This window comes from Lutjanus erythropterus, chromosome 6, assembly GCF_056507025.1.
Source record: "Lutjanus erythropterus isolate fLutEry1 chromosome 6, fLutEry1.hap2, whole genome shotgun sequence".
Classification (NCBI taxonomy): Eukaryota; Metazoa; Chordata; class Actinopteri; order Lutjaniformes; family Lutjanidae; genus Lutjanus; species Lutjanus erythropterus.
The window spans coordinates 42,034,481-42,156,608 of record NC_139322.1 but is presented as its reverse complement, the minus strand read 5'-3'; the positions used below and the strand labels follow the sequence as shown (position 1 = coordinate 42,156,608).

At 38.7% G+C, this 122,128-nt stretch overlaps 1 protein-coding gene across 2 annotated transcripts; it reads left to right on the top strand.

Moving 5' to 3' along the window:
* The first annotated feature begins 22,260 nt into the window (after positions 1–22,260).
* Positions 22,261–116,883, top strand: LOC146326219 (paired box protein Pax-7-like). Of its 2 annotated transcripts, none has more exons than XM_084721967.1 (9): positions 22,261–22,711; positions 23,398–23,633; positions 23,965–24,094; positions 24,460–24,588; positions 61,711–61,910; positions 73,440–73,605; positions 74,824–75,023; positions 107,897–108,164; positions 112,647–116,883. In XM_084721967.1, exons 1-9 carry the CDS (start codon positions 22,627–22,629, stop codon positions 112,760–112,762), a joined length of 1,530 nt encoding a protein of 509 aa, XP_084578093.1. In that variant the 5' UTR covers positions 22,261–22,626; the 3' UTR covers positions 112,763–116,883. The 2 variants fall into 2 exon arrangements, with proteins under 2 accessions (XP_084578093.1, XP_084578092.1); XM_084721966.1 differs by having other exon boundaries at positions 23,965–24,109.
* The last annotated feature ends 5,245 nt before the right edge of the window (positions 116,884–122,128 follow it).

The following is a 122,128-nucleotide window of genomic DNA, read 5'->3' as shown; positions in this document are numbered from 1 at the left end:
ATGTTAAGGTTATTGTCAAAATGTCAAGAATAAAACTGAAAGGTCGAGAATTAAGTTGAAATACTGTGTTGAGAATAAAGTCAGTGTCAAGAATAAAGTTGAAATACAGAGAAGAGAAAGCTGAAGTACCATTCAACAATAAAGTTGAAATGTTGAGAATAAAGTTGAAATATGTAGAACTGAATTACTAAATCAAGCATAAAGTTGAAATTTCACAAATTTGAAAAGTAAACAGTTGAAATACCTTGTTGAGAATAGTTGAAATGTTGAGAATAAAGTTAAAGTGTAGAGAATTAAGTTGAAGTACCATTTCAACTTTATTCTCTACAACTTCATTCTTAAGTACAAAATAATAATAATAAAAAAAACTTCCTCTGTGTTTTATGTCCTTATGCCTGTACTAATACTGTGTAGAAACATCCAGCTGCAGATTCACTGTAGTTTTTGTTGTAAGTGGTTAACCACAGTTACTACATTAAGCTCATTTATCAACATTTGAGTAATTTTAATAAGTGGTCTTACCCTTTAAAAATATCCTGTATGTGATGCTTTAATAAAAAAACAAAAAAACAAAAAACAACATTTGAATGTTTTTACAGAAGGATGAGGCAAACCAACCTCTCATGACAGTGTTGAATATCCACACATTCTTCTTATGACAGAAATGGATCTGTGAGTTTCCAAACATTTTTTTAATCACCACAGGATGCAGCAGTTCTCCAAAGGTTTGGATTATTAGAGGATTTGTCCAGCAGATGGCAGCATGATATCACTGACCACTGATCACAGTCACTTACATGAAAATTCAGGCAGCTTGTTTGAAACAAACTAAAACAACATTCAAGGGCCTCATAACATGGAAGGAGGTTTACAATCATTGTTGTCCTCATTATGAAAATGAGAAAACAGTCAGCACCATTGGTGAAATCCCGCCAAACTGATTTGAATTTCTCAAAACAACAAAACAAAAACAAAACCATGATATTAAACATAGTATTTGAAGTGATGTCGTCAATTACCGAGCCTCAGAGCTGTTAATCCTAATAGAATTCACTGGGAACAAACATGAACATTTGATAACCCATTAAAAAAATCCATTTATAAATTACAAATAAAATAGAATCAGAATTCAGAATTTCAGTTTTGTGAACCTCAAACAATAGCTTTTATTTCATATAAATAAGGTATGAATTACAAAAAAAAGTGTAAAATTTGTATTAATAGGTTGGTCTGAAGTTGAAAAAGATGAAACACAAATTTGTGTGACAATGTTATGTTTTGTGCTTTTTAACAGTCAAACCAGTTGAGGTCCAAATTGACCCCAGAGGACAGTGAATGTTACTCTGTTGGGAGGACATCATGAGGGTTAATTACTTAATCATTAAATAAATTTACTAATTAATTTTGGGACTTTTGCATTTTTTAAGACTATTCAACTGGACATAAAATAGTCACAATTAGCTGCATATTGACCAGCTTCAAAGAAAATGCTACTTAGACATGAAGATAACATGATAAGAATGCAATCATATCATCTGCATATAAGTGTGCTGTAAATACATAGTGCAATATTTTGCAGCACTTTTACTTACTTTTACTTTCACTAATTTTACTTGTATTTTTATATTGTCATATTATGAATTTGACTTAAAGGAGCAGTGTGTAGGATTTAGTTGGATCTAGCAGTGACCTTGCAAATTGCAACCGACTCGCCTCACCCTCCCCTTCCAAGCATGTAGGAGTGATGGTGGACTGACTGATGGTGCAGCCTGGTGGACTTGCTGGAAGAGGAGCTGCTCCATCTGTAGATATAAAGGGCTCATTCTAAGCTAACAAAAACATGATGATTCAGGTGATTATATACTAATAAAAACATACTTATTAATATAATCTGCAATTTCTGCCATACTGTGCCAATAAATGCCCTTAAACCTGACACACTGTGCCTTTAAGCAGTGGATGCAACAGAATGTAATTATATTGAGGACAGGTAGGTCACTTTTGATTTTAGATTATGAAGTAATAAGTAATAATTCAGTGCCCAGTAACAGCTCAGTATGATGCAGCATTCTTGTGGACAAATCTATTAAGTAACAAGTAGATAATGATTCAATGCATGGGAAAACCTGTATGTGTGTCATTAAAATTCCTCTATGGGTCACAGTGACAGTGCAATATTTTGCATTCTCTCACAATAAATTTTGCATTCTGTCACAAAACGTTTCTTCTTCCATTTCTTATTTCTTTCTTAAATGTCTCTTTTCCACTCAGCTGCTCTCAGCCCCAGTATGGATCAACTGAGGCCCTTTATTTTGAATTACTGTACAGTAAGTATGCTGATACAGTGCGACTACTCAGTAAATGGGCATAATTATAGTGAAAGCAAACTTGATCAGATCAAATGGTCTCTAGAAGCAAGCTGTAGGACACGGTAATCTGCAGGAAACAATCAAAACCAGTGTAGGAGTTGCAGGTCTGAGTCTGGTCCCTGATGAACAGATTATGCTGGAACACAACTGGAAAAAGTTGTAAACAATCTTCAATGAAACAACATGTTGTTTCTAGTGGAGATGTCTTGTTAACAGGGCTCATTATAATCTCTCCAACTTTGTTTTGAGCAAAAGTAGCTCACCTCGAAACATCGCAATGCAAACACTGGTGTGGAACATAACGTTTAACACATTAATGACCAGACAGATGTGTGTAGTACACTGTAGCAGCTGCTGTTGTTTTCAGGTGATTTAATGAAGGTAAATGGTGAATATATTGAGTTCAAAGTGACTCAATCAGCTGATCCATACAGGGACACTGTGCTGGGAGCAGCTGAGTGGAAATAGACATATGGCAACAAACAAACAAAAAAAAATCATGTCATGACCTTTATGGGGCTCCGTAGACAGTCCTGGATTGTGTCAGCATGTTTTTTCAGATCCAGAGGTCTTAAGAGCTCTTTGGTTTTTGTCCATAGCCTTCTGATTTGGACTGTAATTTGACAGTGATTAAGTCTGACTCTTCTTTTGAAACAGGGCAGGACTTCCTTGTGGCTCAATGATCTAAGGGTACATTCTCATTTATGTTGCAACAGGTTCTGTGTTCAAATTCCAGACAAGCCCTGGATAAAAACAGCTTGTGCATCTCACCTCTTCAGACTTTGCTCTTTCTGTAACATCTCTGGTAAAACATGAGCTCATAAATTCTAGAGACACTGCACCTGTAAGGAGGGCAGGTTACTGACAGTTATTTTCTCTGCAGTCCCCACTGTCTGTTCCTGTCCTGTTTGGTGACCGATCCAAAGCAGACAGTGATTAATGCACTGAGAACAGACTTGATTAATCAAATAAAGAGCTAAAAAAACATACTTTATGCCATCTTTGTCGTGTTACATCTTGGTCACCTTGATATGTCTTTTATGTCATTTTCGTCTTGTCACATCTCTTTCATCTTTCTACGTCTTCTCCATCCTTTTTGTCGTTTCAACTTTTACATCCTTTTCGTCTTATTGCATATTGTATGTTGTTTTTGTCTTGTATCTTTTTCATCGTTACAACTTTTACATTGTTTTCGTCGTGTTGCATCTTTTATGTTGTTTTTGTCTTGTTACATCTTCTACTTAGTTTATGTTTTGTTTTGTCTTTAATGCTGTTTTTGTCTTCTTAGTTGTTTTCATCTTTTATATAATTTTTATCTTATGTCTTATATCTTTTACATCATTTTCATCTTGTTACATATTTTGTCATTTCTGTTGTGTTACATGTTTTTCATTTTGTTATGACTTCCCCATCATTTTTGTCTCATTTTCATATTGTTATATTTTGTTACCTTATTTTGTCTTGTTACATCTTCTATGCGGTTTTTGCCGTGTTAGTTGCTTTCATCTTGTGATGTCTGTTACATCATTTTCATATTTTTACCTTGTTTTCGTTGTGCATTAAAACTAAAGTAATAAGTCTGTTTTGAAAATTTAAGGAAGTAGAAAGAACAGACATTTGTGTTCAAATGTCGGGAGTAAAAGTAAAAAGTTATCAGAAAAAGAAATACTCAAGTAAAGTACAGATACCTGAAAATCTACATGAGTAATGAAGTATTTGTACTTCTTTACTTCCTGTCTATGGTAATCTTGTTAAGAAAAAGGCTCCATTATTATGATTCTGCCTGAAATGTCTTGTGTTCTGTGACAAAGACAAAAGATTTTCTTTAATTCTAAGCACAAAAGAAAGATTAAATCATTCTTGGAATTTTGATGCACTCTGAGTGCCTTTATAGAGAAAGCTGGTCCTAAGAACAGAGGTTTTAGAGTTCATTCAGCCTGCAGGACAATACTAGTCATTGTCAAAACAAGAAAAAGACATTCGACTTCATCTTGTTGCTTGTGAAGATGATTTTTTCTTTAATGATGAACTTCAACCACCAGTTTTGATTTCTTCAAGCACATTCTGGTGTGTTTTGTCAACTCTGTCATGACGTGGTGTGATCTGTTTTCTGTCAGTGAGTAGAGAAGACCAAATATCCTCAACAAGTCTCCGTGTTACCCTCTTTCCATTTATATCTGTACAAAGAGCCCCATTCAACACACACAGGAAGATGTGGGGATGAGAATGTGACGGCATGGATCAGTTACATTACAAGCTTTTTCAATGCCACTCACTCAGTTTAGGCTCTCATGTCAGTTGTGTTCAGTGTGGACAGAGTCTGATCTGGCACTTCACTACAGTTCAAAACTCTCATTTGTCTTGGTGACAAAAGGAGACTAATGTCTCAGCAGCATCTCAACTCAGTGTCCTCTGACCAGCTGCCTCAGTGCTTCAGCTGCATCTCACAGTCTACATCAGGAAATCTGTTTCTAACACGAGATCTATAACAGCACAGAGCCTCAGTCACATGACAGCAGGTGGTCACACATGGATGCATTCACATAGCGCTTCATTCTAAAGTCCTCTCTGACAAAGAAAGTGCTAACTAGAACCATGAGCCTTTTTATATTCCAATAGTTTTATCTAGAACCCAAACCAGGGGTTCTACTGAGAGCCCTTTTATATTGTACTACAAAAAACCCTTGATGAAAGCATCAAGGGCAGCATCTCTTACCTAATGATTCCTTAATACAGGATCTCCCACTCTGCTCTCCAGTACATCACCTACTGTATGGTCCTCCATTAAGAATTATTATGGAAGAGCTGATTAACGATTCATCAGTTACAGTTCAAGTCATCCCTGAATTGTTCCTCGCTTACTTTTTCCACCAATCATATGAAAAACTCTAAAGTTTTACAGAACCTTTTGTGATAAAGTGCCAGATGACTTGATAGATATATTGTGAACAAACTCAGCCATTAAGCTGGTTATTATCGTGTAATAAATCCCAACAGGATGATAACGCTGAGCATGGTTATTTGCCAATAAAAAAGGCACACATTTGTATGACACAAAATATTAATTTTAAAATGATTTTAGTGGTTTAACAATGATGTTATTTGATTCTCCATAGTCTATGATCAGAGCTGTGTCCATAGCAACAGTCTGTTCTTCATAACAACAGCCTGTTAAATAGAAACAACAGACCTTAGAATGCCGTAATTGACCAATCAGAATCAAGTATTTAACAGTCCCCTATAACAGACTGTCTTATTTCATTGGACCCACATGTAATAAGACACTAGAACCTAGTAACCCCAAGATCCAGATAAACTCACTAATCTGTGGATGCTTGCAAAGTAATTGATCATTTCATTATGATTTTATAATGTATTGCTGTGCAGTAAAAAAAAGTTCTTGTAGTGATATTTTGCATTGTTAGATAGTGTATTCAAGACTAAACCTTTTTTTTTTTGCAGAAATGTACAGAAGCATGTAACATACCTATAAAATGTGAACGTGGCTAACAGCCTAGCTAACAAATTGTTCATTTTGTGATAAAACCTCAGATTTAATATGTAGCTTAATATATTTAGAATAAATTTGGATATTTGGCCATTGCACATGATGACCATGGCAACCAGCAGTTATTGGCAGAGAACACACCATAAATATCATTTATACACAAGTGAAAAATATATTTTATTACAATCTAAGGCAATAGTAAATGTTGCTATTATGACTGTTACAGTTTAAGATGCTTTTTGATTTACATTCTTTTTTTTCTTTTTTAACTTTCTTATGATAGTACACTGATTGTTACAACCATCTTATTGGTGTAACTATTCTGTGTAACACCATATAAGTAAATGTAGCTGGGAAAATGTGTGTTTAAACCATACTCCCACTTGAGGGTCTCTTTCACATTAAAACAATATAAAAAAAAAACATACCATCATCATCTGTGAAAATCTGACTTAACTTAGACAGAAATCATGACCACAGATGAGGTAGTAAAGTTTTATTTAGGTTACTTTCCTTCCTCACTCTGTGACACATCCTGAGCAAGTAGCAGCTAACAGGAAACAGATTTCTCTGGGTTTGGGATCATTTGAATTTGGAAATATATTACATATTACAGCTTTAAAGAACTGATAAATCCAGGCTAATGTCAAATCAGTATTCACACCAAGCTAACTCAGTTAGCCACATAGCTAGAAAGAACAGACCTGCTAGCTAGCTCAACATTAACACTCACTGTGGATGAAAGTGAAGACTAGTTAAAGCTTTGCAGTTTATCTTTTCATCTGATTAAACTGTTTTACTACATGTTCATTCGATTCTTACCTTTCTTTGTTAGCTGTTAGCCTGCATCATCTCATGACCGCCTCATTGTGGCCTTCACTTTCAGAGCAGCACTTTGTAACCCTATGAAACATGATTTATAAGCTATCTTTATTTTTACTATTGTTATCATCATTATTCTGAATGTACAGTTGAAGTCAAAGAATAGTCTAGTTGTATCAGTGGTTCAGATATAAGGTCAAATTAGTGACAAAGAAAGTGAAAACCTCAAAGTTCAGCCATTAACTCATATAATACAAACATTGTACCAAATGTACCAAATGGATCTCGTGCAGACTGGAAATGTTATTCAACCGCTCAGCATCATCATCATCATGCTATCCACTTTTACTCCTGTGAAAAATTGCTCAATGAATAGGCGCTTCAGACAGCCATTTAGCAAACGAAATGCATCTTGCATGGTGGATCTGCGTTGCTTGATCAACAAAATGGCAACATTGATCCCGGAGGTGGCTCTCAGCCTCATGAAGGTCCCATGCTCTGCTGGCCTGTGAGCCCGTCTTGTTCTCGCTGTAATCGCCTGTGAAAAAACAAGTTAGCGATGCTCTCGACAGAGCCGTAACGTGCCCGCAAACAGTGAAAAATACCCGACCATAAGAAATTAGCTATGTTTCCAGTGATGGCTTTAACTTTTGGGAATCTTTGGCTGTATTTTTGTATTTCTGACTGGGCTCAGTGTAACTGATTGGCCTCCTCTCTCTGCAGTAATGCTAAATTTAGTTATTTCACAAAAAGGATGATGAAATGAGGTGTATCCACTTTAATTGCTCATTTGAGTGGAGACAGGTTGTGTCCTCCGTGTGTATTCATGTTGCTGGGGGGCCTGTTGCTTGTGTGTGAGTCCTGACCCACATGGAGACACAACTTGTGAACTCCAAACGCACCAGAGCAGTAGCAGTTTGAACTTCGGTGTCAGCCACACATCAGGCTTTCTTTGGCACACTGCTGTGGAACTGTGAAAGCCAAAGCCTCTGCAAACCAACAGCTTATACACCATGTCTCTGTATCAAATGCCCTCTCATAATCTTGATTACTGAGATTTGGCTATGGTGGCCAAAACAGTCAGTGGCCCCCCACAACTTGAAAAAGGATGTTAAAATTGTATGGAAGTAATTCCCTCCATCTGAAATTGGATTAGCGTTTGAGCTAACGTTTGTGTTTCACTTGTTTAGCGAGACCTCCATGCTTTCTGATGCCGAGGCACAAAGACTGCAGCCAATTGAGCAGCATAAATCTGTCTGAGTGTGGGACATCCTGTCAGAGACATGGGGATGAATGGACACAAGGAGGAAAGGAGAAGCAAAGAGGATGAAGCCTCAGTTTGCTCTACTGTTTGGGAATCTGCTACACTAAAATGGAACTTTCCTCCCTATGTCACAGTCATATCTTCATTATTTCAGAGCTGCACTGAGATGTCGCATGTTCCTACATGAACGCATTTAATCAAATGTGGGGCCATGGAGGATTCCAGCAGGATGGAGGGGTAACAGATTACATGGAACGGGATTATGTAATTAGGATTATTAAAAAATGTAACTTTAATCCATTACAGTCACAAAAAATAAGACATATGATATAAGATGACAGTTATATTTAGTAAAAATATTATTAGCAGTATTTCCAATTTTAAAATGCATTTTAAAATCAAGGTTAACTACACAGTCCAACTGCTGACATTAACTACACAGACAAACTTCAAATGTTAGTTACACAGTCCAAGTGGTAACATTAGCCTCACTGACCAAATGATAATTTTAACTACACAGACCAACAGCTCAAAGGCCAGTCACTTTTGTTACCAACCAAGATCAATTGCTGACATTAGCTATACAGACCAACAGCTAATGTTAGCGACACAGGCCAACATTTAAGTTACCTACGCTGACCAATATCTAAGTTAAACAGACCAACCCCTAACATTTCCTACAAGTACATAACACTAGCCTTAGCCACGCAGACAGACATCTAACTTCAGCTACACAGACCAAGCACTAACTTTAACTACAAAGACAAACAGCTAACTTAAGTTACACAAGCCAAGTGCTACCTTTAGTGACACTGGCCAACCACTTAGGTTAGCTACACATGCCAACCACTAACTTTTAACTTACAAAGATGAACAACTCACTTAAGCTACACAGGCCTGCTGTTACCTACAAAAACCCAACTGCCAACATTAACTACACAGGTGTACCGCTAACTTTGGCTGCACAGACCAAGCACTAATTTTAGCGACACCGGCCAACCATTTACATTAACTACACAGGCCAACCGCTAACATTTGTTCCACTGAAATCCAAATAGCTAACCTGTTGATACTACTGCTACTCCTTCTAAAAAATATTTTGGGACTATAACTGGTGATGCTAGTGTGGTGGGGATGGTGCGTGTGAATAAATTTATGGCAGTTTACTTGAGGTTTGAGTGCAGAGTGTGAAGAGCATAATGTTATTTAATAAAGCACATTTAAATGTGCATACTTATTATTTTTAATCTAAACATACATTTACACATAACAAAGGAAGAAATATCTTGACAAACAATTAATAAACCCAACAACCACCTGTTTTTATGGTAAACAGTTTAAACATATTTGATAATAAAGTAATCCGAAAGTAATGGAAAGTAACCTGGGGCCCCTAGTAGGTCAGTCCAGCTGTGATGTTGCTGGACTGGCCTTTCCCAGTGGTTCAGATGCTGCTGCATTTAAAAAGTGATCTTGTTTTGTTCATTTTCTCCCACTTGAGTGATGGCATGTGAATATAAATATACAGCAACATACATGTGTTTTTTGTCCTATGTGGTATAAACAAAATTGTATCCCAAAATAGATTCTATAAAACTTGTTATAGTTATGATGAGTGTTTTTGAAGTGTTTTCGAAGGAGGTGGAAGTCTGGGACTTTTGCCGCTTGCTGAACTGGGGCATTCACGGCTCGGTCAGCAAGATCGATTAAGTGAAACCAATCGACACACTGCGTGGTAAATGGGGGCTGCTACTTTCATGTGGCTCACACAGACCCTTTTCTTTTATGACATTTGTGATGTTGAGCCTGATCTAACCGATTAATACACAAACAAGCAACCATCCTATCACATGATGCAGAGGCTGCAGGACAGTGCATGTCAGTGGAGGACATGTTGGACACACTGTCAGTACACACTCACCAGTGGCTTCAGCTGCCAGTCTGAATATCTGAGGTTGCATTAATAGCAGATATCTTATTAACCTGTGAGTCACATGGTGAAGTATCTGAGACTGTTTTTATGATTGGAAATGATTTTGTACTGACTGAAATGCTGTTTTATTACACTGTAACCACAGTGTCGATTGGTGATGACAAACTGTGAAAGTGATTAAAGGCAAAATTACCCATTAATTCAGATACCCACTAATAAAGATAAGGCAAAGATTAGAGGAACATCTGAAAAAAGGAATATAATGTGCAGGAAATGTTTTTTTTACACGCCTGAAGGAGCACATTTGTGTGTAAGTGTGTGAACTACCAGTGGGGCTAGTGCTACAGTATATTGGTAGTCCACAGCTTAACTGACTCACTACTGGACCCATCAGCCCAATTTAGTGCCCATTTATGACTGTATGCTAAAGGACCTCTCGTGGTTGTGGTGATTCACAATTTTTGAAAACCTTGAAAAACTTCTGTTTTTTTGACTGCTCTGTTTTATATCGACTGCTCAAACATCACCCTTCATAACCGCCCAGTAGGGGCCACAAGCTACTGCTCGCCTAAAAACAAGGCTTACCTTGTCTGTTGCAGGCCACATTTTGGTCTTGGTCACAACTCAAAAACTGGCATCTACAGATTAATTCCATACCTGAATATCAAGATGTTCTATAAATAACAAACCTAAATAAATAACAAAATTTTTCAAATGAATAACAAAATGTTCTAAATCCATAATTCAATACTCTAAACAAATAACAAAATGTTCTAAATAATAACAAAATGTCCCATCCACACAAATAACAAAATGTTCTAAGTAAATAAAATGTTCTAACTAAACAAAAAGTTCTAAATAATCATCAAGATGTTCTATAAATAACAAACAATTCTAAATAAATAAAATATTTTTAATAACTAACAAAATGTCCTAAATAAATGATAATTCTAAATAAATTAATGGTGCGCTAATAAATAACCAAATGTTCTAAGTAAATAAAATGTTTTAAATAAATAATAGAATATTCTAAGATGTCTGGCATCTTAGACCAGATCATCAGATGAATTCCATACTTATATATATATAATATCAAAATGTTTCATAAATAACAAAGCATTTTAAATAAATGACAAAATGTTCCAAATTAATAACAAAATGTTCTAAATTAATTCCAACATTTTTAAAATATATACCAAAATGTTCTAATTAAATAACAAAATGTTCTTGAGACATTGTGCTTCAGTTTTCTTTTCTTTCTTTGAATGTTCTGTAAGTTGTGTAGAACATGAAATACTGTACATGCTGTTGCAAAGCCACAATGTGTCAGAGGGCCCCCATCATCCATGTGGCCCAGGAGCACCTCACAGTCCCTCAGGAGGAGCTGGTGGACGGAGCTGCTTCAAAAGACCTGTGGCCTGCTGCTCACATTTCTGCTGCTGCAGTGTGGATCTGATAAGTGGCAGAAAATGAATCAATAGATGTGATGTATGTCTACACAGAACCACCCCAAACACAGGTTGTTCACCATCACCCAATACAACCAGTTAATCAAAGAGGGAACTATGTTAGAATCTCATTCTGTAACCTTGTTGTAAAAGATAAATAAATCTCCTTGTGTCCTGTAAAGGCTGACCATACAGGCGTGCTGTCCACAGGAGGTCACTTGTTGAGGATGTACAGCCAAAACAGAAACAGAAACCACGGCTTTAAGAATTCTCAGACTAGAAGAAGAACTTGAGTGTGCTGAGAGTTGTTGATCTGTATCACAGATATGTGATAATTATGTGATAATGCATTAAAAACTTTTTAACTTTTTGACTTTTTAAGTCAAGAATTTCCACCTTGTGCTTTTGAGTGAACAAATCCATAATGGTGTGAGGGTTGTGCATTTTTCACCTTGATTTGTTAGTTAGCTGAAAATCTGTATGAAAAAGAGAGCATTCTAACAATATCCTTATTTTCTTTTGTGTAAAATTTTAATCATTCATGTTTTCCTCAGTTTTAATGTAAAGTTAATGATATAGTCACACAGGCATAATAGGCACATTCTTAGTAAGTTAATACTGTTGATCCTTTTAACCTGCATTTGTCTGCAAAAAATTGTTGGAACAGCATCCTGAATCCTGTTTTTAAGGCGATAGTTCACCCAAATGAAAATTCTGTCATTTTCTTCTCACCTTCATATGGATTAAAGGTCAGGTTTAGTTTTTTAGTCCACAAAACACTGCTGGAGTTTCACAGGAAAACAGTTTTGCAGAATCTGCCAAACAATGGAAGTGAATGGTGACCAGTTTTCCAAAACAATTGAAAAAAAAAAGATACATAAAATGCCTCCATACTGCTCGCATGGTGTAAACCAAGTCTCAAAAAGCCCTGACATGCTGAGCAGTATGGAGGCATTTTATGTATCTTTTTTTCCAGTTGTTTTGGAAAACTGGTCACCATTCACATCCATGACTACATTACCACATTTCACACAGTAAAATATTGCAAACTCTTTTTACAGTAAAACATTTTTTAAAGCAATGTTTCCTCTGCAAAATGGGAACTTTGTCTGATGTTGCACACTGTATATGGTGATTTACTGTATTTTTTATTGATGTAAATCACTGTATTTATCTTTAGTGCCAAAAAGTTTTTTTTGTCTGTAGCCTGCTGTTACTGTGTTAAGACATCATTTTCACTTCACAGACTGGGAACCAACACACTTCCTCAGCAGGTTCAGCAGACACTGGATGGAAACAACCTGAACTGAACATCAGAGGAGGTTTTCTTCAGACTGAGAATCAGCAAATAACAAAGGTAAATATGTTAGGAATATGATGTATTGAGGTTAGCATTACTCACTGATCAGCCACAGCACCTCCTGTTGCTCCTCAACATTAATGTTAGTGTTCACAGTTATTAGGAAGCTGAGCAGGCCAAGACACCTAAAAAATCAATATCAGTGTACACTATATTTAGAATATTATCAACACTTTACCTGTCAGACAGACTTTTCTGATTGGAAACCACTGTTCTATAGGCCAAATATCACTGTCTGCAAAGCCTCCTTTAGAAGAAGACTTCTTCAGCAAAAACAGTCATTTGATTGTTTGCCGCTGCTTTGATTAGTTAGTTAGTTTGTGTTATTTTGTTTGTGTCGTCTGCATTTAGCAGCCAATAATGTAATCTGATCACAAATGAGCCAATGAAAACAAAGACACACAAATGAAGAACCAAACAAAACACTGTGGCAGCACACATTTGCAGTAAGGATGTTAATGATTAATTGATTAATTTACATTCTGAATTTAACCAATTAAAATGTATTCATGGATATTTATATTATATTTTGACATTGTTTTGTCCAGCAGAACTGTTTGTTGAATAATGAAAATTAAACTTGGACTCAAAATGAGGAAGAAATGAGACCAAAAAAACAAAAACAAAATCCAGAAAAAAATGAAAATGCAGTAAAAAACAAACAAACCCAAACACGCTTTGTATCTTATAAATGATTAATAATGCATTTATTAGTGTTTTCAACTACTGGTTCAGGAAAACCCCCCAAATTTTACAACCCTAGTTTGGAGTGGTGACTGTGACATCAATGGTTAAAAGTAACGAATACTCTGAGTAGTTTTTGAGACAAATACTTTGTACTTTTAAGTATATATCTAACACCAGTACTTTTACTTGTAATTGAGTAATATTGTAGCCATGTAACAGTACCTGTACTTGAGTACAGACTTTCAGTACTTTTTCCAGCACTGGTTGTGCATAGTAGGTTGATACTGAAACAAAAATAGAAGAAAGTAAAAATTATATTTTTGATATAATTTCTTCCAGCTTAAGAAAATATTTCACAGTTTGAGAATTGAGGTTTTAGACAGTTTAAGGACAGGACAAGGCAGTAGAGGATTTGACAGGAAAGTGGGGGAAAAGACTCGGGGGGACTACATGCAGCAAAGGGACAGGCTGGAACTGAACCCACGGCTGCTGCAGAGGACTCGGCTTCAGTACATGGGACACACACTCCACCAACTGAGCTATGAGGACAACTCATGTTTTCATTTTAAAAGTATCAGGTGTCAGGTAAGAATAGGACATTACAGCCTGCCTCTGCTTCTGGGAGACAAGACCCCATAAACGGCCAACAGGGGGCAGGAACGGACTGATTTACTAAGACGGGGGAAATGAGTGAAATGAATTTTGTTTTACCTTAATTAAATTGAGGAATGCCAAATTGTGTCAAAGTGATGTCATGTCCATGTAACTTAAAGAAAGAATCAGCAACAAGATCACAGTTGGTTCACTGCTGGTTTATCTTTATAAAATCTTCTGACACTGATCCAGGATTTTATAACTGTTTAATGTCTGGGTTGCATTTCTGTTGTTGTTTATTTGAAGACAGATGAGGACCAAAATAAGATCGATCAGTCAAATAGTCACATCTTTGCAGGAGGACTGGGGGAGGAGAGCCTGTATGAGAAACAGAGAAACTGCTCCAGTTCTTTTAGAAGTACTCTGACACTCTGTGTGTGTGTGTGTGTGTGTGTGTGTGTGTGTGTGTGTGTGTGTGTGTGTGTGTGTGTGTTGGTGAGTTACAATTTTTGAAAAATGTTGAAAAATCTCTAGATCAGCTACTGACTCCTCCGTCCTCATCAACAACTGCTTGGCTAAAAACAAGACTTACCTACTAACACTACTGGGGAATATCTAGTTACATGTAATTGAATTACAATATAGAAAAAAGTAATTAAATTACAGTTGCAGTTGGCTTACATCTGAATATTATTTTCGATATGCACTCTTCTGAGTGGCCAGGGTTTTGACTCTCAGGCTACAGGCTACACTATCCCTCTGACTGGTGGAGTTACAAGGAGAAAAATATCTGGGATTTATGTTAATTGTTTAATATAGAAAAACATTTATGAAAACATTAAGCAGATACTGAGGATGGGATATGAAATATGGAGCTATATGGGTCATGAAAATGCAGAACAAATTGTGAATATACACTAAAAAATAAGAATACAGAGGTAGAGAGAAGAAATTGAAAATGTGATGTATCAGAGAAATATATAAATTTACTGCATAAGGCTAGTTGTGTGTGTGTTGTGTTCATACAATGGATGATAGACACACAAATTCATTTAACATGTTTATAACATGTTTGTTTCTTTTTCACCCCAAACACTCACACAACACAAAAAATAACAATAAAATATGTTTTCACCCGTGGACAACAGATGATTGGACAAAATGAGAGAAAATCTTACAGTTGTATCACAGTGCATCACTGTCAGCTGTTTAATCTTTTTTATTTACCTGCTTACCTTTATACTATGATTGACTACAATCATTGCTATGATGGTAAACACTGTTGTACTGTGCTGCTGTTTTTTAGTGACAAGAACATTAAGATGATCCTAATACTTTGTCCTGCCCTGCATTTCACCAGTTTGCAGTACAACAGGACAGGGGTGTGTATTTGGGGTGTGGTGCTGACAGGCAGGCTGCAATGAAGTCACATGTTCTTTTGGTTCTGAAGCTATACAAACAATAAACGTTATTTTATATCTCAGTGTTATGTATATTTTAGTCCTTATAGGATAGATTCTGTTATACAGCTGCAGAAATAAAAGTTCCAAAACGGTTCTTCCTGAAGGGCAGGGGTTCTACCCCGAACCATTTGCTTCTGAAGAACCCTTTTTTGAAGAAAAGGTTTGTCAAGGGTTCTTTGTAAGACTAATGGCTCCAACAACAACCCTCTTCATCCCAAGAACCCTTTTTGGAAAAAAGAGTTCTTCTAGGATTGTCGAAATACATCAGTGTAAAAAGGCTCGCAGTAGAACCCCCTTGATGGCCTCTAGATAAAACCATTGGAATATAAAACAGTTCTTGGTAGAACCACTTGAGTGTGTTCTCGATAATGAAACCTCCTATGTGGGTTCTTTTTAACACTCTGAAGGTGGAAAGGTTCTGAATAGATGCCTCAGAGTGGGTGGAACGATTACACCATAGAGGGGTTCTCTGTAGAACCTCTCATATGAAGTTCTAAGTGAAACCTTTTTCAGATGGTTCCAGCTATAACACTTTATGTTGGGTTCTATGTAGAACTCTCTGAAAGGGTTCCAAGTGTAAACTATAAAAGATTCTACAGGGAACCAAAAATGGTTCTCCTTTGTGGACAAGCCAAACAGAGTGTGTTTGCCTCTTTACTACAAAGACCACCGTCCTTTGCTGCCACACCCTTGATGGATGTTTATTTTTATTTATTTAGAATATCAGAACAAAATGTCAACTATGAATCTAAGTAAATACGATTTATTTCATGAAGATGTGTTGACAGAACGTGTACACTGTCCGCAGATTGTCCTCCTCTGTGAGGACCCTAACCCTTACCAGGGGCCACTTTCCCTCAGTAATGTCCCTCACTGTTCTATTATTGCACTGTTGCAATCTTTCATTACCACCATATACAGTATATTTACTTATTTCTCTGACCTACTTTACATCACATCACATTTTCTCTTTACCTGCCTTTATTTGTTTGTTATCCTTTTCAGTATTTATATTCACAATTTGTTCTGCATTTTCTTCCATATTTCATGTTCCATGTTTTATATCACACTTACTTACATTATTATTATTATTATTGCTCTTTGCTTTTCTTATATTTTTTGATTTTTATTAACATTTTCTTTTCAACATTACATAACAATTTCCATAAAGCCTGTAGCTCCACCAATCAGAACAATAGTGCAGCCTGTAGCCTGAGACACGAAACCCAGGGCAATAAAACTCTTGTGGCCTCTTCCTCATAAAGCTTATAGCTGTGAGCCAGAATCATGATGGGAGGAGACAATGATGAGTTTTTTTTAAACACTGTTTAATCACCTTTTCTTTTCCACATGATTGTCAGTATGATGATATTATTTAGATGCGTTCATCTTCATCTCTCTGTCTGTTTTACTGCCTTATGGTTTGTAACTGCTGCCTGAACACATCATTGTGACTTAGATGAAATGGACTTCCCTGTAGCTGTGTTCTTTGCAAAAAGCTTTACTTCCTAAATTAGACCAGTTTGTATCCACTTTGATGACATTTTACTCCAGCTGGCACCAGATCATCAGATAAAACTTTACTCGTGATCCCAACCACCCGAACCAAATCTGCCTTTTCCTTTCACGCCCTGCATGCCTGGAACAAGCTGCAAAGCAAACTCAGCTTCACTGTAAAACCAAATGCTCACATTGATTAATTGTAATAAATAAGCTTAAGCTCTGCTGAACGTGAAATAATTGTTTTTTTTATTCTTAATATTAATCAGTTTTGTCGTGTAAAACAAGTTGAGAAAAAATGCAGTTGTCTTCACTTTTGAGTTTCGAATCAAACTGTCAAAAGTTTGAGAAAAGTTTGAAACTTTGAAAGTTTTAATATAAACTAAACAAAGGTTTTTTTTATTTACTTTTCTTCTTTAGGTGAAATTGAATCTTGTGAGTTTTAGAAACCACTCAAAAAATAATAATCATATTTTAAAAATTGTTCACTGAACTATGAATCTGATTTGTCTTCATTTGAATGCTTGAAATCAAATTAAAAATGATCTCAACAAAACATTATTAGTTGGTTAAACTTTTTTTTTAAACTTCACTTAAGCTCAGAACTAAAATCTATTAAATTAAGTTGCCTTGAACATTTTCATTTTAACAGTACATTAAATTGTTGCAATGAGAGATGTGAATGGTAATTCTGAATTGCATGTACTGAAAATATCTGAGTTGGCTTAGTCAAATATTTTATAAAAGAATATATGTGACACTAAGTAAGCTCTGATAACCTACAACTTTGAAGTTTATCAACTCAAATAAAAAAAATGTGGCAACCGATGACTTAATTTTTTTTTAAGTGTCACTAACTTATTTGGGTTTACAGTGTTGGAATCTTTATAATCTCTTGACATGTTCAAAAATACTAAAAGACCAATGTCACTGCTTCTGATAATTACCATTATTTGCAGATGGACAGTAATAGTTTGCTGTCAGAGGTAATGTAGTAAGTCAGTCAAAGTGTAAAGTGGGGGTATTTACATTTGCACCACATATTTTTGATTTCATAATACATTACATTGCATTATTGTACAGTGTTTTTGTTTGCTTCCAGTTTTATTTCCTGTAGAGAATAATTAGAACCTGACCAATATATCAGTCAGTTATTCAGAGTCGGAATCAGAATTGGATAGAAAAATGTATCGCATAGTGCAATTAAAAGAGAAAAAATATAAAAATATAACAAGATGTTTAAAAAATATATACAGTAAACTATCAGATATACACAGAGACAAAATGGCAATGGTAGATAATAAAACAAAATATATACAGTAAAGGTATGTGTTTTTTTTTTCCAAACAGGAATGTACTGTTATTGTACAGTTTGATATATAAATATATATTTTTGTATCATGATGCACATTTTGTACAAAATTCTTATTTTTCTTATTTCTTATTCTATATCTCTACTTCTATTCTATTACAGTACATATGTATAATAATGTGTACATAGAAATACTGTATAACAGAGTAGATAGATGAGTAATTGCACAAGATGAATTATTACACAGTGTAAATGCACTGTTCAGTTATTGCACAGGATTATGTGGATATCAGCATACATGTTCAATATGAGCTGAAAAAACAATTTTTTACACAAAATAATGCAGATTGTTCTTAGTTTTCAGCTTTACAGACAGCATTTTATGTATATCTGATCCTTTTTCTTAAAGGGACAGTTCACCACCAAAATCAAAACTGCATATTTTCCCCTGGCCTGTAGTGCTGTTTATTCATCTCAATGTGTTGGTGTGAGCTGCAGGTATCACCCACAGACATGTCTGCCTTCTCTCCAATATAATGGGACTAAATGACGCTCAGCTGTGGGCTACATACAACCCTACTGAGTTTTTCCATGACCTGCAGGATTTTCACGTGTGTGACATGATCAGCAATGAAGATACTAGGAAACTCTGAGTCACTGTGAGACGTCTGAACCATACACTAATGATCTGAACCAGTATGCTATTGATCATGTAAAGCAGTTAATGGGCTGTGATTGGCTGCTGCAGGATTATACTTGCTACGCAGCAGTCAAGCCTTCTGTTGAACTCTGTGCACTCAAGCTGTGTTGAAATGAAGGCAGTGACACAAGTCTGATATGTTCTGTATGTTTATGGCAGTTCTATGATAGGAAATCACCTGATTGAGCTATGTAATGCTATTTTAGTCTAAATGCAACAGTGTGTTTTATGGTAATTCAAACAGGCCCAGTTATTGTTTGTCTGTTTTAGTGTTTCACCTTTAACAGATGTGCATATGGACCTGCTGTAAGCACCTTGGAGGTGATGTTGAGGATAATATGAACAGGTTATAGAACTTTAATTGAAAAGTTGAGCCCAAAAAAGCCCAAGCGTGACAAAATTCAGTCCAAAACAGACCCAAACCCATCGCTCATTAGCATATTTCAGTCCAAACCCAATTACAGCCTGACTCATTTCTTAATAAACTTCCCTCTTTGTACCAAACAGTTGGAGTTTGTCAGTGACAGGGACAGTACATGGGGGGAAATTGAATTGGCAGTGACTAAATTGGGAAAAATGGAAATAAATAGATTAATTTAAAAAAATAAAAATTAATACAGCCCAAATCCAACAAAAGCCTGTGTAAAATGTGAGAAATAGGGCCCGACCCGACCCAAACCCATTGGGTCCCATCAGGTTCTGGCACAGATCTCAAGCTCTACCTGGTTATCACCTATCAGTCTCTCTGGATGTTTAGATGTGACTCTTTGTACTTCTGTATCAGACCTTGTAACCACAGTATAAACCAGCTGCTGTCTGGAACTGATTATAATGGTACCATTAAAGTGAATAAAGGGATTTCCTGACTAGTTTATTCCATGTAATAATATATTTTTAAAAAATTATACTGTAAGTATTATTTGTAGCCATTTCTTTACATAGTGTTGTTCATGGCCCACTGGCTATTGAAGTTAAACAGCCCTGTTGTACCCTGTGTTACATTCATTTTTGATTACTAACATACATTGACACACACAACTAAAGTCACATTGTCAAAACTCTTCACACAGTCACAGAGATATTTTACAAAATCCATCAACTCTTGTCTTATTCAGACTCCATCATCTGCAAAACACTGTACATCAGATCACATTTTTCAAATGCAAACACACTGTTTTCAAAATGGCTAGAAACGTATTTAAAACAGAATGATGGCGAATTTCATGCATTTCTGCAGTTACTATATTGAAGCATATATATATATGATACAATATTACCAGACAGACAAAAGAGGGCGGCTTTGAAATTATTTTGTTTGGAAATCAAGGAAGGCGGGTTGGTGAGTAAGGAGGAGAGGCAGAGAGAGGGAGAAAGTGTGAAGGACAAAAGGGGAGAGAGCAGGATTTATTGTGATTAGGGTATTGTAATGACTGTATAAAAGCAGCACTGGAATTTCAAGAATGTGTTTTCCTGTTTCAACTTTTTATTTTTCACAAATATACTTTATGCAAAGATGCAGAAAAAATTGCTACATGTCTGACTCATTCTTGATAAGTGCAAACTGCTGTCAGTGTATTTGGTTGAACAAACGTATTCTGAGACGTGTGTGAAGTGTTTTGGTGGTTTTACTGAGTTTTGGAGGTGAGCTGAACTGTTTGACCAGGATGTGTGTTAGTACTACAGACTGCATGGCTGTAAGAGAGTGAAAAAGTGTCTTCAGTGTAGACTGATGCTTGATAGCATTTGAAAGAAAAAAATGTATTTATGAAATATAAAAAGTTGAAATCATGAATTTTCATGGCTGCAGTAATAATGTATAGTATGATCACTCACCACACAGTACTGTGTACTGTTCCCTTTTTGTCCATTTGGTAATGAGACTATAGACACCTTTGTTGCTGTCAGCTGAAACTGCAATTAGCTGTATTTAGAATGATTTGTATCTCATTTTACTGTAAAAAATCTGCTCATTTTCAATATACTGCAGAAATGCACAAAATTGTCCGTCATTCTGTTTCTGTTTTGAAAACAGTGCGTTTGCTATTGAAAAAGGACAGAGTTCATGGATTTTATTAAATGTGTTCACTGAATGAATTTTGTGTGAAAGCAGTGAAAAATGTTTCACAGTTTGGTCTGAACAGACTTCTGTTTCTCTGACTGTGTGAAGAGTTTTGACAACGTGACTTCAGTTTTGACTGTTGCATGTTACCAATTGACAAAATGTTGTCATTGTGAAACAACAGCAGTATGAACACACACTGTTCAGCAGCCTGTAGCTGTTAGTTGTAGTGTTGTTACACTGATTTGCATTAGATCAAGCTGGATGTGGCCCACTGAAAGGTTTCATGTGGGCTGCAGAAGACAGTCAGTAGCATTTTCCTTACCATTAAACCATTATCAGACCTTTATTTTGAAAGGGGTCAGCACTGTGTTCAGTGCTAACGATAATAAACTGTATCTTTTCCTTTTAACAATTTTTATTTGATTTTCCATTTAACACACCATACATTTACTTGCAGCTCATTTTGGAAATCAAAGAGTACATCAGCATGGAAAAGCTGCATCATTCAAATGATCACAATAATAAAGAAGGACCCACCCCTCCCTCCCACTCAGCCCACCCAACCTTCCCCACTGGTCCCCTTAAGTCCACGTCTTCACAAGGATGACAGTCCAATGAAGTGATTTTCCAACCAAGAATTACAGAGGAAATATATACAATAAGCAAATAAGAAAGTGAGGAAATTAGTAAAGGGAAATAGGAAATAAATGAAGAAGAGGGACAAAAGAAAACAATAGAAAACAATAAATCTACCTTACTTTAATACTGGTATTCTAATCAACCTTATTTAATGAAATTTGTAAACTGAGAAATTGATCAGCCCACAATTCATCACATGCCAATTCAGAAAGTGAAGTGTCCTGTATAACACTTCTGTCCATTGCATGATGAGACATCTGGTCATTATTAGGACCCTGTATCATTTGTGTGCCCCCCCCCCCCCCGCATTAGATGATATTTGGCTGGTGTTTGCATCTCTGTGTCCAGACCTGTCCTGTGTCTCCGCAGGAGGCTGCTGTGTATTTGTGATGGGGACTTTTAGTGGGAGCGGATTGTGTATGTGCTGTGCAGGCGGTGTGTGTGTGTGTGTGTGTGTGTGTGTGTGTGTGTGTGTGTGTGTGTATCCTGATCCCTCCGTTCTCATTGGTTGCTGAAACTTGTTGGAGCTGTTCCCTCTCGAATAAGAGAAAAACCCCAAGAACCTATCGGTGCTCGCGACCCGTCCCCCCTGCAGGAGCCCGCCTGGTCCAGACGTGTCCGGGAGAGACACCGTCAAAAGTCTCAGCAGTCCTGTCTTCACACGGTTAATAAGCTACTGTCAGAGACACACACAGGCAGAGACAGACACAGTGAACACATGAGCAGCGTGAGGACTCCCTGCGCCCGTTTCTCCTCCTGTCTCCTCACTGTGGACCTGTGAGACACATCTGTGAGACATCTGTGAGACACCTCCACCACTGTGACCAACAAGTCTGCACGTGGATTGGACACACAGAGACCTGTCCGTCTTTCTTTTCTTTTCTTTTCTTTTCTTTTCTTTTCTTTTCTTTTCTTTTCTTTTCTTTTTGTGTCTTTTTTTCTTTTTTCTTTTTGTAAATGGTAGCATGTCGTCTCTGCCAGGAACGGTCCCGCGGATGATGCGCCCGGCTCCCGGACAGAACTACCCCCGCACCGGGTTCCCTCTGGAAGGTAGGAGCTGCTGGAGGAACCGGCTCCACACAGCCTGCTGGGCCTCTACACCCGCACACAGGAGGCTGGAACCCGGAGGGATCAGCCTGAACATGAGAATATACTAGGACAATCAGCCTCGGCCCTTAACTGGATTTTTTTTTTATTGTTTGTTTTATTTTTGCGCATTCAAAATATTTTTCATGAATTAAAAATACCTTTGTTGGTTTACAAAAATTGTAATAAGATGTTATGAAATTCGTCTGTAAAATAAAAGGCCCTGGGCTTACGTGCACTTCATTTATGAATCATCCAGAAAGCATTTTACAACAAATTTCAAATGGGCGTAAATCCCTGAGAAAAGCTAGTGTGTAACCAAAAATTGTGGGATTTCTTCAAGTGTCCCGCGTCTGGAAATTTAAATCAAATACTAGAAAACAAGAAGGAGTGGATTACAGGAGTATTTGGACAGCGTGATGATGAATAATGAAGACGGACAGAAGGAGCTCTTCACCTCAACCTCCTCTTCAGGCTCGGCTGGAAATATGAAGAGTGGTTAAAATCAAGCTGTGAACGAAAAAATGTGTTAAATAAACCGTAGAATCAAATGCATATACATTCATGTGTTTAGGCCTGGATAATATGAAACACTATGTTTAACAATGATTAAAACGTCCCCGCTGAGTGTGACCTTGTGTCCTCCGCAGTGTCCACTCCTCTGGGCCAGGGACGGGTCAACCAGCTCGGCGGGGTGTTCATCAACGGCCGCCCGCTGCCCAACCACATCCGACACAAGATCGTGGAGATGGCCCACCACGGCATCCGTCCGTGCGTCATCTCCCGCCAGCTGCGGGTGTCCCACGGCTGCGTGTCCAAGATCCTCTGCCGCTACCAGGAGACCGGCTCCATCAGGCCCGGAGCGATCGGAGGCAGCAAGCCCAGGGTGAGACAGACCGGTCACTATTATTATTATTATTATTATTATTATTATTATTATTATTATTATTATTATTATTATTATTGTTATATTTTATTATTGTTATTGTTATTATTGTTATTATTATTATTATTATTATTATTATTATTATTATTATTATTATTAAATGATAAATTATCTGTGTTGGACTATGTACAACCTTTCAGATTATATTTAGGAAATGCTGTTTAATTATTCTTGCACACTTTTACTTCTTCCCTTTTTTCCTTGTTCTGCGGCCTTGACTCCTGACATCGTGTCCTCCTTGTCTCCGTGTCCGTCCCCCGCCCCCTTGCAGCAGGTAGCCACGCCGGACGTCGAGAAGCGGATCGAGGAATACAAGCGGGACAACCCCGGCATGTTCAGCTGGGAGATCCGGGACAAGCTGCTGAAGGACGGGGTGTGTGACAGAAGCACAGTCCCTTCAGGTGAGGCCTCCTCTGGTAAGCCCCGTTTCATTCAATCCTTCATTTCTGCGATATTTTACCCTGACAGACTGATACAGACACACTGCTGACAATTAAAGAACCTGATTTCCTTATTGTTGACATTACTATGTATGTTTATAATGCATTACAGAGCATTATAGACGTGTGCGTCATAGAAAGTGTCACTAAAAGTGGCATTAAATTAAATAACCTATAAAAAAAATATATAATCATTTCTTTATAGTTATATTATTATTATTATTATTATTATTATTATTATTGTTATTGTTGTTGATGTTGTTGTTGTTGTTGTTGTTGTTGTTGTTGTTAAAGCAGCCTGTGTGTGTGTGTGTGTATGTGCGCAGTGAGCTCCATCAGCCGTGTGCTTCGGGCGCGCTTTGGGAAAAAGGACGATGAGGATGAGTGTGATAAAAAGGATGAAGACGGAGAGAAGAAAACCAAACACAGCATCGACGGCATCCTGGGCGACAAAGGTAGGACACAAGACAGACAGAGAGAAAGAGGAGGACAGAGACAGAGCGTGTGGACAGCTGCTGTGTGTTGGACTAACTGTCTGTCTCCGTCGTGAATTGTCTACAAATTGGGCCTAAACGGTCGTTTAGTCGCTCCGGGTTTTCCTCTGTAAGCTGCTGCTCCCAGCAGACACACACACACACACACACACACACACACACACACACACACACACACACTTCATTATTTATGATGCGGAGCAGCGCAGCAGCGCTCCTGCGGCGCAGCTTTAAACGCTCCCCTGAAAGCAGCGCTGACAGATGACCGATGTGCCAGTCAATATCAATTACACCAGGAGCCAGGGGCCAGAGACCCCACCGCGGACTGTTAGGACGTCAAGTTCAGCCGAAAAGCAAAAGCAGAGTCGGCGGCGGAGGCCGTGATCAGAGCTGTTACAAAATAAACCCTGATCACACTAAAATGTATTTAATTTATAGAATGTTATGTTACCAGAAGAAAAAGAACAATAAAAAAATTAATTAATCGTAGAAAAACAGCAATCTTTACATCTTTAGTAAGATTTCCATGAGATTTGCACAAAATAAATAATTTTCTATAAATATTTCGTAAGTCTTAATAATTAAGAGGGAATTTAAGAGACATTTCTCTCAGATTGTAAATATAAAATGGAGACATATATTCAGCATCTTGCAGTTTATCTATATTTTGACAGCATTATGACAATTTTAAGTTTTTTTAAATTACTATTTTCATTTATTTATTTTATAAATTTTTAATACAACTTTTGGTAATACTTTCTCTGACACCCATGTGTATAATGCATTATAATGTATTATAAACATATCTACAATACATTATTCTGTTCTTATATTATATATTATATTATAACATGTTGTTTTCCTCGTTTAATAGAATTTGTCTCCAATTTGACACATAGGACAACTGACTGATGGACATTTTCATTTCACTGATGTAATGTTTCCTCACAAAACATAATACAATCATCATATCAACATATAATCATTTCAGTAATTCATTATAATCAATAATAAAATGAGAATCATAATTACAACACTCTGAGCAACAAAAAAAGAAAAAAAAAAGTCAGTGAGTGACCAGCAATTATGAAGCATTATAACACTTGACCTTGTAAGCCATTATAAAATACTTTGTAATGTGTTAGGATTATTGTTTGAATATGAATATTTATGATTTCTTGTGGATATAATTAGAATTGTACATACATTGCTATTCACACAGTATGTGTTACATTGTGCTTATAGAAATGTATAATTATTGAATTATTATTCAGAACATTTATAAATAATTCTTTGTAACAATGATCATATGACATTCATTTATTAGTTCAAAGGGTCTGAACAAAATTTGAGTCCAATTTGACACAACGGATTGACGGACATTTATATTACATGTAATGCTTCCCAAAAAATACAAAGTTGTAATACAGTATAATAATTTTATAAATGATGATAATCGTATTATAACACAATGATTATAATGCATTCTAAAATGGTTTATGAGAATGATAATACACTGTATTATGATACTCGACCTTAGTCATTATAAAATGCTTTATAATGTGTTAGATTATTGCTTTAAAGCATTAATAATATTTATGAGTGCTTATAACTAAAACTATTCATCACCATAGACACAGTATGACACATGCATTATAGATATTAGCATCATAGAAAGTGTCACCAAAAGTTGTATTAAACATATATAAAAAATAACTTCAAAGTGTCATAACTATCTCAGTATATATTTACCCTGCTTAAATGCTAAATTATAATGCTTTATAAACATGTTTTTTGACCTTGTATTGTTTGTGTTGTGAGAGATGCAGCAGCTGTAAGATGACCTCTGTGCTCTCTGATTGGAGCATCCTGTCACAATCAGCTGTCTGTTAATGAGACTGGAGGCCTGTAGATGCCAGTGATTCCTGACCACTGGTTTGACTGGTGACGTTTTTTTTTTTTTTTTTTTTTTTTTTTTTTTCAGCACTCTCATCTGTCCTCCTTTTCATGTTCTTGAAAAGATGAGCCGGGCTAGTGTCTCTCTGTCACCCGGGCCTGGCATTTAATAATTTGAAGACTTAGCCTATTACAGCTGGTAATGAAACCGGTGTGTGTTGAATAGACGTCTGTGTTGCAGAGGGGTGTAATAGCTTGGAGGCATGTTAAGAAATATATTTATCCCCTATCAGCCCTCACTCTCACAGTTCCAGGCACATGCATTCTGTTGAAGGGCTTTAAAGCAGATTAAATTGAGCCTTTTATTTCTTTTCACTTTCATCTCTCAGCGGCTCACTTCGTGGTGTGGAGCCTGCGGCGCAAATTCATGAGATTTGAAGGTTTCCTCTCGTGTTGTTTAGATTGTATTTTTAAATATTCATTTCACTTTGCTTTTATGGGATTGTTTTTGGTGGCTGCACGTTGGCACAGTCTCAGCCACAGAGTGTTTGAGCAGCAGTGTGAGGCTGAATGAGAGCGGTGTGACTGACTGAGACAAACACATGGAGGACACCATCCACTGTCAGGCTACTGTTCTACAGGGTAGGATACATGTTACATGAAAATGAATCCACTTTATTTCTGGATAACTGGTAAAATCAGTCACACAATGCTTCACAAAAACACACAAAAACAATGCAAGAAAATGTATTATAAGAGATCTGTATAATTAGACAATTTATTTTTATTTTATTAGCTAATAGCATACCTTTCTGCTCTTCAGTCTGCATTTGTATGTAAGAAACAAAGCAACGATTAGTTGTCAGCAACTAAATTAGTATAGCAAGTATTTTGATGATCAAGCAACTGTTTTTGATATTTTTTTTTTTTATGAAAAAACATTCAAAATTCTCTGATTTCAGCTTCTTAAATGGGAATATTTTCTGGTTACTTTACTCCTCTCTGACAGTGAAGTGGATATGTAGACAAAAAGGAAATAATGTTAGGCTTTGGGAAACACTCATCGACATTTTTCACCTGTTTCTATCATTTTATGGGACAAACGAGTAAGTGATTAATTGAAAAATTTGTTGACAGATTAATCAATAATGAAAATAATTGTTAGCTATCGGCCTACAAACCAGTCAACTTTACTTCCACAGTTGACAAATGGTTAAAAAACATCACAAGGAAATATATTATAAGAGATTTATGATTAAATCTTTATAATTAGATTATTCATAATTAGCTAATAGCATGCTTTTCTTCTCTTCAATCTGTATTTTCTGACTGACATTTAAGAAGCAGAGCTACAACAATTAGTTGTCAACTAATTAATTAATTGCCAAGTATTTTGATGACAAATTAATCACTTTTAGTTGTTTTTTGTTTTTGTTTTTTTTTTTAAGAAAAAAAAAAACATTCAAAATTCTCTGATTTCAGCTTCTTAAATGTGAATATTTTCTGGTTACTTTACTCCTCTCTGACAGTGAAGTGGATATGTAGACAAAAAGGACATCATGTTAGGCTTTGAGAAACACTCATCAACATTTTTCACCATTTTCTTACATTTTATGAACCAAACAACTGACATATTAATTGACAAATTAATAGACAGTTTGGTTTTCTTCACTCCTCTGTAACAGTAACCTGAATATGGGGACATCATGTCAGTTGCAGTCCTACAAATTGGTCAATTTTATTTCTGCAGCTGACCAACCATTAAAAGCAATGACAACCTACACATAAAAAATAAAAACAATACAGGAAAATATATTATAAGAGATTTATGATTAAATCTTCAACAGGCTTTTCTAGTTTTCAATTAGCATTTTCTTACAGAAATCAAATGACTCCACATAGCTACATATTTATTTTACAAGACATCACACCAGCATATCTATTAAACAAGATATTGTTCAGCAAAACATGACTTTTTATTATATTCAGTTATGATTTGATGAAATATATGAAAATCTGCAAAATAATGATTCATTCAGAATGAATAATTGTGTAGATTTCTGCAGTGTAAATATGTATATTTTCCTAAATACACTGTAAATACATTATAACATGTTTGTTAATATTTCATTTCATATGTGCAGGTGTAATGCACAGGGCAGGTAATCAGAATATTATACAACATGTGATATATATTTGAACAATGACTGCTGCACAGTGTTTCCATCTGCAGTGTAAGGCAGCATTTAGTCAATATTCTGCTTCCCAAAGATATTCATGACCTACTGAAGGGAAAAAAAACACAGTGGCAGTTTTGGAGTCCAGAATAAGCCTGGTTGAAAGAAAAAAAGGTCGACAGTGAGGATGGAGAGAGCACTTCAAACAAATCCAGTGGAAGTGACGAGAAGCAGCTTTGCAGAGCGCGCAGGCTGTGGGAAGTTCTATTGCAGCTATTAATAACACTTTTCCCCGGGCATCCGCACTTACTCCACTCCATCTGCACTTTCTCCCAGCTATTTTGCCGGGTTGAAATTGAGGGAGACCCAAATGTTGGCTGGAGATAACACAATCATCACAGCCTCTGTCCTGGGCTGTGCTTCAGTGTATTAAACTGGGATTAACCTCCCCTTTCTCCCCCGCTGCCTCACACCCAAACTCACATTTTTAAGGGACATATTAAAAAAAAAAAAGACAAGGGGGCTGGAAGCCAGTGTGCAACACAGAGGAATGATATCAGCAGTAATAATGATAATCAGCATCATGATAATCATTGTGTTGAAGTTTTTAGCCACTGTTCTGCTCTTCAATCTGTATTTTCTTACACAACTGATGTTTGCATATAAGAAACAGAGCTACAGTGATTAATTGCAAAGTATTTTGATACTTGATTTCAGTATTTTTTTTTTGTCTTTTTTTTCTCTGACAGTAACCTGAATATTTGGACAAAAAAGACATTTGAGTTTGTTCAAAAAATGCTTTAGCTTTTTGAGATACAGGTTGTATAAACATTTTTTATTGCAAAATAGTTTTTTGGTTGTCATTAGCATCCACCCCCAAAACCAAAAATAGTGAAAAAGACAACACCTGCAGCACCTGCCTCATCACAGGCATGTCTGGAAATATGCTGATCAGAATGTCACCAAATTTGGACTGAATGTTCAGAGATAGTTTTTGTGTACTATAAAGAAAAATCTGTTGATGATAGAAAATCACATGATGCACATAGAAATCTAATATCGCCATAAATTAAGTCCTGGTCATTAATTGCCTGATGCAACCAAGAATATTAAAGGGACAGAGTCCTCAGAAAAATCAATGATGACAGATACATTTACATCATCTCTTGGTATATTTATTGTCATATGCCGTTAGTCTTCACTTAAATGTTCAGAAGCTACGGTTTTTATATCCTGGGCCATGTTCTTCTTCATAACAAGAAAACATGTCATGCCATTCAAAAACTACTTCTCCACCTACTCTTTTAACAGTGTATCCAAATAATATTCAGAATATCCAGTTAATTAGAGAGCGACCAATACTGGATTTTTGGGGCTGATGCTGATTCTGATATGAGGGAGTAAAAAAAAAAAAAAAATCTGATTAGAGCTGCAATGATATACAATTATTAAACTGACTGTCAACTATTTTTATAATCCATTAATTAGTTTGGCTAATTTTTAAGAAAAATATATACAAATTTTGTGATTTCAGCTTCTCAGATGTGAATATTTTTATTTTGAAAATAAGGCATTTGAGGACGTCATCCTGGGTTTTGGAAAACATGGATCGACATTTTTCACAATTTTATGGCATTTTATCGAACAACTAATTCATTAATTGTGAAAATAATCAGTAGATTAATTGATGCATAAATACACATTTTTTGCAATTACACCTTAAATGAGGTTATTAGACATTTGTGAAAGACAAGATTTAGTTGAGCGATTAAGTTTATTGTCCAAAATGACATCAGGGCACTGAAACAGGAAACGCTCACTAGTATTTTTGATAATAATAAACAACTATAAAAAACACACACACATACCCACATAAATATACAGAAAATGTAAATTAAGAAAAAAAGATCAAATATTCATAAAATGCTGCCTATAAAACCTAAGAACTAAAGAACAAAAAATAAAACAAAAAACTGACCGATATTGCAGTGATAAGTTGGAAATCAGCGTGACTAGTTTAAGGGGTTTTCCGATTTTTCTGGAGGACATCAGACATTACAAATGTCTTCTCTGGACGGATTGTCAAATCTGAATATTGTATCAATATAAAGCAGTGCCATATGGCCTGAGAGCCACACAGGGAGGGTCTGGACGGAAATATGCTGTCACTGGAAGTGTTGAGCAGGATGAACGCTGCAGCTATGGAGAGAGGCTGACCTGAGGACAGCTGGATGCTTCACACTTTAGAGACGAGGAGGAGAGGAGAGGAGAGGAGAGGAAGGAGGAAGCTGCTTACAGCTTTGATCCTCTGCTGCTTCTGCTTATCAGAAACATTTGCGGTGACACTGCCACAATGAGAGTTCATCATATTAGCTGGTGCCAGCACTGCTCTCAGGCCTGCTGCCTATTAATTAAAACCCATTTCCTGTGTGAGACAGGACCTGTCTGTGTCCCCCCAGCACCACTGCTGGGTCTCTGTGTCTTGGTTCACAGAGATGGCGCCTCTTCTAGAATATCTGAGAGAAAAAAGTGTGCTCACTCGGACCACACTTTAATGAGTTGAAATGAACACCAATATGATTTTTTTGGTTTTATCTGTGAGCTTGTACTCCCCCTCAGCCAGTGAACGCACCACAAGCATGTTGCAGCTGATCATTATTGTGGACATTTCCTGCTGTCAGGCCTGTGCTCAGGTCTGCCTGTGCGTCTATAAAGTGAAGGTTTGTGGTTGGACGAGCTGTGGAGGCAGTAGCAGATCACACTGTGATCCCTGTGGGGAAACTGGGTCACTGTGGCAGCACACAGGAACACACTGCAGTAACACAACCAGAGTGCAACGTTCCATTTAGAAATACCTGTCATAAAATCAACTTCAACATTACTTCAGTGGAAAAACATCAACAACTGAATAATGACAAAATTAATAAGAGCATCAAGTCAGGTCATTTTTAAAATGTACACTGTAAAACTGAATACTTTTTGTAGTGAAAACATAAAGTGTGTTTAGAGCTTCTAGTAACTTAAAAAGTTTAGTGCCAGACATTTTACTTTGTTTGTGTTTATTCAACTTAAAATATTCAATTAATAAGGTCCCTAAACTAAAAAAGAAATATTATGACTTAAGAATATTTGTTTAATCAATAATTTTATTTAAATTATGAGTTCATGTAACTAACTCCAAATATTTAAGCTCTAATAACCTCCAACTCCAAAAACTGTGGCAACTGATTGTCTCAATTTTTTTTTTTAGTTCTGCTAACTGAGGATGAATTCTTCAGTCTCAGAGTTTGAGGGAAGATGCTGCTCCTCAGTCTGCTGCAGATACTTCTGTACCTCCTGTCAGACAGCAGCAGGGTGGACAGGCTCCTCACCTCCCTGATATCACTGATGTTCAGTAGATGGGTACCAATGATGTTCTGGACGATTTTAATTGATTTAGTCCTTCTGTCCTGGGCTGTGCACATCCCATGATGCCAGTGATGTTTCCGGTCAGGATTCTTTCTATTCTGTAAAGGTGAACAAGAACACGATGGGAATTTCCTTCAGTTTCCTTGAGAAAAACAGGCTGTGCCACAATATATGATTTGTATGACAACATATACTAAAATAACAGAAACTGACGTCACTTTGCTGTAATGCAGACTTTAAAACCATTTCAAAAAGCACATGTGAAAGTTTCATGAGTAACATGTTCATATTTACCACGTGCACAAAAAAATTAAAAATATTCGATTTTATTTTGACGTGATGCTGCATTTGAAAACCAGGATTTTATTCATAATATCACACGTGGGAAACATAAGAACTTATGAGATTGTCAGATATATAGGTTCATTATCTATGTGTAAAAATAAACATGCATCATGATTTTTAAAAAGGCTCTTTTCCAGTATTGAGATGTATCATGATATGATAAGTCTCATATAAAATAATCAAGCTGATGTTCTATCATGAGACCAAACTAAACCACAGTCACAAATTTTACTCTTAGTTATTCATTTGAACAACATAAATGTCTATTATGACTTTTTAAACTACTTTTCAATATACTACTTTGTCTGTTTTAGTTTATTTTAGTTTACTTATTTTATTTAACTTATCTTACTTTTATTGTTATTCTGTTAGGCACTGGTTTTCATCATCAATTAATTTGTCATTTATTTTCCTAATTAATTAGTTGTTTGGTCTTTCACCAAGCCCAAGATGACATCCTCAAATGTCTTGTTTTGACAACAACTCAAAGATTTTTGCCATTTCTCTATTATAAGATGGATCAAACCAATTAATCAAGTTTCAAAATAGTTGATGATTTATTTAATAACCAATTAATTGATTAATTGTTGCAGCTCTACTCCTTATACACTTTATATTTATAACTCTCTTGTTTTTTGTTTTTATTCTTACATTATGGTTATTTATGATTAATCTCTGCACAAGAATATCCATCAGGAAGTTCTATCTTATGATTTGTATCATAATATGATTCAGCAGAAAGCTGATTAATGATGTACTCAATTAGCACTCTACGAGCACAAGTTCCTGAATTAAAATGTGACTACTACTACTATTATTATTATTATTGTTAATATAATAATAATAATAATAATAATAATAATAATAATAATAATAATAATAATAATAATAATAATAACAGAGGAAAGTGATTTCAGCTCAACAGCCAACCAACAGTAGAAACATCTGTACACTCTTTAAAATGTACAGAAAAATAAATAGGCCAGTTCAGTTTTTATTGTCATCCATAATTTATCAAATAAAAACATGAATATTGTCTGATTTTGTCCAGAGAGACAAAGTCATTGATTTGTCAACATCACATTCATGTGCATTTGTTATTATTTTTTTGACATTTAATAGATGGGTCAGTTAGGTAATATCCATCCAGTGACATAAACTGTATTTTCCTGAAAAAAATCACAGTTAGTTGATATCATAATGCAGCTAATCGTGTGGTTTCCTCTTTTTTTCCACATACATTAGCATTTCTGTCGGGGCTGACCTACTTGTTGATTTTCCTTTATTTCTTAAAGCACTCTGGACTCCTCAATGACGTCTTTGAGAAAACAAATATATATAAAGGGGAGCTGCTGAACTGGGAGGGGGCTTTGAATGGGAGAATAGCAGCCCACTCCTCTACCGTGGAGTGTTCAGTAGCCATCCCTTAATCCTCCTTTCATTTCGCCGACAAATGCCAAGAATCTTGTCTGGCGACCCAATGGGAAGCTGATCAGCCAACAAAAGAGGAGCGGTGCACAAAGAGCAAACAGGCAGAACGGGGTTGAGGGCAGTCAGAAGCCTCAGGCTTCCCATTAACAGGCCATTTGCAAAGGATCCACACAGAACAATGCAAACAGAGAAATGACAACACATGGTGCAAACAATACGGCAACAACAAATTAATGAAATGTCAACACTTGGTTGGTCTGTGATGGAGCCCTCGCTGAGCTGAAGAGCTGCAGCTGAGCAGCTCCAGTGTGATGCTGAATGTGGACCACAGAGAACTCAGCAGACTGATATTATCAGCCTTTTACACTTCGATCTACTTCTATCAGTATCAGCATGTGTGTGCTGATATGACAACTTTTTATTAACAGAACATAATCACATTGATTTAGTGGTTAGCTTTATAGGCAGTGTTGTATGTATATTTGATCCTTTTTCTTAATTCAAGTGACATACATTTTTTTATTTATAGTTATTTACAATTATTAAAATCAGTGAAAGTTTACTCTTTCTTGTTAAACTGTCAAATATCCTGCCTGTTAAATTTTTTGAGGCATCATTACAAAAAATGTGTGTTTCTGTACTGAAAATTCTGACAAATCATGTCCTATATATATTCATATATATACATCTTTAAAGAACTTTTTTTTTCTGGTTGGACATGATTTGTCAGAATTTTCAGTACAGAAACATACATTGTTTTTAATGATGCCTCATATATATATATATATATATACATCTTTAAAGAATTTTTTTTTTCATATATATATATATATATATATATATGTATATATATATATATATATATATATATATATATATATATATATATATATATATATATATATATACATATATGATTTATGAAATGGCTTAGTCTGCTTTTTTTTGCTCCGTTTCAGAAAACAAACAAAAAACATTAAAAACCCTCAAAATATAAAACTGTATTAATGCTAATAAATGCTGTTACTATACCTGCTGATAACATAGGTGGAAAGTAAAAGCTAGTATATATAATATATTCATCTTTGTTTCGATGTTTTTATAAAAATATTGTCTCAACCATAACTCTGTAGTCCTTCTAAATCAAAGCTAAATAAGAATTACGATTTAAAAATGTGTATTTTGATTAACATTAAGAGAACAACATTAAAAAGTAAAATGGCTGCTCACTACAGCTGAAAAAAAGAGTAACATTTTGTCAACTTTTTCCTCACCACAGTGGCCTCAGTGCTTGCTCTTGGTGGGAACTGTTGGCTTTATCAACAGAACAGTCTAGACCTGCTCAATATGAAAAATGCTCTGAGATTTGGTGCAATAAAATTTAATTATTTAGTAATTAACAAACCCATTTTGTGCTTCATTTTAAATTAGTGGAGATCCCAAAGTTTCCACACATAATATATTTGTATTTCTATTTGACAGAATAGAGCCATCAGAAAAACCTCCTGTGGTTTTAATATTTTTTAATATTATTTCACTCAGTGATTTTTCTATTCTGGAAAATGCAGGGAAATTTTGAGGGGAAAAAATCAAGAGTCTATGAGAACTTGCCATCTTGTGTTTGATTGGCTGTTTGCTGCACTGTGTCAGGATTTGGCAGCGAGACGTCTGCTTTAATCCAGCTCATTTGGCTGACCGGTGAAACCCGGCCGAGAGCTCGCTGCGGAAGAAGCGTTCAGAGAGGTTTCCTCCTCCTCCTGTCTCTCCTCGCTTGCAGCTCACAGCTTGCTGCAGGATCAAACACTGCTGCCTTTAAAATCACTGTGTCCAAAAATACTGCGCTGCTTTGTGAGACAATGTCTCTTAGCTTTTATTCTTTCATCTGCAACGGAATTTATTTTTACACCAGAAACAAACGTATCTGTCACTTAAATTAAAAACTGGATCAGATCATCTGCATATTCTCAACATGTGCAGTAGATTACATGATGAGCTGCTTTATCTCACTGTCACCGACTGTTCAGTAAGACAACAGTGTCGCCTTTGATCCTTGACAAATAGAGAAATTCAGAATATGAAGAAAAACTGTTCATGATTTGGACAGAAGTGTGAATAAATATCAGATTATAGAAATAATAGTTCAGCACTCTCAGTCTTGTTTTGTAGTGAGGCTAAAAATACAATATATTATATAGGGATGTTGAATGTCACAATAACAAACATGTTTCATTACCACACCAAACTGATATCTACATAGTTTATTTTGTTTTATTATTTTCATTTTATTTCATAAAAGGACTGCGAGTGACTACTGCATTGTTTTTGTTTTGCAGTTAATTCTAATGGTCATTGCAAAAGATAATTCGTTCAAATTCGTTTCAGTGTACTCAGGTTGTGGCTGCTGTTTTTATTTGATTTCATTAAAGAAGAAATGAAGAAGCACTTTCAGAGGTTCAGAGGAAAAAAACTACACAAAGAAAACATGCTGTATACATTAGATGGACATTTGGTTTTTTTTTTTTTTGTTGTGATAAATATCGTGTTGTGGACTTGTTATTGTGGTATTATCATACTGATTTTGGGATCATTACATTCCTGATATGAGACATTATTAAATGTTAATATTGTGGAATGTGCCTGTAAACAGTTTTTTAACTGTACAGTGTAACTCCATCCACATTAAAATACACATACAGAACAATATAATATAGCTCAGTGTGCTCATTGATAAATATACATAACCAGAAGCATGAAAAATAATTTACTTACAAGCGGTCAAAGTATCAGTGGTGTAAATTATTCTAATACTTTTATTTTGAAAGAGGCAGCTGGATATTGTATTTTTTAATCTGGTCATTAGCTGTTTCTTTCCTGTGTAATTTACAGACAGAATTGGCCACATGTGAGCGTCAGACAGTGTGAAAATAAAAGTGAAGTGTGTATAACTGATTATTCATATTAGCAGTGGATGTAAAGATGGTGCGTTGAAGGAATTATTTTAGCGAGTGACTCTGAAATCCTGTTTGAATTTCCATACAGAGGTCTGTGTGCTGGGATCTATTAGATGGCTTATTCATGGTTTTCTCCATCAATCCGTGGAGGAAATCACATTCAGCAAATGCATCCAGCTAGTGTAATTGGCTCCAAAATGACCTTAAATATACAGAGATTATTGGAGCATAAAGGCCTGGCAGTTTTTTTTTTTTTATGGAGGGGGGGTAGAGTAAATGTTCACGCTGCTGAAAGGTATGAAAGTGGATTAATGGCCATTTCTCTGTCACTGCAGGAAAATAATTTGAGCCACATATTTAACAGTCTCAGGCCATGATGGGAGCTGAGCTTTGTTCACACTGTGTCCTCACGGAGACAGATGAGGGGCCACGCTGTGGATTACTGAGCTGATCTACTATGTTCATCACATCTGATTACTAAATATGTTGTTACTTTAATTATGAGGTTCTTCTACACATAAATAAAAAGACCTCAGCAGTAATGAATTAAATATGAATGAATGATAATATGATAAATGAAACAGGCGGTGTATCAATGAGGAGATGTTCCACCAGCAGCCTGCAGAACAGCTTCAGTGCTGCTGGTCACAGTTTCTCCAGCTGTGTGGGACAACGACACATCTGCCCTGATTTGATGTTTTGATGAAGATGATAGAGGTGAAGGGTGCTGTCCAACATGTCGCTCCAAAATCTCCAGCAGGAGTTCAGTTGTGTTGAGGTGTGGTTGCTATGAAGCATCTGGTCCTCATCAGTCAGTCCAGTGTCACAGCAGTTTGTGAAACACAACCACAAAAACAAAACAAAATGTAATCTACATGTTAATGTTTTTCATGACAGTCAAAGTAATAAGGACAAACTTAGCCTGAAGAGTGAGAGAGTGTGTGTGGGCGTTGGACCAATAGTCAGTGTTTATCATGTAGGAACTACTTTCTTTCTGCAGTAGAATCTACAGGACCTACTTTCTTTTGTATTAGTTCTACTAGTTCCATTATATTGGAGAGAAGGCAAACATCTTTACAACTGATATCTCCAAAATGGCAACTCATACCAAAACAGTATAGATGAATAAACAGCACTACAGGTAAAAATATGTATTTTAATTCTGGGGTGAACCTTGAAAACCAGGAAAAGACAACACGTATGACATATCATCATATAACAATATCAATGGATTGCCCCACCATACATTAAATATAGAAAATATATTTGTTTAAATAACCACAGTCAATCAGAATAATGTGCACCTTAAACCACACAGGCCATATAACACCTGTCTCTGATATAAATCTGTCCACAAGTCTTTTCTGAAGAACTGTGTCAACACCAGATGATCTGTGTATAAAATGTGTAATTCTTCATTATTAAAACACCTTCAAATTCGTTATTTTACTAAACTAAACTTATGAATCTGATTAGCTCCACAGAGCTGCAACAGCTGATTAATTGATTAGTTGTCAACTGTTCAATTCTATTTTGATAATTAATTTAATGAATTCCTAAGGTTGAAAAAACAGTCAAAATTGACTGATTCCAGCTGTTTAAATGTGGAGATTTTCTTTACTCCATTATGAAATTAAACTAAATATCTTTGGGTTATGAATCTTTGGTTTGGGAAACAATGACCAACATTTTTTACTATTTCCCGACATTTTATGGACCAAAACAACACAGTGATTAATTGAGGAAATAATCAACAGTTAAATCAACAATGAAAATAATGGTTAGCTGCAGCCCCACAATGATGTGTCTCTGGAGGACAAGTGACTTGAGGGATGATGATGATGATGATGATGATGATGATGATGATGATGATGATGTCATCATGCAGGCTGATTTTAGCAGGAGTCAGTGAGAGAGGTACATGTGACAGATGCTGGTGTTAAAGTCAGTGTTGTTTATCAGTTTGATCTCTGTTCAGGCAGCTGGAGATGATGAACATGTGGACAGAAAACAACCTGTGTGTGAGTGTGTTGTGTGTGTGTGTGTGTGTGTGTGTGTGTGTGTGTGTGTGTGTGTGTGTGTGTGTGTGCTTTCAGACGTGATACACAAATAGAATAAAAGAGGAAAAAAAACTCTAAATGGACCTGAGGAGGCCCGTCTGTTATTCTGTGGCTGCGTTTGCCATTGAAGGAGTTGATGAACTCCTCCAAGTTTATTAAAGAAAAGGAAACATGAAGCAAAGGCTCGAGGCGAGCAGGCTGACAGTTTATAAAGTGGCGGCCATTGTGGCCTGCAGGCAGATGCATGAATACCTCTGAATAGACTCCCTCAAAGTGACACGATTGAGCTAGACAAGAGCAAAACGCTGAAAGGAAAGCTGCTCCTCTGCGCTGCCGAGCTGATCGGCATTTCTAATGCTGCTGCTCTGAATGGATGTACATGTGCAGAGGGAGGGTGAGCCGGGGTCCACTCACTGCTCTCTGTTACTGTTGCTGCAAAAACCTCCAGCAGCTCCAGCAGCAGGTGTCTTCATACTGTCACCTCTGCAGTTCAACTGCACACACACAGTTTCATCATGTTCAAATGTTGTGAAGGAGACAAAATTCATCAGTGAGAGACAAGGTTGCATCTACTTTCTTGTAGCAGGAAATTTTAGCTTAACGGGACAGTCCACTCCAAAATCAAAAATATTTATTTTTCATATTACCTGTAGTTGTAGAAAATTATGTAATGAATTTGTCAAAAAATAGAAAGTTTACCAGTACCTGAGCATTACTTTCACCTTTTTTTAAACTAAAAAGTAAGAAAGAGGTCCTTTGGGTATAGCTGACCCTCTTCATGCCTGATTAAATCGTGTTTTTGTAAAAAATCTTACAGAGCGGATGGAAATCTAATGTAATGTCTTAAATTACATATATTCAATATACATAAATCTTTAAAGAATACATTTTTACCAAAATTTGTAATTGGGTATCTGTGTTGGTATAAATAATTGTTAACTTTTTTTCTGGTAGGACATGATTTGTCCCAGTTCTCACCACATAAACACATACTTTTTGCAATAATCCCTCAAAAAAGGTTAACACAACCCTTTTTTGCATGATTAAATCATGTTTTTGTAAAAAAAAAAAAAGAAACTGGAACACGACTGTAAACATTTTTATCAATTTTTACACCTATCTAATCAGTAGGTATTGTTGTCTTGTCTGACACAGAGCAAGTTTAAAAGTTCATCTTCCAGGGAGCATGAATGCATTCATGACAATCTGCTCAGTAGAATGTTAATTTCTCCTGTACAGTTAAAAACGTTCTGTTGGTTCTGCTAGAAGGATTTCAGGTCAGAACATTTTGAGGAAGTGTTGGACACTGAGCTCCACATCCCCTGCTACAGTGTCTGTGGAGGTAAGTGAGTATCTGACAGCAGAAATGGCTGACAGTGGATATCTTTGAACTGTTGTGCACTTGGATCAACAGGTCTGAGAGTGTAGGCAGGCTGTTGACCCCAGGGTTACAGCCAGCTCACAGTCTGTTTCTCCACATTTGACCCACTTTAACTCCATATAGTTCTTTATTTTTTGCCCAGAGAGTGGAGCAACATCAGCAGGCAGAGTTTGGCTCCTGCAGTAGAGAAAGAGTTGTCAGCCTCATGACTCACATTTCAGTCCTGCTCCAACACTGGTAGTTACTGTTCATGCTGTTAAGGTCTCAGGTTGCACTTTAGTTACAACTTGTGTGAGCTGTCACATTAGTTTGAGGGTGGATTATGTTGCATTCTTTTGGGAGCTCCTTGGTTATGCAAATATTCTGGTGTGCAAAACTAATGGGAAAAGATATTTAACATTCACTCTTGAGGAGTTTTACTCTTCAGTTATGCTGGAAAATGCATTTTAAAAGATCAAATTCTTGACTGTTAAGTCTTAAGAGTCTTAAGACCAACCTACTAGTGATGGCATTCTTCATTTAATACATGTTAACTTTGTCAGATTTTCCATCTGACAAAGTTGACAAAATGTTAAATTTTTTCATTTCACAACACAGCTTTAGTGAGCAGACATTTTATTTTTCAAAGTGTCTCAGAGTTCTCTTAATGTTAATCAAAATACACATTTTTAAACCATAATTCTTATTTAACTTTGATTTAGAAGGACTACAGAGTCGATGTGTTCTGGTTGAGACACATCTGATAGAAATATTGTTGAATGAATTTGTCTAAAAATCTGACAGAAGTGACAGAAATCTGGAACACAACTTAAAAGAATCAACATTTTCATAAAAAAAATATTTTAAAACCATCTTGATTATAATAGTACACTTGTATACCTTTTATACCTTTCAGTAGGTATCATTAGTTTTAGATTTTAAAGGATTTTAACACATATTTAAATTGTTTGAAGCTGGGAATTTTTGTCTGGCTGTTTCATATAAATAATCTTTAAAGAATATATTTTCATCAAGAATTTGGATTTAGACAGTTGGTATTAATAATTTTATATGTTTTTTTGTTGGTAGGATATGATTTATGATTTGTCCCAATTCTCAAGAATGAATAAAAAATAATCAAGCACCTTCATTTTAGGCAGATTCTACATGACATGAACTGGTGATGAATCAGTAGTTACCACTACAACTGAAAACCTTAACCCCTTATCCTGGAATATTTCCCTCTGCTTTATTTGTGTTTTTTGCTCCCATGCACAAAGCCAATAAACATGTCCTAAGAGTGTTGCAAATCAGAAATTTGCTCCCCCCCTCCACTGTGACAGTGATGGTCAGCGCTGAATGCAGCCATTTTGGGGCAGCCAGCTGCGAGAGGCGGCGCAGCTTCTCGAATGCTGAATCTGCTGTGCTGATCTGAGCATGAACCCCCCACCCCCAACTTCAAACTGCGATCCACTGTTCACTCTGAAAAACTCACTCCTAATTACAAGATGAAACACACCTCACATGTTAAAGGTCAAATACACTGAGCTGTAGGTCTGACCAGCTTTTTCCCACCATATAACTGCCCCGCAGATCAAAAGAATTTTAAATTACATTTAAGGGGTTATTTTGCTTAAATGTCTTTTCCTTTTTAAAGTTACGTTCCAAATACCCCTACTGTCACTGAACCTGCAGACTTTTTTACAGAAATGCTCAGCAAATGACAATTATAAGGATCAGTCTGGTGATATTTTTATATCTTAGTTGTGGCAGCAGTGGCACTGACAGGCAGAAGGAGGGATGGGAAGTTTTTTCAGTTTAAATAGGCTGCCACATTGAAAGGGTGTGTTTGGAGAGTGAGACATGTCAGGTGTGCAGTGCTGCATTTAAGGTACGGAAAGACTGTGATTCTGGACACGTTTTTAGCAACACAAGTACTTTGGTTAATGTGAGGGAAAGACTGTGATTTTGGTTAAATATTCATAACAAAATCTTTTAAATTTGTCTATTTTGGCAGAAAACAAATTTAAACAATTTATTGATAGCTTAAGGGGCAGTTCACCCCAAAATCAATAATACATATTTTTCCTCTGGTCTGTGGTGCTGGTTGTCCATCTAGATTTTTTTGCTGTGAGTTGCAGAGTTTTGGAGATATCAGCAGTAGAGATGTCTGTATTCTCTCCTTTATAATGGGAGTAAATGGGACTCGGTTTGTGGTGCTCAAACGACACACACACACACACAAAAATTCTGTTTGAAAATTTCAAAACCAGTGTCTCTTTCCAAAAATCATGACCCAGTTACTCAAGATAATCCACAGACCTTATTGTGAGCACTTTTATGTAGGAACTACTTGTTTTTCTATTAGAGAGACAACAGTTTTGGTAGATTCTACAGCAGAATGAAAGTAGTTCCCACATTAAACTGCTCTCAACACAGTCCGTAAATTATTGTGCGCAATGGATTATGATTGCTGGAAAGAGACATTGCTGTTGAGTTTTTCAAATGCATATGTTTTTTTGCGCTTTCAGCACCACAGGACTAGTGCCACCTAGTCCCATTATGTCTGCAAAATGCAACTCGCACTACAGGCCAGAGGAAAATATGTATATTTGATTTTGGGGTGAACTGTCCCTTTAATTAACAACATTTCTTTGTTATGTTAATATAAAACACATATGCTGATTTAAATTAGTTGTGTATGAACATAATTTCTAGGAGACAGGGCTGAATGAACACACACTAGTTTATTTTGACTCAGTCTCACATATGTTATGTTTGTCTCAAACACTCACTATAGCATCAAATATTCCTGCTAGTCTCGTACAAATGTGCTATTTATTCCTGTTTGAGCAACTTCTGATAAAAACAACAGTGAGCAGCTGTTTGAGAAGTTGTTTTTATGTCTTGAGTAAAAACTGGTGGTCTTGGATTTGAAATAAAATAAATGTTTTCACATCAGTGATGTAGCTTTGTGACCCATGCTGCACTGTCTATGACACGTACAGTAGACGAGAGGCCCCGGTGACGTAAGCACAAGGATGGATAGTTTTTTTTTTTCCTGTGGAGAGACGAGCAGCAGATGAAAAGCTCACCTATCCCTCCATCTCTTACAAACATATCAGGGTGCATTTCAAAGCTTTTGAAGCAGAATGTGTAAAAAGAGTCAACAAGCACAAATCACTTCATTTTCTTTGCACTGCTTTGATTGTTAATCTACTTTCTTCCAAAATAAGATTATTCTATTGCTCTTTAAAACTTTCTGCAATTGCTTTCTTTAAGCCTGCAGCTGTCCACTGAGGGCTTTGCTGTGTCGAGTATATCTTAAGAGTGCCTCTTATTATTATATTTGCTCCCAGCTCTAATCTTTATCACTGTTTATATTGACAGTCGGCAATTTTTGTTTATGGCTATTTTTTATCTACTAAATAAAGACACATGCATGCCAGAGCCTGGGGAGGAAAGAAGATAAAGACTTTGCATTAATAGCAGTTTGCTAAGACATAATGCCCTGATAAAGCCAGCATCTTTGTGTGGGCTGGATTGAGTTCAGTGCCAGTTTTATACCGTGAGCACACGACTTGCCTGTACCAGCTCCTATAGCTCTCTGTCACACCATATGTTTGTGGCTGCACTCACATATTTTGTCATAGTGAAACAACAAAAGTTGGGATTTTTCTCTTCTTTTTCTTTTCTTTTCTTTTCTTTCTTTTTTTTTTTTTTTACAGCACAGAGTGTGCAGAGTTCCTAAATCTTTTGGCAAATATGTTACTCATCATTGTAAAACTGCCTACGTTGCGCACACTGCTCACTTCTGCTGCTTACTATACACTTTTGCTGCATTTGTTGTGACTAAATGCCATTGTGTTGGAGCTGTATTGGAACAAAAGCGGGAACAATGCTGAAGTGTGTGAATGGGAGCGTGTGCAGAAGCAGTGGCGGCGGCGTGGCGCTGGTCTCGGCTTCAGCTCAGTTTTTGCCCACTTGGGCTCGAATTTGAGGCCTTTGTTGATGGAGCGGCTCCCAGTGCCAACTGGCAGATTTTATTTTACTTTCTTTTGTGTTCTTTGAATAATTTTCAAAACTTTGGCTTTGGCCTCAATTAGTCGAGTGTTCAAACATTCAATTCAAGGCCCTGCATTGTTGCTATGTGCATAAAAATCTGCAAGTCAAATGAAAATGTGCCACTGCAGCAGAAATGTAATGAACTTGTTTCTCATATTATAGTAAGTTTTCTTACAAATTATACTTTTATGAATAAAACCTTCTGGTGTTTACCTATACACTGTAAAAAGTCACAGGACTTTAGTGGAATCATCTCATCTTTTCTCATTATATTAAGTGAATCAAACTTAAATTTTCTAGTATTTATTTTGAGAATACATCAGACCTTTGATAGTCTTTTGACTTGAAATAATGAGCTGAATGAATGTACTATACTGAGTTTAATCAACTCATTTAATAAAGAAGAACTTTAAAAAATATGATTCACATATTAGAAGACTTCCCAGCATGCATTGTGTGAGAGGTTAAACTCTTCTGCGAGCATCCCTTTTTATAGTCAAATAATCAACATACATGATGGAAACCTGTTGTGTGTCTCTAATCCACTTTGGGATAAGTCAGTATGAACCATGTTGTGTTGAATTCTTAAAGCTACAACAAGGAACTTTCATATTGTATTAATTTTGGAGGCACCTATTGACAGAAGTGTTAGTTTTTCCACTGTAATAACCACAAAATTTAACTGCAAAACATTTCCCTTCTTTATTTTAACGGACAAATTGACTGCTCACTGTAACTTTGCCTGTAAAAATGTAAACACAGGAGTATCTGGCTCGGTGGCAGACATTAAGAACAACTATGTAAAAACAGTCAATCCTGTCATGGATGGTCTCATTTGTTAATGTGGCTTATATGGAGACAACATCATTAAAGTGACACTGTTTCATAACCATTTAAAAATTTCTTGTGGCTCATCAAACTGTGAAAATGTAAAAGGAAATCTAATTTGTTTGTAATGTCCATCCGTCATAATATGTTAAAGGGACAGTTCATCCCCAAATCAAAAATACATATTTTTCCTCTCACCTGTAGTGTACTTATCCATCTAATATTTTTGCTGTGAGTTTTGGCGATATCAGCCATAGAGATGTCTGCCTTCTTTCCAATATGATGGAACTAAATGGCACTCAGCTTGTGGTGCTGAAAGTGCCAAAAATATATATTTGGAAAATTCAAAATCAGTGTCTCTTTCCAAAAATCATGACTCAGTTAGTCAATCCACAGAAGTTGTTGTGAGCAGTTTCATGTGGGAACAACTAAATTTTACTGCAGAGAGAAAGAAGTACCCAGAGGGTGAAGCAGGAAACAGTAATATTTATTTTTTAAGTTAGACAGTCATCAACATTTTGGACCTATCACTATTGGTAACTTTTCCCACACTGTCCCACGCAAACAAATTCTTTGTTCCACATTTAGTTTGTTGGAATCTGGTTTGGAAAAATATCTGATACAGCAGCAGGTGAAATTATGCTGAAAGACGCCTAGTTTCATTCAGTCTCGCTGATAAATGCTGTTGCTCAGAAATGTGAAACTTTAATATAAATTAAATAAAAAATCTGCTTTATGTTCCAACGCCCCCCATCTCTCTGCTCCATGTCATGCCTCGGCACCATTTGACCTCTTTAATTCTCAAATATGCAGGCGGCACTTTGCTCTGCTGCTCAGCTTTAGTGACTCAGTCTGGAAGTGTTTACTGAAGTCCTGCAGAGTGCGGCGGGGCCGCTCGTGGTCTTTCATGGCCGGCGGCCCCCTGAGGTGCTGCCTCTATTGGCCCTGAAAGGCCCCTGGGAGGTTCCCGGGCCTCCGTTGTTTAAGGTGAGCCCACTTTGTCACTGAGGCAGCTGAGCAGAAAGAGGCGTCCAAAGAGCCTTCAGAGCCAAGACAAGACGGCTGAAAGAACCACAGGCCAGCACCTCTCTGCTGCAGCCTGTCCCCGTCCATTCACATGTCTCTGCTGCTCAGCTGTGAGGACAGGCAGAGACCAGAGGAGGACATACTGCTGGGAGTTTGTTTGTTTGCTCTGTTAGATCTTTAGAATGGATGGAAAATATGTTAAAAGGAATTAGCTGTTGATTAAAGTGTCCATTCACCCAAATTACAAAACTCTTCCTGCAGTGGTGTCTGTCCAATCAGATCATTTCTGGTTTTTAATGAGCAGGTTAATTTCTGCCAATACAATGAAACAAATGGAATTTTGTCTGATATTCACATGATAGTGATTATCCACATTAGGGCTGAGCAATACATCGAAATTTTATTGATATCAGGATATGAGACTAGATGTGGTCTTAGATTTTAGACATGATTATATTGTGATATGTCAAGTTTAGTTTTATCCTGGTTTTAAAGTCTATATTACAGTAAAGTCACTTTCCAAACTTACCAGACAGTTCTAGCTGTTCTATTCTTTGTATTTATCCACTTATTCATTATATCCACATCACTGATGATTATTTATTAAAAATCTCATTAATATTTCTCATAAATATTTTGTGAAAGCACTACTATCGTGATATTTGATTCTCTAAATTACCCAGCTCTAACACACATTATTCAATATGACTGGAGCAGAAGTACTGAATGCAGAACAATTTTTCTTCTGCCTCCAACCTGTCTGCTTAAAATGATTATATGACTATCTATACTACTGATTGGAAACTGCAAACATGTTCGCAGTCCCATGGATCGTGTTTTTAACAAAAGATTGAGAATACATTTTTAACGATCATATCTACAAAGTCACAAAATGTTGAATTGGGCTGCACGATAATGATGAAAAAAAAATTGCGATAATTTGACAATTTTTTGGGGGGCTTTTTGCTTTTATTTGGATAGAGACAGCTGAAGATATGACAGGAAAGACGGCAGAGAGAGAGGGGGAATGACATGCGGCAAATGGGCCACAGATGGGAATTGAACCAGCAACTGCTGCAGAGGACCAACAGCCTCAATACATGGGGCGAACACTCTACCAACTGAGCTATGGGAGCAGCCCCCAGTTTTCACTTTTATTGAAAAAAAAAATTCAAATTGTGATTGTGATTTCTTGGATAATATTGCGATTAATTCCAAAAAGTAATAGAGAAGAAAGTAGTTCTGGTAAATTCTACTGCAGAAAGAAAGTAGTTCCTACATGAAACTCTCATCTGTGGATTATCTGAGTAACAAAGCCATGACTTTTGGACCGAGGCTCCAGTTTTGATTCTTTTAAATGTATTTTTTTGGTGCTTTGAGTACCACAAGCTAAGTGTCATTTAGAAGGCAGCCAACTCCCAAACTCTGCAACTGACACCAAAAAATAAATAATAATAAATAAATAAATAAAATAAATAAATAGCAGTACAAGCCAGAGGAAAAGTATGTATTTTTGATTTTGGGGTGAATTGTCCCTTTAACATAACCAAAACATAACACATACACATTATTATAGGGAGTTGCAGAATTATGCTGAACATAAAAATGTTTTGTTTTCTTAACGTAAACCTGCAGCAGCTTCTTGTGTTTCTACTGATTATTTTCTTGTACAGTTTAGTAAAAATGAGTCAGAGCAATATTTACTTCTTGACTGCAGGTGCAGCGTATCAACAGCATGCATTATGTGAGAGTTAAAATTCTCCAAACACCCTTCTTCTTTATAGTTTGAAGAGAGCATATATGTTGGAAACTCGAAACTGACATCCATTTTCTCACTTGACTCTCATTCTTCTGTTGGCCATGACTGTACTGTTTTCATTTTGATAGTGAAATCTGGTTCATGGTGTTGATGAGCTTCTTGTCTGTGATTCTGGTTGATGTAAATAACAGTGCAGTGAAGTTGCAGGGAGGTGTGTAGCAGCCGGTCATGGTTTGACAATGCAGAGTGTCTGCAGTGAGGAGAGCAGGCAGGTGGGGATAAATCCTGCCCTCGAGCTGAGCAGATAGTAGAGAAAGAGATCTTTATCAGAGACAGCACACTAGAAAAGACTTTCTCCTTCTTTCATGTCTCAAACACACAAACACAACAGCTGAAGCATCAACAGGCTGTTCAGAGAGGAACACTTGGTTTTGCACTAATAAATTCATCAATTGTTGAACCAACGCGGTCTGTTTGACTGGTCAGAGCCTGTGGAGCGACTCTGAAAGCAGATCCTGGGTGTAATTATACTGGAACTAATATGATTTTCAAAATGACCCATAATTAGTTTCATGCTGCTCTCCAGAGCTCTGTCAGTCTTTGTCCCCATGTCTTGGTCAAAGTGGGGAACAGCATTGTCAGTATTTTCCAGCAGAAGCCACAGTTTACACACAGCAGTCTGTCAGTCAATGCAGGACTGTTGTCAGTCCCATCCCGTCTCTCATTCTAAAATAACACTGTCCAATCAAAGACCTCAGTCAGTTTCATGTAAGTCCAGGGAATCTTAAAGTCTGTGTCAAGGAAATTTTTCTTCTAAACACATTATACATGTTAGAAAATAGCTGAAACGTGAAAATACTGAGAACTGTGTAGTACTGAACTGTGAGGTTAGAAGGTTAAACTGTTGTTGAAACATGTCTTTCTGATGTGTCAGAGTCATGGTACCTCAACACTATACCAGCCCCATGAACTGACACACGAACAATGCCGCCTCGTTCAGTTACCTTCAGTGACTCTCTCAGTCCAAATCAGTCCAGCAGTTCACTTCAGCTCACTTCAGTTCCAACAACCTGACACAGAACTAAAAAAATACCATCCTGTCACCGTCCTCTGGCTCTGGTGGCTCAAACATGTCTGGACATGCCCAATAAAGCTTCTACATGGAGCGTCCATGTTTCAAGTGGTTTTCAGTGTAGATTTGTAGTGGTGTTTGATGCTGAGACAGCAGAATGGACACACCTCCCGTGTTTCAGAGCAGAGAAAACTGATCTTTTTTTGTGTGTGATTTTGAGACCTAATTTTATATGTTTAATTTTTTTCCCTTCAAATTTGGCTGGGTGGTTAATAACATGTTACTGTGGTGTGACAAACTCAGAACACATTTATTGTTGCCTTACACAAACTTTCACAACCAGTTTATAAAGAGTATAAATGACATACTCAGCTCTTATAGTCATAATCATATTCCTCACCTAAATATATGTTGAACCCTGGCTGCAGCCCTGTGTCTAAACCATACACAACACAATACACACACTGATTAAATATTTGCCCTCCAAGGATATCTTTCATAATGCAAATTCCATCTACAGGATGGTGTAGGTTAGAGCTTGAGATCTGTGCCCAAACCCCACGGGTTAAGTAGTAGTGGTACTACTATTTTCACTTTTCTTCCCAGTTTTGTTGTTGCCAATTCAAATTCCCCCCATGTACTGTCCTGTCACTGCTAACTCCTACTGTTTGGTACATGGAAGGAAGCTTGTTAAGAAAAATGTCAGGCTGTAATCGGGTTCAGGCTGAAATATGCTAAAGAAGAATGGGTCTGAGTCGGGCTCTGGCAGAATTTTGTTGGGCTTGGGCCTTATTGGGCTCAACTTTTAAGGCCCGATTGAAGCTCTAATTTCTGCAGTATTGATTACACAGTGTTGTGCAATGAGATGCTGCATTTGCTTCCTGTGCTCAGAATGATCCCATTAGGAGTCTACAGGCATGTTTAATTACAATCAGACAACATCAGAATGATTGTTCAGGACTGGAAGAGTCAAATCAAGTCAAACATTTGGAGGCTGTGTGCTCAGAGGGACACAACACACACTGAATCTTGGTGAGCACTCTGAAAAACATAATTGGGTATTAATTTGGTGATAAATCACTCTCAGTAGAACAGGCAAATGGAATTACAGCTATCATTATTAAGTAATCAGAGTGTCCCATTTTACTGCAACAATGAATAAGTGGCTTTGGATGGAATTGGACCGTAATTATTTAATTAGATTTGTTTTTTCACAGCGTGTGTGTGTGTGTGTGTGTGTGTGTGTGTGTGTGTGTGTGTGTGTGTGTGTGTGTGTGTGTGTGTGTGTGTTGAAGTTGCTGCACACTATGCCAGGGCTGTGATACAAAATACAAGCATGAATGTGTTTCTATACTAATTGTATTCTCTGTGTAACAGAACCAGGCTGTTGTGTGGAACTGAAGTGAGCACCTTGTTATTTATGCTGCAGCGCATTTGCAAACCCTCTGAGTTTGTGTGTGTGTGTATGTGTGTGTGTGTGTGTGTGTGTGTGTGTGTGTGAGGAGCTGCACCATGCTCCCATTTTCCTGATAAGACATAGCATGCCAATTGAGGGATCTGGTGGAGACAAAGATGAAGTCCAGGTTTAGCCCCTCTATCGGCTCTAGGCGTCTGTCTCATTAGCATAATCTCTGCTTTCCATTATCAGCTGGAGAGAGGAGCTGACCCTCCTGATCCACCGGCCTGTCAAACTTTATTCTCCTCCATCCTGGGGATCCGCATTGTGCTGCCATCCAAAGTGAGCTTGGAGCTGCTTGCAAGCATGCAATAGCAGAGCAGCAGCGCTGTGGAGGTTGTCACTGGCGGCGACACCGTGCCACAACGTGCACTTTCATTTACATGTCCAATCACTGTGAGCTGCGTTCTCAGCTCGCCTTTTCAAATCCGCTCTCAGGTGACCCACTTTCTATAAAGTCTCCAACTTAAAGGCAAAACACATTATTCATTCTTCATTTAGTGCTACAACACAGGGGTTCCTCATACTAGTTTTACTGCTGTTTGTTTTTTTAAATTCATAGTATTTATTTATTTATTTATTTATTTATTTATTTTTTTACATAGAAAGTAGTTGTGATTAAAAAAAAAGTCCAGTTCACTGGGAGGTCTTTGGATTCTTCAGAGAAATGGGGACAGAGATGAGTCTCTGGAAATACACATTTCTGTTGAATTTTCTCATATTTCAGTGCCATAAATCTAATCTCCTCTATTGTTTGGGGCTGGAGGTAAAACCTGCACAAATAAAACTCAAACTGTCTGCATGGACAGATGCTACTGAAGAAAAGAGACACACATTTTTTGTGTCAAACCTTTGACCTTTGACACAGAGCCTTTATGACTCTGCATCAGTGAACCTGATCTGTAGAGTAAGTCAGTCCAATGTACGCACATACAAATATAAAATGTTTTCATGTGACAATATGTCATTTCTGCTACTAGGGGTCTCTCACATGAAAACAGTAATCAGGGATTGCTTCCCTGGTGGCACCATGTCTGAAGTGCTCTCTTGGATGCTCCTATTGTAGATAAAATGTGATAAAGTGCCCCCTAAATTGCCCCTACAGTGGACAAAACATGATAATGTGTCCTTGGGGATGCCCTTCTAGTGGACAAAATGTGGTAAAGTGACGTCCTAAGTAACGTTCTAGTGGACAAAACACTGGGGTGCCCCATGTGTCCCAGGAAGTTGGAGCAGGCAACCAAATTTAATGCACCTTTACCCAGAATAAATGACAGATTTCTCTGGTTTGAACATTGGAAACGTGGAAACATTTAGGATAATATGAGTACACAACTCAACATTTCATCTCTGGGGCTGCTCCCATAGCTCATTTCATCTCAAAGTTTTGTTATGTCATTTTCCACTGACATTCAGCTGCAAAAAGGGAATGGACACACACCCACAAGTTATTTTTTCAGAAAATATTTTATTTTATTTATTTCCAAAATATATTTTCTAAATATATTTTTTTCTATGTTTTATATGATGCTAAGGTAGGACTAGGACTGGGTATTGAGAAAATATTATTGATACCAATGCCATTATCAATTATGTTTATCAGTGTGATTCTTTATCAGTTCCCTTACTGATTCCCGATCAATTTTCTGTGTGTGAAAAAAAGTACTATTTCTGAGTCTGAGTGCAAGTCAAGCTGGCTGCAGCAACGGTCCATCTGTCGTCACTTAAACTGGATGAAATGAGAGGAGATTTGTACAACATTCATTTTCATTTAGGTTTTCTTAGTTAGTCTGCCTATGTGGTGCTGATGTTAGTATAATAGGATATTTACCGATGGTAATGGACATGCTGCTCAGTTGAGGCAGTGGTGGTACTCGTAAACTACTATTATTATTCCAGCCTTACTTATAATGATAATTTTACATTACAACAATGAAATGAAGCCACGCTTTGGACTGTGTCTTCCTCTCTGACACGACTCCTTCTGTCCAGCAATGTAAATGCAGGAGTTGGATGTCATTGTTTTGCAATGTACAACTGTCAGGAAAACATGCCGGCATTGATAAAAGGAAATGCTAAGCTCGGTGAACTGGTTCTCAGCTGGATCTAGTTTTTGATTCACATCCCTAGCTAGAACGAAACAAAAACTCACAGTCTTAACAACAGCCAAAGTACAATTGTGATTTCTGTTGGTGGTAGATGTGCTGGAGGAATTATTCAATCATAGCCCGTCCTTGCCAGAAAAACGTGTGTTGGTTACAATTGCAAGCAGCTTATTCTGACTGATATGTCTGTCTATTGTTAGGTGGTGCACCCTAGTGGTCGTAGTAAACATGACAAGAAAAGTAGAGAAAGTCTGTAGTTGGAGGAGGAGGTGGGCTGGATGTGTGGATGGACGACTCAAACAAGCACAGATTTTTCACCCAAGTCTCAAGTTCCGGAACAAAAGCTAAATGTATTGTTATTTAAAGTTCTGAGTAACATCAAATTGTATTATTATTTTCTTTTAAATTATTTTTGGGCTTATTTTTGAGCAGGAAAGGGGGGTAGAGGGGGGGGATGACATGCAGCAAATAGGTCACAGGTGGGAATCGACCCAGCGACCGCTGCAGAGAACCAACAGCCTCAGTACATGGGGTGACACTCTACCAACTGAGCTATGGGAGCGCCCCCCCCCCCAAATTGTACTATTGATGTGACATCTGTTGCGTCATCACTTCCATCATATGACGTACATAACGTGTATGATATGTATCATGTGATATTTTGAGCCTAACCACAAGCTTTTCTGTACCCTAAGTAGTTTTTTGTGCCTAAACCTAACCAAACTATAACCATTTTACAACCAAAGTATGTGCGCCATGTGAGTAATGTCGTTGCACAATTGACGTCACTTCCATCACGTAACATATGTAACTGTTATTTTAACCCAAACTATAATCTTTTCCTAAACCTAATAAAGTAGTTTTTGTGCAGCTTCATTGCTGCTATCAATCCTGAGAAGAAATAAGAATAAGGTGGCTGCTTTGGAATGAGGTGATTCAAAAGAAAAGAAAACAGGCAAACAGGAAAATAACAAGGCTCACGGCAAGTTTTCTTAGCCAAAGGCCAAATCCACACTGAGTGGGCCGACAGAGACAGAAAGGAAGAGTCAGAGAGCGAAAACACTGTGAGGCGGCGACGCCTCATTTTCACTCCCTCCCACCCTCCCACCTCTGCCCCTCTCCTCCCCTAAATCCAGCAGCATGTGGAGGGAAAACAAATAGAGTCCATCTCGTCGCAGCAGCACCCGCAGGACTCAGAGGTGCCTTTTGGAAAGTGATCCCAGCCCACTGCAGCGGCCTCAAGTGTTGTCACGCTGAGTTAGTGCCAAATTGCTTTGCAGCAACCCCCCCACACACCATCCCCCACTCCACCAACCCACCAGCAACAAACAAGACATACAGTAACTGTATATGGAAACTTTGTTCAAAGATGTGCATGTGTATAAATATAGATGTTTTTTTCTACCTTGGTTTTTAGGAAAACAAATCTTTGTGGGGACTAACTGCTGAAAGAATTGATTTAATTAATGCAGCAGCATGTCCTGCGGCCACATGTAATCCTTTGAGAATTCTCTAGTGGGAGCTTTCAAGGGGGGCAGCCAGGGGGGAATACAAAAAGATATTCTCCCTGAGACTCTTCCAGTGGCCTGTAATGGGAGCTGCACACTAATCCCATAATTCCTTGTTTAATTAAACTACAGAGCCGACCCTGTAGTTATCTAAGCCAGTTTGATGGGCCTTTTCGTTCGTACGTCAATGGCACATGACCAACTTCAGCACAGAATGAATGCACTCAAACAAACAAATCAATACAGCGTGGAGAAATATCCACAAAAATACATTTACATGGAAAGTACATCAGACAGAGTCTTGCATATTTGCTCTGCTCCTCTGAAACTCTCTTTACTGTGCAAACACATTCAGGAAACCTCTGTGCAATTAATGTTGGTCTCTGTCTGTTAAATTGTGAGATGTTGCCTGCTGAATTACATACTTACAACTTAAAGAGAAAAAACACAATATGCCAACAGAGAAATTCCATTAACCAACACGATGACCCAACAACAAGTATGACCAGTGGAGAGTACCAACAACAAGCATCAACATCAAACACATGGTTACATACATAACTTAAAACTTGAAATAAGCCAACTTTTACTCTTGGTTTCACAGGAGACACGAATCTTGGTCTCCAGGGTGAAAGTCCTGTGTTTGATCCATCCAAACCACCTGCTCCAAACTAGGGCTGCACAATTAATTGCAATCACAATAAAGTGACAATGTGGCCAAGTGCAATATCCAAATCAGAGAACCAAATTGCAAGTTTAAAAAGGAAAAATGTGTGAGAAAATGGCATTACAATGAGGTACTGTAGTGCTGCAAAGATGACCTGGCTTAAAAGTTATGTTTGTTCAGTGCAGACCTAAAAAAATGACACATTATTATGATTTTAATAGGGTTTTTTTTTTCAGTGAACATGAAAATTGTAATGCAAAACCGATCATTTCCACAAATTCACTTATCCCATTGCATATCACAGTTTCAGTCAAAATAAAATAATTAATTTTATTTTACCAAATCGAACAGCCCTACTCCAAATGTAGACAGTCTTTAACTTACATACAATATTTTTTCCCAGGATGGCCAAAGCAAAGCCTGCCACTCCTCATGCCTAAACCTACCGAGAATGCACCTAACACTAATGCCCAAATCAACAAAAGCAAAGAATACTAGCCAATTAAATTCAGGGTCAGCCAGTCATGACTTCGCAATCATGGGGGGGGGGGCTTCTTCGTCTGCTCCTGTCATATAATTACTACACTCACTAGAGGTCGCCACCTAATGATAAATGTCAAATATATGTCACAAACTTTCATCTTTTACAATGCATCAACTCAAAAAGTCATAGAGTTGGAATTTACATTTCACCACCATGGTTTTATTTTTAAATTAAAAACAATACTAACACGTAGCATTGGTGGATTTTGTGTCCTTTTATTCCATATTTTGGTTGAATAATTTGTAGCCACGGGTCAAATTGTGGGCATTTGGTCTTGAATTTGGCTGTAGGCAGCTCTTGGTCTCCAACACTTGAAACTGTCTGTCACTTTATGTCAAGTCAGTTTTATTTGGCGAGTACCAAATCACAAAAGAAGTTATCTCAGGGCACTTTTCAGCTCAACTACATTTTGCCCAGCAACATAGTCATTCAGTGTATTTGCATGCAGGAACAGCCTCTCTATAAATCACTTTTCTTTATTATAAGCAAAAGCAAAAGTTGGATTTTATGAGAAATGGTTGAATTTTGGCACCTTTGCCACAGTATGGAACAGTATGGAGCTGTGTCCTGTGTCCAATTTGATCTCAAGTGAGCCGAACCAGTAAAATTAAAGCATAATCTATCCATTATTCTGGTGATTAATCGAGTAATTAGATAAGAAATATTGCGTGTTCTGCATTTTTTTCTATTACATTACTTTTGTTTTATTTAAGAACAATGGTAATATACAAAAGAGAAGATAAAACAGGTCTATTAAATGAACAAGTAGAAATTGCTCAAGTAAAAATACTCAGTAAAGTAACTTTACTTTTAACCCTGTAAAACCCAAATATAGAAAAACACTAAAAAATTTTTTTTCAACCATTAAGATGTTGTTGTAGGAGGCCGTTGATGCTAAAAATGAGGTGTTTTTTTAAAAAAAATGTTTTTGTAAGTTTTTACAGAAATGTTGTAATATTGCAACGTTGGGCTCAATGGGGAGCAGAATCTCCTGTATTTGTACTCATTGTCTGAACAACAATACAGAACTAAGGATTCATTTGCAGGGTTTTGCTTTTGTCCCAGAACAGTATAACATGAAAAATAATCTCAGTTATGTTGTTATGAACAGTCATTTATTGCAACAACTAGAACTTTGACATTTATTTACAGTGATAGTCCCAGAAACAGTTCTTGTCCTCTGAAAAACAGAGGCAAACATCACACTTGCTGCATTGGGTATTAGTATACCCTTTACTGCAATGTCTGCAGCGTCCTCTCTTCACCTTCATTGGGAAATGTCCAGTTAGGTCCTTGCGCACATCCTGTGGGGGGTGTGCACATGCTTTCTTGGAAGAGGGACCGTTTGGACTCCCATCACCTAGGGATGATTGAGTCCTCGTCACTCGCATCAGTGTCGTCAAACTCTATGTCCACATCACTCTCTCCATTTTGGACAATCCCAATCACATCCTGCACATTGTACCGAAGATCTCTCCTTGCTGGTGGCATTCTGAAATGGAAAAAATAAGATTGAAACAAATGTATATATAAACAGCACACATTCTTATTAGATTCTAGATAACCTGCAGAAAAAGAGGGGATGGTGGGGATATTGATTTCAATATGAAGCGTTTACACATTGCACTGAAGTAACCTATTCAAACATTTAACTGGTCACACAATAGTGTATAGCTGACCAATTGTAAACTCTGATTATCATACTAATAGGTATGCAGGTAGCCTCCAATTTACAACAACACCTTACATTCCTGAACATCAACACCTGTTCCAGAACAATGGAAAAATGCCCTCCCCCAAGCATCCCCCACAACTGCTTTGACTATGAATTGATAGGAACATTTTCTTATTGATAGCCAAGACAAAGGGCAGACATGCACAAACAGAATTTCTTTGTTAGAAAGTCCTGCTTTCTGTGATAAGGGGAAAATACTGAGAGTTGAAGGTGGTTAGAAATCATTATAAGTAAAAGAAAATGATTAGATATGGAAATATATCTTTGCACACTAGTTTCTAATACAATAATATGTAATCTAATATCAGGCTAGAATGTGTAAATCATGTGTAGTTTAAAGTTATATTGGGAAAATTTAAATTGAAGTTCCTCTCAAAACAGGGTTGTTTTGACTACCACATTCACCCAACGTTGTAATATTGCAACAATTACAAAACAAGCTCTAAATAAAATGTAAGGCACATTTTCCACAATGACTACATATGGACATGTTCTAGACACTGTAATAAACACAAAAAAAAAATATTTAAAGCATTTTACTTACTTCAATCAGATAAATCCAGTCCAGTAAATCGAGGGGATGATGCTCTCTCAAAAATCTGGAGGTTGTGTGACTTCTTGACCCGATGGCAGGCCTTATATACAAATGTATGACCCAATAGCATTCTGAGACCGAACAATAGGACCAAACGAGTATGTTAATGTGATTGAACCAAAAAAAAAAAAAAAAAAAAGGGGGTTTTGGGGGATAACAAAAATTGTTGTAATTCTGCAACAGTGGGTCTTACAGGGTTAATGTAGATTTGCTTTTACTGTTTTTACTTTTCTTTCAAGTACAAAGGTAAAAGTAGAGGTAGTAATGTCTGCAGAAACCACAAACAGAAGATGGAACTAACTGTTTTAACTGAAACAGTCACCAGAATGTTTTGTTCACGTTAAAATCACAACATTTTTCTTCTGGAGCAGGACAGACGCTCACAGACCCCGAGAGGACAGGGGACTGGTTTACCAACATGACACCTTTTTCTCCTCTTGAGTTTGCAGGTCTGTATTTAGTCATCAAAAAATACCAATAAGAATACCATTAAAATTACAACAACGCAATAAAAATGTTGATTTTTCAAAAATGGAAACAAAAACATGCAAGACTTTTAAATTAAATTAGTATAAATTAGTAATTAGGTATTTTTACATTGTGGTATTAGTGTTTTTACCTAAGTAAAGAATGTGAGTATTTTTTGTATCACAGCAGGTCAGTGATCAGTGTTTCAGTGACTCTCTGTGGATCAGTGAATAGTGTTTTATTTATGGCGGCCCGCCACATTAAAAACATCGACACCACGACATGATTTTCTATTTCTGGAGCTGCGCACCTTTTTCAGTCGTGTCTAGAAGGTAACTCTTTATTTGCACAACTCTCGCGAGATTTGTGTTCGTAATTTCTACTAAAATAATTAAACTGGCACGATCTGTCGCAGGTGTAGGGTTCCCTTCTAGACATGACTCTCTCTGTCTCTGTCTAACTACACTACAGACTAACTAAACTATGGACAGCAGACTGTCTGTAAACAGCACGATGTTACACTGCAGTGTTTCACACAAAGACTTTATTTGTGTGGACACCCAGGTTTGGTTTGTCACCAATTTTGTCATTTTTATTTTTTTAATCAGTCCGAGAGGACGACGGTATCAGTGATTGATTAGTGATCAGTCTGCCCTCCTCTCCTCCCTCACCTGTTCACTCTGCTGTGAGAAGATCTGAAAGTTTCTCACAGAGAAACACAGACTCTCCTGTTTTATGTATAGGCCTCTTTATACAGTTGTTTAATTTTATAAGTGCATCTGGTTGGTGTCGATGTCATTAACCATCATGTTAGTTTCTGTTGTAATAAACTCTGTCATTAACAACAGTCTCCTCCACACGCAGCTTCTCTGCAGTTGGTCTGTGTGTTTCCTGATCAGATAAACCAGCGGCGGAAAGACTAGAAAAGTTGCGCCAGTTAAAATAGAAGCGTCGTTCAAACTGTAAAATCTCTTAATAATTTTTTGGTTATAGGTCCGGGTCCGTATAGGACGGCGTGTGGGTCCGGACTCGGACCGCAGTCCGCCTGTTAGGGACCCCTGTTATAGAGCATTATAAGTCACAATGACTGCTCTCCAGTCCTGGTACAGTAGGCAGCCTCATTTGAAACAGATCCGTGCATGCATCAGATAATCTTGCACGGCTCCTTCTGATCGGCAGCATGGACACATTGTATGTGAGTGAAATCAGCTACACAATAAATATTTGGGCACTATTTTCAGCCTGCCAGTGTGTTTGTCTGGGCTGCCCTGAGGCCCACACTGAAAGAATGGTGCTACACACATCACCAAGGTGGTCTGGAGAGATTAGCACCCCTCATTCCACCCCAACTCTCAGCACTGTGCCCTGAGGGATGCTGGGATATGCAGGTTTTGATAGTGAATTGTACTTACCAAGCAGAAGAAAATTGTTTTGTCATATAAATAACCATACAGAGAAATCATTGCAGGCTGAGCTATTTGAAGCATCATTTATCCCTCCTTCCTCTGCCTCCCTCTCTCTGTATCTGTAGGAAGTTTTGCTGCTGTTAATCACTGACACATGATGCGACTCTTTGAATCACTTAATTTGTTATTGATAGACAAGAGAACCACAGGGCAAATGGTCACATACAGTTATGATACATATGCTGGAAGTTGGTACCAAGCAACAGAGATATAGTGCTATATGTTTATGTACCAGAGCACAACTATGACATGCACATGCGTGGATGTGCACTAGTGACACGCAGACTGCAAGTACAACCGCAGGCACTGCAGTTAATCAGTGAAACAGGCAGGCTGGGTCATAAAAATTAACATTCTGATTAATAGTGGGTGGGACGCGGGTGGGGTGGAACTTCACTGATTTTGAGAGGTTCCTCTGTCCTGTCATGTTTATAATATATATGTTTATATAATACAGTTTAACTTTGGAAATAAACTGAAAGCAGCCTCTCTAATCATTAATAAATCGTTAAAGAAAACACTCAGACATCAATACAACATACAACAAGAAATCACCTGGGAAGTGTGTTGCTTGACATCATTTTTAACAGTATACACACAGAATACACACAGAAATGTGTTTGCAGGGGTTTTTAAAATGTTTGATCGTATAAGTTCTTTACTTGATTTCACCCCACACATAGTTGATCCATCCTATAGATATTTGGGTAAATGTCTCTTTTGGTTAACTAAACATTGTATGTTGACAGGTTTGATGACTTTTAATATTGATCAAATATGAAACTAAGGCACTTGTAGAGCACAAACCTCCTCCAAGGCCAATAGTTCACTGTTCTATGATCTGCAAATCTGTAAACACATAGTTCATGGCAAACTTACTTTACGAGTGTAAAGTTGGAACATTTGTCTGTAATATCCCTGGTGGAATTAATTGCAGACATTTCACATTTGGATGTAAGTAAGAGTAAAATTAGTTGCATGATATGCATGTATTTACATTTCCACAGCCAAACCTTAGTTTGAGAATAAAGTGATGTTACACTTAAAGTGAAAATTGGTTGTTTTGTCACTATCGAAGTTTTCTACCATCTACTGGATTTTAATATATATGACCTATCTGGCATGTTTAACAAAACTGGAAAATAATTGCTTAATAAGTGCATTTATCTTGTCATTTGGACCCACTCCAAAATTTAATGGGTTCTTCCTTTTCCTGTCCTACAAATTCTACCAAGTTTCGTAATCCAGTCGAAACAGAGGCAAACAAACAGCACCAAATGTGGAGATAATGACCAACTGGTTCCATTTTGTTTTGACTTGTTCTTTATTAGGGGATTATGCGATCACTTCTGCATGTGTGTTTAGTGTGTGTGTGATCAGTGGACCTGCATCTTGTATGGAGCTAATCTTGAATACTACTGGACCGATCAGCCCAATTTTTTTGTGCACATCCACGACTGTATGAAAAAGGACCTTTGTGAGTCAGAATATTCATTCATTCATTTTCTGTAACTGCTTATTCTGGAAGGGTCATGGGGGGCTGGAGCCTATCCATCATCAGTTCATCACAGGGCTGACACATAGAGACAAACAACCACTCACACTCACACTCACACCTATGGGCAATTTAGAGTCACCAATTAACCTAGCATGCATGTCTTTGGACTGTGGGAGGAAGCCAGAGAACCCGGAGAGAACCCACACAGACATGGGGAGAACATGCAAACTCCACACAGAAAGGCCCTGCCCCAACCAGCTGGGGGATCGAACTCAGGACCGTCTTGCTGTGAGGCGGCAGTGCTAACCACTGCACCACTGTGCCGCCCCTGAGTCAGAATACTGAAAAAAAACAAAAAAAAAAACAAAACTTAAAAAACTTTTTTTTTATGATTATGTATTATTATGTATTTTATGGCCAGAAGCATTATGTTTTCAGCTCAGGACAATAAATGTGGATGCCATGTTAATGTTGGTGGAACTTATAGAGATGTTGTATTTCATTTGTATCAAAGTTTAGGGGTCTAACTTTGCAGCAGTTAATACCCACTGACCAACCTTCTGGTCTAATGAGACACCCTTTGTGGGCAATAGACATGACATTATCACATATTCCAGGTATATAAAACATGCTGACATTTGTCCCCTCTGTGTGTTTGTCCAGGCAGTCGGATGGATGAAGTGTCAGATGTGGAGTCAGAGCCGGACCTCCCTCTGAAGAGGAAACAGCGCAGGAGTCGGACTACGTTCACAGCGGAGCAACTGGAAGAGCTGGAGAAGGCTTTTGAGAGAACCCACTACCCCGACATCTACACCAGGGAGGAGCTAGCCCAGAGGACCAAACTCACTGAGGCCAGGGTTCAGGTAATACACATCCATCCATCCATCCATCCATCCATCCATCCATCCATCCATCCATCCATCCATCCATCCATCCATCTAATCCAGGGTTTCCCAACCCTGGTCCTCAGGGCCCACTGCCCTGCATGTTTTAGATGTTTCTCTGCTCCAACACACCTGATTCAAATGATCAGGTTGTTGTCAGGCTTCTGCAGAGGCTTGATGATGAGCTGATTATTTGAGCAGGGAAACATCTAAAACATGCAGGGCAGTGAGCTCTGAGGACCAGGGTTGGGAAACAATGATCTAACCAACCAGCTGTCCGTCCATGCAATGAGGCATTTGCTCAGTTGCACCTGTTAAAGTGGAGTTTAGGACATGTTCAGACAACATACTGCAAACAAACATAAATATGAAAACCTTCATTCATTACAGAAATGTGCCAAGACAAACAAATGTGCAAGAGGAAATTGCTAGTGTTTGTACAGTAATGTGAACTTTATATTTCTACTGTTAACCTCACCATTGTTGAGTTGGAGAATAAAATAATTTCTGCTGTGGCAACTTCCCAGGAGCAGCCTGTCCTCACCAGAAAAACATGCCTATGGGTTGTCCATAAAATCTGTTTATTACAAAACATATTCACATTTATTTTTAGGCTGCAGTTCTTTATGTTGTAGTAGTTATGACAGGAGCAAAGGGGAAAGCCAGGTGACGAAGTGTAAAGAGTGGGAAAAGTCCACATATGGAGGAGCTGGTTGGGGTGGATAGGGGGTTTAAACAAACACAGGACTTTGACTCAGGGGACCGGGGTTCATCTCATGTGAAACCAAAAGTGAACTGCGTTGTGTTGTGCTGTGTTGTGCTGCATTATTTCATGTCACGTTACATACTAGCCTTCCATCGATTCTGTCAAGTGACATAGGTAACATACTTATTTGAGCTAACCAAGTAGTTTAGCATGGCTAAAATCTAATCACATTGCTGAAGTTTCACAGTGTTAACCACATGTGCTTACCTTGTGAGGCATCATTTGTGAGATCGTGAGATGACGTGAGAATCCATCTTGCCAGACTCCAAGTTATCTGTTTGTGTCTGCACCAGAGGTGTAATCAGCTATGGGTGTGGTTTTAGGTGTGCGAGTGAGAAGTGTCCATGGAAGTGACTCGTCTCTAACAGAGATTAGCATAAATACTGTGATAGCATCAGTTATGTCAGAACTGGAGAGTATTTCTTCATTCAAAGAAGAACAAAGAACAGCAGCTTTGGCTCCATCAGTTGATCTGATTGGTCAAAGTTAGCCTGTGTTAGACATGACAGATTGTTCATCCAATCACCTGCCAGGGGTTTCTTGAAAGCGCCTGCCCTTTTCCAAATAGTTTCTTTGGATGGCTTATCAGATAGTTTAGCATGGCTTATCTAACCTCACTACTGTAGTTTCACAATGTTAACCACGTTTAACGTCTGTGAAATCTAAGCTATGATTCTCTTCAGTTTTTATGTCTTCAGTTTATTTTTTGTGCTCAGATTCAGTGTCTGGGTCTGTATGCAGTTTATGATGCAAAATAGTGACAACTGCACTAAATGTGCAGAGAGTGGTGCGAGAAAGCTGGTGAATCAGGGAAAATTGTCTTACAGCTGTTATGTTCTCAGCACAAACACCCCTGCACATCACCCACACCACCACGCTGCCACACAACCCTGGGGTTAAAAGTTGCAATTGCCTGATTGTGTCTCAATGTGGCTTTATGCAACAAGGCTTACATAATGTACTTATGTCCAGTATGACTGTCACTGGTACTCTCCACTGGTCATATATGTCATCTGGGGATTCATTGGTAATCAGCCCATTCTGTTGTTGAGCATCATGTCACTTCTCATTCATCATTGTTACATTGTTGTTGGTTGCAATTCTTTTTTCATTTAGCCACTGACTGAATGCTCCATTTAAGATGGATTCATCTTGGGCTGGGCAATATATCAATATTATACCAAATCACAATATGAGACTAGCTATGATCTCATATTTTGGATATTTTTAGATATTAATATGGTATAAGGGTTGTCTTTTCCTGGTTTTAAAGTCTGCATTACAGCAAAGTGAAGTCATTTTCTGAACTTACCAGACTGTTCTAGTTCTTCTATTATTTGCCTTTACATTATATTTTTTTTCTCCAATTGTGAGTGTCTGTGTGAGACCCACTTGAAAATGAAATGATACAGTTCAAGGGATTTATCCTGAGATGACAAATTTCTATCAAAAATCTCACTGTGTAAATATTGTTGAGATAATGATACATATCTATATCAGCATATTTGGTCAAAAATTTAGTGATTTTGTCTGTCTTGCCCAGTGCTAATACAAGAAACTTATTTTATCACCTTTATCACGGCCTCTTAGATATGTTGGAGTACACAACATGTTATTAGTCACAATGTACATGATCAATAATTATTGATTGAAACTTAATGATCATGATAGGTTTTTCAGCTATATCACCCAGTCTTAGATTGAGCCATCAGATAGTCTGTGTTGCTCAAAACACTGAAAAACATTGAAATCTCTCTCCAGTTAGTTAGTGTCAAAATCACAATAGACAACCCCTCCAGGAAGCTGCAATATTGTGATTGCAAAAATTCATGCAAATTCAATCAATCCCCATGAATTCTGTCCAACCTTGCACCTTTGCCTTCTGCAAATTTGACCAATCATTGTAGCTTCCTGCCAATTCCACCAACCAGAGCAGTTCCCTGTGCTAACATCAACGAACTGACTCAATGTTTTTGCATTTATGTTTTTTTTATGTTTGTCACGGGTACTGAAGAAAACACATTTGTCATTGTTATTGACCATTTCATGTGTGCATTCTTATTTTATAATTTTGTGCTGTTTTGAGTTTCAGCTCCAAAAATATTTTGCTTCTTTGTGGAATACCCCCCTGATGCATTGTTTCATTCACAAATAGGGCAGATTTTTATAATTTTTGTAATTCTGAGCCTTTTTGTTGAAGTTAGAACACTCTGCGGTTTTGTTCGCCTTTGATTTTAAATGAAATGAAAAAAAAACTGCAACTTTCTTTTGCAATTTTCTTTTGGTCCTGCAATCACATTGCAAAAATGTCTAAAACATTGCAATATGTGTTGCAATTTTTTAGAAAAGCTGTAAAATCAGGTATTTTAGGCTGCAACAATCCCTAAAAAATGCCCACAGAATCCTGGAGGGACTGAACTGAATACTGAGTACAAGTTGAGTTAATGTCCAAACCTTTCATCTGCATTTTTGTAATCAATCAATTGATCTGATCACAAACAGGCCAAAGAAAACCAGGGAATATGGATGAAAAAGCCTGCAGCAGCACAGCTTTGGAGTAAGGATGTTAATGATTAATCATAAATCAATTAATTGTCAGAATTTAACCAATTAAAACTGTATCCATGAATATTTAATCAATAGTCTAGAAATGTCAGTAATAGCATTCAACATTGTTTATCTGGCAGAGACTTTTGTTGAATAAGGAATCTAAAACTTTAAGTTAAGTTGAATTTTAAAAAAACATATTTTGTATATAGACATTATTAATTATTGATCATTTGTCATCATTTTCAACCATCGGATATGGAAAACCAAAAATTTGTGACCCTGTTGTAAAGGAACAAAGAGGAAGCTGGGAGTAATTTCAATGTGATTGACTGTCTGCTATTGATAATGTATTGAACATCAACTATTAGAAAGTAACTAATACTTTTTGAGATGAGTACTTTGTACTTCTATTTAAACATTTTACTAACATCGGTGCTTTTACTTATAACTGGGTAATGTTTTTGTAATGTAACAGTACTTGTACTTGAGTACAGATTTTCAAAACTCTTTCCACAACTGCTACTTGGACAACATCTCTAGACACACACTGAGCAAGATGTTGCTCAAAAGTGACATACATACATATTTCAGCCTAAACTCCATATTCAATGTCTGAGTCCAGCCAGCACTCACACAGACGTACAGTATAATGGTGAAGACTGTGCCAGCTGTAGACATGTCAGCTGAGGAACCTGTCCTCGCTCTCTGAGGGTTCTGACAGCTCCACAGCGTCTGGAGAGAACACTGTCGAGTGCTAACAACAGCTGTTAGGTGTTCAGTAGTGGGGTGGGGGCTGCATTCCTCATGTATGTCTCACTCCCCCAGCATCTTGGCTGGAATCAGTTTTTCCCACCACTTTCAAGCCCACCACTCACTGTAAAATGCCCAGCAGATCACAGACGGGCCCGGGCCGTCTCTCACGGGAGCTTTAATCCACAACAGCCACGTGGATCAATCAAGGCCCGGAGAGAGAGGGACCAGCATGGCGTGGAAACCAGTCCTCACTCTGCAGTTTCACTCTTACAACTGCAGACCTCAGAATGGTCGACAGTATGTACCTCTGCCTGGTGCTGCTCATCACACAGGTTTCAGCCACACATAAAAAAAAACAAAACAAAAAAAACAGTTCACGTACTGTACAGTTCACAAGACAATCTCAACTTGAAGTCCACTTTTTCAGTTCTGGAGCTTTGGACCATTTCACTTGGTCCTCATCCATATTGACTTGTCAGCTGTCAAATGCCAGCTGTCTTTAATGAACTGCATGTTAGAGTCATAAAGTTCAACTACGTATTGAGTCCTATGAAGGCAGACAGCAGAACTACAGGAACAGTGGAGTTGAGACAAAAAACGGTTGAATGTCTTCAGGCTGGATGTCAAACTGGTTATTTATGGTCCACAGCACAGAAACTGTTTCTGTGTTTGGTTATGTTTCAATCTGTCAGAGTACTATTAAAGTCCATGTAAAGGAAAAAGGCAGTTTTTCTTCTAAATACCTTATACATGTTAGAACAAAGTGGCTGAAAATATGTGAAAACACTGAGAACTATATAAACTGAACTGTGGAGTTAGACCATTCAATTGTTGTTCATGATTTCTGTGTTGAGGATTTTTTGGGCAGACCTGAAACATGGCTCAGTGATGTGCGGGAGACAACATGTCAGAGAGGACAGTCTGACACTGCTGTAACTGTAAATCCAGCAGCCTCACACTCAAGCTAATGTTAGCTCTCCATCAGAAGGAAAAAGTAACGTTCTCTGGAGGCTCAGACATTCTCTCTGCTCTCTTTTTGAGATCCTGTGCTTTCCAGGAAGGATGTGAAACCAGAGATCGTGATGGGTTTGTATGTTTATTGCAACCTGCTACACAGCAGATTTTTGGTATTTTCCACCTCTCCGGATATATGAAACCGGGAGTTTCCCACCAGAGGGGGGCATGGCCTTGCCAACGTGGGCTGGATGACGTATTACCGGTCTGATATATAGATGGTGGTGTGTGACTTAGTGCCATAAAGTGTTGCGCGCTTGTTGCGACCCAGCCACTAAAGTGACATAATGTGAGGACAGGTGTACGAGGCACAGAGTTAGGGTGACCAGATCCCAACACACCAAATGTGGGACAAAGAATCTGTGTGGGACAGCGTGGGACACGAGGTCTAAAATTTTACTGTCTATCTGACTTAAGAAATAAATATTTTCATCTCAAGCTTTGCCCTCTGACTAGTGCACAATAGACAGATAAGTACATGGCCAGTCTGTGTTGTAGCTGTTTTACTTTTCATTGTGGTGGACTCCATCATGTTCCCTGTTCCCCATTTCCTCATCTATCCTAGTGGTTTGACTTTTGACAGCTAGAGCCGGTCAAAATGTAAGACATCAACACAATATGTCTAAATAGTAAAACAGACATGAAAATAAAAGTTATAACTAAACTTTAACCAAATATGTAGTTACTGCCTGTTGCCTTTGTATGGCAGCATAGTTCCATGGGAATTGATCTGTTGGTCTGGACTGATTTGATGGATAACTCCAGAGGAAGCAGGGAAAGAAATGTTGAGCTGTTTTCCACAGCTATTTCCAAGGTCAAAAAATGAACAGGCAGATGCATGTATTAACATATGCAACTTTTGAAGTACTGGGACATGGGTAACAAATGACAAGAAGAAACTTCAGTGCTTCTTGGCATAGGGCACCTATATATGTGATAACAAAACCCTGAAGGTCTTTTGTCAAACTGTATGATTTCAATGCTTTTGACGCATGTCAGATGGTGCAATGAAAGTAGCTGTTTGATGTAAATAAAAAGAAAGAAACTGATGCAAGCGGAGACATGTCATCACCTTGCGTCATCCATCTCATGTTTGGAAAATGTAACAAAACAATAACCAAGCTTTGGGCGCAGTGCTGCCACTTGTACACATCCTCAAAAGACGAGGAGGGGAGTGTGGACCTGGTCAGGGGGAAAATGCCGATGCTGCAGAGTGAGTTTGAGGTAGCAAAAGATTTTGATGGTGTTTTAGTGGTGCTGATTGTTTGGATGTGTGAGGCTGATGGCGTCTAGGTACCGTATGTCAGGTGGGAGTCACCTCCTCTATAAAATCCAGATATGAGAGTTTTTTTGTTTATGGCACATGTGGCAGTAAAAAGAGCAATGAAGAAGCACAGAAATCATAAAATGATGAAGAAAAGTAGTTAAACAGAGGCGCAGAGGGAGGTTAAAGAGGCATGTCAGTCCAAATTGTGTGTGTAGTTTATACAAAGAGAGTTGGATTGAGATTTATTTCATAAAAGAGTCCATCAGTAAGTCAGTTTGTGTTAGTTCAACTTTTATATTTGCCTACAGCAGCCTTCATGTATTTTTGTACGCAGTAGCTCAGATACAGTCCTGTCTGACTAGATGTATTAATTTCAAAGAACTGTAATAGCTGGACCACCACCAGTGTGTGTGTGTGTGTGTGTGTGTGTGTGTGTGTGTGTGTGTGTGTGTGTGTGTGTGCGTGTGTGTGTGTGCGTGTGTGCGTGCATGTGTGTGTGTGTGTGCGCATCTCAAAAAGGAGTACAGATGAATGGCAAGCACATGGAGGATGTGTGGTGAATGTATTGCTTGAACAAACAGCTTTCACTCAAGAGACTGAGGTGAAACCAAAAGTCAGTCTTGACTTATTTAAAGTTTTAAATTTCATATTCTTATGTCTGTGACCAGGGAGCCACTGTCACTATAAAATAGACATAAAGTTTTTCCTCTAAACACATTATACGTGAACATAATTACTGAAAACAGGTGGAGAGACTTATGTGTGAGAATTATGTGGTACTGAATTGCGGAGTTTAACTGTCATTCATGGTTTCCGTGTTCAGGAGTTTTGGGGCGGACCTGAAACATGGCTCGGTGATGTGCTGGAGCCACAGTCCCCTGACACTATGAAAGCCCCCATGAAATGCCCAATGATGAAAAAATACCATCCTGTCACCGTCCTTTGGCTCTGGTGGCTCAAATATGTCTGGACATGTCCAATACAGCCTTCATGTTTCAGGTTGTTTTCAGGTCGTAGTGGTATTTGACACTGAGACAGTGGAACGGACACACCCCCACCATTTCAGAGCAGAAAAAAAAAGCTATTTTTTCATGATTCTGAGACCTAATTTTATATACTTAGCAATTTTACAGTAATTCAAATTTGGCTGGGTGGTTAATAACATTATGTTATGAATACATTTGCTGTTGCATTAAATAACCTGTAATCTTGAAATTCTGGTTTATTTTTAAATTTCAACTGAAGCTTAATGAAGTCTCAAGTGTGGATGAAATTCATTTTGTGATTCATTTGATGTGGCACAAATATGTGCTCATAAATGCATGCATACAATAACACACTGAGTCAGACAATAACAGTGAAATAAAGCAGTGACACATCATGTCAGGGTTTGTGTAGCTGTGGTCAGGAGAAGGTGATATTCTGTTTCTCCTCACACTTGTGTCTCTGCTCTGCACAGGGAGTTGGACTGTTGAGCTGATCAGTCAGACTCTTCTCCTGCTTCTCTTGCAGTCGTACCTCGGGGCGACAACACCTGTTCTAATTATTTGAGTCTCCTCTTCAGAAATAGGAGTCCAAATGATCTTCTCCACTTGAAAGGCATGTTTTCATTTGCTCCAAATGAAAAAGGAGGATTCCTGGAGAAAGTGGGTGGGTGGAGAGCTGCAGGCAATACATAGATTCCTGCTCCAGCCCTGGATGTGTGTTCTGTGAGTGTGTGTGTGTGTGTGTGTGTGTGTGTGTGTGTGTGTGTGTGTGTGTGTGTGTGCGTGTGCTTGTATTAACTCATGTGAGTGGCATTGTATGGTTTGATTCAAATATCGCAAATGACAAAAATGCAGTTTCCTGTGCCTAATATGGGACAGGATGTGTGAGGAGGAGACAGTGGGGCAGATCAGACTCTGTGCATGTGTAGATGTGTGTGTATGTGTGTGTGTGTGTGAGTGTGTGTGTGTGTGTGTGTGTGTGTTGCGCACAGCGACAGGCTCATACTTGCTCTCAGTCTCTGTCTTTTAGTTAGCTTTAATTAAGAACTTGCAAATTAGTGCCATGCTGAGTTGAAAAAGAGGACAGTTTAGCTTGTGGCGATACACACCCCTTTGTCATTTCACAATCTGCCTGATTTGACTCACTTTACTGGGCTGAGGAGCAGGGATGTGTGTGTGTGTCTGACATGTCCTCATGTTTGACATGCTTCCTTTTGTTTTAAACCCCAAAAATAGTTACAGTACAACTAGGGCTGACACATTCTGGTTGATTGGTAGATTAGAGAGATAAAGTGAGAAGTGCTTCTTCAATCCATTGTTGTTGGAGGCGGTACATATGCAGACCTGATGGATTTTATTTGTGAGTGACAGGCTAACTAGTGAACATTTACTGGCTCCAAAGTAACTGACCCCATGTTAAAGTAGCAGAACAAATCTCTACATCTGCCCCCAGCCTCAGAGGACAGAAGAACTAGTGATGGGAAGTTCAGCTCTTTTCAGAGAGCCGGCTCTTTTGGCTCAGCTCCCAAAGAAGAGCCGGCTCGTTCAACTCCTGAACGGCTCTTAATTTAGGATTTTTTGTAGGCCTTTATTTTACCATAATTTTGCAAAAATTAATGGTTTGTTCAGTGTTTTTATGAGAAGCCTTATAATTGCCTAATTTTGTGCATTTATTCTGTTACAAAACCATTCTTTTGTTTAATATTTTAATCAAATGTTTTAATGCACAAATTAACGCTCAGACAGACAGACAGAGAAGGGGGTGCCCCACGGCAAGTTAGCCACTGCCCCCCTCTCTGTTTTCACATAATGGTATGATCCTATATCCTCACATCTGATTGGCCGTGATACTGACCAATCAAAACAAATTTCTGCCTTGAGCAGAGCTCAGGCTGAGGTAAGCAGCGAAAGGAAAAAAACTGGGAGCCGGCTCGCATCGAGTGAGAGCCGGCTCCCAGTTTTTTTCCTTTCGCTGATTCACTACAAAGCATCGGCTCTCAGAGCTGCATCTTTTGCGCATGACACATAACTAAGAAGAACTGAGTGTTGTTTTGTATGTTGTTTTACCGTCTGTTCCATTCTGTAGTTTATCCTGTCAAAGTTGGCATTAGCATGTGGCTAATGTGGCTTCTCCGATGTTGGACTAATGCTGTAATATTGAGGGACAGTCAAGAGAAATCATGTGAATGTTAAGTGTTAATAGATCCATTCTTTATGTATACAGAATGTATACTATATTTTTTAGTTTTTCAATTTCGATCAGCCAGAGTCAGTCAACCAGGATGGAATATGATTTAAGTTGAATTAAAATTAATTTTAAAGCTTAAACTATTTTGTGTAAAATTTTAATGTGACATAGTTGCCTTGAATATTAGCCTTGTTTTGGAAAATATGAAATGCATTTGGAGATTTATTTGGGGCAATATTGGTCTAATGTTGTAATATTGAGGGACAGTCAAGAGAAACTGTGTGAACATTTAGCCGCATTTGAAACTAAATAACAACATTAGCAGGTTGAATGCCATTAGCTGCTTTTTCATGTTGTTGTTTTGTGGATATTTATAGTGCAGTGTGAGTTTTGTTAGCATTAGCTTTGTCTATGGAAGCCGGTGTGACTTGTTGCTGGTGTGCGTGTTTGTGTTGCTGTTGAATGTAACACCAACATATGAAAATATCCTGAAGGTAATGCTATAGCCACATGTGAAAAAAAATTCATTCAAAACTTTGATTAGCACTCATTTAAACTAGCAGGCAGAGGTAGAATTTCCTTTGACCAAGATTACCTATGACCTAGCTTTGTACAGACAACACTACATTCGACACCGATATTAAAGGCTGGAAATGGACATAAATTTTGTACTAGAAAATCAAGCAATATAAATGGAATTGCTTTCAGCAGTAAAATAAGTCTTATCAAGAGTTAGTTCTTAAAAATCCTTTATCTGAGTTATCTGCTGTATTTTCTTGAATGTTTCTGTAAAATCATAGCTTGGAATCACCAGATTAATTCACAAATGTGAATTGGTCAGTAAATTGATTTATTTTTTAAAAAAAAGGGCATTATCAGCAGGCGCAGACCAAAGTGTCTCAGTTGGATAGACTCTGCGACCAATCAGAGCAACAAAACATGTGACGTAGCACATGCAAGTCAGGGCAGTGTTTGATCTGTTTTCAAGCAGGAAAAAAATGAGGGCCAGGTCTTTCTCAAATTACTGCTAGACAGCACACTAAAATGTCTTTCTGAAAACATGAGGTGGGAAATAGGCAGTAATAGAATATTTGATCAGCACTGCCTTGTTTGACAGTTTGATCTGAGTTTTATGAGCCTGGTGCGTTGTGCCCGACACGTGATTTATGACTTTTCAAATCTGGACGTTCCTCTGTCAGTCATTGTATCAAACCTGCCCCACATCTACCAGGACGGGTGGAAATCTGTCTAAACAGGAGGGGGTCCAGACGAATCTGCCAGAGCAAATAAAACATGAGCTCACAGATCCATCTGATTCCCAGACCTGTAAAATCTAGATAAAATAAAAAGTGTTTTCCCAAAAAAAAGAGAAGTCCAAAGCCTGTGTGTGTAAAAGTATCAGGTTGTAAGTGTGTTCATTGCTTTGATCAGTCACGTGTGAAGTGTTTAGCTGTGGGATGTTGACCCCTCCTTTCCCTCCTCTTTGGACCTCTATTCAACCCACTGAATCTGCATTCAGCCATCTCAAGTCGGTGAGGAGCAACGCATGATTAACCACGCACACTCACTCCATTTACACATAATAAAGTGCATACACATTTCATTGACATACCATTTACTTTCTCTTCCATGCCAAAGACCAATCACCTCTTTTTTGTTTTTGTAACTTGGTACCATTTCAAAATTTCTTCACCTGAGCTCTTCAAATGTTGAGCTCCAGTGGCTGAAGTCCTCAATTTGTTGCAGGGATGTAAAAATGTTTTTCAGGGTATGTCATTACTTCATGACACCACCGCAGGGTGTAGTTAGGGCACAGCAGAGCACAGTGCTGAGTACAGCCATCAGTGATCCTGGGTTAATGTTTGGAGTCTCCAGCAGTGTGTTTGCTTGTGCTGCTGACAGAGAGCTCCACAAAAAGCTCTGACAAAAAGTTAAATGACCAATAAAGGTGATGCCTTTGTTTTTTCATCTGTTTTTTTAACAGGTGTGGTTCAGCAATCGAAGAGCCAGGTGGCGAAAACAAGCAGGAGCCAATCAGCTAGCAGCATTCAACCACCTGTTGCCGGGTGGATTTCCTCCCACAGGGATGCCAGCACTTCCTACGTACCAGTTGCCGGAGTCAAGCTACCCGACCAACACTCTGCCCCAAGGTAGAGCAGATAACATTTTACACTGATAATATACAGCTGGGTGACAGATCAAAGTGTGTTACTGAGGAGTGAGGCATAGGCTGGCATCGCCAGATACATTTGCAAACACAAACTAGTGCATGGTCATCTACAAATGTAGGCAAGTGACCATCGCCTGCCAAAAAGAACACACTGCTTTGCTATTGATTGAGGCTGCGACTTCGCTGCTTGAGCCTGGACCTTCTCAGTTCATTTTCAGTATTAATGGGCACAGACTAAAATGCCTTTGCAGTTGGATGGGCCTGCAACCTTCAGATGAAACGTGATGTAGCCTAGTTGGTAAATTTAACAGTATGAAAAAAACAAACGAGTTCACAAAACACTCCTGGAGCTTCAGCAGAAAACAGCACTGCAACCAAATCCAGTACAATTGAAGTGAATAGTGACCAGTTTTGAAATGTAAAAAAAGAACACAAAAAAACACAAAATGTCTCCATACTGCTCGTGTGGTGTAATTCAAGTGTCCGTAAGCCGTGACATAAAAAGACCAAAAACACGCCATTTTACTCTCAGTTCTGATCCTCGTTCACACACCTGAAGCGGGTACACAGGTTCTCACCCAAGCATCGTGGCTGCAGCAAAGATGTTCCTCTTCTATGTTGAAGTCCTCAGACATTTTCTTCTTTATTGAAAGTTTGTGAAGTAACTCTGCGTGTAACAAGTCACTATTTCTGAGCAGATCTCTCTCTGTTGTCTGAGTCGCTTCCAGGTAGCATGTAAACACAGATGTGAAGGTATTGCGAGATCTCATATATCTCATGTCGTACCCCTTGAGTGAGAGCCTGTGTACCCGCTTCAAGTGTGTGCATGTGGATCAGGTCTGACAGGATACAGTTGACATTTAGGCTAAAAACATGGTGTAAAAGGCGTCTTTTTGGGTCAAGTTTTAATGTACCTCAGCTGTCAGCCCACTGTGTACTCTTTTTTGCCATTTTGCTGCCACACCGCTCACCTGAAAGCCATGTTGTCACCATCCACCACTGATCCAGGATGTGTCTAGTCCCATTTAACACACAGACTGCTAGCCTAGCTTGTGTCCTATTTACATGTTTGAGCACTTGAAGAAACAGATCTGTGTTCCACATAACAGCAGGGTACAACAGGATCAGGGTACTGTGAGGTTTTTAGATGCTTTATCATTAGGTGCTCAGCTGTGTCCTGTTGGGTTTTTCTCTTCAGACGGTGGTGGTACAGTTCACCGTCCTCAGCCGTTACCTCCATCCACCATGCACCAGAGCGGTCTGTCCACCACTGACAGCAGCTCTGCCTACGGTCTGGCCTCCAACCGCCATGGCTTCTCCAGCTACTCCGACACCTTCATGAGCTCCGCAGCACCGAGCAACCACGTCAACCCTGTCAGCAATGGACTCTCCCCACAGGTAAGACCTGCTGGACTACTGGAACAGATATGTGCCAGGATCAGTGTTGGCCTGTGATGCATTTGTGAAATGTTAGTAATGCTCTGTTACTCTGACATTTTAAGTGATGCAGAGATCAAAAAGTTGCTGATGGTATGCTACTAGTGGCACAGTGGCACAGATACCAATCCATAGAGTGGTGCATATGCTGATGTCTATAATGGTATGACGCTAGTTCAGTGGCATGTGCTAATGTCTATTGGACAGTGTCCTGTGGCATACTCTGGTGTCTCCAGAGGTGTATGTCACCTGTGTGTCACATGTCATTTTCTAACAGCAGGTGCCACTGGAAAGTTAGGCTGCAGTCAGACTGTCACCCTGATGCATGTACACATTCTGACTAATTGATCACAGAAATTTAGAGCCAGCACATGACATTAAAACATAGTGTGTACATGTAGCAAAACATTAACCAGGTGTACACACATATTATTTATTATTCACCTACTTTGAATGAGTAACAGATTGATATCGTGGCATATGTCATTTCATACTGACATAGATTGGCATAAAATTTGGGGTATTTTCCCACTGTCTGTCTGCAGATAGGCTGAAATAATAATATATAGATAGATATAGATAATATGTAAAGTAAGTGCCGCATCATAGCACATAGGAACCTGCCTCTGTAGATTCACACCAGTGTTGAAATTTACATTACAGTAGGGCTGCAACTAATGATTATTTTCACAGTTGATTAATCGCTTGATTATTTTCTCGATTAATCGATTAATTGTTGTCTATTTTAAAATGTCAGAAAATAGTGAAAAATTTCGATCAGTGTTTTCCAAAGTCCAAGATGACGTCCTAAAATGTCTTGTTTCAGTCACAACCTGATCATATTCAGCTTACTGTCAGAGAGTTCTCTTAAAATTACTCAAACCAATTAATCAATTATCAAAATTGTTGGAAATTAGTTTAATAATTGATTAACAGTTGATCGGTTAGTGTGACTGAATTTTACAAATAAATTTAACTTGCCAGACATAATCCCAGTGTTATTTGATTAGTTGGCTCTCAACTTCTGCGATTGATTCATCAGACTAGCTATGGTGGCTAAGCTAACCACTAGTTCCAAAATTAGGTTTGGGTACATCACCCAGGACGTATGAAATTAATTTGTATGTGCATCAGTTGACAGTCTGACAGCGGCTGAACTTTCGAAAAGGAGTGGCACACCAGCACTGGAGCATCAGCATGCCACTGAACCAGATCGACATATGCTGCTGTGCCACTAGTGGCATACCATCAGCTGCTTTAAGACCTCAGTGCTGGTGGATATTTTGGTGTGTTGGCTTGTTCGATGTCTTGCTGGTAGATTGATAAGACGATCTGTAACAGTTTCTGTGTGTGTTCAGTCGATACACTGGTCCATCACTGGTACTGATAGCTTTAACTTGTCTTATCACATGTTGCATCCAGCCACTAGTACATCCCCCAAGCTCCAGAGCTGTTTTAAGTTTAGAGGGTGCGTAATGTTAGTGCTTTCTTCAGTTGAGTTACTGTCTTTGCATGTAACTAAAATAGCAGTATTATTAATAGTACTTGAATTACTGTTTTTACTTTGTTGAAATGGACAGATGAGTCTGACCATTTCAAAGTTTTATCACTGAGTGCTCTCAGTGTGTAACTGCATACATTTCTTTGCTAAGGGGTGAATTAAAACAATAACATTTTGCACATCATTTCATCCCCAAGTCTGAGCAATTAACCACATTGTTGGACCCCGTGGCTGCTAATGGATTCTGGCTTGAACTTTCAACCTGAAAGATGTTCATTTGGAGAACAAATCCTTTCAACTCTTCAGGGTAAAAAATAGAAAAGAAATAATCTCACTAATAACTGTGATGATTAATTTCAGACAAGGTCTCTCCTTGTGTAATTAATGCATGTTGCTGTCGGTGCAGACAGCGCTAATGAACTGTAGCTGATATCCAAGTCCTGTAGTCCTGTAGTCTGTTTGTGTGGGACATAAGGGTTAGCGCATTGAGTCCGGTGCTAGACTTGATCCACTGAGTCAAAAGGGTTTGGATTTTCAGTTATTATACATACTGCAAGATCTTTCGTATTCCTTTTCCATTGGTGTCCAGTGACTCAGTTTACTGATTTTAGTCAGTACATTCCTGTAGCACCTTTTATTCTCTTTCTCTCACATTTGTTTTTTTGTAATCCAGCCACTGGAATACCTCATCAGATTTGATTCAATCTTAACTCTGTTTAAACGTAGACTGAAACTTTTCTGTTGTCCTGTGCATCTGATTAGTTTTCCTTCATTGTGTGTAGTGTACTGGATTATTCTAGTTGTTTTTATCTATGTTGTATAGACATGTACTTTGCAGGTATATATGCTGTCATATCGTTTTCACGGTATTTGACAGTATTTATTTTTTCATGCAAGAGTGTTCTTACCCACATTTTCTTCTAATGAGAAAAGAATTACTGCAGTTGATTGGCTTTAAATCCCATGCTAGTCGGCACCAGAAATACTAGTAGTTTAAAATATTCATCGATATTTCATTCATGCACAATGCCAGTTATCTGTTGCTTCTAAGATTTTATGCAGCTGCATGCCACTAGTCAGCGCTGCAGCACTGTCAGACGACAGCCCCTCTCGCCCAGCACGTATGAACTGATTGCCCTGGCAACACCGGATGTTTATATAAGCAAAAGGACTGGAAAAATGTGCCCGCATTAAGCACAGACACAAACATAAACCTGCAAGCGGAGCTGCTGCTGCTGCTGCTGCTAACTTTAGCCACACTGTGTGTCAGGCTGGCAGCTAACGTTAGCTCTGGGTCCTTTACCTGCAGACACTGTGACCCTCTTCTGTCTGAAAAGGTGAAGCGTTTAGTCAGTTGTTGTCATGTTTTGTACATTAATGTGTAAGGTTTGTATTGCACAGCGCAAAGTAGCATGAATTTCAGCTGCATTTAAAGAATGATTTGGTGATTGTAGACTGTGATTAACGTCTTCAAATGGCTCTTAATACACACACTATTTTTTTCAGATAGTGTTTAACATTATAAATTAATAAATTCTGCTAAATTATAACTGCTTTCTGAGTGTTTTGTTAGTGTAAGACTAGTCGATTAGTCTAAATTAAATTTTGCGTTTAATCGACAGGGAATTTAGTCACCAGGAACATCCTGTAACATCCCAAGTAAGCACGCCTGTGGTGTTGGTGTGTAGCCGTGAAATGGGTCCCCGCTGAAACACTTTTGGATGTTGTTTGGGTTATTCACTGGTATAGTGGTATATGAAAAATTCATATCATAACGAAAATAAAGACTGGTTTTTGGTACGAACCGGTATACTGCACAGGCCTAATCTATACACTGTGTATACATATGTAACCCTCTTTTCTTGTTGTTCGTGTTCTCCAGTTCTTCCGGGCTGTGGGTAATAAGCGGGCTACAATGTGTCTTTGTTTCTCTCTCATTTAATATCCGCCAACACGGCACGACAGTATAGAACAACTCCAACTTAGGGGTACAGCAACACCTCTAAACACTAGCACGAGGCACTCTCTCCCAGTGTGTCACCTATATCTGTCCGTACTAAGACAAGAGCAGGTAGGAACCAATTAACTTAACCAAGGGGATACGTCACTTAAAATAATGCACATGAACATACAAATAAAATAATATACAAAGTAATATAAATGACAATGAAATAATAATTTACAGTAACTCAATGACGCTGTAAAAAATATTACTACTTAAATATAAATAATATACGTACTGAACTGCTAGATAAGAAACATAAATTTACACAATAAATTAAGTAATAAAAATAACCCAAAATATAATGTGTACAGTATTTACAGTTACAGTCTTCCCTTGCTACAAGTAGAAATGTCCCCATTTCAATCAACGCATCAGACATTTGGTATATAATATTGGAAATGTAACAAATCACAGTAGTAAATACGTGCAAACAATTCAGCAACTAGAACAACCATACCCTTACTCTTAATGAACTCAGAACTGAGCAACACATAAAACACTTTCTGCAAGAAAAATGTCAGTGCAGGCAGAAAAATCCTTCACGTAATATATACTCAAATAACAATCAGGTATATATACACACGTGGTATTATAAAATCATAGCACCCAAACAACCATAAACACAACATGTAAGGGCCTGAATCAGATTAACCAAACCACTTTAAGTGACAAAGTCCCTGTACTTGAGTGGTCGCCTAACCTGGCGTCCACAACGGGATGTGACGAGCAGGGGCTCCTGAAGTGGTGGGCAAAGTCCATCCGTTTCGCCAGGAGGGGAAGAGGGGGAATAGGGGGAATAGGGGGAGGGACTGGGGGGATGAGAAGAAGGTGGAGAACTGCTGTGAGGAGCAGCCCTGGCAGGGGCAGGCACATGTGGGGGAGTAGGAGGGCGAAAAGGCAAGGCCCCTGACAAGGCAGTGAGAGGGGGGGGGGGCTGATGACAGTGATGTGCCCAAATCAGCTGGCACGGAGGGTGGCCGGCTGCTGACGGGGGCAGCTGGCAAGGTCCCTTTGTAGGCTTTCAGTCTGTTATGATGAACAATCCATGTCCGTGAGCGTGCATTCCTAGGATCCGTGATTTCATAGGTGACGCTAGGGTGTCCGTCTCTGCTCATCCTTTTCCGGACCACAAACGGGCCCTTCCATCTGGGAGCAAGTTTATTCATTTTTTGTGCTGGGTCATCCAGGAGAACAAGGTCACCTGGCTGGTGAGGGTGAAACACAACTTTCTTGTCATAATGAGTCTTTTGATGCTGTTTGGTTGCAGCAGAGGTTTGGGCTGCATCCCTGAAAGCATGTGACAAACGTGTGGTAAGATCCTGCACATAAGCTGCTGGTGTACCTGGTGTGGATGAGGTCACTGCAGGACTACAGTTCAACATGACATCCAGTGGCAGGTTTGGTTCTCTCCCATGTACAAGGAAGAAAGGGGAAAATCCAGTACTTGAATGAACACTTGAGTTGTAGGCAAGCTCACACTGTGGCAGGTACTGGTCCCATTCACCACCATTTTGTGAGATGTACTTAGCAAGTTGATCTTTCAGTGTCCTGTTCAGTCTCTCCACCATACCATCTGACTGGGCATGGTATGGAGATGTGCGTGTTTTGTTGATTCCAAGCAGGCTGCAAAGATGCTTGATGAGGTCTGATTCAAACTGGCGGCCTTGATCAGTGTGAATAGACTCTGGCAAGCCATGTTGTCTGATATAGTCCTCAAAAATGCACTTTGCCACTGTGGTAGCACGCTGGTCTTTCAGGGGGAACAGATTAACATAGCGTGTGAAATAGTCCATTACTACCAGAACATACCTGTTCCCTTGTGTACTGACAGGTAGCTCAGTGATGTCTGCAGCAATTTTCTGAAATGGCCTCTCTGCATGGATTGACTGTAGTGGGGCTCTTTCATGTGGGTTTGGAGAACCCCGTGTTTGACATGGTAGGCACTCAGCACAAAACTTGCGAATATCACGGGTCATGTATGGCCAATAACAAATACGTCTGGCTCTCTGCAGTGTGCGGTCTGCACTTAGGTGACCACTGAACTGATTTCCATGCAAACCTGACAAAGCTGTGGGAATGAGAGTTGCAGGCAGAACAACTTGAAAGTTTGCAGGGGTGTGAGAGCTTGTATTGACTTTCCTACAGAGGATTCCATGCCGAATGATCAATTTGGGGTACTCATGCCAGAGTTTCCTCAGTGTTGGGGAGGAATGTTTGAGGTGACCTATTGGTGGTTTGTGAGCAGCGTTCTCTAGCCATGCAATGACTGTGCTGAGACATTCATCCTCCTTTTGTTGTTCCTGCAACTTTTCAAAGTCTACTGACAGTGTGTGGCTGATGTCAGGCATACCTGAGGATGTGTTGTCATGCCTGTCTGTGGAGGTGATGGAAGATATAGCACACTGAACAGCTTTGTTGTGGGTCTCAGAATTGGGACGCCTGGACATGGCATCTGCGTTGGCATGCTGTTTACCGTCTCTGTGCAGTAGGTTGTAGTCATACACATCCAGCTCGAGTATCCACCGACTACGCCTGCCAGTGGGATCGTTGTCCACTGGTGCTTTCCTCAAGCTCAGGAGAGGCTTATGATCTGTGATCACTGTAAATGAACTACCAGAGAGGAAGTGTTTAAAATGTCTCACAGACCAAACAACTGCCCAGAGCTCACGGTCAAAAGTGGACCATTTTCTTTCAGGAGGCCTGAGTGTGTGGCTTGCATAGGCAATGACACGTTCTTTGTTGTCCTGGCGTTGAGCTAGCACAGAGCCAATGCTATCCTGTGAAGCATCTGTGTACAGTAAGAATGGCTGTGTAAAGATGGGATGTGCCATGATTGGTGGGTGAGTGAGAGCGTGTTTCAGTGACTGAAAAGCATCCTCACATTCAACAGTCCATTTGAATATTGCTCCTTTTTGTGTGAGAGCATGCAGTGGAGCTGCAATAACTGAAAAGTTTTTGACAAACCTACGGTAGTAGGAACACAGTCCAATGAAAGCTCTCACCTCTGTAGTTGTCCTAGGTGTTGGCCATCCACGTACCTTTTCAACATTTCTTGCATCTGGTTGGAGTCCATGGTTGGAGACCACATGTCCAAGGAAAGTCACTTGGGTTTGTGCAAGCTGGCATTTTCTGGCTTTCAGTTTGAGACCAGCTGAGCGAAACCTGCTGAACACCTCTTCCAAGCACTTTAGGTGGTCTGGAAAAGAGCGGCTGAACACAAGGACGTCATCCAGGTAAATCAAACAGTCCTTCCAGTGTAGGCCATGGAGCACCAGCTCCATCAACCGTTGAAATGTTGGTGGGGCGTTGGTTAATCCCATAGGCATAACCTTGAACTGGTAGAGAGCACTGCCAGTGTTGAATGCAGTTTTCTCCTTGTCCTGTGGCTCAAGCTCAACCTGCCAATATCCACTTGATAAGTCCATGGTGCTGAACCAGCATGCGCCTGATAGGCTGTCAAGGGCATCTGCAGGGCGTGGCAAGGGGTATGAGTCTTTAATGGTGACTGCATTCAACTTTCGGTAATCAATGCAGAACCTGTAGCTGCCATCTTTTTTTCTCACGAGAACAACAGGAGAAGACCAGGGGCTGCAGCTTTCTTCAATGATGTCCTGGGCGAGAAGCTGCTGGACCTGTCGGTCTATCTCTGCTCTGATGTTTGGTGAGGTTCTGTATGCTCTCTGTTTGATGGGGCGAGCATCTGCTGTGTTTATGCTGTGTTGTACAACATTAGTGCGTCCATAGTCTTGGTCATGAGCACTAAAAACGTCACTGTATGTCAGCAGTAAAGCTTCAAGCTTTTGTCTCTGTTCGTCACTGAGTGCTGCCTGACTGAGGTCAACATCTGGTAATGTCTGTTGAGGGGAGGGTTCTGCTGTAGTCGTAACTGTGGCTACGTCAGCTTCCACTATGGAATAGTCATCCTCACTATCACCTAGTGGGTGAAAGTCGCCTAGCCTTGTTTCACTTGGAACGTGGAGGTCAGTAGTAGTTGGGTTCATTACTCTGACATAAGTGAGTCCTGCCTGTACAGTAGCAAGTGTGCGTGCAGCTAACAGACCTTGAAAACTAGGTGGACCTGGCTCTAGGATACCTGAATAGTCAGTTTCAATATCTGGCACACCAATAGTGGGCTGGACTTTAGCTAGAACAGTCATTTGTGACATGGCAGGGACTATAATAGGGGATAAGGTGACAGCATTGCAAGCCAGGGGAGCAGTCTCAGTAGCACACAGAAGGGGGGTGCTAGTACGACTCCCTACTTTAAAAATGCCTTCTCTCAAATCCAAAACTGCATGATGTGCAAGTAGAAAGTCCCATCCTAAGATCACTGGTTGTGTTACATTTCTGACTACTTGGACAGTGTGGGTGAAAACCTCATTACCTAGTCTGATGGTGAGAGGAAGTGTACCTAGAATGTCTAAATAGTCACCAGTCACTGCTCTAGGGAAAAGCTCAGAGCGTTGCATAGCTTTAGTTTTCAGAAATGGAATAGACATTCTAAAGTCCTCACTAATCAATGAAATGTCTGAACCTGTGTCTAGGTAGACTTTAGTAGCAATGTTCTCAATGACAGTCATTACATAACGTGTAGGCTTTTTGTGAGAAGGTGGAAGCACCTGTTGTGGGGCCTCATGAGCAGTAGCAGCAGACACTCGGCCCTCAGCGTCTGCTACCATTCGTTTCCCTGATCAGTGGGGTCTCCTTTAAACCTCACATGATGGCTCCTTTCTCCGTATGATGGTCGTCTTTCCTGAGCAGAGTATGCATGATGTGACTCATACCTGGGTCTGGCTGACTCATGTGGGGGAGAGTAGGAGGTGTGTCTGTAGGAGCTGTTTTGGTGTGGGTATCTGGCGTTGAAGTGGTCAGGAGAGTGGCGCCTGTCTGGGCTGTGGTGCCTGAAGTGATCCCGACTGCTGGTGGAGTGATGGTCACGTCGATGATGTGGAGAAGATGGTGGAGTGGGTGAGTATCGCCTGTTGTGGTGATCAGGAGAGTATCTGGAATGGGGATGATCACTGTATGACCTGCTGGTTCTCTGATGGTGGGTTGCAGAGGAGTAGACACCGCGGTCAGGAGACACAGATGGACAGCGACGATACCTTTCTCTGCCGCGCTCACCCCTGAGTTCATCAGGACGGCCATATTTATGTTTGGAAAAGTCAGCATGGGGAGCACGGTGGCTAGCAGAGTAGCTATAATTTTGTCCCAGCTGAGTGACTTCAAGCCTGAGTGCATGCACATCCTTGGAGAGCTGCTTGACAGCATCCATAAGGGCAGCAGATGAGTCTGAGTGAGATTGTTCATGTTTGGTGGAAACCATAGCAGAGACTGGCTCACCTTGTGGGGCAGGAGGAACAGCATACTGGCTGGTTGCATATGAAGAAGCAGGTGGGGGGAGGAGTTTCAGAGCTTCCTGTGCACGTTCCCATTTACATGCAACATCTAAGGCATCCTCCAATGTAGCAGCACCATGCTCATGACATTTAGCTTGAAGAATGGGGTCTAAACCAGCAACAAATCTTCTGAAGCGTTCCATTGCAATAGCTGGCTTGCCATAGTTAGGAAATGCCTCCAAAACCAGTCTTGTGATTTCTGCAGCATAAACTTCTAAAGGTTCTTTAGGCAAGCGCTGTCTGGCATTTACAAAAGTCTGAAAGTGCAGCAAAAATTCTTTCCTCACAAAAACTTCATTTAATTTGGCCACACATTCATCATAGTCCTGCTGTATTTCTGGTGATAATGACAGCCAATATGCCAGTGCATCTCCACTAAGGCGGGTGGGCAGTATAGTGGCGATATCTAGCTGCTGTCCATCTGCACAGGCTTTAACTGCAAGCTCTAGCCTGGTTTTCCACAGTGAAAAGTTTTCTTTGTCCTTACCATCTCCGTGAAAATATGGCGGTAAATCCACTCTGTAGTGAACCACTGTCTTTGTTGTGTCCCGTTGGGTCGCGCTGCATGCGCCATCATCCTCATGGGCAGGCTCGTTGTCCTCAACGTCGGACACTAATGACTGCAGCGACATGTTGTAGTGTACTGTCCAACTTCAATCGACGACGGGAAAAAAAACTTTGGTCCGCTTGTCTCTTTAGCAACTGTCCGTAAAAATGTTTAACTGTCCATGCACAACAGAAACAAACTCACACAGTGCACTTGTAGACTGCAGCCGGCGCTCCCGTCGGCGCGAGCTAGTTGATTGCCTTGGCTAATTAACACGAGGAAAACACAGAAGAAAAACACCGCTGCCACCAGTCTGTAACCCTCTTTTCTTGTTGTTCGTGTTCTCCAGTTCTTCCGGGCTGTGGGTAATAAGCGGGCTACAATGTGTCTTTGTTTCTCTCTCATTTAATATCCGCCAACACGGCACGACAGTATAGAACAACTCCAACTTAGGGGTACAGCAACACCTCTAAACACTAGCACGAGGCACTCTCTCCCAGTGTGTCACCTATATCTGTCCGTACTAAGACAAGAGCAGGTAGGAACCAATTAACTTAACCAAGGGGATACGTCACTTAAAATAATGCACATGAACATACAAATAAAATAATATACAAAGTAATATAAATGACAATGAAATAATAATTTACAGTAACTCAATGACGCTGTAAAAAATATTACTACTTAAATATAAATAATATACGTACTGAACTGCTAGATAAGAAACATAAATTTACACAATAAATTAAGTAATAAAAATAACCCAAAATATAATGTGTACAGTATTTACAGTTACACATACAATGCTGGTCTACCAAGGACTGCTCTCAGCTTATTATGCTCCTCACTGTCTAACTGAACCTTTTCTGTTATTGGCTGGTCTCTTTTCTCTTTTCCCCAAGGGTCAATCCTGGGCCTGTTATTGTTTCTTGTTTACATGCTGCTATTGGGTCAGGTCATCATGAAACATAATGTATAATACTATTGTTATGCTGACAATGCTCGTTTTCTTGTCTGATTCATTTTGTTACGCCCTTTATGCTGGTTTTGTTTTGTTAAGTTCTTTTTACAATCCACTAATCATAGCAGCATAACCCAACTAACTGCCTGCCTTTCAAATTTCAATACCTGAATTTCTTAAAACTTAATTAAATATAACATGTTTTATTGTTATATCTATTCATGAAGCAGTTTATAACAATGTTAAGAAAAGAGCTACATAAATAAATTTGATGATGACAGGCAGTATATCTCCAGGAATTATGTGTATATTGGAAGAATCTGCACCTCACGATTTACATCCGTTGCCAGCTTTTGCTGCCAGTGGTGGCTTAGTGTATCCTTTATATAGCCAGATGCAGAGGTGGCAACAGTACACACATTCTTTACTCAAGTACAAGTACAGATACTTGTGTAAAAAAAAAAAAGAAGCAGAAGTAGAAGTACTGATTCAACTTGTTTACTGCAGTAAAAGTGAAAAGTACAGGCTCTGAAATGTACTCACAGTATAAAAGTAAAAAGTCGTCATCTGAAAGACATTTCTGCTGATTGTTTCTGTGCAAATCTAACTGAACCTCACCCTTTCTCTGCAGCTGAGTCTCACTCTTGTCTCTGACTTGTCTTGTTATGTCTTTATTGTCGTTTTTTGATTTTGTTACATCTTTTTTGTTGTTACAGAATTTTTGGTCTTGTCACATTATGGTCTTGTTACATCTTTTTCATCTTGTTACATCTTTCTTTTTTTTTTCTTCTTGCTGCATCTTTCTCATCTTATGACATCTTTTATGTCATTTTTCATCATGTGACATCGTTTTTCATTTTGTTACATTTTTTCCAATCTTTATGTCTTTTACGTCATTTTCATCTTGTTACATTTGTGGAATCGTCTTTTCTATGCGATATTGTTCCATCCATTAGGTTAAAAATCAATCTTGATGTTGGAAGGCTGTGCACAATGAAGCAAAATAAATGAAATAAAGAAAATAATAATAATCAATAAGTCCCCTCAAATGCATTATAACTAAAGTAACAAGTCTTTTTGAGCTTAGAGTTGGGCACGACAGCTGTAACAGGACAAAATGGACACTGAAGTTCTGTTGGCTTTGCACAGAGCAGCTGGTAGAAATGTCCTTCAGAGGGATGTTACTTTTTACTTTGTACTAATACATTTCACAGCCTATACTTGTATTGAGTAAAGAAGCTGAATCAGTATCTGTATTTCTACTTGAATAAAGAATGTCTTTATTTTTGGCACCACTGAATAATATTTTTGCATTTTTTGCATCTATTTTATTAGATACCACAGACATGTAGTATAGCTGTACTTTACAATCTTTTGGCAGCGTCTTGGCATTCTGAGCTGCCAACTCCATCAAACAGGCAACACCGTACTCATCTTCACCACCTGTGTTAGCAGGCCAGTCACATTATGCTTTACATCAAAGAATGCTTGCCATGACTGGCCACCTGCAAAACTGTATACATTTTTTCAGCCTGTCCTCACCAGAAATGCAAGCAGCTTATTCCAGCTGATATGTCTGTTTACTGAAGTATGAGGAGGAGATGAAGGAGACTGGGATTCAAGTCCTGTGTGAAACACAAAGGATTTAAAGTTTTGAGTAACTTACTATGCTTATTGTTATGGATGTAATGTCCATGGTGTCACTTCCATTGCATCAGTGATGTCACTTCCGAATAATATCATGTGAGTTATGTCATGTGACCTACATAACGTAGCCAGGGTCTGGGGAGCCTGTTGCTGACAGTATTCTCCACTGGTAATATATGTTATTTTGGAAGTAACTGACAATCAACCTATTCTGGCATTTAGGTATGAGAATGTGTTGCATTTGTTTCAATATCTGGGTACAAAAAGATGAGTTCTTTCTTCAACAATTTCATTTTCATTTATCATTGTTGTAGGTGTATGAAAAAGTTGAAACAACTCAACAATTTTAGGAAGGTACTACAACAGACCTTAAGTTTGGAAAAAGTTTTACCAGCTACTAATCTTTTGTTGAGATATTTTTTTTTTCATTAAAAAAAAAATTCAAGTGATTCAAGTAAAAGTGTATGATGGTTAAAATTTTAATATTTTCAATTAAAACCCTTTAATTTTCAAACACCAAAATAACATAATACAAATCAGTTTCACAGCTCACTGTGACCAAATTTTAAAATGCAATTTTTTTAAGCGAAAAGATTCCAGTTTATCTAAAGAAGCATAGTAAATTATCTCAATTAAAGATCATAGATTGCCAAAACTTTTTAAAGTTTATTTCAAAACTCAACTCAGAGTTTGAGTTGGGCTCAAAAATCTATTGCAGTATGTTGCCTTGAAATTTTAAGTTGTCTCAGCTATTTCTTTTACACTGTAAAGTGATTCTTACATTTGCCAGCCGTAAAAATATGTAGCCTATACTAAATATTTTGTCCACTGAAATGTGCTTCATGGCCTACGTCTTTGGCTCGGTGCCTTTTCCTCTAAATTTTTCGACTGTTTGTCGGCCACAAATGTCTCTTTTGATCATAAAGGTTGCACACCCCTGCCTTAAAGGTGTTGAGTACTGATACTCATCCCTACAGAGGCTGCAGTGCAGTTTTCTGTGGACAAACAGCATCAGCAGGTCAGTTCATGACTGTGAAGTGGACTGCACTGCCATGAATTTTCACTTGCTAGACGTTCTCACAGCTCGTCTCATTCAGAGAGTCGGCATCAGAATTCTGTGTCACTGTGTTTGTGTGTCCACACTAACAGGGAGGGGAGGGATTCCCCGTGTTATCCTGTCTCGGTCTAACAATAACCATTCCAAATGAGACTTTGTGTACTCAGGAGGGATTGTTCTCTGTGGTAGAATAGATGACTGGCTCATATCAACACACATCACTGGCTGAAGAAGAAATTTAATGCAATTAGTCACAAACACTGGGCAATGCAGCCCACAACCCACTACCAGCAACAAGATCCTGCTAATAGGCAGAAAATAAGATTGAAATGGTGTTTACAACAGTTGGAAGATCAAATTCAACCCCACATCTGTCTGCAATTACTCTCTTCTTCATCGTCGTCATCATCTTCTTCATATTTTGTTGACAGTTGTTTTTTCAGAGCTGGGTGGTTTGACTGCCTTCCCTCCCATTTTCTTTTATAAGACGAGAAATGTGAGGATTTGGTGACAAAAAAGAGATTTACTGTGCTGGAGAGTTGGGATAACAGAGGTGTTTCTACAACACGTGTTTATTAATCATTGTGTCGCTGCTTAATGCTGCACAAAGAAACCTGCACAGACATCAAGAGTCCATCCCTGTCTGTCTGTCTGTCTGTCTGTGAAAAAATGAACAAAACAACACTGGTTTACAGTAAGGATTACATTAGGGATTACAGGCCTTAAATGTTGGGTTATATATGATATATACTGTATTATACATTTACTTAGCCTTACTTTTCTTTATTTGATGTATGAGCAAACAAAACCAGTGTTATAAAAAATTGCTTAATGTTATGGAAAGTATGATTTGTTTATAGTATTCTTTAAATGTAATAATGATAATAATAATAATAATAATAATAATAATAATAATAATAATAATAATAATAGTTTATTTGTGTATCACATATCAAAACAAGTGTTGGCTTACACAAAAAGAAGGCAGCACATTTTTACTCTTATATTTATTTTATTGTATTTAGTGTCATTTATGAGACTAAAGAGACTGCAGTGACTGTACTATGACCAGGTCTGAACCCAGATTGATGTAGAGTAAGAATCCTATTCACAGATAGGAAAGTACATGATTGTTGATTTACCACTGATTCTAGCACCTTTGGCAAACAGGAAAGTTTGAAGATTAGTCAATAGTTATTTATGTCACTGGAGACACCTCCTTTAGATAGCAGTAAACGTGCAGCTTTCCAATCCATTTCTGACACCCAAAGGCTGAGTCAGCTAACTTAGCTGTGCTGCTAACCAAGCTAATAGCAGTTAGGGGTTAGCTATTTTAGCTACAAGTAAAGCTATCAGGATGCTCAAGAAAGCAGCAGTACCTTGGTACTGTATTCCCTGTCAGCCTCAGAGGCTTTGTTTGGTCGCGGTCTGGCTGTGTTCACTGGGAGGCTGCTGAGCCCTGTTGCCCGCTAACAGCAGCTAAAATTGCAGAAACTCTGAGCCAAACTTGAAGCTGAGCCGTTGGAGGACAACAGAGAAAAAAGCAAAGAGCGTTTTCTCCATAAAATATGATCGTTTCATCCAGATCAGTGAATAAAGTAATTAAGTTGTGTTTTTGTACAGTAACATTAATTAGTGAGGCCTAGCCTTTAGCCCATCATATGCTTCATGTAGCTAACATTAGATAACTGCTGAAGCATAAACTGCTGTCACTGACAGGGGCGTTTCCAGACTGTTTTTTGACTAGGGTGGCCCAAGTGGTGCACTAACTTATGCAGGGGCGGCATGAAGTATGCACTTACTCATGTGCACTTTCTTTTAAAGATAAATAGTAACAACACAAAAGAATGACACCATTAAAATATAATTGAATTTAAGTTTTCTTTCAGTCCTCAATAACAAATTGTACCTCTATTTTACCTATATCCTCAGGCTGTTAGACTAAATTCATCCTCCACACTCCACCATGAAAAATACTTTTATTTTCATGATTTATTATTTAAGTGAATCAACCTTGTAAAAACATATGCTACATATAAGAGAAAAACAACGTATATTTTAAAAATACACATCAAACAGTTGAAACTAAAGTCCTGCCTCTCAATGGATAGATAACCAATCATAATTGAGGATAATAGTGTGGCATTAGGGGTGAGCAGTCAGATTTCAGGGGTGGCCAGTGCCCACCAATGCCCCCACCTCTTGAAACGCCCCTGGTCACAGATACCACTTTGCTGCAGGTGAATAGATTCTAGCCAGGGGGCCTGTCACAACTCTATTTTGTGTAATAGAACAAGGTTTGAGGTGGCAAACATCTTTGAAGACACACGTACCTTACTGTTGATAACAAGCTAACTAATCTGTGTTAGTGCAGCACCATTTGCGGTTAAAGACTGACTGACAGGTAGATGGTATGATGCTATTGGTTTAAACTGGTTAGATCTAGCTTACATAAGAACACGTTATATTTTGCTTTACAGGAAGAAAAAATAAACAAATTTGCCATGATTTTGATATAACAAAGAAAGAAATTGATTTCTTGGTATATATTGTTAAATAGGAGCACAAAATGGGATAGTTCACCCAAAAATTAAAATTCAATCCTCATGCAAATTCAAAGTCAGGTTTAGTTTTTTATTTCATGAAACACTACTAGATTTTAACAGAAAATAGTTGTACATAATTTTCCAAATAATGAAAGTGAATGGTGGTGGTGTAGACCCTTAGCTTGGAGCCACGTTCATGTGCACATGCACACTGTCTGAACTGGGCATGTGTGTTGTGACGGTGTGCAAACAGCATGTTTAGACTTAAGGAGACTTGGATTACACCAGACAAGCAGTATGAAGGCATTTTTTGTTTTTATTCTGTTGTTTTTTTACGTTTGAAAACTGGTCATCTTTCACTTCATTGTTTGGGAGTTTGTGCAACACTGTTTTCCTGTGAAACTCCAGCAGTGTCTTGCAGACTTAAAAACTAAATCTGACCTTCAATCGGCATGAGTAGATAATGACTAAATTTTCATTTTGGGATGAACTATCCCTTTAATTTCCATTTCAATTAGAGTTTAAGCATCAATATAGATTAACTTCAGTGATGCAGAGAAACAAGCACATGCCAGTATATTTATACATGCCATACAGTGCGAAAAGATGGTGTGAATCTCTTTAAAGAGAAAATCAAGTTTAAAGAAATATATAAAAAATATAACTAATGTAGCTAATGTTGCATGATAGCTTCTATAAATGGATCAAATCATTTATCAAATGTTGTAGTTTCTTACTTTTTGCAGTATGGTTTGTCTTAAATGATAAATGTTAAAAGGCTGCATCATCCAGTGCAGCGTTCAGGTGTACTTATGAGCTTAAGGCAGGACTGCTTTCACTGTTATATATTAGGACGAAGCACCAACATGTGAGCTGACTGTGGAAGAAATCCCATCAAATTTAAATCAAAACAGCTCCAGTAAATTCATTTGATTGAAATGGTATTCATTCCTGACACGAAACGCATCTGCAGTGTGAATGCTGCCGCAGCGCTCTGTATTTATTGTGCTCTCAGTGTGTTCTGAATGGCTCCGAGTCCCAGCTGAAGCTTTTCCATTATGGGTTCACTGCTGTTGACCCTTTCATCATGTTCCCAGGCATTTACATGAGATAACAATGTAGGGAGAATTTCCTAAGATCCCACTTCAAAATTGCAGGAAGACCATATGCTGTACGTCTGACAGGCAATAATTCAATTTGAAACAGCTATATTGCATTTGGAATGTAATTCACACAAGCCATTTCAGCGCCTCCTCCTCTCAGATTGAATGGAAAAGAATTAGAGGCTGACTTTCATGTGGAGATGGAGTGTGCAGCCAATTCCAAGTCTTATTGACAGAAAGACAAAATGACAGTATGAAATGCCATCCCTGTGATGGCACTGCATGTGTAAATAGAAACCCTTTTCACAGCTTCACCCCCCCCTCCTCAAGAAACCCGGCAAAAATAAAGCTTTTATTTTTTTCAACCACACTTTTTGACAAATTCCCACAAATCTATTTTGCCTTCCGAGCCTCTGAGTGGTGAAGACTGTTTTCTTTTTTTATTTTATTCTTCGCTCAGACAGTCAGTGATGCTGGACCACTAATCCGTTTCTGTCAGGTCAGACAACTTAGTGACCTGCCACTGCAGATGAAACTATTACTTCCCGCAGTGACCCCAACACATCAACACATCACACGAGGAGTAAAGAAGAGCACATTTCTGCTCCCGCGCTCTCATTTCCTCCCCGGTTTGTTGTGCGAGGAAGATTTAGGCTGCTTTGGAATGGTGGAGCTCTCTGGCTCGCTATTTGATGTCGGGGTGAGAGATAGAGGGAGAGAGGGAGCGGGTGAGGAAGGATAGAATAGAGTGGGTTTCAGTGTTGGGGGATCAGAGCTGCTTTGGTTCTCCAGCTCTGTCTCTTTGATCCATATCCCCAGGCCTGCCTGCCTGCCTCGCTAACTCAGGCCTCTGCTCGTGATTCCTGACAACTGTCGGCCTGAGATAAGGAGGTGGGGGTGGGGGGCTGGGGAGGGGATGTGGGGGGGGGGCCCTCTTCTACCCCCCACCCCCACCCCCGCCCCGCGCACTGCACCACCACCACATACACTTCCATTAACATTAACAGCAACCTATTTCTTAAAAAAAAATCAATGAGGAGAGGAAATGTGTTGAATTATATTTGAGCGCAGAGGGACCTCATCCCACCGCCCCCTCCCTGAAAAAACACAAATAACAGCCCCCCCTTCATCGCTGTGCCCGTCCTCCTGCAGCAGGCAGTTCACAGTGTGTTGACACGGCTGTGTGCACCTGCATGTCAATGAGTGCGATGCCTAATATTAGTCTCAGCTGCTATTAAACTGTGCAGTACTAAGCCCTTTGACTGGGCACGCTGTCAACTGGCATGCTCCCATGTCAACAAATCAAAAAGGATGAGCACATATATTTACATCATTCCCATAATGAGGAGTAGAGTGGGGGCAGGGGGGTGGAGGGGGGGGGTAGATGTTAATTAGAAATCGCCTGAAAAACAGATGCTGCTTCAGTTTGGCACCAAGCGAAGCAAGGAGCTTTATAGCACGTAAATAAATAAATAAAAGACAAGACCTACTCAAGAAAGCTGCCAGGAAAGCAGAGGAATTTAAATCATACCCACTGATGGAATGTTTGTAGGATATATTTTTCTTTATTTATCACTCTCTCGTGTTCTCCTCTCCTCCTCCCTCAGCGGAGAACTAAACAGAGCCCAGGGTGCTGTCTGACTGACTGACTGAGTGGGTAGAAAAGTGTTAAGCCCCTCCAGTTCCCGTGGTTTGGATGAAATGTAGGCGTCAACTGGCTGCAGCGTCAACAACTACAACCTGAAACTCTCAGCTGCTGTATTATTTCTCTGATCACTTTTAGAAACACTTGTACCATGACCACGGCCGATATCAGTTTCTGACTGGCCACAGGGTGTGAGTTATCCCCACATACCTTCACATCTCTGATGTAGTGTCCCGTTCAGGGTCAAATGCAGCCGAAATGGTACAGAGTGTTTTTGCTACCAGCTGCACACATTTAAATAGAATTCAGCTTTTCACAGACTGTTGAAGAGAAGTGCTATAAGGGACTGACCAGGCAAAACAAAAAGTAACATTTCTATGACATGCAGGCATTATTATGCCTTTTAAACATACTTGTATAGATGAACCAATTGCAATTTGCAATTTTTTTGGACAATTCCGATTTCTGATTTTTTTAAGGGTCTGACATACCGATTCTGATTTCAATTCAAATTCCTATTCCAATTTCCAGTCTTTCTAATAAGTATAATTGACAGGATACACAAACATTTTTGTTACTTTTATTTAAAGTAAAATTAAATAAGATAATAATAATAATAATAATAAAACACAGACTATTAAATAACTTTTACATTTTCCCCCAAAGTGCTCCAGGTTACAGCCGGGCCTTATTATATCATTGTTTTAAGATTATGTACCATAGGGAGTACAGTTTCATAGGGAATGTGATTTCATGTGGCCGATGCAGTGTAACTGTTTGCAATAAAGCTTTGCAGTGAGAAAAACAGAAGCAGAAGTTAAACGAGTCTGGACGAAAAAATTTTGAGGAGACACATCAATATGGATTCTTTATTCTTCAGCCAGAACAGAAAAAACTAGAAAGTTTACTGCTGTTCGGCGACACCATCAGCCGCCCAGCTACCACATGTCCTTGTAGACTATCTGTCTTGTCTTTATCTTGTTCTTGGAAATCACTAACACTGACACACAGCATGTGTCTGAGTGTATGTGACTATGACCAATGCTGTTGTGGCTGTGACGTCACAGTCAGTGTCACTGTGTGCACGATGTGACCATTATGTGGAGCGTGCGTCTGGATTTGACTGGTACAGAATCAGCTGGTCACCGGTCAGGGCCAGTCACAATGAAAACTGTCCAGTTCTGGTCTCTGGCTGGTCACATGGTGCATCCCTAATAATCAGACAGCGATTTGTTAATTCGTAACTGGGGGGATGGGCCCGGTTTGTTTTATTCAACTTGAACTAACGAGCTGAATCATCCAATCCAATCCAAAGTTATTTACAGAACACATTTTAACACAGTTGACTAAAGTGCTGCTCAGTCTCACTTCAGTTTTACTTTCAGGAAAATGTAAAACATTTAAATTCATCCATGCCTTGATGTCATTAATGCAGTCCAAAAGTGGTTTTAAATCGTTTCCATCTCTCCACTTCAAAGACAGGTAAATGTGAATGTCATCTATGTAGCAGTGGAATGAGATGTTTTATTTTCTAAAAGTTGACCTGAAGGGAAGCATGTAAGGAGAGAAGAGGACTGGCTTGAGAAGAGAGCCCTGAGGAACTCCACAAGGGGGAGGTGACTCATGAACAATGTTTTGGTTCTGTATTTTTAATACGCCCCCTTTCTCCTATGTATAGTTTGTATTAGAGTTTCAAGATGAAACTGACAGAAGGGCAGGACTCACAAAAGCACCATTACAAATCCATCTGCTGCTTCAGCACCACGGACAGCTCCATGGATTCATCAACACACAGTACAGTTAGACTGCTGATACTTCAGAGCCATGGTCAGAGCCACAGATTGTAACTGTCACAAACCTCAGACTGATCAAGGATCAGTAACCAACAGACTGAACTAAACAACCCCTCTGCCCTGTGGTCTGTCTGCTGCTCAGAGATAGAGAGGGGAGACTGCAGGTCAACAAAGGGGGTGCATTTTGGTCATTTTGCTAACAAAGGAGATGGCATCCAACCTCATCCTCCCTCAAATGCTGTTCCCAATGCTTTAAATTCTGATCATGACACATTATAAAGCATTTTATAATGACTTATAATGTTAAATATTGCAATACTTAATAATTGCTAGTGAGACCTTTTTGGGGTCATACCATATTATAATACATAATAACAATTTTATAGTGAATTATAATCACATCAATAATATGATAATATGCAGTAATGAAATTTCTGCGGTAGAGGCAGATAAAACACATTACGAGCTGGTTATAAGTCACAATAAGTGCTCAGTATTTGCTTTAAATGAGGTGAAAAAATATGAGTTTCTCTGTAGGTTGACTGGTGTAGGTCACAACTGCTTAGTTATAAACAGGTCTGACTGTTTATAACTAGACTTATACAGTTCAAGTATAGCATGTTTATAATGCATTATAGACATGGCATGGCATCATAGAAAGTGTTATTCTAATAAATAATAGGAGCATATACCTTTGGGTTTTTGTGACTAAGATTTTACAGTTTATAAGTTACACTTTTAATTTATAAGGTGTAAGTCAAAATAGTGCTATTTGCAGCACTTCTGAAAGAAAAGGAATATTTAGGCATAATTAGTACAATCAAAAAAGAAATGTACAAAAGATCATGTTTGTGTAAATTGTATCTTTATCTGTTCAATGAGAGCACTGTACAAGTGTAAATGTTGCTCTGATTATAGTACCTGAGGAATGGACAAAAAAGATATAGATACATTTTACTAAATGTTCATCTGTGTTCTGAAACTTGTAAATAATATTTAAGTCAGCTGTCAATACACCTGCAATATTTTTAGGAGATAATATCAAACTTGTATGAGTTGGGCAACCATTAAAGAAACTGAAATCTTTCAAATATTGTATATAAACCTTACAAGATATGAAGATGTGACACATATACACATAAAAAACATTAACACACGTTAGGTGATGATCCAGTGCTTTAACTTTTTTAAAGTAAGAAATAGCAATGTTTTAATTTGCCACACCCCTCACCACACAAATGGTGTGAAAACATCTTTTTCTGTCATTTAACAATCAGTAAAAAATGATTATTATTATTATTATTATTATTATTATTATTATTATTAGATGACTGAAGTTTATTTTTTTAATTGTTTAATGAAATTTATTTGACAATTAAGTGAAAATGCAAAATGTAAATGTTGCCTTAAAGTAACACCGTGCGTTATGGATCGTAGGCGTATAACCTGTAACACCATAAATAAAAAAAAAAGTTTAAAGTGCATTGATAACTATTTTATTTTATTTTAATTCATAAGCAGTGAACCACAGAGATGGAAGCAACACATCAAATAATTGCAACATCCTGTCTGTCAGGAAAGACACACACCAGGAAACGGAAAACAACACTCTTGAACACATTCATTCCTGCAGGCTGTTCCAAAACAGTATCATGTTGCCTGAAGGTAACTTCCAGTTTATTTTTAATGTTTTTTTCATTTCAGATGGCATAAATTTTCCATCACTGTTTTAATACATTTTATTCAGAATTTAAACAATAACTCTCTCTTTTCATTCCTTACCACTATGGTGTGTTGCTTTAAGGTTATACACCCTAACGCCTAAACAATTTGGTTTTGAAAACTTCTTCAGATTATGTTTATTTGGTCTATTTTATGACAAAAACATGTTTCAAGGTTTTGTTACCAAGTGGCATCATAATCTGTATCATAGAGAAATAAGACACAGACATACAATACAAATAAAAAATAAACATTAAGTATGTAAATTCTAATTCTTTTTCATATGAGCTGTGCAGATGCTTATTTTGTGGCTCCAATCATATTGTATTTTACCTTCTCAGTAACATGCAAGGTAAAGATTTTTAAAGCAAACTTTCCACAACAAACAGACATTGCTACTGCACTGTCTGTCTGTCTGTTGGCATGTTACTGTCCGTCTCTGCGATGCATTCAGGACCCAGCAGCCTGCTGTTCTCAGCAGCGCTGTGCTTGTCAGCCTCCAGCTGAGAGCCATCTCTCTGTTTATTTACATGTCATTATGTCGAGGCGGAGCTCATATTAACACTGTCAGCTGCTGTTTGACCCAACATCCCTCAACAGACCAACTTCCCGCTGCGTGAGCAAACAGCCTCCATCCTCCGACTCGACCCCGGCACGCTCCTGTAAAGAGTCTCTTGGCCTGAACCCATTAAAGGTTACCGGTTAGTTTGGAGCAGAGGTGGTGCAGGAGGAAGAGGCAGCGGGAGGTGTTGGTGAGGGAGGAATAAATAGGCTTAGAGAGAAGCAGGAACAGTGAGCCGCTCACTGTTTTCACAAGGAAAAAGACCTAGTGTGGCTGTAGTGGAGCACATTGGTTATCTGAAGGCTGTGAAGGGGCTGTCACTGAATTGAGAGCAGTCAAATATCTGCATGTGAACAGAGGCTGACTCTGTTCATTTTAACACTTAATATATGCTCATTATGTTCTCCAGAGAAAAACAGTCAACAAGACAACAGACACACAAAAACAATGGCTTCATAAAGGTTTTCTTATAATCCTCAATAAAAGGCCTAATAAAAACACAGGTAAAACATAAGTGGACTGGAATTACCTGTACTTTAGTGTGACATGGGGATAATAATTTTTAATTGCTCAAGTCTGAATTTCTAAATGTAGGTATCATATGCTGGATCGAATTAAGGCCTTGAGGTCACTGGGAGGCCTGTACTAAATCTTCACAGACACAGACACAGTGGATGCAGCTATCTGTTCCTTTTGGGGAAAGCAAGAGGTAGACCCTGATGCTGTTGTGTTGCCATGGCAGCTAAGGTCAGAGATGTGTTTGCCTTATATCTCTCAACAGAGACGATGTACCTGCAATCATGTATATATACAAATAAAAAAATGGAAAAGATGCCTCATAGTGCACATAAAATGCATCTAGTGTGCAGCCATGGTAGGTCCCAGTGTGTTCTCCAGGTCACGATCACACGCCGGCCCTGATGACATAAAGACAGAGCAAAATTACTGGACAGTGCAAAAGAAAAGTTGCTAAGACAGTTGAAAATAGCTAAGCAGCTGTGTTCATCACTACATTGTTATATTCAGTGCTGTTCAAATCTTAAAAACTCTGCAAAGTGTCAGGAGGTAGAGCAATTGAACAGTTCTAAGCTGTATGTATGTGCAGTAAATATGTCTGTGTACAGATATCACAGTACTGATGGTCAGTGCAGGAATACACAGGTGATTACAGTGTTCATGGTGGTTATATTCTGTTGGAGGCTTTTCTCTCTAAAGATGTAATGTTGAATGTGAGGACAATGTGTCTGACATTAAAAACCTTTCAGTCATGTTCTGTTTGGCCTTTCTATATATACTGGCACGTTGTGTGAAGAACAGGTGCTGGTGGACCTCAGAGCTCAGGTACTTAAAGATCTGGACCTGTTCCACCACCACCACCTCCAGCCTGACTGGTCCAGACTGAGGGTGTGAGGTGTCAGGTGTCTGGTGCCAGCTCCTTTGGTTTTGTGTTCAGTTTCAGTTTTTACTGACTTGATGTTGCCTAAATACAACACAGTCTCACACAGTACATGGACATGAATTTTCAGTTCTTTTCATGACACTCAGCACAACCTTCAATGTTGTGTATTATCCACAACAGCAATAATAAATATGCAACATCTTCAAAATAAAAATCTTGGGTAGGTTTAGGCACAAACACTAGTTTGACCAACATTTCTTAAGGCAAAACTGACTGAGCTCTTTTACAGCAACACCCCAAGTTTTCATATTCATACATCACATTCATATGGGCTAAAATAATATACAGTGTATGATAATAACAATATCAATAATAACAATAAAATGATGAAAACTCAGATAAAATAAACCTAACAGAAAATATCTGGCAAGGATAATATATAGCAATAAAACAGTAAAAATAACGATAAAGGTAATTAACAAATAAATAACAAGTCTGACAACAATAAAAACAATAAAATGGATGAAAAGTCAATTAAAAACCGAGGTTGACCAAAGTGCTGTACAATAGAATGATGACTATGAGAAATACAACATGGTAAAACAGCAAGAGCAGCAGAGATAACATAAAAATACCATCTCGGGCACAAGTAGATAAATAGAAGAACAGATAAAATATGAACCACAAACAAACAAACAAACAGAAAAATAAAAATGAGAGTACAACTCTAAGGACACTCAAAAGCCTGAGAGAACATGTGAGTCTTAAGTTTTGCTTTGAAAATATCAACAGAGGGAGAACACTTTATTGAAAAGGGTAGGCTGTTCCAGAGCCTAGGGGCAGCTACAATCCCCGATCACCCTTCTCCTTCAGTCTTGATCACGGGACAGGTAAAAGCAGCTGGTCCAAGGATCTGAGCGATCTGGGGTTGGAAAGGGGGCAGAGGAGCTCAGACAAGTACTGGGGATATGTGGACTTTCTTGCTCATTATTCTACGGCACCTGAATTCAACAGCACATTAAAACACTTGACAGGCACCTCCACACATGGTGCTACATGTGTACCAATAGTGTCATAGTTTGAAGGGAACACCCTAAAAACCCAAAACTGCACTGCTGTTTATAAGCTCATCTCTCTTAACCCCAAGATCACAGTTTTTCTCAATAAATTTGGCTCATTTTTCGAAACAGTCTTAACATTCTCTAAACTTTAAGTGCAATTATCACAACTGTTTCATGGAACATCAAAACTCACCTAAAATATTTCATTGCTTCAAAACCCAGTTTTTGTGTCAGTAGCTTGGCCAGTGCCACCAAAATGAAAAGTTGTTTTGTCACTGTGTGATCTGCACTGCTCAAAATGTTTCAGTGTTTTTTCACCATGACAGTCAACTTGGTATGTTTCTGAGATACAAATCTCGTTTATTTTACTTCTTTGATGACACTGACTGCTCACCATTAGTTTGAGTCGAAAAGTTTTGCCGAGCTGTTGAGTACCACAGAGTTTTTAGACTTAATTTTCAATATCCGTATAATAACTCACTCAAAATGGCTTACAAACATCAAATGAACTGATCTCATATTGTATGCATGTCTCATGTATTGGTTGCCATTATCAAAGCTTAAATATTGTTAGTGTTACATGATTGCAGATTAATTAAAATGATTAAGGCAACTCAAATATTTTCAGTACCTGAAACTCAGTTTTCAGTTACGCCTCTCATGTTTTCCATCATCAACTGAAAATGATGAGTTTAATAAACTCAAAAGAAAGGAAATTCTGCTGCTGCTCAACATTTTCATTTCAACAAATTCATAGAGCCTCTGAACAAAAGTTCTGTTTTCACTGCTTGCTACAAATTATCAGTTTGAGCTGAGTTTACGGGCTGAGATGGCCATTGTGCTCGAGTTTCCTGAAGCATGCACTGCTACATCCTGCAAAACGATACCCACCCAGGAGAAATGTGAAGTTTTCAGGAGTCCCTAGTTTGAAGCGCAGGGCCAGCGATCAAGCCGCTGTATCTGATACATTGGGAGTGAAAACAGGCTGTAACTACTACAATTTTCAATGACAGAAGCAAAACTTTCCATATTTCATGGTGGTATTTACCTCTTTGATTACATCACAGGGACACACTGAGGACGCTGTCTCTTGTCTCTGGGATGAGGTTGTTTCCTCAGATAAGGTAATATGATATTTGACTCTCAGTTCAGTCGGCGTCTGAATGCATCTGTTTGTTGTTGCGGCAGCTCTGTATATTTGAATATTTCCTCCTCGTGACATTGAATTTGATTTCTTTTTTCATCACTGATGGGGGAGTCGGGATTTTCAGGATTACGGCCTCTGACAAAAAACACATCTGCTTATAGTAAAATAGCATAAGCTGATTGCATAATTACCTCTGATTGCATCAGATACTCTGCATTCAACACTGACATGCTCAATGTGCTTTGCAATTACTGTCTGACACACGATTCCATGGAAGATAGTGATAGATCCCGTCTGACACCAGCCACATGTCAACATCAGCCTTAATCCCAGTCACATGTATCCGCCCACCACAACAACTCAACCTGACACTGTGAGGTGAAACATAATGAAGCTTCATATGCTTTAAAGGCAAATATTATACAGTCTGTGGTGGAGTGAAAGTTAACATGAAGAATGAGTTAATCCTGGATTGTCACACTGTTCTCTATATCTGTCATTATCTCTCAGCTCAGAACGCAGCACCAGGCTGAGCTGAAGGAGCAGATAAATGGAGGATGTGGGGGTTAACATTTCAAAGTAGTGTAGCGAGAGGCTGAGGAACACATCTGAATGTGTGGGACAAAGATAACCTTAGCACATCTGCACACCTCTGTCCTCCACACTGTCTCCATCTCTTCATCTGGTCAAATCCGCACTCACTGTTTGAGATGGAGGCTTATCACCTTATCCACCACCTGTCTGTGTGTGTGTGTGTGTGTGTGTGTGAGAGTTCACTACCATTCCTCAGTCCAGTGAAGAGATGACCTTGACTCATGTCTTTATTCCATCTTTGCAGAATTTCTGTACAATTTCATTCTGTTTCCATAAAAAAAAAACTTTTTCACTTTTCCTTATAATTTATCAACCATTGTTGAGAACTGGAGTGAATAAAAAAACTTATCAATTACATATGATAGAACTTTATTAATCTTGAAGGAAATCCTTGTGCCAGATTGTTCCAAAATTACAGAAACAACAAGTTTATAAGGAGTAAGTGACAAACAACAGAATGAAAACATAACATCTCTCCATACTGCTCGTTTGGTGTAATCAAAGTCTTCTAAAGCTCCAACATGTCAAGTTCACTTAAAAATGTTATTTACACCATGTTTTTAGCCTCAATCTTCACTGTAGTTTGAAGCCATGTTCACGTGCACATGCACACTGTCTGAACTGTGTGTGTGTGGTGTGACAGTATACAAACAGCATGTTGGGACTTTAGGAGACTTGGATTACAACAGACGAGCAGTATGAAGTCATTTTATGTTTTTTTTTTTCCCCAGTTGTTTTTTTCTGTTTTAAAACTGATCACCATTCACTTCAATTGTTTGGGAGATTCTGCAACACTGTTCGCCTGTTAAACTCCAGTAGTTTGCTGACTAACAAAATAAACCTGACCTTCATTCGGCATGAGGGTGAAAAGATGATGACTGAATTTTCATTTTTGGGTGAAATATCCCTTTAAATCAAGAGTCCCTTCAGGATGTTGCGATTGCAACAGTTCACACAAATTTAAACAGTTCCCATGAATTCTGCATGACCTTCGTCCAAATTTGAACAGTCATTGTTGCATCCTGTGAGTTCTACCAGTCATAGAAGTCCCCCGTGTAAAAATCATACATGTACATTTCAATGAACTTTTTTATTTCATCATATATTATGTCTGAGTTTGAGCTTCAAAAAGATTTTGCTTCTTTGTGAAATACCCTCTCATGTCACATTCTTCATCTACAACCAAAGCAGATTTTGTTAAAGTGTTTGTAATCCTGAGCCTTGTTGAGGTCAGCAGTAGTTGTTATGTTTTGACCAGTGAATGTGTCCATTTTGAAACACATTGTATTTTCTACCTGCTTCTGTCAGTGAGCCATCATGATAAGAAATGTCAGAATATAGTTATTCTACTACAACCGAGATCTGATGTTCTCTGACATTAGGTGAAAAAATATGTGCCTGTATCAACATAGACAATTTGGCAAAATGAGTTGAAAAATGTAACTATATCAGCAAAAAGTCAATATTGTGCATCCTTAAAATAAACTGTTCAAATTAGGGTTGATCCATTTAAAAAAAAAAAAAATCTAATTGCAATTATTTAGACTGATACTGAGATTGTGATACAATGTGCAACATTAGAGGGAGTCATTTTTACATTACTATTCTAATTTTCATTGAAAAAATTAAGACAATTATGGTGTGATTTTTGCAAGAATCTGTACTAAACAAAGTTATGTAGAATATGATGTGTAGATCAGCACACTCCTGCTGTACTGTAACGTAATTTAAAATGACATTTTGACACACGTGTTATCTTTAACAAATATTGTGCCTTCTGTGATTTGAAAACTGGAATAGGCCACATTGCAATTTCCATATAATTTCAGTTAATTGTTGAGGCTGACTTCAAACCTGGTGCAGCATCCTCAGATTTCAGTCATGATGCAGGTGGGTATAATATCCCACAGACATATTAACCAAGTTGTAAAAAAAACTAAACATCTAAATGAGTCTTGAGTGGAGCTTTCTGCCCTGATGCATGGTGCTCATTCATATTCTGTGTGCTGCTGTGCACAGTCTGACTGCTGGACACGTCGTGGATAGCGTCTCAGTGAAATGCTGTGAATGTTTAAGGAGGCAGCGTTAGCTCCTGGCTACAGTATCTGTAAGGAGACCTGCTATCAGTGGGCTGCAGCTGCAGAGGCAGACTGAGCTCAGACACCAACAAAGAAGAGGGTTTCCTCTGACATGAGCATAAACAAAACACGGCTTCATTAGAACAGCTGGGGACATTCACATGATATAAAAGGAGAAGTCTTTGTCTGAAAGCTTTATTTATCTGAAAGGATGCATATTGTGTTCATTTACACTTCACATTTCTTCGTTTACTGCTACAGCTGCTTCTTAGAGTGAATCACATTATTAGCATTTCCAGATGAATCATGAAGCATGCTGTATGTGTCTGTCCTGTCCTCTCAGGACTCCTCCAGAGACTTCACAACAGGAGGAAACTGTGTGAAGACACACAGAGGGACAGAGCACACACATTCTCTCTAAAGACACGACCACATGTCACCTGCCTGCACTGGCCTGCAGACCAACTAGACCAGGGATGGGCAATTATTTTTCATGGGGGTCACATGATTAATTGATCAGGCTGCTGTGGGCCAGACACAAATGATATAAGCTCCTAATAAAGATCAAATATCTAAAAATGGAATGGTCAGAAATGATCTATATGAAAGCAAAATTCATCAGTGATACAGTAAATCATCAATTTTAATGCAAGCTGGAGTTTTATCTTTCTCTGTTTTGCTGTGATGGCAGCCTTTCACTCGAGCCTCCTGTAGCGTCCAGCAGCTGTAGCTATCAGTGAGCTGTGGAGTGTTATACGGTGTATTTTGGAACTTTAGACATAGCCAGGCTAGCTGGTTACTGTGCAATCTTTATTGGTGTATTATTTTGTTGTGTGGGCTGCACAACCTGTTGCATCATGATCCTTAATGCAAGATTGGTTTGATATGATTTTGGTGTCAGTATTCCACTGATGCAACTGTTGAGGTGTTTATTAGGATAACTCTTGTTACCATGGGTACCTAGTGGTGCACCTAGAGGTGCAAGATTAGTGCCAGGCAAGTTAAGGATTTTACCTGCTCCATTTGCTCCATTTCTCAATTGCTTTGGCAGCAAAAAATACACTTAGAGATATTAAACTGCAATATGCATTTTTACAACATAAGTACAGTGAATTGTTTGTCAGATAATAAAATTAAATATTGCTCCATGTATAAAATTTATGACTGTCAGTTGCCCAACATGTCCTCATACCTAAATGACAGAATAAGTTGGTTAGGCACCAAAACTACTTGATTACATTTAGGTAAAGATTGTGGTTTAGGTTAAAATAAGCACATAACATATTACACATTACATGTTATCAGACAGAATTGAAACATGCACAAATTAATTGACTTAAAATCTGTGTGAAGGAAAAAGGAAGTTTTTCTTCTAAATTTGAAAACTTGGCTGAGAGTAGTACTGAATTGTGGAGTTTGACCGTTAAACTGTTTTTCATGATTTCTGTGTTATTTGGGTGGACCTGAAACATGGCTTGGTGATGTGCCGGAGCCATGGTCCCCCAGCACTACATAAGCCCCACAAACTGAGACACAACTGACTTTTTTCAGCAGTCAACTTTTTAGTCATGCAAATTTGGCTGGATGACTAATAAAATGTTTCTGTGGTGTGACAAACTCAGAACACACACATTTATTGTTGCTTTACGTTGATCTTTCAGTAACTTAAAAATTTAATTTGTAGCCATTCCCAAAGACTGAGTTAGGACCCAAACGTGGGTCACAGGATATTTTATTTGAGTCCCCAAATAAATAAAAGATGGAGGAAGTTCTGCAATTTTAAATGCATTTACAGTATCTGTGGGTACAACTTTTACAAAGCATTTAAAATGTTTATTTGTTTTACTGTTAAATGTTTTGATCAATTGACTTCCAGATTGTGACTGGGTTTAATGGCCTTTAAGGATAATTTTACTGTTAAATAAAGAGAAAAAGCTGAGTGAGTGAAAAACTATCAGTCTCAGCTCACTGTACTCCAGCTCCTGTGGGAGGAACCCTGGTGCTTTCTTGTATCATGGCTGCTCAAACATTTCACCCTGTGATCTGAGCTCCTTTAATTGAAGTCAGTGAGTTTATGCTAAATATGAAGATTTGGATAATTTCCACTTTCAAGTAGCTCAATGGGCTGCTCTGCAGTGACAGGCCACCTCCTTGTTGCCCTGAATAGAAGCGTCAGGCTGCCTGAAACCCCTCACCTCCTTGCCCAAGTCAGGCTCTGACACCTCCCGGGGTCCTGGAAGCTGCGCCTCTCTACCTGTGTCTCTCTGCCACTCGGCGTCTCTCCTCCCCTCTCCCTCTCTCTTCTCTCTGAAGCTGAACCACCATTACCAGGCCAACCAGGTTTTCAAGGCTCCTAAATCACTGACAGGCAAAGAAAACAGGGCTGATGAAATGTTGGAAAATTATGTCTCAGAGTTGTCAGAAACAATATCTACAATACAATTTCAGTAGTTCATCTTCTGGGAAAAATATATGTTATCAGCAGTGGTGGAAAGAGTACTTAAAATCTGTACTCAAGTACAAATACTGTTACCTTGCTAAAATATTACTTAATTACAAGTAAAAATTCTGGTGTTAGAAATATAATTCAGAAAAAGTATGAAGTATTAGGCAGAAAAACTCCTCAGAGTATTAGTTACTTTTAACCATTGATGTCACAGTCTCCTCTCCAAACTAGGGTTGCAAATGTTGTGCGTTTTCCGAAACCAGTAGTTGAAAGTGCTAAGAATTGATTAATCATTAATAACTTATAAGACACATAACACATTTTATCTTCCTAATTTTAATTTTTGTCTTTTTTTGGGGGTCTTTTTTCATTTTAAGTCAAAGTGTAACTTTCTTTATTCAACAAATGGCTCAAAATAAAGTGCAGTTACTTCCATGACTATTTATTAAACATCAGTGAATACATTTCTAATTGGGTAAATTCTTAATGGGAATTAATCGATTAATGGTTAATCATTAAATCCTAAATGTTTGCTCCTGCACCATTTGTTTTGTTTTTCAGTTGTCTGTTTTTGTTTTCATTGGCTCATTTTTGACCAGATCACCTGATTAGCTACAAAAAATACAGCTGAAATATTTGGATATGAATTCAAATTGTATTCAGTACTCAACTATGACTTTGGAAATAACGAAGTAGATTACGTGGTGAAATGAATACTTAAGTACAAGTAAAAGTACAGACTTGAAAATCTATTCCAGTACCCCAAAAAACTGCAGTAATTATGTAATGATTATGGGATATGTTGTAAGTTGTTGTTGGTGTCATTAAAGGAAAGCTTAAAGGGGCCTTCACAGGATAAGAAATTTGTTCCAGACTCACTGAGGTAGGGCGCAGAGAGGTGAAGCACAGCGCTACAACCGCTACATCCTGTCTGCCAGGTATACAAACGGCTGAGCTTTACTTTATCTCTAGATGTAGCTAAGTTCATAAACGATATGATTCAGAAATCTTATAACCCAACCGGTTCACATTTCACCAGGCGTTTACTGGCGAGATCGTAGTCTGTTTTTAATGTTGTGTTACAGAGTTTGGGGAACTCTGAAACACTTTTATTAGGTTGTGTCTGGAAGGGAACCCTTGATTTGCGAAGTTCTTGCGAGATTTTTCTATGTCGTCCCTTCATTGTGACGTTAAAATGATCACTTTGGCGAGATCTTCTGTGGTTCTGGGGTTCCCTTCAAGACCCAAACATCAGTCACTGTCTCCTCTGCTTGTGTCACTTCATTTGCAGTCTCTTCTGCCCGCGTTGTCACATTCAGCTGTTATTTCATTGGTTGCGCTTTGAAAGGTCAACGGCAAATGAGGTCGAAGTTTAAATGATTTGAACTTTGAATGGAGCTCTCTCCATAGGAAAACAATGGGGCAGCCAGCGCAAAGCGTTTTTACCGCTCATCATGTGTTGGGGCCTTAAGTGGTCACCAAAATGCTAAGAATTCTTTGTCATTAATATTTAGAGAAGATCTCACATGTGTGTTGACTTATCTTGCTCTGTACTGATGTGTTGGACAGGAGAATCCTGTTGAATGTCCCTCTGACAGCCTCTTGTCCTCTGTGTCCTCAGGTGATGAGCATCCTGAGTAACCCCAGCGGTGTCTCCTCACAGCCACAACACGACTTCTCCATTTCACCACTCCACAGCGCCCTGGACTCCTCTCCATCCAACACCATCTCAGCCAGCTGCAGCCAGCGTTCAGCTGAGTCCTCCATCAAGACAGTGGATAGCCTTCCGTCATCGCAGTCCTACTGTCCCCCGACGTACAGCACCACCAGCTACAGCATGGATCCGGCTGTGGCTGCTGCCGGATACCAGTACAGTCAGTATGGCCAGAGTGAGTGTTTAATACATAATTATAATTTATATAAATACAGATGGATTATGAGATGGAACAATTAGGTTATTATTAATGGACAGTATTTGATTACTATAACGCAAACAAAAATTAGTCTGATGTGGTTTGTGTACATCAATCTTGAATTTGAACTTGATCCTCAGAGAACACCACAGACTGCAACTGAACTCTTCTTAGTGTGTGTTTGACTGCATTTATCTCAGTATTAACATGCATATAGAAAGAAATATCATAGAAATATCACTGCTGAACTGAACCTATAAGCTGATTTGTTTGTCTAGATATGAACAGTCTTTCGCAGGGGTTGCTGTGGTAATGATGAAGGTGTTTGATGCTTTTCAACATGGAAGCATGAGAAATGTGAGATCCATCATCTCAGCTTCCAAGAAATCATGCTGTCAGGTCTCATAGAAAGGTTATTGTAGGCAACTGGACTTGGTTGGGTTCTTGAAGACATTTCACTTGTCATCTGGGAGGCTTCTTCAGATTTAAATGACCAGATTGGAATTTCAGGTATTTCAGGTATGAGAAAGGAAAGATGCCATTTTTGTTAACCTGGAATGACCATCCCTCAACTGAGGATGTGGTCTACGGCACAATCTATCAGCCACATACAATGCAATAGATCACTCCCCAGGCAGTTGAACACCCACCTACACTCATGTGACTACAATTCACTCAATGGAGGAGTGGGTACATGAGTCACATGCCTCTCAAGGTGTCAACAACCTCACAGTAAATGGACACGTACATGGACAGCTGAGGACACCACAGACAGCTATTAGTTTTGTTTACTAGTTTCGGGTTGAGATTTTAATAGTTTTAATATCTGCAGACAGTAGTATGCAAGCTAGTGGTAGCCTCAAGTAGAGTTTATGGTTGCTTGGCAACACCTCTTTCTCACATCTGTATTGATGTAATCATCTAGATTTTAAGTTGCAAAATCTGGATGAAAATCCGGGAGAGTTTGGTCAGTCGGTAACATTAAATCTTGACAAGAATATCTTGTCAATTGCTGTTTTCACTGCCAGGCGTTAGGGGATACTGTGATGGCTCATCTGACAAAAAAGAGAACCACTGGAATTGAACAGCAGAAGAAGATGGTGTTATGTAGCATGAAAACACTGGTGCTCAGCAGAGACAAAGCAGCACCACGACCCGGGCACAGAACAAGGCTGCTCACGCCGGTGATGGCTGACAAATTTCTTAAAAAATGCTGACAGAGAAAGAGTTAAGATTATGTCTGTAAACTCTTCACACTACAGGATTATTTGGACAGATAATGTGGTCAGACCAGCCTCGAATCGAGAACACCTCTGCGATTGTTGGGAGAGGCAAATCCGGCCCCAAATCTGCCCGATTATCCTGTAGTGTGGGGCAGCTTTAAGCACACTGTCAGAAATGTTCTTGAGAATTTGAGTACAAATCAAAGAACATTTATATAAATGAGGCCCCCCACACCCCTACTTTCTTTCTGCTCCATAAAGAACATGTCTCCCTACCACTGCAATATTTGGCATTGGATGTAAATCATTGGATGCTGCACATACTGCACATACATACCATTAAAGGTTCATTAAGCTTTATTACAAGCTGGGTTTATAGTTTTGTCAATCATTTATCTCAGTTATTATAACATTATACTCATTCATGTAGTTGCTGACATTTTCCTTTGAACTGTGTGTGATCACTGTCTGATAACCAATGTCACAGCAACAAGACTTTAGGTTTTATTTTAAAAGCATGTCTGTGATGCTGAGTGATCCTGTGTGCTGTGATGTTTGTGGTTGGCAGTGGCCCTTCACCCCCACCTCTCCCTCCTGCAGACAGATTAGACACTTTACTTCAGACATTTGACTCTTCTCTTGTTCTATTGCAGGAAGCTCCTGACAGATTAAAGTACATACTGTCAAAATAGCTGAGCCCTGTGAGTGTGTGCGTGTGCACCTGTGTGTGAACATGCGTGCATGTGTGTTAGCGTGAGGTATCAGATAGGCTCTATCTTGGAGGCAGAGGACTCTAAGTGTGACTGCTCAACAGGGATTTAAGGTATAAACCTGGTTGACAGGAAAAACAGCTTCCTTTAGAGGGCCTCACTAAACCCTTGTGAAACACAAACACACACCAATACGCACACACACACACACACATACACACACCGCTCCCCCACTAGCTGTCTGGGTGACTGGCATCTTGGCAGACAGACCTGCCCACCCATAGGTGCTCTTCTTTCTCTCAGTCCTCAGCACAGAGTGACAGCTTCCTTTCTGCTCACGCTAGCATCCTAACTGACATGCCTTACTTATCTACCCCCAATAGCTACAAAACACACTCACACACACCCAAACACACCATGTCACATCACATCTGCTGTCAGCCCTCCTCTCTGCTGCCCTATAAAGGAGAAGTTATCACCAGCTGAACCAGGGAGGGGCAACATCCAGCACTGTGAGAGAAATATACACTGAGCATTAATGCCATCTTTTCCAAGCAGCACAGTTATTCTCGAGACTACCTGCCTCTCTGTCTATCTGTCTGTCTGTCTGTGAAGCCAAACTGTTGGCTCCTTTTGTCCGTCTGTCAAACGTAGTGTTCTCATCAGTCAGTGTGATTGGCCATGCAACAAACAACTCTGCAACAATACAATATATGTTAAAGGATAAGTCTGGTTATATTCTATGTTTTTCCTCTCATTGAAAAACCTCGTGTGGAGAGCCAGATTAACAATGAATGTACCTAACAAATATTGTGTGTGTATCACAGCCTGAGATATGTGATATGTGATCTTCCTCTGTGCCATCAAGCTCCATTGTTGTCCAAAAACATTCCCCTTCCCAACTTGTCAAACACCAAATTTTTGTCAGCACCCCTTGGTGACTCATACATTCGCCCATAGTACTTAGCAGCTGAAAGAGACACACCTGACTTGTATGAGTGAGAAGTCCACATATGGACAAAGTGGATGTATGACTCAAACAAACAGGACTTTCACCCCGAAGACCAGGGTTCATGTCTCCTGTGAAAACCAAAATAACATTAAAAGTTTTAAGGTACATAATGTTATGTGCCTAGGTTTGTTACCTTAATCTACCCATGTAGTTTTTTTGTAACTAAACCTACCCAAACTGTGACTGTTTCACAACATAAACCTTGTGTTACTCAATGGTACCTAGTGTGCATGCTCCTGGTCAGGAGAGAACTTCAATAAAGCAAGTTTGAGTCTGATAGGATGTAGGTGTCTACAGGCAGTGCAAGAGGCCATGCATAAAGTGCATAGGATGCATTGGATTTGTAATTTTTTTATTATTCACTTTTCAAAGTCTGTCTAGTACTGAAAGAGCTGGATCTTTAGTCTTTTTTTAGAGATTACGAAGGACTCTGCAGCTTGAACAGAGTTTGGCAACCATCACTGGAGAAGTACAAAAGTGAAGAGTTGAGCTAGTGAGTGAGATGTTGTGACCTCAGGTAGGCGGGAATAGTTTTAGTTGCTGTTTTGTTGGTGACTGCCAGGGTTGTGAATTTGATGCTGGATGCAACTGGAAGCCAGAGGAACAATCTGAACAATGGGGTGATATGCTGTTTTGGGCTGGTCGAGAACCAGATGTGCCGCCACGTTCTGGATCACCTGTGGAGGTTTGAACAAACATGTAAAGAGTCCTGCAAGCAAGGGGTGGCAGTAGTCAGTCAAGGCTACGTGGACCTTGAAGGTTTTGGGCATGAGCTGGGTTCATTTGAGCTGGATACTGATATCGTGCTGTATACAGGGACCGGCACTCACTCTTGTTTAGTCTGGTCGAAGCCAAGCCTGGAGTGTTTTCCCATTACCATTTCATTGTTTAAAAGTGGTTTCTCTTACTGTGTTGGTAACTGGTGACATAGCAATGCATTTTGTACGAAAATGAGGACTGGGACAAACCCGAACTCATGATAAAGTGAGAAATGCCTGCATTACTAAATTATTTACAAGAAGCTCATATGTGTGGCCCTCTGCTGATACTGGATCCAGACCAACACCAACATGAGCAAAACCTGATGGTGCCAACTGATGAATGATGCCAAGGTTTCAAAGAAATTGGGCCATTTGCTGTCTTTTTACCCGCTGACTATATGACCAGTAATCAAATGACATTTCCATCACATAACTATGATTTCTGGACTGTTTTTCCTTTGTGAACTAAAAGCGGACCAATTATAAAACTGAAACAATGTGTCATCCTTACATTGGTTTGATTCAGGAACCAGACTTTTAGGTGTGATCCCATAAAAAAAAGAATTGACACTGAAATTATGTTGTTGGACTACACTGAAAGATTATCTGTTGTCTATTTGAAGAGAAAACACTAAAAATGTTTACTAAACCAATTGGTAGCTTAATTATTTTGATTTTGAACATTATATTTTTAGATTTTGACCAGAGTTACTGAATTCGATGACTAATTGTCCCTCCTGTCTCCTCTGCAGCTGCTGTGGATTATCTGGCAAAGAACGTCAGCCTGTCCAGTCAGCGTAGGATGAAGTTGGCCGACCACTCGGCTGTACTGGGACTGCTGCAGGTTGAGACTGGCCAGGCCTACTAGCACTCACCTAACCAAACTATTTAAACAACATGACACCTAGTCACCAGCGCAACCGCCACCTCCTGCTACCATCCATACAAAATCTCCCAGAGAACATGCGTGTGTGTCTGTGTCATAGATTGACTACACGTTGGGCTGATGTTTAACTTTTTCATACTTTCTGGTATGTTACAGTTTCTCCAGGGTTTATGAATGACGAATCTGTCCAAGCTTTAAAACATTCCCCATGAGACCAACCAAATCCACCAGTCACAGTGGCAGCAGGCTAAACAATATAATACAAATGTCCCTCTACTGAGCAGTGTTTTCCGGTTCCTCCTGGGTGATCTGGAGGCGTTCTCAGGCCAGATAAAATAAATAATCCGTCCATCATGTTCTGAGTCTACCCTGAGGTCTCACAGTCATCTGATCCAAGTTCAGATCAGGCAGGCTGTTCCTCCCTGTTACCCCCTTCCAGGTTTCTTCATCATCACCCACCTGAGCGTTGAAGCCTCCTATAGAGACCCTAAGCAGTATCCCTTCCAGGATGCCATCCAGTGACCCCAAGAAGGCCACATTACTCTGCACTGTTGTTCAGTGCATAAGCACAAACAATAGTCAGAGCCTTTCCCTGAGCAACCTGCGGTCACATCAAGGTGACCCTCTCATTCCTACGTGAAAACTCCTGCACAGTGGTGCTCAGCCAGGGGCTCATGAGTATCCTCACATCTGCCTGGCACCTCTCGTCCTGGACAACTCCAGAAAAGGACAGAATCCAGCCCCTATCCAAGAGTTTAATTCCAAACCCAGTGCTATATGTAGAGGTAAGGTGAGGTTGGCACAGCCCCACCACTGTTAGAGAAGGCATGTTCCATGTCCCTAGAACATGTAGTGTCAAGGGTCAGCATGTCTATATATCCCCGTCTTTGCCTGCAGCTCCACTCCCCCAATGCCTTTTCCTGTGGTAGGTTGTAGTTTTTTCAGGCTGTGCTCAACTGAGCCCCATGGGTCAAGGTGCTCCGGTTTTCCTGTTCTGAGCAAGGTGCTTCAGTGTCTTCTTGGCTGGTTCATGTAGCTTCTGTGAATAGCACTTAGTCTGGCTTCCCCTTGGGACCAATTTGCCATGGGAAGACCCTGCAGCTATTGCCCCAGACAATATAGCTCCCAGGGTCACAGGGACAGGCGTTGAGATGACAATTCTTGGAGGCTTATGGATGCTACCTCAGATTCAAGTATGTTCTACTAGTGACCACACACAGCTTCACAGGGGGGTGATGAAAATTTAAATTGAGCAAAATAAAAAGATTTTCAAAAATTACAACCCAACAGATTGGACAGAGTGGTCCTGGATGACTTCTCATGTTCCCATTTTTAACATTTTTTTTTAAGAAGGATCAAATGCAGGGGCAACCGTAAATACTTTGTATTTTTTATGAGAAACCAGTCAACTTTATAGATGCTGAATATCAGCACAAAATATTGGCAGCTTAAGAAGAAAAAAAAAACACGTCAGCCTTCAGGAAGCCATGTGTGCATGTGTGTGTATGTGTGAGGGAGATAAACACCTCTGTACCAGACTGATATGGACAAATTCAGCCATTCCTGAAGAGATGTCTCTGTTTTGACACTACAGTCCCTCTTATCAACAACAAGACCTCCTGAAGAGCTTTGGCAATAGTTGGAGGTCAGACAAGCTCCTGACTGAGCAGCAGACATTCAGTGTGACGATCACTCCCTGCTTGGTTGGAACAGGACATTTCTCCAGGCAGCTTAGTACAAATCATTGCAATTCTTTTTCTCATTTTCAGTTATTTTGATTTTATTTAATTTAATGTCTCTTCCTTGCATATATCTATGAAAACAAGCAGTGGATGGTACTTTGACAAACCAACATCAACTATCCACAATTACTATATTAATTTCGTCCTTACAATTGGACTAGTTAACTGTGTTGTTTGGTTAACCAGTGTATCTCTTACAGTTACTTTCATAATTAACTGTTTCATACTTGCTAAATGCGTTCCTTGAGGTAATGTAATGTTGTGTGGATTATGTTTCATTTCAACATATCAAACAGAATGTTCATATTGAGCATACCTGCAAAATGTTTACTGTTAATGTTTTCATGTCACTGTCTCCCCATAAGTAAGATATGGTTGAGGATGGTTTTAGATAAAACATTTTTGCTATAGTGCCTATGTCTGAAATCCTACAGTTTTCCTCTCAGCTCACTGTTGATGTTTAGTGTATCAGTAAATGAAGATACTGTAAATGATCAAATAATGTTACTTACCTCAACTGCAGAGAGAAGCAGGCCTGTATTTGAAACAGGCTTATATTAGAGACTGATTCTAATTTCCCCATAAGTATATTTTACCACATCCTAGTATAAGAAACCTCCATGTTTTCTGATCTGATCATGTTCAGCCCATTCTCATTCCCAGTTCTTAAAATACTTGTCACCACCCCTTGGTGACTCATACAGATGCACCAGGCTTTTGACATTGTATACAGAGGTAGAATTCCACATTTGGACTCAAACAAACACAGGATTGTCACCCAGGTGACTGGCATTCATGTCCCATGTGAAACCAAACATTATTAAAGTAAGGTACATAAGTTACATGCGTCACATGACTTGCATCATATGACTTTCATCTTGTGAGTTGCTTCAGTGATGCCACGTGACTTATGTAAGGTAATGTACCCGAATTTTAACCCCAAACATATCCTAAACCTCCCCAAGCTACCCAAACTTTGACCATTTCACATTGTTAACCATACGTTAAAAAGGGGTCTCATACAGCCTCATACAGATGCATCAGACAAACATTATCAGCAGTTGATGAGCTGGGATGAGAACGGGTTGAATGCTCACAGTGTTTTATGGTGCTGTGAATGGATTAATTTTGGAGTGAATGAACAACGGTCCATGTCATACAGATGTGCGAGGGTACCTTGTGTGACAAGTGTGACAAAAGGTTGATATTTGATGGTTGGGATGAGTATGAGGTTTGTTGTTGACGCAAACTCTTTAACACTAAATGAAATCTTGACAATAGAAACACCCAACATTTGTTACCTGGCCATTATTTTAATACCGGCTTTTATTTAACAATTTAAGGTATAAAAATGTATCTGTCAGATGATCAAAAACTGATTTTGATAGTGCAGATCCAAAAAATTTACCACTCATGAAGAGATAAATTAGCATTTTGACATGTCATAAAGGAATTACAGACTTGTGTCAATCTCAGTAATGATAGAGAAGTTATCCATTCTAGTATAAACTGCACCATTTCCATGAAGGTGTCCACTGAGGATGTCTAGTGCAGTCACAGACATATCATCTTCCTCACTCTAATGACCTGTACTGACCAAAGGGAAAGCTCCTCCACGCTCTGAACAGGAGCTCCTGTGCTGCTCAGGAGAGGAACAATGATGCTGCAGGTTGTGTTCTGTTCTTCAGTGGAGACCACATCAAGATTAATGGACTGGAGGATAAACGGAGACCAAACAGAAAATCATTCCCCCTATCACATCATTCCACACAAAAAAGAACTACTTGAACAATCAAAATATATTTCTTTCTGTCACTTTTTGTTCTGAATTTGAAGCCATTCCAGAGAGACGCTCAGTGTTTAGGACCATCATGAATTTAGAGATTATACCATGAAATGACGCTGAGTGGAGTTTAAGGAGTTCATTTCCATTCCCACTGGATGCTGGTGTCCATGTATACCTATGGTGAGGGTGATCATGACCGTCTAATACAGAGGCTTTTATAATATCTCTGCACCACAAGAGCCATGGAAACTCTGGACGCTGGCTGTGTTAACCTCTTGTGTATATATATTTTTTCAATGACAACAAACCAAGGAGAACATTAAGGATCAAATGTACAGATATGCTCAATCACCCCCTGCCCCTCCTGTTTACCTCTTGGTCCTTTCTCTGCTTGTTTTGTTCTGCTTTCTGTTTGGCATGTGTGTATGTTGCCATAGTATAATTTATTCTACCTGTAGGAAGTATTAGACTAGTGAGAAATTTGTATTGGCATTTACTCCCCTCAGCCTCTTGGTGTGTCAATTGTAACACTGGCGTAACTGTCTGTTCATTAAAGCTCTACAACTGGACCAAGACCACAGGCTTGTGCTGGCTTCCTGCTCTTCATTAACAAACACAGAACATGTTGTTTTTGTAGGCAGTGAACTGGAAGAGAATTGATTCAGTTCAGTATTACTGAGATTTTTAATCTTAGGTATGAAGAATCGTCCACATCAAGGATGATAAAGGTAACAATGTGAGTATCCACACTGATAAGGAATAACTTTGTGATGTACGTTGTGCAGGAAAACGAAAAGAACACCAGAATGATATCCATAAACTTCCATATGAGTCAATGTTTATTTGATGGCGATAGTTATAAAGCAGGGGTGGAAATTATAAATACTCAAATGATTGTAATTAAGTAGTTTTTTGGAGTACTTGTACTTTTATGAGTAGATTTTCAAGTCTGTACTTTTACTTGTACTTACAAGCTGTAACTACAGAGTTATTTTTAAAACCATAGTTGAGTACTGAGTACAATTTGAATTGATATCCAAACCTTTCATCTGCATTTTAGTAGCCAATCAGGTGATCTGATCACAAACAGGCCAATGAGAACCAGGACATACAAACAGAACAAAACAAAGTGCTATGGTAGCACAAATTTGGAGTAAGGATGTTAATGATTAATCATTAATTGATTAATTGCCATTAAAAATTTAACCAATTTTGTCTGGTGGAGACATTTGTTGAATAAGAAAAACTTTGACTAAAAATGACAAAAAAATGTGACCTGTATCTTAATATATATATATATGTATGTATGTATGTATATAATTAGTCAATTGAGAGCAACTATTGGTTAAGGAAAATGCACAAAATTTGCAACCCTAGTTTGGAGAGGTGACTGTGATATCAGCATAACTATAATACTCTGAGAATACTTTGTACTTTTACTCAACTATATTTCTAACACCAGTACTTTTACTTGTAATTGAGTAATATTTTAGCAGTGTAACAGTTCTTGTACTTGAGTACAGATTTTCAATGTTCTGTCCACCACTGTTAAAGAAGACATCAGGGACCAAATGAACCAGTTCCCGTCAGCCCTGCAGACTGTTTGTCAGTATGTGTCAGGTAAAATGAGATTTAAAAAAAAAAAAATTGTAATTTGCAATGTAATACAATTGTATATAATCGTTTATGAAGTTGTAAATTAGGATGGATTTTGATTGGCTGTCAATGTGTCTATTTAGGGTTCCTACACCTTTTCCAAAGTCAAATTTGAGCACTTTTCAAGCATGTTCAAGGTGCCTTTTCAAGCTTTTGCAGCACCTTACAGCTGACATATTTATATACACTTTGTGCTCAAAATGAAATTCAGAATGCAGTAAACAACCAAAAATATGTTTTGGGATAACAGAGGGGTGACAAATTAAAGGAAAACACAATCAATAAATCAATCATTAGACAAGTAACTTCAATTTTAATAAAATCCTTTTTTATTTTTTGTTTCATTTTTCATTTTCAAGCCAATGCTAACTCAAACATCAATCTTCCAGCTTATTGTCATCTGTTAACCAGAGAACACCACCCATCACCACACTAAGATCACACTAAGTGGCAAGCCAGCAGTTTTTGTGCAAATGGCAAAAGCAATTAGGCTCTCTGAACTGGTTTTATTTATTTGTTGTTTTTTTTTAATCAAAAAAACAAACTATTAAGTCAGAGATAATTATAACAGTAATGCAATTACAATTTCAAGGTCTTCCAAGCACTTTATCCCAAATCCAAACACTTTTCAGCACCCTTAAGAACATCAAATCTCACTTTTTCATCCCATTAACTACAGTTCATGTCAACATTACTTTACTGCCAACAATTTTCTGTAACATATAATATCTTTCATTTTTCCAGTGTAAATATGAACTTGTTTAAAGGAGCAATATGTGGCCACTGCACATGCAAAAATGAACACAGCAGTCCAGAAAGTGAGTTGGAGTCATAGAGTGTATATTAAATAGGTTGTAATTCAGTTTAAAATACAACCTGTGGTTGAAGAGAGTTGTTTCCCCCCACAAACTCCTCCTCCCAGACAGACAGGCTGCAGGAGCTCTGTAAGAGCTTTGCAGGAGTGCAGGATCCTCACAAACTCATAAACTGACAATAACAGGTAACAAAGAGTCCTCCACTGTAAGTTGATCAGCTGTTATCCTGAAGACAAAAGTCCACTGCTCTGAAATAACACACTCTGGATGATGAGTTCAGTGACTGCCTGTCTCACTGCTGCCAAACTCCATTAACATTTTGCTCAGTTTAACAGTTAGAAACATCTATACCTTCTACAAGATTATTAATGATTTTTGATGACTCATAAACAGACACTTACTCATTCAGAGAAATTTTGGCATCGATTTAAAATCCGATTGATGTGAAATGGACATACAAAACAGTTATACTGGTCCAGAATGTAATTTTCAAAGGGGGACACGGCTGTAATGTTCACGTCATGTGAAGGCAGTATTTCAACTTAACATGTTTCTTTAATCTTTGATGACACATTACAGTCATTTTATGCTTTATTACAGTAAAAATATAAATATATTACAGATTTCTCCTTTAAGTCAGGTAATAAACCTGAACACTATGGCCTGTGGTTATTTTGTGCAAAGCTAGCAAAAGGGCAAATGTAATCTCAAGGCCTCTGGTGCTAGTCAGCCATGTAAAATGGATTAATGGTAAATGGCTGCATTTACAATTGACTGCTTATTCACCCATTCACTCACACTCACACACACATGCACACACACACACACACACACACACACACACACAGACATAGACACACACTGATATCAGTGAGGCACTGTGCAAGGTGCTGGATTGGTAGCAATTTTGGTGTGTCTTGCTGAAGTCTTGCCAAAGGACACTTGTGGACAGGAGGATCTGAGGATTGAACTTCCAGTCCTGTCATAGTGGGTGATGTGCTCTACCTGCTGTACTCACAGTATCTACATTTATACGTTTATGCAGATATTTTTGTTATGTCAAAGAGACTATTACAGAGAGTTCTCAGCTGTCCTTTTTTACTATTTTTTTTTTTTTTTTTTTTGCTGTAGTTGGGACCACAGAGTGCATTTAAATGTACCCAAATCAAACTAGCTGATAAGGTTGAACATCCTACGTTTCATCACTATACAATATTGTATCAATTCTTTGAACAACAATATAATATATGCTGATATCACTAAGTCTGCAACAATATGATATATGATAATATTTGGCTGTACTTACAGATATTACTGTCCAAGCAGGTTGTTAGTCTATCACAGACAATATAATAGTTGAGCCAGAAAAGCCACAGTCATGGACTGTATGTTCCATCCATAGGAAGCAGCTTGATGGAGGTTTGTGGCGGATGCTCAGCAGTGAGAAGAGCGAGAGCAGAGGAGGACCATGAAAACACTGTCTGAGGGACAGAGGACAGTGACAGGGACAGTACTGTAGGTAACGGAGGCCAGAAGAGACAGGTGTGAGGATGTCATATGCTGTTTGTACTTTATATTTATAATAAATATAATTCTTCATATTCTACATATTCAGTTGATGACATGAAGCAGCAAAGATAATCCACCAGCAAAGTTCTACAGCACTGATGACATAAACCCTAATGATGATCTAAGCCCTCTCTGATCATCTCTGACTGTGATGACAGCTGCAGTGAGTGAAGATAGCAGAAATCCTTTGTGAAGGCTGAGCATTGATAAAGAAAACTGTAGAAGTGGAGAAGTGTTGGCTGCAGCCTGAGTGCCTGTGACCCAGGCCTGACCACAACAGGCTATTTTAGGGTGGTACAATATGTCAGTCAGAGCAGGGCCTGGGTGCAGGAGCAGAGGGAGAAGCTTTAAAACACAGCTGATTGGCCAGAATCTTTTTTTGCTGAATCCAGGTTGGTTCATAAAAATCTAGTTTGAGGTCTAGATTTCTCTGGAATTTGCAGTTATGGTGAATCTTCTGTAGATTGTCTCATTTTGGGAGGAGGTGTGGGTTCAGCATAGCCTCTAAAGTGCCTCCAGTATACTGACTGTGGATCACATGACAACATGTACATGGAAGGGTCCACTCATAGTAATGAACCCACAAAGAATTATCACCAACCCTGCAGCGCCTCTCAGGTCTATAGTGAGTTTTAGCATCTCTTAGCTCTATGTTTTGGTGTCATGGCTATAACTTTAAAGCTAGGGTAGGCAACATATTTTTTATATTATTGATCAATAATTCAATAATAACATTTTAGCATATTACAAATCAAGGAATCTGAGAAAAAAAATAGACGTCCGCACCTCCTCTTGGCTCTGTTTTCAGGCTTCAGGGAATCTGGCCTGTGACAGGAGACTCTGACCAATTACAGGTCATCGCAGAGACCAGGCCTTCCTATTGGCTGTTCTACTAGTGCAGCTGCACATGCACATCCCTTTAGTTGAAAAGCCTAAATCAGTGGCGGTAACTCCTGCAGGAAAAATTGCTATTCCAGCAGTGGCAACTACTGCCTAAACAACAAATCAACTCAAAAAAGTTAAGACAGGATTAGCAGGAAGAGAAACTTAAAGAGAGTCTTGCTAATTAGCAGTGTGCTCAGCCCAGGAGTATGTCAGATCACCTGGTTGGTTTTGATTTTACCCTCCATTGCATTTAATCACATCTGTCACTGTTTTTTTGCTGAGTGTTATGTGGATAGGACCGGGGCAGAGCTGAGGCACAGAGCTGACAGACAGGCTGCTGAGAGCTGGTGAGCTTTGGGGGAGAGAGCTGAGAGATGGCTGGAGTTTCTGGAGGAAGAAACACTGCAGTTATGCTGATTTTTCTCTGATGCTGACTCCTGTACTACAGGAAGAGAGCTCAGAGTTTAAAATGGATGTGTCTTCTCTCTCACTTCTCAACCTGTCTGCAGCAGCAACCCACGGAGAAGCTGACCTTGCTCAGCTGTTTGCTGTATGCTAATAAGTGTCTCTGTCCAGGTTGACTTGATTGGAAGGGTAATGTGTTTTAACAAATAACGAAGCTGGACAAGGACTTTCAAAGACATATCTTCATATGAGTCCTTAGAATGTCAGTGTCCTGTAAATTTCCACACAACCTATCTATGGAGACCAAAGACAAGAATGCAGACAGACCCTTTTTTGCTGTTCTTCTAAGGAATAAATAACAAAAAGCTAGTTAACACTAAGGCTGGTCCCACACTATATGAGTTTTAAAATCCTAACAGTTTTTAAAATCTGTTTGCACTGCACACATCAGGAGAAGCTACACAGATTCTCTTCTCTCTCATCTCAAACA

Bases quoted from the DNA above. Each gene is read 5' to 3' on its own strand.
- LOC146326219 (XM_084721966.1), top strand. From the start codon at position 22,627: ATGTCGTCTCTGCCAGGAACGGTCCCGCGGATGATGCGCCCGGCTCCC. The intron at 61,911-73,439 runs GTAATACACATC...TTTTTTTAACAG, and splicing joins TCACTGAGGCCAGGGTTCAG to GTGTGGTTCAGCAATCGAAG. The intron at 73,606-74,823 runs GTAGAGCAGATA...TTTTCTCTTCAG, and splicing joins GACCAACACTCTGCCCCAAG to ACGGTGGTGGTACAGTTCAC.